Source organism: Manihot esculenta, chromosome 18 (assembly GCF_001659605.2).
Source record: "Manihot esculenta cultivar AM560-2 chromosome 18, M.esculenta_v8, whole genome shotgun sequence".
NCBI classification, from domain to species: Eukaryota; Viridiplantae; Streptophyta; class Magnoliopsida; order Malpighiales; family Euphorbiaceae; genus Manihot; species Manihot esculenta.
This window is the reverse complement of record NC_035178.2, coordinates 10,859,440-11,000,643: the sequence shown is the minus strand read 5'-3', so window position 1 is coordinate 11,000,643 and position 141,204 is coordinate 10,859,440. Positions and strand designations below refer to the sequence as shown.

Here is a 141,204-nt window from a genome sequence, read left to right as displayed (position 1 = left end):
GGAAAGTCCTTATGAAAGGCTGTATAAAAGGAATCCAGATTATACAAACCTCAGAAAATTTGGGTGTCTATGTTTTGCTACCAGAGTTGGTCCTCATAAGGACAAGTTTGAGCTAAGATCTATTAAAGCTATTATGATAGGATATGGAGGGGCTCATAAGGCTTACAAACTTTATGATTTACAGACTAACAACATTCTGGTAAGTAAAGATGTAGTTTTTTGTGAATATATTTTTCCTTGTACTCATGCTAAAGGTTTAAGTTCATCTTCTATGGTTCCTATTTCTATTATTGAACTTGATGTTGTAAATGAGGCCTGATTACATTTAATTCCTCACTTCATGGCCGACCAGTCCGACCATGATAATTCAGGTCATTCCATGTCCGACCAGTCCGACCAGGTCTATTCAGGTCATTCCATGTCCGATTAGTCCAACTAGATCAATTTAGATCGCTCCATTTTCGACCAGTCTGACCAGGTCAATTAAGGTTACTCCACATCCGACCAGTCCGACCAGATCAATTTAGGTACTTTTCACTCTCATATTGAATTAAGAAGGTCCACTAGAGTTGCACATAAACCAGCTTGGTTGCAGGACTTCGTTAGTTTTACTTTTAGCTCAATCCAACCAGTTTTCGAGGTATGTTTTGAGTCACACTATCAGTCCTTTTTCCATAATATAGTGGTTGTTAATGAGTCTACTACATATGCTTAAGCTTCTCTTGATACTCAGTGGGTTACTGCTATGCAACAAGAACTGACGACTTTAGGGAAGAATCATACATGGGTTCTTATAGACTTGCCTAAAGAGAAGAAAGCCATTGGAAATAAATAGGTTTATAAAGTAAAATATAAATCTACTGGAGAGGTTGAGAGGCTTAAGACTCGTCTAGTAGCTAAGGGCTACAATCAAATTGAGGTTTTAGATTTTAAGCACAGGTTATCCCCTGTTGCAAAACTAACAACTATTAGGATCTTAATTGCTTTAGTCATAAGGCTTACAAACTTTATGATTTACAGACTAACAACATTCTGGTAAGTAAAGATGTAGTTTTTTGTGAATATATTTTTCCTTGTACTCATGCTAAAGGTTTAAATTCATCTCCTATGGTTCCTATTTCTATTATTGAACTTGATGTTGTAAATGAGGCCTGATTACATTTAATTCCTCACTTCATGGCCGACCAGTCCGACCATGACAGGTTAGGTCACTCCATGTCCGATCAATCCGACTAGGTTTGTTTAGGTAATTTCGTGTCCCACCAGTCCAACCATATCAATTCAGACCGCTCCACTTCTAACCAGTCTGACCAAGTCAATTAAGGTTACTCCATATTTGACCAGTCCGACCATATCAATTCAGGTATATTTCCCTCTCATATTGAATTAAGAAGGTCCACTAGAGTTGCACGTAAACCAGCTTGGTTGCAAGACTTCGTTAGTTTTGCTTCTAGCTCAACCCAGTCTGTTTTCGAGTTGTGCTTTGAGTCACACTATCAGTCCTTTGTCCATAATATAGCAGTTGGTAATGAGCCTACTATATATACTCAAGCTTCTCTTGATACTCAGTGGATTGCTACTATGCAGCAAGAAGTGACGGTTTTAGGGAAGAATCATACATTTCTCTCATACTTGCCTAAAGGGAAGAAGACCATTGAGAATAAATAGATTTATAGAGTAAATTATAAACCTACTGGAGAGATAGAGAGGTTTACGACTTGTCTAGTAGCCAAGGGCTACAATCAAATTGAGGTTTTAGATTTTAAGCACAGGTTATTCCCTGTTGCAAAACTAACAACTATTAGGATCTTAATTGCTTTAGTCATTGCAAAAGAATGGGCTATTTATCAACTCGATATTAATAAAGGTTATCTACATTGAAATTTAAATGAAGAAATTTACATACTACCTTCTCAAAAGTATCATAAAACCTTACCCGGCTAGGTTTGTTTGCTTAAAAAGTCTCTATGGTCTAAAATAGGCCTTCAGACAATGAAATATTGAGTTCACTAGTTTCCTCAAATCATTGGGATTTAAACAATCTTTCCATGATCATTGTCTATTTGTTAAGCAATCAGGACACTCGTTTATGACACTCTTAATATATATTGATGATGTGATTGTAACGGGCACCTCTCTTGATGATATTACTATTGTTAAAACTGCTTTGCATAATAAGATCTAAAGATCTTGGGCTTAAAGATCAGCTTAAATATTTTCTTGGGCTTGAAATAGCTCGGTCTGATCAGGCCACTATTCTAAGTTAAAAAAAAAAAATATTACTGACTTGTTGACTGATGTTGGTATGTTAAATTGTAAACCTGCTTTATTTTCTCTGTCTAAAGGTTTACATTTATTACCAGAGGTCAGAGAGCCTCTTATTCAACTAGACTGTTACAGAAGGCTTATTTGGAGACTTTTATATGTTAATCTAACCAGGCCGGACATTAGCCATGTTGTGCAACATCTAAGCTATTTTATGGCTACCCCTAAAAAACCTCATTGGAAAGCAGCCATGCATGTTTTACAATATATAAAGGGTACTGTTAATATTGGTATTTATTTTTCTATTAGTTGTGATTTTCGGATTACTGCTTATTGTGACTCAAATTGGGCATTTTGTTGTTTTTCTCAAAAATATTTAACAGAGTTTGGGATCTTTCTTGGTTCTTTAATGATTTTCTGAAAAACAAAAAAAGCAAACTATTGTTTTCAAATCCTCTACTGAAGCATAGTATAGAGTCATGGCTGCAACAGTGTACGAAACTTGTAGGTTCCGGTTAGTTATCCAGTCTAGCTTTATTGTGATAACAAGGCGGCTATACAAATTACAGCTAATCTGGTTTTCCATGACAAGACTAAACATATTCATATTGACTGTTATATTGTGCGAGAATAGCTCCAGAAAGGTTTTCTGATTACTTCATGTGTTAAGTCAATACCAGATAGTGGACCCATTTACTAAGCCTTTATCTGCTGAGTTACATCAACAATTTTACTCCAAGTTATCTCTGGTGTCTCTCCTAACTATATTTTGCGGGGAGGGGGGATGTAGAAGGATACAATCGACCACCACCAGGCCGAACATTTGTCTATCAAGGTAACTGAAACAGCTCAGTCCAAACTGATCCAAATAACTTTTAGTACCTACTTTTCCACTTGGCTCAAAATGGTTAATCCAAGTTACTTAGTAGTATTAAACCACGATTTATATATTACCAATTGAATTGGTAATTTGCCGATGTGGGATGTTTTCCCACATCAAGCAGCTGAATATTACACTCTTCTCTACTAAATTTGCAACGTCCTCGTCGCAACTGAATACTGAATCGAATTCGATTGCTAAGTCAGGACTAAACTCTCGGGTATTGTGATTCGCTAGTACCTCGGGTGGCTCCACCTCGTCTCACATGGGTAGCCCTTTCCTTGGAGTTCCACTAGCTCTGCACAATTTTTCTGACCCAGGGTGGCTTTGATATCAATTGAAACAGTTTGGTCCAAACTGACTTAAATAACTTTTTGGACCTACTTTTCACTTGATCCAAAATAGTTAATCCAAGTTATTTAGTAGTATTAAACTCGACTTTATATATTACCAATTGAATTAGTAATTTGCCGATGAGGGATGTTTTCCCACATCAAGCAGCTGAATATCACAGCAACCACCTGAAGCGACGACCTAAAGTAAGGCCGAGTACATATTTAACGAGATGACCACCTGGCCAACATAATAGTTAATGATGACGACCAGGTGGTCAAGCAAGTCGAGGCCGAGTACTTGTTCAACGATACGACCATCTGGTCGACCTAATAGTTCATCATGACAAACAGGTGGTAAGGCAAGATGACCATCCAAAGAAAAAGATACAACCTGGCCCAAACGACTAGAGAAGACAATCTGAGACGTGGTGTAAACCTGGACCATCTGGCGACTTAGTGAATGACATAATGATGACCAGTCCGACGTGATAAGCAAATGGAGTCAGTGGGACGACCTGACAAGCAAATAGTCGGACCAATGACCAAGCAGTCGAAGGGACGACCTGATAAGTAAATGGTCGGACTAACGACCAAGCAGTCAATAAAATGACTAGATAAGTAAATGGTCAGACCACTTTGTGGACAGTGCATACCCTGATGACCGGTGTAATAACCTGATTAAATCCAAGAGATTTTATTGTTTTAGATGATAATACATATTAGAATATATTTAATAGCAAGTTAATTTTGATCTTGACTGTAGAAACTGAATTATATTTTTTTTTAAATATCAAGATTCAATATTAGAATTTTAAAAAATAGGAGTAAACTTTATATTTAATTAAATTAAATGAACTAAACTACAGTTTATATGCTAAAAATATAAAATATCTGCCATGAACTTAGCCATGGATTTTATTTCATTCAATAAAATTATTTTCTTACATTCCTCAGCTTTTTTTTTTTCCCAACAACAGAGTGGGGTAAGAATGTTGAGTTATTGAAGCTGTGCGTTAATTTGGATAAGTTGCTGCTGTTCGTTTTGGGTGTGTTGTACTTCAGTGTGTTAGCCTTGGCGGGAAATTAATCTCTCTTTCCTTCAACTTGTATATAATCCTTGTAACCTTATTAGAAAGTAAAATGACAACATTACCCCCATTTATACATACATGATGGCGGAAAATTTTCATTTTTCGATTCGGAAGAGGAGACTGAAGCATAGAAATCAGAATCCTATTTGGACCTGAAATCCCTTTTGTTGAAGGTTTTCCTTCTCCTGACAGTCTGTCTCTCTCTATTTATACATATTAATCGGTACCACTCTACATTCCAATCTTCGAAACAAGACTTCGACTAGATTATTTCCATGTTTTCAGTGCTCAAGCATCCATGAAAGATCAACTTTTCGCAGCCAACCAATCTGACAAGAAGCGGAATCACCGTTACATCATCGATGTTCAAGAAAACAACGCTGTTTCCACCGAGTTAACCCTTCATTGCGGGTTTCCAAGCATGATCAAGAAACCTAGACCCACCCCAATCAGTTCATCATCCTTCCTTCACAGTTCTATCGTTGTTTCAACTCGGCCAGCAAAGGAGGAAGTTTAAACTAAACTAAAACTGTTCGATGAAACTTTGGTCGCTGATCATGATGCTTCTGCAACAAGAAAGGAACCTGATGGAGTATCCAAAGAGTCCTCAGAGTTGAAAACGTTGGCTCGAGATACGGCAAACGAGAGGATTTACAGTCCTGAAGAGGAGAGAAAGATGAGGCTGAAGCATCCTGTTTGGACCAAACTGGTGCATTATGATCCATGGAAGATTAAGAAGAGGCTAACTGGTAGTGATCTTGGTAATCATTGCAGACTGTTGGTGGCATCAGCTTTAGTCAAGAATCATATTTTTCCATTTATGGGCAGTGAAATTGTTGAGAAGATCAGGGGAGAAGGTGCTGAATTTTGCTTCTGGGATTGTGATACAAACACCGGGCTGAATCTGGTTTTAAAGTATTGGCATACATCAAAGAGTTACATCTTCAACAAAGGGTGGCAGAATAATTTTGTGAAAAGAAGACACTTGGTTGAAGGAGATTTGATTGGGATTTATTGGGATTTTACAAAGAAAATATTCAATTTTGCTGTGCTTGAGAGAGCTTGTGAAGTCTATCCATGAATTTGTAGCAGATTATTAGAAGGATATATTTAGGAATTTATTAACATTTTCATTTGCTTTTCTCAATATATATATTTTGATCCATGTAGTCAGATTAGTTAACAGAAAATTTATTAACATTTTCATTTGTATTTCTCATAAAAACATATTTTCAGCAGCTAAACGAATTTGTTTTAAAACCCGGCCCATGAATTTAGTATTCAAAACAACACACCAAGCCTCAAACCTACTTGGTCTTCAAGGCTCTTTTAGTTCTAATTTCTGGGATTCAATAAAAAAAATATTTTATTTTTCTGTACTTGAGAGAATTTATGTAAAAACTTGCTCGAGAAATTAAATCAAAGTTTATTATCATAGCATGATTTTGGGGTCTCCATAAGCCCCTATGATATTATCTTAAATGGTTTGGGAAGGAATAAAATTCGCCTGATCATGTGAAATTAAAAATTTCATCTAAGGTTTTAAACAATTAACTAACGCTTTTGACAGTACTTGATATAGAAAATTGTACAGAGTGACCTACTAAATCCCAATGGTGTTGGTAAAAGATACCCGAAAACCCATTCGGGTCTGATGCTTTAAGGCCCTCTAAGTCTAAAGTTGCTTTCCTGATTTCTTCATCAGTAACATCAGCCAAAAGATTTATGTTTATTTCATCAGTGACAAGTCTAGGGAGGAGACTGATCACCTCTTTGTACTCCTTATTGAGTACCAGATTTAGTGTAAAGTTTCCTGAAGAAACCCATGATTTCCTGATGAATCTCTTCTGCTGATTCCAACCAAGACCCATCCAAGCTTTTCAGTTTGATAATAGCATTGATGTTGAATGGTTGACAAGTGAAAGAATTTTGCATTCCGACCTCCTTCCATGAGCTAAGAAATTCTAGAACGCTGTTTCCAGCGACTCTCCTCCCATTTACCGAGTTATTGCAGCCTCTTCAGAACTTTTATTGTTTTCCTGGAAAGGATTATTATACAAATTCTCCAAATATAACTTTAATTTATCAATCCTCAGATGCAAATTATTACTATATATACTTAATAAAAATTCTCCAGAAAAACTTACAAAATTAGGTGTCCTCAAGATTCAACATAGCTGAAAGTTCAAGTATCCTGCAAATCTGCAAACAGAACCCACATCAACCAATACTAAGGAAACACCTGTCATTACAAAAAACTCTCTTACCACAATCTTGGAGCCTTGGCCTTCTATTTTCCTTTTTGCATTTTGTATTTTGTTTTGTGTATATACACGCTTGGTGGAGTTCCATTTATTAATAAATATATTTCTACGTGTCAAATTAATTAATTAATTAATTAATTAATGGTGGGAAATTTTAGTTATCCCATTCAAAAAAGGAAATCCAAAGAAAAAAAAAAAATCTTCCATAATAGAAATCAGTTTCCTACTTGGATATGAAATCCCATTTCTTAAAGGTTAACACTCTGTGTCTCTCTATATATACATAGATACATGCATTAATTGCAACCCACTGTCTCTGCATGCAAATTTTCATCATCTGATTCAAAAAAGAAAACCCGAGAAAACATCGCCTTCAAGCATAAACATCAGTCTCCTTCCATTCTCTCTCTACATATCTCATTCCATTCTCACAATCAATTAAGATTTCCAGAATGGAGAAACAACACCTCAAGTCCTATGATTATTTCTATGTTTCCAGTGCTCAAAAACCCATGAAAGATCAACTTCTCGCAGCCGACCAATTTGACAAGAAGCGGAATCACCGTCAAATCATCGACAATCAAGAAAACAGCCATGTTTCCACCGAGTTAACCCTTTCTTGCTGGTTTCCAAACATGATCAAGAAACCTAGAACCACCCGAATCAGTTCATCATTCTCCCTTCACATTTCTATCGTTGATTCAACTCCCGCAGGGAAGAAGGAGGTTTCCACTCAACTAAAACTGTTTGATGAAACTTGGGTCGCTGATCATGATGCCTCTGCAACAAGAAAGGAGCCTGATGGAGTATCCAAAGAGTCCTCAGAATTGAAACCGTTGGCTCGAGATACTGCAAATCAGATAATTTACAGTCCTGAAGAGGAGAGAAAGATGAGGCTGAAGCATCCTGTTTGGACCAAACTGGTGCTTTATGATCCATGGAAGATTAAGAAGAGGCTAACCGGTAGTGATCTTGGTAATCTTTGCAGACTGTTGGTGGCATCAGCTTTAGTCAAGGATCATATTTTGCCATTTATGAGCAGTGAAACTCTTGAGAAGATCAGAGGAGAAGGTGCTGAATTTTGCTTCTGGGATTTTGATACAAAGACAGAGTTGAATGTGGCTTTGAAGTACTGGCATACATCAAAGAGTTACATCTTCAACAAAGGGTGGCTGAATAATTTCGTGAAGAGAAGGAATTTAGTTGAAGGAGATCTTATTGGGATTTATTGGGATTCAAGAGAGAAAATATTCAACTTTTCTGTACTTGAGAGAGCTTATCAGGTCTATCCCTGAATATTTAGTAGGTCTATAATGAATATTTAGTAGATTATTATTAGTAGAATATATTCAGATATTATTTTTTTCTTGAAATGGAATTAAGGGAGCAGAATCTGAAAGATTTATTTAGATGCATTTACCACTAGATTTAGATTTATTTAGATACACTGACTAAATTTATAAGTGTAATAATATATTATCATTTACTATAATATATTTAAGTATGTCCCTCAATCTTCCTTTTAAGTGGATGAAGTTAAAGATTATTAAGTTTCGTATATCAAACAACAACTCTGCAATAGAAGTGGCCAATACTATGGAGATTAGCATATGTCAAAATTAGTGTCATAATACTTAGGTGATGGGGCAGCTACACATGTCAAATATTTATTTATTTATTAAATTAATTAATTTCTTTTTTATCTTTTTATTTATTTATTTATTAAAATTTTCATTTTCATCGATTTAAAATCTAATACGAATGATATTATTTTATTTTGATAATACTCTTACATATTTCTTTTTAGCCATTAGAAGGACTAATTTTAAATTATAGTTTTATAGTGGACGACTCTTTAGATCAATGTTTTATACTTTTTGTACTCATATTTCCATTTTTCTCATTTAAGTTTCTTAATAAATATATTTTACTTTAATTGTTGTATGTAGTTTTTTTCATAATCATTTGCTTTAATAAATTGTGTATAATAAAGATAAATTTTTCTATGATTGAGAGTGTTTGAAGTCAATGTATAGTAGATTATAACTAGTAAGATAGTTATTTAGGAATTTGTTCACATTTTAATTTATATTTTTCAACTATTTGATTCTTAATTAATAATACAATCTCAATATTAATTAATCTAAATTTTCATTTAATAAATAAAGGGTATTAAAATAGACAAGGAAATCCTGATTCAATTTTTTCAAAAAATAATATAATTTAAAAATAATCCATTTAAGTATGTATTTTCAAACTTTTATTAATTATATTGACACATAAAATATCGTTGATTCACTCGTGAAGATGCCACAACATTTTTCCTTTTAAAGATAAAATGGCCACATTATTATCGTGCTACCATATCTTAAGATTTTTATTGAGACCTCTATATATAAATAAATTTTATTTTTTAAATTAAAATTAAATAATAAAAAATAAATTATCTCGTTAAAAAATATTTTTCACAAAAATACAAGTTATTTTTCATAAACTAAAATAATAGCAGTTTGTATTCAACCAATTCAATACAATAATTAACAATTGGTTCGATATTTGGTTTCTATATGGATATCTATTGTGTTATCAACATATAAATTAGTTGCTGACATTTTTTTATATATGTTTATTTTTTTCATTAATATAATATTTTTTAATTAAAGTTACATAGTATGATCCATTAAAATTATAATAAAAAACTAATTTCTCATATATTATATGTAAAATATTAAAATTAATAATAAAATTAAAATATTAATTATTTTGAATTTGAAGAAGATATAAAAATTGAGTACAACTGATAGGCTACATAAGGGACAAATTTATAGATAGAAAGACTCAAACTCCATACTCACATACTTCTTATAATGTTAGGAAAAAAAATCAATTCGACAAGTTATCCTTAATTGGTATTAAAATATTAAATTACCTACTATTTTAAAATAATAGAACTCTTAAATTTTGTAAAATATAACACCAATTACTGATATATATAATTTTAAAAAATCTGAAAAAAATATATTTATAGTAAAAAAATTATTTTAAACGAAAAAAGATGTAGAAGGATACGATCGACCGCCAGACCGAGTATTTATCTATCAAGACGATTACCTGAAGCGACCACCTGAAGTAAGATCGAGTACTTGCTCAGTGAGACGACTACCTGGCTGACATAATAGTTAATCATGACGACCAAGTGGTCATGCAAGACGAGGCCGAGTACTTGTTCAGCGAGATGACTATCTGGCCGACTTAATAGTTCATCATGACGACCAGGTGATCAGGCAAGATGATCATCCAAAGAGAAGAATACGACCAGGTCCAGACGACTAGACAAGACAACTTGAGACGAGGTGTAAACCTGGACGATCTGGCGACTTAGTGAACGACCTAATGATAACTAGTCAAACTTGATAAGTAAATGGAGTAGGTGGAATGACCTGACAAGTAAATGGTCGAATCAACGACCAAGCAGTCGAAGGGACGACTTGATAAGCAAATGCTTGGATCAACAACCAAGCAGTCGGAGGGACGTCCTAATAAACAAATGGTCAGTCCAACTACTAAATGGTCGGACAACTTTGTGGACAGTGTGTTGCCTGATGACCGGTGTAACAACCTGATTAAATGGCACCATATTATTTTACACTTATATTATTCTTGTAAAAAGACATAGTTTAGTTTAGCTTCGATTCTTTAAAAATTTTGTTCTTCTGAATTCTTCTAGTTCGTGCTGTGCATGTGGGTTAAGCCAATAGATAAAATATAAATAGTCCTTCTTGTACAGAGAAAATATATCAATATACAAAGAATATTACTTTTTTCTCTCTTTTTACATGGTATCAGAGCAAGTGAGTTTCTAGGGTAAAGATTTGTTAAAGGCTATGACTTTCGTTTCACTCAATCCATTTTGTTAAAATACAAGAAGATGAAGAAATGACAGATCCAATGCCCATGATAGAAACTAAGGTGCCCAGTTCGCAAAAGGATAAAGGACATGCAGTGGACGTGGCAAATGGCAATCTGTTCTACCTATAATCGTCGGACCATCCATGTATGGTTTTGGTCTCAGCTTCTCTAATGAAGAGCAGAAACTTCAGGTCTTGAGATAGATCCATGAGAACAGCTTTAGGAGCCAAGAAAAAAGTTAGGCTTTGTTGATGACATTGTTCTGATGCCGAGTAAAGATCATGAATTCTTTGAAAAATGAAAAAGATGTGACTATATGATCACATCTTGGATTTTGAACTTCATTTCAAATGATCTCATAGATGGTTTCATCTATACAGTATCTTCAAGGGATTTATGGTTTGAGATTATAGAAAGATTTGGAGAGAGTGTGGCACTCAAATATATGAGTTGTATAGACATATTTCTCTTATCTCTCAAGAAAATTCCCCTATTTCTCTTTACTTCACCCGTCTGAAAAGGTTGTGGGATGAGTTAAGGTCTATAGAAGTTTTACCCCATGTCCTTGTGAAGCATCCAAAGCCATTGATGAAATGAACAATGGGAATAGACTCATGCAATTCATGATGGGTTTAAATGAAAATTTTAATTCTGTGAGAGATCAAGTTTTGGTTCTTAACCCCTACCGTCCATTAATCGAGCGTATTCTATGGTCCTGAAGCATGAATCTCAAAAGGAGGTTCTGAGCAAAAGAAAACCCTAAATAAAATGAAACATTGGTATTGTTTAATCAGTCACAAAAAGGAAAACAAAAAAGGTATGATCGAAAGAAGGGGCACTGTAATCATTGTAACATGGGTGGCCATGTCAAGGATAATTATTTTAAGCTTATAGGATATCCTTATTGGTTCAAGAACAAAATCAAGATTGGAGGGAAACCTATTAAACAGGAGAGAGAAAGAAATACTGCCCGAAAGTTGATGGCTGTCACTAAGGATCTAGAGTTTGAGGAGGATAATCCTCTTGACGTAATGCATGATGGTGCTAAAATCGATGAGATTAGAACAGTCCTGAGTAATCTTCAATAGGAGTTTCAAGACTGGTGAAAGGAAAAGTAGCCTTAATAGCCACGACTATTGGTGCAAGTACTCAAAGATTAAAACACATGCTGACATAATTTGCTTATCTGATTCTATTATTTTGAGAGATGTGCTCTATATTTCAAATTTTAATTACAATCTATTATCTGTTAGCAAGTTGATAAAGCATAGCAAGATTTTGTTATTTTTCCATTCTCATCTTTGTTTCATACATGACCCTCTAACTAAAAAAGTAGTAGTCGTGGTAAACGAAATTAAACCGGAGGAGTTTTGATGAATCTTGAAATAGTTCGGCCTAAACTGACCCAAATAATTTTTGGACCCACTTTTCACTTGACCCAAAATGGTTAACCCAAGTTATTTAGTAGTTTCGTGCTAGCTATTATATACAATTTAGATTTTTCATAATCCGCCGATGTGGGACGGGAAGCAGCTGGATATCACAAATCTGAAGTTTATAATTGTTTGTCTAAAATTTTGTACATTGTACCTTATCTTCAGATTTTTGTAAATACTGTGTATGTTGCTTCTAGTATAAACAAAGAAATGATTAATGATATGACATATAAGTCTACTTGCATGCTTATTCTTAAGGATATTCATGACAAGCTGGGTCATGTTTCTATTGAAAAACTAAAATATATTAATATATTAACGGGATTAGGTATGATGAAAATGAAAATTTACAATGTAAAATAAGTCATTTGGCTAAATAGTCTAGGTTTTGTTTCCTATAAGTCATAATTTGTATGAAATCCTTTGATTTGCTGCATGTGGATATATAGGGGTTTTACAGAGAAGAGTCCATAACTAGAGCTAAATATTTTCTAACTATTGTAGATTATTACACTAGGGCTACTTAGACCTTTATGATGCAATTTAAAGGTTAAAGTTTATATTTTCTATCTAGATTTTTAAAAATGATTGAGAATCAGTTTAAGGCTAAAGTAAAAGTTATAAGGAATGATAATGGGCATGATTTTTTAAGCAGAGAATGTCAAAATCTGTTTGAAAACATGAGTATTATTCACTAGAGGTCTTACCCTTACACTCCACAACAAAATGGAGTGGTGCAGAGGAAACATAAACATCTACTAGACACTGCTAGGGTCTTAAGGCTTCAAGGCAATATGCCAAAAATATTTTGGTCGGAATATGTATTGATCGCCACCTATCTTATAAATAGGATGTCCATTGCTAGTATTAAATAGGAAAGTCCTTATGAGAGGCTGTATAAAAGGAATCTAGATTATACAAACCTCAGAAAATTTGGGTGTCTATGTTTTGCTACCAGAGTTGGTCCTCATAAGGACAAGTTTGAGCTAAGATCTATTAAAGCTATTATGATAGGATATGGAGGGGCTCATAAGGCTTACAAACTTTATGATTTACAGACTAACAACATTCTGGTAAGCAAAGATGTAGTTTTTTGTGAATATATTTTTCCTTGTACTCATGCTAAAGGTTTAAATTCATCTCCTATAGTTCCTATTTCTATTATTGAACTTGATGTTGTAAATGAGGCCTAATTACATTTAATTCCTCACTTCATGGCCGACCAGTCTAACCATGATAATTCAGGTCATTCCATGTCCGACCAGTCCGACCAGGTCTATTCAGGTCATTCCATGTCCGATTAGTCCAACTAGATCAATTTAGATCGCTCCATTTTCGACTAGTCTAACCAGGTCAATTAAGGTTACTCCACATTCGACCAGTCCGACCAGATCAATTTAGGTACTTTTCACTCTCATATTGAATTAAGAAGGTCCACTAGAGTTGCACAAAAACCAGCTTGGTTGCAGGACTTCGTTAGTTTTACTTTTAGCTCAATCCAACCAGTTTTCGAGGTATGTTTTGAGTCACACTATCAGTCCTTTTTCCATAATATAGTGGTTGTTAATGAGTCTACTACATATGCTCAAGCTTCTCTTGATACTCAGTGGGTTACTGCTATGCAACAAGAACTGACAACTTTAGGGAAGAATCATACATGGGTTCTTATAGACTTGCCTAAAGGGAAGAAAGCCATTGGAAATAAATAGGTTTATAAAGTAAAATATAAATCTACTGGAGAGGTTGAGAGGCTTAAGACTCGTCTAGCAGCCAAGGCCTATAATCAAATTGAGAGTTTGGATTTTAAGGACAGGTTCTCCCCTGTTGCAAAACTAACAACTGTTAGGATATTAATTGCTTTAGCCATTGCAAAATAATGGGCTATTTATCAGCTCGATATTAATAATGATTTTCTACATGGAAATTTGAATAAAGAAGTTTACATGATACCTTCTCAAGGGTATCATAAAGCCTTACCTTGCAAGGTTTGTTTGCTTAAGAAATCTCTCTATGGTTTAAAACATGCCTCCAGGTAGTGGAATATTGAGTTCACTAGCTTCCTCAAATCATTGGAGTTTAAACAAACTTTCTATGATTATTGTCTATTTGTTAAGCAATCAAGGCACTCGTTTATGACACTCTTAATATATGTTGATAATGTGATTGTGACGGACACCTCTTGATGATATTACTATTGTTAAAACTGCTTTGTATAATAAGTTTATAATTAAAGATCTAGATCAGCTTTAATATTTTCTTGGGCTTGAAATAACTCGGTTTGATCAGGCCACTATTCTAAGTTGAAAAAAATTTATTACTGACTTGTTGACTAATGTTGGTATGTTAAATTGCAAACCTGCTTTATTTTCTTTACCTAAGGGTTTATATTTATCACCAGAGGTCGATGAGCCTCTTGCTCAACCAGATTGTTACAGAAGGCTTATTAGGAGACTTTTATATATTAATCTATCCAGGCCGGACATTAGCCATGTTGTGTAACATCTAACCCATTTTAGGGCTACCCTTAAAAAACCTCATTGGAAGCAGCCATGCATGTTTTACAAAATCTAAAGGCTACTGTTAATATTGGACTTTATTTCCTGTTGTTTTTCTTGAAAAACTTTAACAAAGTTTGGGTTCTTTCTTAGTTCTTTAATGATTTTCTGGAAAACAAAAAAAGCAAACTACTATTTTCAAATCTTCTACTGAAGCAGAGTATAGGGCCATGGTTGCAATAATGTATGAATTACTTTGGATTATCTCTATTTTACGAGATTTGTAGGTTCTAGTTAGTTATCCAGTCCAGCTTTATTGTGACAACAATGCGACTATACAAATTGCAGCTAATTCGGTTTTCCATAATAGGACTAAACATATCGAAATTTACTGTTATATTATGCGTGAACAGCTCCAGAAAGGTTTTCTAATTACTTTACATATGTCAAGTCAAGACCAAATAGCGAACCCATTTACTAAGCCTTTATCGACTACGTTACATCAACAATTTTGCTCGAAGTTATCTCTGTTGTCTCCTTCAACTACATTTTACGGGGATGAGGGGTATGTAGAAGGATATGATCGACCATCAAGCTGACCATTTTTCTATCAAGACGACCACCTATAGCGACCATCTGAAGTAAGGTCGAGGGACGACCAAGCAGTCAATGAGACAACTAGATAAGTAAATGGTCGGACCACTTTGTGGACAATAGCAAGTTAATTTTGATCTTGACTGCAGAACGTTGTATTTTTTTTTCAAATATCAAAAATATAAGAGTAAACTTTACATTTTATTAAATTAAAGGAACTAAACTACAGATTATACACCAAAAAAAATAAAAATATCTGCGGCGGACTTAGCGATGGATTATTTCATTCAATAAAATTATTTTCTTACATTCCTTAGCTTTTTTTTTCAACAAGAGAGTGGGATAAGAATGTTGAGTTATTGAAGCTGTGCGTTTTGGATAAGTTGCTGCTCTTCGTTTTGGGTGTGCTGTTAAAGCAAGCTGTCCGTTGTACTCTTTAATAAAACGCTGCGCTCCACAAGAGTCTTGCAGAAGTTTGTTACTTGTCTGTTAGCTTTGGCGGGAAATTAATCTCTCTTTCCTTCGGCTTGTATATAATCCATGTAATCTTAATAGAAAGGAAAATGACAACATTACCCCATTTATACATACACGATGGCGGAAAATTTTCATTTTTCGATTCGGAAGAGGAGACTGAAATCCCATTTGTTGAAGGTTTGCCTTCTCCTGACAGTCTGTTTCTCTCTATTTATACATATTAATCGGTACCCACTCTACATTCCAATCATCGAAAGAAGACTTTGACAATGGAGAAACTAGATTATTTCCATGTTTTCGGTGCTCAAAAATCCATGAAAGATCAAGCTCTAGTCAAGGATCATATTTTGCCATTTATGAGCAGTGAAACCCTTGAGAAGATCAGAGGAGAAGGTGCTAAATTTTGCTTCTGGGATTGTGATACAAAGACACAGTTGAATGTGGCTTTGAAGGACTGGCATACATCAAAGAGTTACATCTTCAAAAAAGGGTGGCTGAATACTTTCGTGAAGAGAAGGAATTTAGTTAAAGGAGATCTTATTGGGATTTACTAGGATTCAACAGGGAACATATTCAACTTTTCTGTACTTGAAAGAGCTTCTGACATTATCTATGAATATTTAGTAGATTATTATTAGTATGATATATTAATATATTATCATTTCTTTGATTTCTTATAAGAAGATTTTCTATTTTCTATTTTCCTATCTTAAAAATATCCTACCTTATTTAGCATTTTTTTAAAATATACATTGTAAGTGTATTTTTTTTAATTATTAATATATTATAATAATATATTTATATTATATTAATTTGATAATATTATTTATAATAATAGAATTTTTATAATAAATTATTGTGCATAGTTATTATATTTTATATGTTTTATTATTTTTAATTATAAAAGTACTATAACAAAAAAAACTGCACAAAGAGTAAATTACTGAATTGTTTATAATTTATGTAAAAGAAATATATTAATTATTTAATTAATTAATATAAATATTTAAAATTATAAAAATTAAATTTATATTTTATTAGACTACTACATGCAGTCCTACATATAGTGTCAGTAATATTTTAATTGAAATATTAATAATAAAATATATTAAATATTAGTATATAAGATATATTAATATTTAGAGTTATAAAATAAAATTATATTGTGATTAGATATGTAATTAAAAATAATAGCCGTTATAAGTTTATTGATACATAATTTTTTTATATAATATAATTTATTATTTATTAATATATGAAGGTACTATAAAGGTCACTAATAAAAATTTTAGAGTCATACGATTAAAAATTATCAGATTACTTATACTATTTAATTACTTAAATTAAGGGATTAAATTATAAATTTAATTAAATTTGGGAGATTTTATTATTTTAGATAAAAAATATATTTTAAAATAGATTAAGAGTTAATCATAAAAAAATTATATCCTATACTAATTTAATTATCAATTAAACTTTAACTTCATATGTTGTATCAAATATACCCACCATCATCTTTTATATTAGTGTTTAACGAAATTATCACGTTATTATCAGCCACCGAATACATTTTAATCTATGATTTATAAAAATTTATATGATTAATTATAATTTTTTTTAAAATTTAAGAGTTTTTTATTATTTTATTTAAAATTAAAATTTATAATATTAAAAATTTATAATATTATTATAATATTTTTTTAGTTTTATTATTAGCATATTATTCTATATTAATTTAATTTTGAATTAATTTTCCTACTAATTTATTTTAAATCTATTCTAAATATTATTATAGTTTAAAAAATAAATGATTAATAATATAATTAAAAAAATAAAAAATATAATTAGCAATATAGTTGCAATTGCACTATATATTAAATTAATGATGAATTAAATTCTATTCTTATAATATTTTTTTAAAATAGTTTTTTTAATAAAATATTTTTAACTGTACGTACTTTTTAACTAAAATAATAATTAGAATGAATTTTAGAAAAAATAATTTAGAACGCAGGTTATAAATTGATATATTTAAATTATTGGTAAAATTAAAATAAATTAATAATAATATCAAATATTTTAATTATTATAAATTTTAATTTCATACAAAAAAATAAAAAAAAATTCAAATTTTAAAAAATAAACTTTAATTTTAATTGCAGAATTATATTTTTTTTAATGGTAGAGACTGATAATAGAAAAAACATGAGTAAACTTTATATTTCATGGGACTAAACTATAGTTTATTTTTAAAATATCACAAATAAAATAAAGGGTTAAAATAAAACTAATTGAATTTAGTTATTATTTATTACCTCCTAATAATAAAAATAAATATAAAATATAAAATATAATTAATATTATAAATAAAACAATAAGAAAGAGAAGATATCGTTAACTAAAATATCACTATTAGGTGTAAAATGGTTACCTCTCCAAACCAACTAAAAATTAAATAAATTGAATTAAATATTCATATCAATCTAATATTCCTAATTTCGTCAAAATGCATATACCCGGTATATATCACTATTGGGTGTAAAATGGTTTCTATTTCCATTGCCCTGACATTGTAGATAAGGCCCGTTTATATTCAATTCCTCACTTCATGGTCGACCAGTCCAACCATGACAGGTCAGGTCATTCCATGTCCGATCAATCCGACTAGGTTTATTTAGGTAATTTCGTGTCCAACCAGTCCAACCATATCAATTCAGATCGCTCCATTTCTAACCAGTCTGACTAGGTCAATTAAGGTTACTCCATATTTGACCAGTCCGACCATATCAATTCAGGTATATTTCCCTCTCATATTGAATTAAGAAGGTCCACTAGAGTTGCACGTAAACCAGCTTGGTTGCAAGACTTCGTTAGTTTTGCTTCTAGCTCAACCCAGTCTGTTTTCGAGTTGTGCTTTGAGTCACACTATCAGTCCTTTGTCCATAATATAGCAGTTGGTAATGAGCCTACTATATATACTCAAGCTTCTCTTGATACTCAGTGGATTGCTACTATGCAGCAAGAAGTGACGGTTTTAGGGAAGAATCATACATTTCTTACAGACTTGCCTAAAGGGAAGAAGACCATTGAGAATAAATAGATTTATAGAGTAAATTATAAACCTACTGGAGAGATTGTAATACCCGGCTAGACTCCGGTATCGGAATCCCTACCGTTCGGTGGGATCTCGGATGTCGAAAACCTCTAGAAGGGTAAAACCATGTTTTTATAAAATATTTTAATGTATTTTATGTTTTTAAGTAAGAAGGAAATTGAGTTTTGTATGAAGATGACCAAGGAGGCATTTCCAGGTTCGGTCGCCGAACGTGGGATGGTTTATGGGGGCATGTTAGGCTTCCGAAAGTCTCAAAAGGTTCGGCCGCCGAACCTCATGTTCGGCCGCCGAACTTGCATGAGATGTGGGGGCACGTTCGGCTGTCGAAAGGTGGTCTGCCAGCCCTATATAAGAGCTTCATGGCCGAAACAGGCGAGCTTTCTCCCCATTTTCGGCCACGGTGAGTTCATGCTCTCCTTTGGTTCGTTTTTGATGTTTTTCCTCCGATCTTCCATGTTTTAACAAGTTCTATATTGATTTGAAGAGATTTGAGCAAAAAGAGCAAGTTTTGGAAACTTGGAGACCAAAGAGCGGATCTCTCTCATCTCCGAGTCGGATCGTCTCTCCTCTCGTTCTACAAGAGGTAAGAGTAGATCCATAGTTCCTTTCATGTTTTAAGTAAGTTTTATGAAGTTTCTTGGGGTAGAAATGTATGTGTAGATTTATGTTGAGTTTTTGGTTAAATGTGTGTTTATGAACAATGTATGTTGGATATGCATGTTTGATGTGTTGTAGATGGGGTTTAGGATAGTTTGAAGCCCCTAGGAGCTTGTATACTTGAGTATGCATGTTGTAGAATAGGAAAATGCATGATTGAATGAGTTAGGAGGCGTTTATGCATGTTGAGCTGAGTTTCTGCCCTTTTGGGAGAAACCAGGTTCGGCAGCTGAAGGTTCTTTCGGCCGCCGAACCTGCCTGTGGTAGCATGGATCGGCTGCCGAACCCTGCCCCCGAAAGATGACTTTCGGCTCTGGAAGGGACTTTCGGCCGCCGAAGGTGCCGCCGAACATACATGAGTTTCGTCTCTGGAGGGAACTTTCGGCCGCCGAAAGTGCCGCCAAAGGTGCATGACTTTCGGCTCTGGAGGGCCTTTCGGCCGCCGAACCTGCCGCCGAAAGTGCCCTGTTCAGCCCTCCTTTGCATGTTTTCTATGATTGTTCTAAGGTGTTTTAGGGGTTTTTTGGGGAGTATTTTATAGTCATGTTTAAGTATGTTAGGTCCCTCATTTGAGTCCACCTGTGTAGGTTTGGACCCGAGGAATCGAGGACCTCAGCAGTGAGATAGCTGCTTTAGAGTCATTAGAGCTTCAGCCAGAGGTGAGTGGAATAACTCCTTATGCTTTAAAATAAATAAATCAGTTTTAGCATGATTCACGCATCATGAATGCCATGAGATATAATAGGATGTTTGCATTAGAATTCACGAATATGTTGCATTGCATAATATGTTGATGATGTGGATGAATGTTGAATGATCCTCTAGTCCTCGTATGGTATGACATGATGTGATATGGTATAGTATGGAAGACCAGGTCGAGGCCCATTCTACGCCCCTGGCACTATAGTAAGAGAAAGACCAGGTCGAGGCCCATTCTACGCCCCTGGCATTATTGGAATGTTATGTTATGTATGATATAATAAGAGAAAGACCAGGTCGAGGCCCATTCTACGCCCCTGGCACTATTGGAATATGTGGAGGACTATTGGTGACAAATTCATCCTTGATGTGATTAGCTGTGATGTGATGCATTCCATGTTACCATGTGTTTTAATTATAATGTTCAATTATTCTGCTCACTGGGCTCTAGTAGCTCACCCCTCTCCCTTAACCCCCAGGTTTGCAGGTACAGGGTAGACCAGGAGGTCAGCAAGAGTAATGAAGTTATGGTCATGTAATAGCTAGTGTGGACATGATAAATGTTAATATGTTATGTTTAGTACAGTCATGTAAAAGTGTAGTATTGAATGTAATGTAATGATGTTTATGAGAGTTTAGAGTTGTGCTTGACCATAGTAGTATGTCAATCCCTTTCTAGTACATGATCTTAATGTTTAATGATGCTTATGGAACCAAACTCAATACATGTTATGTCACCCCATTGGGGCATTGATGAGACTCCAAAGAGGAGTTAATGTTTATGATTATGTTTATGTATAATGCATGCACAGGTTGAGTTTGGTGAATGAATGAATGAATGTAAGGAAAAGTTCAAAATTTTTATGTATATTGTTGATCATGTATGGGATTGAACAGGTTCACAGGATGAATGTTTGGCTTGCTACGGGTCTTGGCGGCCTTAAGCCGATCTGGATCCTAGCGCCGGTAGCGGTCCGGATTTTCGGGTCGTTACAGAGATAGAGAGGTTTACGACTTGTCTAGTAACCAAGGGCTACAATCAAATTGAGGTTTTAGATTTTAAGCACAGGTTATCCCCTGTTGCAAAACTGACAACTATTAGGATCTTAATTGCTTTAGTCATTGCAAAAGAATGGGCTATTTATCAACTCGATATTAATAATGCTTTTCTACATTGAAATTTAAATGAAGAAATTTACATACTACCTTCTCAAAAGTATCATAAAACCTTACCCGGCTAGGTTTGTTTGCTTAAAAAGTCTCTATGGTCTAAAATAGGCCTTCAGACAATGAACTATTGAGTTCACTAGTTTCCTCAAATCATTGGGATTTAAACAATCTTTCCATGATCATTGTCTGTTTGTTAAGCAATCAGGACACTCGTTTATGGCACTCTTAATATATATTGATGATGTGATTGTAATGGGCACCTCTCTTGATGATATTACTATTGTTAAAATTGCTTTGCATAAAAAGTTTACAATTAAAGATCTAAATCAGCTTAAATATTTTCTTGGGCTTGAAATAGCTCGGTCTGATCAGGCCACTATTCTAAGTTAAAAAAAAATTATTACTGACTTGTTGACTGATGTTGGTATGTTAAATTGCAAACCTGCTTTATTTTCTCTGTCTAAAGGTTTACATTTATCACCAGAGGTCAGTGAGCATCTTACTCAACTAGACTGTTACAGAAGGCTTATTCGGAGACTTTTATATGTTAATCTAACCAGGCCGGACATTAGCCATGTTGTGCAACATCTAAGCTATTTTATGGCTACCCCTAAAAAACCTCATTGGAAAGCAGCCATGCATGTTTTACAATATATAAAGGGTACTGTTAATATTGGTATTTATTTTTCTATTAGTTGTGATTTTCGGATTACTGCTTATTGTGACTCAAATTGGGCATTTTGTTGTTTTTCTCAAAAATATTTAACAGAGTTTGGGATCTTTCTTGGTTCTTTAATGATTTTCTGAAAAACAAAAAAAAGCAAACTATTGTTTTCAAATCCTCTACTGAAGCATAGTATAGAGTCATGTCTGCAACAGTGTACGAAACATATTGATATTGACTGTTATATTGTGCGAGAATAGCTCCAGAAAGGTTTTCTGATTACTTCATGTGTTAAGTCAATACCAGATAGTGGACCCATTTACTAAGCCTTTATCTGCTGAGTTACATCAACAATTTTACTCCAAGTTATCTCTGGTGTCTCTCCCAACTATATTTTGCGGGGAGGGGGGATGTAGAAGGATACAATCGACCACCACCAGGCCGAACATTTGTCTATCAAGGTAACTGAAACAGCTCAGTCTAAACTGATCCAAATAACTTTTAGGACCTACTTTTCCACTTGGCTCAAAATGGTTAATCCAAGTTACTTAGTAGTATTAAACCACGATTTATATATTACCAATTGAATTGGTAATTTGTCGATGTGGGATGTTTTCCCACATCAAGCAGCTGAATATTACACTCTTCCCTACTAAATTTGCAACGTCCTCGTCACAACTGAATACTGAATCGAATTCGATTGCTAAGTCAGGACTAAACTCTCGGGTATTGTGATTCGCTAGTATCTCGGGTGGCTCCACCTCGTCTCACATGGGTAGCCCTTTCCTTGGAGTTCCACTAGCTCTGCACAATTTTTCTGACCCAGGGTGGCTTTGATATCAATTGAAATAGTCCAACCCAAACTGACTTAAATAACTTTTTGGACCTACTTTTCACTTGATCCAAAATAGTTAATCCAAGTTATTTAGTAGTATTAAACCAGACTTTATATATTACCAATTGAATTAGTAATTTGCTGATGAGGGATGTTTTCCCACATCAAGCAGTTGAATATCACAGCAACCACCTGAAGCGACGACCTAAAGTAAGGCCGAGTACATATTTAACGAGATGACCACCTGGCCAGCATAATAGTTAATGATGACGACCAGGTGGTCAAGCAAGACGAGGCCGAGTACTTGTTCAACGATACGACCATCTGGTCGACCTAATAGTTCATGATGACAAACAGGTGGTAAGGCAAGATGACCATCCAAAGAAAAAGATACAACCTGGCCCAAACGACTAGAGAAGACAATCTGAGACGTGGTGTAAACCTGGACGATCTGGCAACTTAGTGAATGACATAATGATGACCAGTCCGACGTGATAAGCAAATGGAGTCAGTGGGACGACCTGACAAGCAAATGGTCGGACCAATGACCAAGCAGTCGAAGAGACGACCTGATAAGTAAATGGTCGGACTAACGACCAAGCAGTCAATAAAATGACTAGATAAGTAAATGGTCAGACCACTTTGTGGACAGTGCATACCCTGATGACCGGTGTAACAACCTGATTAAATCCAAGAGATTTTATTGTTTTAGATGATAATACATATTAGAATATATTTAATAGCAAGTTAATTTTGATCTTGACCGTAGAAACTGAATTATATATTTTTTTTAAATATCAAGATTCAATATTAGAATTTTAAAAAATAGGAGTAAACTTTATATTTAATTAAATTAAAGGAACTAAACTACAGTTTATATGCTAAAAATATAAAATATCTGCCACGAACTTAGCCATGGATTTTATTTCATTCAATAAAATTATTTTCTTACATTCCTCAGCTTTTTTTTTTCCCAACAAGAGAGTGGGGTAAGAATGTTGAGTTATTGAAGCTGTGCGTTAATTTGGATAAGTTGCTGCTGTTCGTTTTGGGTGTGTTGTACTTCTGTGTGTTAGCCTTGGCGGGAAATTAATTTCTCTTTCCTTCAGCTTGTATATAATCCATGTAACCTTATTAGAAACTAAAATGACAACATTACCCCCATTTATATATACATGATGGCGGAAAATTTTCATTTTCCGATTCGGAAGAGGAGACTGAAGCATAGAAATCAGAATCCTATTTGGACCTGAAATCTCTTTTCTTGAAGGTTTTCCTTCTCCTGACAGTCTGTCTCTCTCTATTTATACATATTAATCGGTACCACTCTACATTCCAATCTTCGAAACAAGACTTCGACTAGATTATTTCCATGTTTTCAGTGCTCAAGCATCCATGAAAGATCAACTTTTCGTAGCCAACCAATCTGACAAGAAGCGGAATCACCGTTACATCATCGATGTTCAAGAAAACAACGTTGTTTCCACCGAGTTAACCCTTCATTGCGGGTTTCCAAGCATGATCAAGAAACCTAGAACCACCCCAATCAGTTCATCATCCTTCCTTCACAGTTCTATCATTGTTTCAACTCGGCCAGCAAAGGAGAAAGTTTCCACTAAACTAAAACTGTTCGATGAAACTTTGGTCGCTGATCATGATGCTTCTGCAACAAGAAAGGAACCTGATGGAGTATCCAAAGAGTCCTCAGAATTGAAAACGTTGGCTCGAGATACTGCAAACAAGAGGATTTACAGTCCTGAAGAGGAGAGAAAGATGAGGCTGAAGCATCCTGTTTGGACCAAACTGGTGCTTTATGATCCATGGAAGATTAAGAAGAGGCTAACTGGTAGTGATCTTGGTAATCATTGCAGACTGTTGGTGGCATCAGCTTTAGTCAAGAATCATATTTTTCCATTTATGGGCAGTGAAATGGTTGAGAAGATCAGGGGAGAAGGTGCTGAATTTTGCTTTTGGGATTGTGATACAAACATCGGGCTGAATCTGGTTTTAAAGTATTGGCATACATCAAAGAGTTACATCTTCAACAAAGGGTGGCAGAATAATTTTGTGAAGAGAAGACACTTGGTTGAAGGAGATTTGATTGGGATTTATTGGGATTTTACAAAGAAAATATTCAATTTTGCTGTGCTTGAGAGAGCTTGTGAGGTCTATCCATGAATTTGTAGCAGATTATTAGAAGGATATATTTAGGAATTTATTAACATTTTCATTTGCTTTTCTCAATATATATATTTTGATCCATGTAGTCAGATTAGTTAACAGAAAATTTATTAACATTTTCATTTGTATTTCTCATAAACACAGATTTTCAGCAGCTAAACGAATTTGTTTTAAAACCCGGCCCATGAATTTGGTATTCAAAACAACACACCAAGCCTCAACCTACTTGGTCTTCAAGGCTCTTTTAGTTCTAATTTCTGGGTTTTCATAAGTAAATATCTATTTATAAAAAAATAAATAAATAAATAAATAAAATGGAAGCAAATTTTTATTATTTAATTCAAAAAGAAAATCCAAGAAAACATCACCTTCAAGCATAAAAATCAGTCTCCTAATTGGAATTTATTAGAATTCAATCAAGAAATTATTCTATTTTTCTATACTTGAGATAATTTATGTAAAATTTGCTCGAGAAATTAAATCAAAATTTATTGTCATAGCATGATTTTGGGGTCTCCATAAGCCCCTATGATATTATCTTAAATGGTTTGGGAAGGAATAAAATTCGTCTGATCATGTGAAATTAAAAATTTCATCTAAGGTTTTAAACAATTAACTAACGCTTTTGACAGTACTTGATATAGAAAATTGCACAGAGTGACCTACTAAATCCCAATGGTGTTGGTAAAAGATACCCGAAAACCCATTCGGGTCTGATGCTTTAAGGCCCCCTAAGTCTAAAGTTGCTTTCCTGATTTCTTCATCAGTAACATCGGCCAAAAGATTTATGTTTATTTCATCAGTGACAAGTCTAGGGAGGAGACTGATCACCTCTTTGTACTCCTTATTGAGTACCAGATTTAGTGTAAAGTTTCCTGAAGAAACCCATGATTTCCTGATGAATCTCTTCTGCTGATTCCAACCAAGACCCATCCAAGCTTTTCAGTTTGATAATAGCATTGATGTTGAATGGTTGACAAGTGAAAGAATTTTGCATTCCGACCTCCTTCCATGAGCTAAGAAATTCTAGAACGCTGTTTCCAGCGACTCTCCTCCCATTTACCGAGCTCTTGCAACCGAGTTATTGCAGCCTCTTCAGAACTTTTATTGTTTTCCTGGAAAGGATTATTATACAAATTCTCCAAATATAACTTTAATTTATCAATCCTCAGATGCAAATTATTACTATATATGCTTAATAAAAATTCTCCAGAAAAACTTACAAAATTAGGTGTCCTCAAGATTCAACATAGCTCAAAGTTCAAGTATCCTGCAAATCTGCAAACAGAACCCACATCAACCAATACTAAGGAAACACCTGTCATTACAAAAAACTCTCCTACCACAATCTTGGAGCCTTGGCCTTCTATTTTCCTTTTTGCATTTTGTATTTTGTTTTGTGTATATACACGCTTGGTGGGAAATTTTAGTTATCCCATTCAAAAAAGGAAATCCAAAGAAAAAAAAATAATCTTCCATAATAGAAATCAGTTTCCTACTTGGATATGAAATCCCATTTCTTAAAGGTTAACACTCTGTGTCTCTCTATATATACATAGATACATGCATTAATTGCAACCCACTGTCTCTGCATGCAAATTTTCATTATCTGATTCAAAAAAGAAAACCCGAGAAAACATCGCCTTCAAGCATAAACATCAGTCTCCTTCCATTCTCTCTCTACATATCTCATTCCATTCTCACAATCAATTAAGATTTCCAGAATGGAGAAACAACACCTCAAGTCCTATGATTATTTCTATGTTTCCAGTGCTCAAAAACCCATGAAAGATCAACTTCTCGCAGCCGACCAATTTGACAAGAAGCGGAATCACCGTCAAATCATCGACAATCAAGAAAACAGCCATGTTTCCACCGAGTTAACCCTTTCTTGCTGGTTTCCAAACATGATCAAGAAACCTAGAACCACCCGAATCAGTTCATCATTCTCCCTTCACATTTCTATCGTTGATTCAACTCGCGCAGGGAAGAAGGAGGTTTCCACTCAACTAAAACTGTTTGATGAAACTTGGGTCGCTGATCATGATGCCTCTGCAACAAGAAAGGAGCCTGATGGAGTATCCAAAGAGTCCTCAGAATTGAAACCGTTGGCTCGAGATACTGCAAATCAGATAATTTACAGTCCTGAAGAGGAAAGAAAGATGAGGCTGAAGCATCCTGTTTGGACCAAACTGGTGCTTTATGATCCATGGAAGATTAAGAAGAGGCTAACTGGTAGTGATCTTGGTAATCTTTGCAGACTGTTGGTGGCATCAGCTTTAGTCAAGGATCATATTTTGCCATTTATGAGCAGTGAAACTCTTCAGAAGATCAGAGGAGAAGGTGCTGAATTTTGCTTCTGGGATTTTGATACAAAGACAGAGTTGAATGTGGCTTTGAAGTACTGGCATACATCAAAGAGTTACATCTTCAACAAAGGGTGGCTGAATAATTTCGTGAAGAGAAGGAATTTAGTTGAAGGAGATCTTATTGGGATTTATTGGGATTCAAGAGAGAAAATATTCAACTTTTCTGTACTTGAGAGAGCTTATGAGGTCTATCCCTGAATATTTAGTAGGTCTATAATGAATATTTAGTAGATTATTATTAGTAGAATATATTCAGATTTTTTTTTTTTTTTTTTTGAAATGGAATTAAGGGAGCAGAATCTGAAAGATTTATTTAAATGTATTTATCACTAAATTTAGATTTATTCAGATACACTTATCATAATGATTTATTCACATTTTACTTTGTATTTTTCAATTATTTGGTTTCTTAATAATAACTGTGCAAGTATTATTATTTTTTCACTTAGTTAACCATCTAATTAATTATACTTGACAAAATACAATCTCAATTTCATTTAATAAATAAAGGGTATAAAAATATACAATTTTTTCAAAAAATAATCAATTTAAGTATGTATTTTTAAATTTTTACTAATTATACTGACACTTAAAAATACCTTAATTCACTGTGAAGATGCCACATCCTTTTCCTTTTTAAAGACAAACCATATTTTTTTTCTTTTTAAAGACAAAATAGTCACGATCATATCTTGAAATTTTTATTAAAATTTTTATATATAAATTTATTAATAAATTTTATTTTTTAAATTAAAATTAAATAATAAAAAATAAATTATTTCATTAAAAAATATTTTTTATAAAAAATTTTTTCACAGACATATAAGTTATTTTCTGCAAATTAAAATAATACTAGTTTGTATTTAACCAATTCAATACAATGATTCACAATTGGTTCGATATTTGGTTTTTATATATGGATATCTATTGTGATATGAGCATATAAATTGGTTGCTGACATTTTTTTATATATATTTATTTTTTTATTAATATAATAATTTGTAATTAAAGTTACAAAATATGATCCATTAAGATAATAATAAAAAATTAATTTACCATACATTATATGTAAAATATTAAAATTAATAATAAAATTAAAATATTAATAAGTTTGAATTTGAAGAAGATATAAATATTGGGTACTAATAGGCTACATAAGGATTCGGTCTTCTCTCTTATCACTATTTATCCCTTATCATTGTGAAGGTAAATATCTCAAAATTTATTCATAGAAAAACTCAAACTCGATACTCACATGCTTCTTATATTTTTAGGGAATGAAAAAAAATTAATTTGACAAGTTATCCTTGATTGATATTAAAATATTAAATTACCTACTATTTTAAAATAATAAAACTCTTAAATTTTGTAAAATATAACACCAATTACTAATATATATAATTTTAAAAAATCTGAAAAAAAAATATATTTATAGTAAACAAATCATTTTAAATGAAAAAAGATGTAGAAGGATATGATCGACCATCAGGCCGACCATTTGTCTATCAAGACGATCACCTGAAGCGATAACCTAAAGTAAGATCGAGTACTTGCTTAGTGAAACGACTACGCGATTGATACAATAGTTAATCATGATGACCAGATGGTCAGGCAACATGAGCCGAGTATTTGTTCAGTGAGACGACTACTTGGCCAACCTAATAGTTCATCATGATGATAAGGTGGACAGGCAATACGACCATACAAAGAGAAGAATACAACCAGGTCCAAACAACTAGACAAGACAACTTGAGATGAGATGTAAACCTGGATGATCTGGCGACTTAGTGAATGACCTAATGATGACTAGTCTGACTTGATAAGCAAATGGAGTCGATAGGACGACCTAATAAGCAAATGGTCAGACCAATGACCAAGCAGTCAAAGGGACGACTTGATAAGCAAATGCTTGGACCAACAACCAAGCAGTCGGAGGGACGACCTGATAAACAAATGGGGGGTCCAATGACTAAATGATCGGACAACTTTGTAGACAGTGCATTGCTTGATGACCGGCATAATAACCTGATTAAACGACATTATATTATTCTACACTTATATTATTCTTGTAAAAAGACACAATTTAGTTTAGCTTCCATTCTTTAAAGATTTTATTCTTCTGAATTCTTCTAGTCCGTACTATGCACGTGGGCTAAAGGGAAGAAGGCCATTGGGAATAAGTGGATTTATAAAGTAAAATATAAACCTACTGGAGAGGATGATAGGCTTAAGACTCATCCGGTAGTCAAGGGCTACAATCAAATTAAGGGTTTGGATTTTAAGGACAGGTTCTCCCCTATTGCAAAACTAACAACTATTAGGATCTTAATTGCTTTAGCCACTGCAAAACAATGGGTTGTTTATCAGCTCGATATTAATAATGCTTTTCTACATGGAAATTTGAATGAAGAAGTTTACATGCTACCTCCTCAAGTATATCATAAAGTCTTACCTGGTCAGGTTTGTTTGCTTAAGAAGTCTTTCTATGGTTTAAAACAGGATTCCAAGCAGTGGAATATTGAGTTCACTAGCTTCCTCAAATCATTGGAATTGAAACAAACTTCCCATGATCATTGTCTGTTTGTTAAGCAATCAAGGCACTTATTTATGATACTTTTAATATATGTTGATGATGTGAATGTGTCGAGCACCTCTCTTGATGATATTACTATTGTTAAAACTGCTTTGCATAATAACTTTACAATTAAATATCTAGATCAGCTTAAATATTTTCTTACGCTTGAGATAGCTCGGTCTGATCAGGCCACTATTCTAAGTTAAAGAAAATTTATTAATGACTTGTTGACTGATGTTGGTATGTTAAATTGCTTTATTTTCTCAGCCTAAAGGTTTACATTTATCACCAGAGGTCGGAGGGCCTCTTGCTCAACCAGATTGTTACAGAAGGCAAATTGGGATACTTTTATGTGTTAATCTAACCAGGCTAGACATTAGCCATGTTGTGCAACATCTAAGCCATTTTATGTCTACCCCTAAAAAACCTTATTGGGAAGTAGCCATGCATGTTTTACGATATCTAAAGGCTACTGTTAATAATGGTCTTTATTTTTCTGTTAGTTGTGATTTTCGAATTACTACTTATTGTGACTTGAATTGGGCATCTTGTTGTTTTTCTCGAAAATATTTAACAGAGTTTGAGATATTTCTTAGTTCTTTAATGATTTTTTGAAAAAAAAAAAGAAGCAAACTACTGTTTTCAAATCCTCTATTGAAGCAAAGTATAGGGCCATGGCTGCAATAGTGTGTGAATTACTTTGGATTATCTCTATTTTACGAGACTTGTAGATTCTGGTTAGCTATCCAGCCCAGCTTTATTGTGACAACAAGACAGCTATACAAATTACAGCTAATCCGATTTTCTAAGACAAGACAAAACATATCGATGTTGACTGTCATATTATGTGAGAACTGCTCTAGAAAAATTTTCTGATTACTTCACATGTGTCTAGTCAAGACCAGATAGCGAAACCATTTATTAAGCCTTTATCGACTGCGTTATATCAATAATTTTGCTCCAAGTTATCTCTAGTGTCTCTCTCAATTACATTTTGCGGGGAGGGGGAGGGCTGTAGAAGGATACGATCGACTACTAGGTTGACCATTTGTCTATCAAGATAACCACCTAAAGCGACCACCTAAAGTAAGGCCGATCGAGTACATATTCAGCATAATAGTTAATCATGATGACCACGTGGTCAGGCAAGATGAGGCCGAGTATTTGTTCGATACGACCACCTGGCTGACCTAATAGTTCATCATGACAAACAAGTGGTAAGGCAAGACGACCATTGAAAGAGAAGGATACGACCTGGTCTAGATGACTAGAGAAGACAACCTGAGACGAGGTGTAAACTTGGATGATCTGGCGACTTAGTGAACGACCTAATGATGACCGGTCCAACCTGATAAGCAAATGGAGTCGGTGGGACGACCTGACAAGCGAATAGTCGGACCAATGACCAATCAATCGAAGGGACGACCTCATAAGCAAATGGTCGGACCAACGGCCAAGCAGTTAATGAGACGACTAGATAAGCAAATGGTGGACAGTGCATAGTTTGATAACCGGTGTAACAACCTAATTAAATCAAAGAGATTTTATTGTTTTAGATGATAATATATCTTAGAATACATTTAAGAGCAAGTTAATTTTGATCTTGACCATAAAAAATGAATTGTATTTTTTTTCAAATATCAAGAATTCAGTAGTAGGATTTTAAAAAATAGAAGTAAATTTTACATTTTATTAAATTGAAGAGAGTAAACTACGCTTTATAAACTAAAACTTTTAAAATATCTGCGACTTTATAAACTAAAATTTTTTAAAATATCTGCGACGGACGTAGCGATAAATTTTATTTCATTCAATAAAATTATTTTCTTACATTCCTCTCGTTTTCCTTTTTTTTTCTCCCAGAAAGAGAGTGGGATAAGAATGTTGAGTTATTGAAGCTGTGTGTTAATTTGGATAAGTCGCTGCTGTTCGTTTTGGGTGTGTTGTTAAGGCAAGCTGTCCGCTGTATTCTTTAATAAAACGCTGCGTTCCACAAAAGGGTTGCTGAAGTTTGTTACTTTAGCTTTGGCGGGAAATTAATCACTCTCTCCTTCAGCTTGCATATAATCCATGTAACCTAAATAGAAAGTTTTCATTTTCCGATTCGGAAGAGGAGACTTAGAAATCAGAATCCTATTTGGACCTGAAATCCCATTTGTTGAAGGTTTGCCTTCTCCTGACAGTCTGTCTCTCTCTATTTATACATATTAATCCGTACACATTTACATTCCAATCTTCGAAGCAACAATTCGACAATGGAGAAACTAGATTATTTCCATCTTTTTCAGTGCTCAAGCATCCATGAAAGATCAACTTTTCGTAACCAACCAATCTGACAAGAAGCAGAATCACCGTTATATCATCGACGTTCAAGAAAACAACGCTGCTTCCACTGAGTTAACCCTTCATTGCGAGTTTCCAAGCATGATCAAGAAACCTAGAACCACCCGAATCAGTTCATCATTCTCCCTTCACAGTTCTATCGTTGTTTCAACTCGGCCAGCAAAGGAGGAAGTTTCCACTAAACTAAAACTGTTCGATGAAACTTGGGTCGCTGATCATGATGCTTCTGCAACAAGAAAGGAACCTGATGGAGTATCCAAAGAGTCCTCAGAATTGAAAACGTTGGCTCGAGATATCTTTTGGGAGATGAATATTCCTCCTTCAACCTGTTTTACTTCTATTCCAAGGAAAAAATGCAGTAAACCCAGGTCAGTCATTTCAAATTCCTTTTTCATATTTGATCGAAAATCTTCCAATAATGATATGGAGGAGCTCATATAGATCATGTCATCTACATATAGACAGACAAATAGAGAACTTTTACCCTGATTCTTCATATAGAGCGTGGGCTCATTCTTGCTTCTCTCGAACCCATTTGATAAGAAATAGGTATCAATTCTTGAGTACCAAGCTCGAGGTGCCTACTTTAATCCGTATAGTGCCTTCCTCAGCATGTACACATGTTCTTCTTTTCCACAGACTGCAAAACCTTCGGGTTGATTAACATACACTTCTTCTTCTAATTCTCCATTTAAGAAGGCTGATTTCACGTTAAACTGGTACACAAGCAAACCTTGTTTTGCTACTAAAGCAAGAAGAGTCCTCACTGTTTCAAACCTTGCAACAGGAGAAAAAGTTTCTTCATAATCCACTCCTTGTCGCTGTGAATACTCCTTGGCCAACAACCGAGCTTTATGCTTTTGTACACTCCCATTTGCATTGAACTTAGTTCTGAAAACCCACTTTACACTGATTGGCTTCTTGCCTTCAGGAAGTGTTGTTAGCTCCCAGGTTTTGTTCCTTTCAATTGCTTCAAGTTCCTCGTGCATGGCTACAACCCATTGCTTCTTGCTTGCTGCCTTTTCAAATGAAACAGGATCTGCAATATACAAAGCATGAGTAGTTTCATGGATTTCTGGGAGTGACCGTACTCGTCTCGGTGGTGATTCATCAGTTGAACTCGAGCTTTGAGGGCTTGTTGAAGAGCTTCCCGAAGCAATTGAAGTTCTCGAAGGACTTGCAACAGAAGACTCCGACGATGCCGAGACTCCTGGAGAATTCAATTGGGTTTGTGGTTGTGCCTCCATGAGCTGTTCCTCATGGATTTCTGGGATCTCAAAGTGAATGCTTCCTTTTTCATCCTCAGTCCAATTCCATCATGCTTCTTCATCAAAAATGACATTTCTACTGATAATAATATTCCCATTGATGGGATTGTACAATCTGTACGCTTTAGCATTAGTGCAATATCCCACAAAAATACACTTTGTTGTCTTTTGATCAAGCTTCCCACGTTTATGAGCCTCAACAAAAACATATGCAAGGCAGCCAAAGACTCGCAAGTGACTTACCCGAGGTCTCCTGCCCATCCACACTTCATACGGTGTTCGATCCGGCACTGCCTGTATTGGTGACATATTCAAAATGTATACTGAAGTGGTCACTGCTTCCCCCTAAAAATGAGTTGGCAACTCTTTAGCCTGCAACATAGTTCTGGCCATCTCTACCACAGTCCTATTCTTCCTTTCGGCTACTCTTTTTTGCTCAGGAGTATATGGTGCCGTGAGCTCTCTACGAATTCCATGTTCTTCACAAAAACTGTTAAACTCTTTGGATGTGAATTCTCCTCCTCTATCAGTCCTTAGTGTCTTAATGCGTTCTCCAATTTGCTTTTCTACCAGTACCTTAAACTTCTTGAAAGCATTTAAGACCTCCAATTTGAAGTGTAGAAAGTACACCCAGCTCATCCTACTATAATCATCTGTGAACAACAAAAAATATCTACTTCCACCAAGTGATTCAGTTCTCATAGGACCACAAACATCAGCATGTAAGAGCTCCAGATTGCTAGTGGCCCTCCATGATTTACCCATAGGAAAAGACTTCCTACTTTGTTTTCCATAAACACAAGTTTCGCATAAATCAACAAATTCAACAGCAGGCAGGCCAGACACCCTATCTTTCTTATACAATAATTGCAGACCCTTTATATTTAAATGTCCATATCTATGATGCCAAATTCTAGATTCATTTTTCCTTTCCACCATTAATACCCTTTTTTCAATACTTGATATGTTAAGTGGAAACAATTTGTTCTTTGTCATATTTACCTCGACAAGAATTTGCTTAGTTTGCTGATTCTTGATCAAGCACTTGGAGCGTTCAAACAGCACAGAGAAGCCACTGGTCACAAGCTGTCCAACAATGAGGAGATTTTGGGTTAGGCTTGGAACAAAGAAGACTTCATGTAACAGCCTTGTTTCAGCTCCATTTCGGATAGCAATTGTCCATTTGCCTTCTACTTCCATCTGCTTATCATCACCAAGTCTCACCTTGAGCTTGTAGTCCTCATCCAGCTCTTTGAATAGTGAATGTATGCCTGTCATATGATTAGAGCATCCACTATCCAAAAACCAGATATCATCTGAGGTCTCATTGAGCTCAAGATCAACCATAAAGAGTTTGAACTCATCCTCTCCATCATCTTCTTCTTCATTTGCTTCTTCTGCATAGTTAACCTGACTTGCTCTTTTCCAACAACTTGCCTTGATGTGCCCAAAACATTTGCAGTAATGGCATTGGATAGGTTGCCTCTGCCCATCTCGTTGCTCTCGTCCTCGACTTGCACCTCTTCCTCGGCTTCTCAGATCATTTTGCCTACTATCACCACGTGTGATTCTTTCCAACGTTGAGGTTTCTCCCTTTATATGAAAGGCTTTCTCTTCCTCATATTCTGAACTACGATTCAATCTTTCTTCATGAGCTAGCAATGAACCCATTAGTTCATTAAACGTAAATGTTGACAAATCCTTAGATTCTTCAATTGCAGCAACTACGTGATCAAATTTAGGAGTCAAGCTTCTTAACACCTTTGCCACCACAGTTGAGTCTAAGCATTGTTCCCCAAGACCTCTTGTAACAGCCCGGCCTTCCTCTGGGTCCGGCACTGTTACCGCTCACGGCCCATGACCTTCCTCTGGGCCCAGCCACTGTGAGCAACTCTTAACATCCCTTCACCCTCACGGGTTCCAGGCAGGATTTGTCCCCTTGGGTTCTCGTCAAACGCATCCTTCCCCAAGTGGATTTGGCCCAAATTTCCCTTTGGAAATTAGGTCGCCTCCCCCACTGCTCGAACCCTTGACCTCCCACTTTAAGGGAATAGTCTGGTGAGAGTGAGTACCAATTGTTCCATTGGAACAATTGGTACTCACTCTCACCAGACTATTCCCTTAAAGTGGGAGGTCAAGGGTTCGAGCAGTGGGGGAGGCGACCTAATTTCCAAAGGGAAATTTGGGCCAAATCCACTTGGGGAAGGATGCGTTTGACGAGAACCCAAGGGGACAAATCCTGCCTGGAACCCGTGAGGGTGAAGGGATGTTAAGAGCTGCTCACAGTGGCTGGGCGGCTGTGACCTTCCTCTGGGCCCAGCCACTGTGAGCAGCTCTTAACATCCCTTCACCCTCACGGGTTCCAGGCAGGATTTGTCCCCTTGGGTTCTCGTCAAACGCATCCTTCCCCAAGTGGATTTGGCCCAAATTTCCCTTAGGAAATTAGGTCGCCTCCCCCACTGCTCGAACCCTTGACCTCCCACTTTAAGGGAATAGTCTGGTGAGAGTGAGAACAATTGGTACTCACTCTCACCAGACTATTCCCTTAAAGTGGGAGGTCAAGGGTTCGAGCAGTGGGGGAGGCGACCTAATTTCCAAAGGGAAATTTGGGCCAAATCCACTTGGGGAAGGATGCGTTTGACGAGAACCCAAGGGGACAAATCCTGCCTGGAACCCGTGAGGGTGAAGGGATGTTAAGAGCTGCTCACAGTGGCTGGGCCCAGAGGAAGGTCACGGGCTGTGAGCGGTAACAGGGCCGGTCGTGCGGGGCCGAGCTGTTACAGAGGATGTGCCGAAGACAGCCTTCAGGACCAGATATGGGCATTTTGAGTTCCTTGTAATGCCGTTTGGGTTAACCAACGCCCCTGCAGCATTCATGGATCTCATGAACAGAGTGTTTAGCCAGTACCTGGATCACTTCGTTATTGTCTTCATAGATGATATCTTAGTGTATTCCAGGAATGCAGAGGAGCATGCCCATCATCTGCGGTTGGTTTTGCAGACTTTGAGGGAACATGGCTTGTATGCCAAGTTCTCTAAGTGTGAGTTCTAGCTGAGGAGCATCTCTTTCTTGGGGCATGTGGTGTCAGAAAATGGAATCGAGGTAGACCCTAAGAAAGTGGAAGCTGTAGCTAACTGGCCTAGACCCACTACAGTGACAGAGATCAGGAGTTTCTTGGGTTTAGCAGGTTACTACAGGAGGTTCGTTCAGGACTTCTCAAAAGTTGCAGCTCCTCTGATCAGGTTAACCAGGAAGAATCAAAAGTTTGTGTGGACCGACCAGTGCGAAGAGAGTTTTGAAGAGCTTAAGAAGAGGTTGACTTCAGCACCAGTGTTAGCTCTGCCATCTAGTGAGGAAGACTTTACAGTCTTTTGTGATGCGTCCCGTGTGGGACTGGGTTTTGTACTAATGCAGAATGAGAGGGTGATTGCTTATGCTTCTCGGCAGCTGAAGAAGCATGAGTTGAATTACCCCACACATGACCTTGAGATGGCAGCAGTAATCTTTGCACTCAAGATGTGGAGGCACTACCTCTATGGGGTAAAATGTGAGATCTTCACGGATCATAAGAGCCTACAGTACATCCTGAGTCAAAGAGATTTGAATTTGAGATAGAGGAGATGGGTAGAGCTGCTGAGTGACTATGATTGCAAGATTCAGTATCATCCGGGTAAGGCGAATGTTGTGGCAGACGCCTTAAGCCGGAAATCACTCGGCAGTTTATCCCACATATCGGCAGAGAGGAGACCAGTGGTGAAGGAATTTTACAAACTCATTGATGAAGGTCTACAGTTGGAGTTGTCTGGTACAGGTGTTTTAGTGGCCCAGATGAGAGTGACACCTGTGTTTCTGGAGCAAGTGGCTCAGAAACAGCATGAGGACCCAGAGTTAGTGAAAATTGCCAGGACTGTTCAGTCAGGCAAGGACAGTCAGTTCAGATTTGACAGTAAGGGGATCCTCCTATGGGAGTCGATTGTGTTTACCAGATGACATAGGGCTAAAAGGAGACATTATGAGGGAGGCTCATAATGCAAGATACAGCGTTCACCCCGGAGCCACCAAGATGTATCAAGATCTGAAGAAAGTTTATTGGTGGCCAGCGATGAAGAAAGAAGTGGCACAGTTTGTGTCAGCCTGCGAAGTGTGTCAGAGGGTGAAGCTGGAACATCAGAAGCCGGCTGGAATGCTTAACCCGCTACCTATTCCAGAGTGGAAATGGGAGAATATAGCTATGGACTTCGTAGTGGGGTTACCGGCGGCGTCCAACAGATTGGACTCCATATGGGTGATTGTGGACAGACTCACCAAACCTGCTCACTTCATCCCTGTCAAGAGTGGCTATTCTGTGGACAAGTTGGCGCAGGTGTATGTTGATGAGATCGTCAGGCTGCATGGGGTTCCTGTTTCAATAGTGTCTGATAGAGGGCCCCAATTCACCTCCAGGTTTTGGCGGAGTCTGCAGAATGCCATGGGTACCAGGTTGGATTTTAGCACTGCTTTCCATCCACAGATGGACGGACAGTCAGAAAGGACCATCCAGACTATCGAGGATATGCTTAGAATGTGTGTGCTAGATTTTGGCGGTTCTTGGAGGCAGCATCTATCCTTGGTGGAGTTTGCCTACAATAACAGCCATCATGCTAGCATCGGGATGGCTCCATATGAAGCGTTATACGGAAGGAAGTGCAGGACACCTGTTTGCTGGGAAGAAGTTGGAGAGAAGGCCTTGGCAGGGCCTGAGCTAGTAGAGATTACCAGCAGGGTGGTACCCATAATCAGAGAAAGGATCAAGACTGCTGCAAGTAGACATAAGAGTTATGCAGACATCCGCAGACGGCAAGTAGAGTTTCAGGAGGGGGATCTGGTATTGCTCAAGGTGTCTCCAATGAAAGGAGTGGTTCGCTTTGGGAAGAAAGGTAAACTAGCCCCACGATACATCGGACCCTTTGAAGTCTTGCAAAAGATTGGGAATGTGTCGTACAAGCTGGATTTACCTGCTTCAATGGAAAGAATCCATCCGGTTTTCCACGTTTCCATGTTGAGAAAGTTCGTGTCAAATCCGAGCAAGGTTCTTAGTGAGCCTGATGTGGAGATCCAAGAAGATCTCACCTATGTTGAGCAGCCAGTACGGATCCTAGACACCCAGATCAGGAAGCTGAGAAACAAGGAAATCCCGATGGTGAAAGTCCTTTGGAACCACCACAATATGGAAGAGTGCACCTGGGAGACACGGGAGTCCATGCTCCAGCAGTACCCTTATCTTTTTTGAGGATAGCTCCTTGTGAGTTTTATGTGCTTTGTATGTATGATATGTATATGCCATGCTATGTGTTAGTTGAGGAACATTCGGGGACGAATGTTCTTAAGGGGGGGAGAATGTAATACCCGGCTAGACTTCGGTATCGGAATTTCTACCGTCCGGTGGAATCTCGGATGTCGGAGACCTCTAGAAGGGTAAAACCATGTTTTCATAAAATGTTTTAATGTGTTTTATGTTTTAAGCATGAAAGAAAATGAGTTTTTGCATGAAAATAACCTTGGAGGAAAACCCAGGTTCGGCCGCCGAACCTCAAGTTCGGCCGCCGAACATGCAGGCATTTCGGGTGTGCCTTAGGCCTCCGAAGGCATAAGTGAGGGAAGTCCAGGTTCGGCCGCCGAATCTCAAGTTCGGCCGCCGAACATGGCATGCATGCGGAGGCACGTTCGGCCCCCGAACGTGGAGCATTTTTTCAAATCATGCAAAAATAGAGAAATATTTTCAAAAACATGCAGGATCCGAAAATATTTTCGGATCCTGTGTGTCAACGCAGCGTGTTCGCCAGTCATACCGGCGAACACGCTTGTTCGACACCCATGGTGTCGAAGAAGGGAAAGTTCGACACCATGGGTGGCGAACTCTGCCTTCCCGAGCTTGTTCGCCACTATGAGTGGCGAACAAGCTCATCCGGGCCACGGAAGCAGTGCAATCTGCTCCCGTGGCACGCTAGCTTGGTGAAAATAATTGTTCGCCACTTTAAGTGGCGAACAATTGTGCTGAGTGGGGTAGTGAACATGCACAGAGGAAAAGTGTTCGCCACTTGTTGGCGAACACTTTTCTCTTCACATGCATGCAATTATCACATGCATGCAGTTGCATGCATGTGATATCAATTAAAATATATTTAAAAAATTTAGAAAAATTAATAAAATTTTATACTAAATTAAAATATATTTATTGATATTAATTAAAATATATTAATATTAAATTTATTTTATATACTTAAAATTATATATTTTTAATCATCAATCAATTAATAACTTATTTCTAATTTTATTATAAAATTAATTTTTAATAATATTATTGTTATAATATTTAAATTTAAATTATCTAATCTATTATTTAGTAAATTTATATATTTTAAAATTAAAATATTTTATAAATTTAAATAGTGTATGAAAAAATTATTTATTATTAAAATATTATATATATATTTTTATTTTTAAAAAATTAAAATTTATTATACTGTTAAAAATAAAATTTAATATTTTTAAAATAAATATAAATTAAGAGATAATAAAATTTATATTTTTTGAAAATATTTAATATATTTTTTGAAAATATTTAATATATTTTTTGAAAATATTTAATATATTTTATTTTTTTATTTTAAAATTATTTTAATAAAATTATTTTAACTATTTCAAAATAAAAAAATAAAATTATTGTGGTATCACATGCATGCAACTGCATGCATGTGATAGTTGAATGCATGTGAAGAGAAAAGTGTTCGCCACTACAAGTGGCGAACACTTTTCCTCTGTGCATGTTAAGGTGGCGAACATGACTCATCACAATTGTTCGCCACTTTAAGTGGCGAACCATAATTTCCGCCAAACTGGCGGGCCACGGGAGCAGATTGCACTGCTCCCGTGGCCCGGACGAGCTTGTTCGCCACTCATAGTGGCGAACAAGCTCAGGAAGGCAGAGTTCGCCACCCATGGTGTCGAACTCTCCCTTCTTCGACACCATGGGTGTCGAAAAAGCGTGTTCGCCAGTATGACTGGCGAACAAGCTGCATTGACACACAGAATCCGAAAATATTTTCGGATCCTGCATATTTTTGAAAATATTTATCTATTTTTGCATGATTTGAAAAAATGCTCCCCGAACGTGGCCTGGCCAGCCACTATAAAAGGGTCCCTTAGCCGAAAATGGGCGATTTTTTCTCCCCATTGTCGGCCAAGGTGAGCTCTCCGCCGTCCCTCACCAATCTTTGAGTTATTCCTTCAAATCTTTCACGATTTTCACAAGTTTTCATCTTGTTTTGAAGATTTTCAAGTTTTGAGCAAGTTTTGAGCTTGGAGACCCAAGGAAGTTGAAAATCTCCCATCTCCAAGATTAGGTCGTCTCTCTCTCGATCTTCAAGAGGTAAGAGCCGATCTTAAACTCATTGCATGTTTTAAGTCAGTTTTATGAAGATCTATGGGGTAGAATGCATGTTTAGCTCATAGTTAGGTTTTTGAGTTATGTTGTGTTTTTGAGCAATGTGGCTTGCCAATGCATGTTTAATGTGTTGTAGATGGGGTTTTAGATAGTTTGAAGCCCCTAGGAGCTTGTATGCTTGTGTATGTGTGTTGTAGAATAGGTTTGTGCATGATTGAAAAGTTTTGGAGGCAATGTGCATAGAAGAGCTGAGTTTCTGCCACTAAGGGAGAAACCAGGTTCGGCAGCCGAAGGAACTTTCGGCCGCCGAACATGCTTGTGGAAGCAGCCTTTGGCTGCCGAAGCTTGCCCCCGAAAGGAGACTTTCGTCTCTGTCTGGGAGTTTCGGCCGCCGAAGGTGCCGCCGAACCTACCTGACTTTCGGCTCTGGAGGGACTTTCGGCCGCCGAACCTGCCGCCGAAAGTGCCCTGTCCAGCCCTCTTTTGCATGATTTTCTATGATTATTTCATGATGTTCTAGGGGGTTTTTGGGGGATGTTTTTAGAGTTATGTTATAGTATGTTGGTCCCTCATTTGAGTCCACCTGTGTAGGTTCGGACCCGAGGAACCGAGGACCCCAGCAGTGAGTTCCGCTACTTCTGAGTCAGTAGAGCTTCAGCCAGAGGTGAGTGGAATAACTCTTATGCTTTTAAATAAATAAACCAGTTTTAGCATGATTCACGCATCATGAATGCCATGAGATATAATAGGGTGCTTGCATTAGAACTCACGAATATGTTGCATTGCATAATATGTTGACGATGCGGATGAATGTTGAATGATCCTTTAGTCCTCCTATGTTATGATATGATGATGATACGGTACGGAAGACCAGTGAGGCCCATTCTACGCCCTTGGCACCATGTAAGAGAAAGACCAGTGAGGCCCATTCTACGCCCCTGGCACAGTTGGAATGTTATGTTATGCTATGTTATGATTATGTAAGAGAAAGACTAGTGAGGCCCATTCTACGCCCCTGGCACAGTTGGACCATGTAGAGGACTATTGGTGACAAATTCATCCTTGATGTGATTAGCTGTGATGTGATGCATTTTATGTTATCATATATTTTTAAATGTTTTATTATTCTGCTCACTGGGCTCTTGTAGCTCACCCCTCTCCCTTAACCCCCAGGCTTGCAGGTACAGGATAGACCAGGAGGTCAGCAAGAATAATGAAGTCTTGTATATGTAATAGCTAGAATGTGTACATGACAAATTGTATAATGATGTAGAGTTGTGAATAGTTATGCAATGTAATGACATTGAGGATTAGAGATTGTGCTTGACCCTATGTGTATGGTATCCCTTTTAATACACGATCCTAGATGTTTTGTAATGCTTATGTAAACCAACTCAACACATGTTATGCCATCCATTGGGGGCATTGATGAGGTCCCACAAAGGGGCCAATGTTTATGATTATGTTTATGTTCAGTGCATGCACAGGTTGAGTTGGTGTATGAGAGAATGAATGAAAGAAAAGTTTTAATTTTTATGTATGTTGTTGATCATGTATGGGATTAAACAGGTTCACAGGAAGTATGTTAGGCTTGCTACGGGTCCCGGCGGCCTTAAACCGACCTGGATCCTAGCGCCGGTAGCAGTCCGATTTTCGGGTCGTTACACTTTTAGATAACATAGAATTTGTTCTAAAGCGGCCCAATGTTTCACCGTAGGTGCAGGCATGAACTGGCTTACAACGCTTACGGCAAAAACAATATTTGGCCGAGTCATCACCATAAGGTAGTTCAGTTTTCCAATCAACTTTCTATACCTCTCTGGATCATCATAAGGGTCTCCGTCATCTTTTGCAAGACATATATTAGGAATCATTGGTGTGCTACATGATTTAGCTCCTATCTTCCCAGTTTTTACAAGTAAGTCAAGGACATACTTCCTTTGAGACAAGAAAAATTCCCTTTTTACTCCTCAAGACTTTGACTCCTAAGAAATACTTGAGTTGACCCAAGTCTTTGGTATGAAAACTCGCATGCAAGTAGTTTTTGAGAGAAGAGATCCCTGTACTATCATTCCTTGTAATGACAATATCATCAACATATACAACAAGAAGAATAATGCCAGTATCTGAATTTCTATAGAAGACTGAATGATCACATTTTCTTTTTTTTTCAAACCAAATTTTTGTATAACTTCATTGAACTTGCCAATGCCATGCACGGAGACTCTGTTTCAAATCATACAAGGATTTCTTCAAATGACAGGCTTTCCCATACTCTCCCTGAGCAACAAACTCTGGTGGTTGTTCTATATATCCTAACCAACATTCTTATTTAGCAATTTTTTTTCAATGTACATTTTAAGTGTATTTTTTTTAATTATTAATATATTATAATAATATATTTATATTATATTAATTTGATAATATTATTTATAATATAATTTTTTATAATAATAAAATTTTTATAATATATTATTATGCATAGTTATTATATTTTATATGTTTTATTATTTTTAATTATAAAAGTACTATAACAAAAAAAACTGCACAAAGAGTAAATTACTGAATTGTTTATAATTTATGTAAAAGAAATATATTAATTATTTAATTAATTACTATAAATATTTAAAATTATAAAAATTAAATTTATATTTTATTAGACTTATATATGCAGTCCTACACATTTAATTACAGAATAATGTTAATTTTATAGCACTAAAATTATATACTGTTATTTTTAATTGAAATATTAATAATAAAATATATTAAAAATTAATATATAAGATATATTAATATTTAGAGTTATAAAATGAAATTATATTACGATCAGATATGTAATTTAAAATAAAAATAATAGAGTTATAAGTTTATTGATGCATAATTTGTTATATAATATAATTTATTATTATTAATATATGAAGGTACTATAAAGGTCGCTAATAAAAATTTTAGGGTCATATGATTAAAAATTATCAGATTACTTATACTATTTAATTACTTAAATTAAAGGATTAAATTATAAATTTAATTAAACTTGAGAAATTTTATTATTTTAGATAAAAAAAATATATTTTAGAATATATTAAGAGTTAATCATAAAAAACTTCTATCCTATACTAATTTAATTATCAATTAAACTTTAACTTGATATGTTGTTACAAATATATATACTCACCAACATTTTTTATGTTAGTGTTTAACAGAATTATCCCGTAATCTACCATCGAATAAATTTCAGTCTATGATTTATAAAAATTTAAATGATTAAATATAATTTTTTTTTGAAATTTAAGATTTTTTTATTATTTTTTTTAAAATTAAAATTTATAATATTAAAAATTTATAATATTATTATAATATATTTTTTATTTTTATTATTAGCATATTATTCTATATTAATTTAATTTCAAATTAATTTTCCTATTAATTTTTTTTAAATCTATTCTAAATATTATTATAGTTTAAAAAATACATGATTAATAATATAATTACATATATATATATAATTAGCAATATAGTTGCAATTGCACTATATATTAAATTAATGATCAATTAAACTCTATTCTTATAATATTTTTTTAAAATAGTTTTTTTAATAAAACATTTTTAACTGTACGGTTAATTATGTACTTTTTAACTAAAATAATAATTAGAATGAATTTTAGAAAAAATAATTTAGAACGCGGATTATAAATTGATATATCTAAATTATTGGTAAAATTAAAATAAATTAATAATAATATCAAATATTTTAATTATTATAAATTTTAATTTCAGACAAAAAATAAAAAAAATTCAAATTTTAAAAAATAAACTTTAATTTTAATTGCAGAATTATATTTTTTTTAATGGTAGAGACTTGATAATAGAAAAAATATGGGTAAACTTTATATTTCATTGGACTAAACTACAATTTATTTTTAAAATATCATAAATAAAATAAAAGGTTAAAATAAAAATAATTGAATTTAGTTATTATTTATTACCTCCTAATAATAAAAATAAATATAAAATATAATTAATATTATAAATAAAACAATAAGAAAGAGAAGATATCGTTAACTAAAATATCACTATTAGGTGTAAAATGGTTACTATATCCAAACCAACTAAAAATTAAATAAATTGAATTAAATATTCATATCAATCCAATATCCCTAATTTCGTCACAATGGTATATATCACTATTGGGTGTAAAATGATTTTTATTTCCATTGCAGAACCTGACCTTGTAGATAAGGCCCGTTTATATTCAATTCCTCACTTCATGGTCGACCAGTCCAACCATGACAGGTCAGGTCATTCCATGTCCGACCAATCCAACTAGGTTTGTTTAGGTAATTTCGTGTCCAACCAGATCAATTCAAATCGCTCCATTTCCAACTAGCCTGACCAGATCAATTCAGGTTACTCCATATTTGACCAGCCTTACTAGATCAATCCAAGTACATTTCCCTCTCATATTGAATTAAGAAGGTCCACTAGAGTTGCACGTAAACCAGCTTGGTTGCAAGACTTTGTTAATTTTGCTTCTAGCTCAATCCAGTCTATTTTTGAGTTGTGCTTTGAGTCACACTGTCAGTCCTTTGTCCATAATATAGCTATTGGTAATGAGCCTACTATATATACTCAAGCTTCTCTTGAAACTCAGTGGGTTGCTGCTATGCAGCAAGAAGTGACAATTTTAGGGAAGAATCATACATTTCTTACAGACTTGCCTAAAGGGAAGAAGACCTTTGAGAATAAATAGATTCATAGAGTAAAATATAAACCTACTAGAGAGGTTGAGAGGTTTACGACTTTCTAGTAGCCAAGGGCTACAATCAAATTGAAGTTTTAGATTTTAAGCACGGGTTATCCCCTGTTGTAAAACTAACAACTATTAGGATCTTAATTGCTTTAGTCATTGCAAAAGAATGTGCTATTTATCAACTCGATATTAATAATGCTTTTACATGCTACCTTCTCAAAGGTATTATAAATCCTTACTCGGCTATGTTTGTTTGCTTAAAAAGTCTCTCTATGATCTAAAACAGGCCTCCAGGCAGTGGAATATTGAGTTCACTAGTTTCCTAAAATCATTGGGGTTTAAACAATCTTTCCATAATTATTGTTTGTTTGTTAAGCAATCAGGACACTCGTTTATGGCACTCTTAATATATGTTGATGATGTGATTGTGACAGACACCTCTTTTGATGATATTACTATTGTTAAAACTTCTTTGCATAATAAGTTTACAATTAAAGATCTAAATCAGCTTAAATATTTTCTTAGGTTTGAAATATCTCGGTCTGATCAGGCCACTATTCTAAGTCAAAAGAAAATTATTACTGACTTGTTGACTGATGTTGGTATATTAAATTGTAAACCTGCTTTATTTTTTCTGTCTAAAGGTTTACATTTATCACTAGAGGTCGGTGAGCCTCTTGCTCAACCAGATTGTTACATAAGGCTTATTGGGAGACTTTTATATGTTAATCTAACCAGGCTGGACATTAGCCATGTTGTGCAACATCTAAGCTATTTTATGGCTACCCTTAAAAAACCTCATTGGAAAGCAGCCATAATGTTTTACGATATCTAAAGGGGACTGTTAATATTGGTATTTATTTTTCTATTAGTTGTGATTTTCGGATTACTGCTTATTGTGACTCAAATTGGGCATTTTGTTGTTTTTCTCGAAAATCTTTAACAGAGTTTGGGATCTTTCTTGGTTCTTTAATGATTTCCTGAAAAAAAAAAAAGAAGCAAACTACTGTTTCCAAATCCTCTACTGAAGCAGAGTATAGAGTCATGGCTGCAACAGTGTGTGAATTACTTTGGATTATTCCTATTTTACGAAACTTGTAGGTTCCGGTTAGTTATCCAGTCCAGCTTTATTGTGACAACAAGGCGTCTATACAAATTACAACTAATTCAGTTTTCCATGATAGGACTAAACATATTGATATTGACTGTTATATTGTGCAAGAATAGCTCAAAAAAGGTTTTCTGATTACTTCATGTGTTAAGTCAATACCAGATAGTGGACCCATTTACTAAGCCTTTATCGACTGAGTTACATCAACAATTTTGCTCCAAGTTATATCTCTGGTGTCTCTCCCAACTACATTTTGCGGGGAACGGGATGTAGAAGGATACGAGCGACCACTTGGCCGAACATTTGTCTATCAAGGCGACTGAAATAGCTCAGTCCAAACTGATACAAACAACTTTTAGGACCTACTTTTCCACTTGGCTCAAAATGATTAATCCAAATTATTTAGTAGTATTAAACCAGGATTATATATTACCAATTGAATTGGTAATTTGCCAATGTGGGATATTTTCCCACATCAAGTAGCTAAATATTACACTCTTCCCCACTAAATTTGCAACATCCTCGTCGCAACTGAATATTGAATCGAATTCGATTGCTAAGTGAAGACTAAACCCTGGGGTATTGTGATTCGCTAGTACCTCGGGTGGCTCCATCTGGTTTCACACGGGTAGCCCTTTCATCGGAATTCTACTAGCTCTACACAATTTTTTTGATCCAGCTTGGCTCTAATAGCAATTGAAACAGTCCGGTCCAAACTGACCCAAATAATTTTTTGGACCTACTTTTCACTTGGTCTAAAATAGTTAATCCAAGTTATTTAGTATTATTAAACTAGACTTTATATATTACCAATTGAATTGGTAATTTGCTGATGTGGGATGTTTTCCCACATCAAGCAGCTGAATATCATAGCGACCACCTGAAGTAAGGCCGAGTACATATTCAACGAGATGACCACTTGGCCAACATAATAGTTAATGATGACGACCAAGTGGTCAGGCAAGACGAGGCCGAGTACTTATTCAGCAATACGACCACCTGGCCAACCTAATAGTTCATCATGACAAACAGGTGGTAAGGCAAGACGACCATCCAAAGAAAAAGATACAACCTAGCCCAGACGACTAGAGAAGACAACCTGAGACGTGGTGTAAACCTGGACGATTTGTTGACTTAGTGAATGACATAATGATGACCAGTTTGACGTGATAAGCAAATGGAGTCAATGGGACGACCTGACAAGCAAATGCTCGGACCAATGACCAAGCAGTCGAAGGGACGACCTGATAAGTAAACGGTCGGACCAACAACCAAGCAGTCAATAAGATGACTAGATAAGTAAATGGTCGGACCACTTTGTGGACAGTGCATACCCTGATAATCGGTGTAACAACCTGATTAAATCATTGAGATTTTATTGTTTTAGATGATAATATATCTTAGAATATATTTAATAGCAAGTTAATTTTGATCTTGACCATAGAAACTGAATTGTATTTTTTTTAAAATATCAAGGATTCAATATTAAAATTTTAAAAAGTAGGAGTAAACTTTATATTTAACTAAATTAAAGAAACTAAACTAAAATTTAGACACTAAAAAAATAAAATATCTGCGACGGACTTAGCCATGGATTTTATTTCATTCAATAAAATTATTTTCTTACATTCCTCAGTTTTTTTTTTCCCAACAAGAGAGTGGGGTAAGAATGTTGAGTTATTGAAGCTGTGCGTTAATTTGAATAAGTTACTGCAGTTCGTTTTGGGTGTGTTGTTAAATTTTCATTTTCCGATTCGGAAGAGGAGACTGAAGCATAGAAATCAAAATCCTATTTGGACCTGAAATCCCATTTGTTGAAGGTTTGCCTTCTCCTACAGTCTGTCTCTCTATATTTATACATATTAATCGATACCCAGTCTACATTCCAATCTTCGAAACAAGACTTCGACAATGGAGAAACTAGATTATTTCCATGTTTTCAGTGCTCAAGGATCCATGAAAGTTAAACTTTTCGCAGCCAACCAATCTGAAAAGAAGCGGAATCACCGTCAAATCATCGACAATCAAGAAAACAGCCATGCTTCCACTGAGTTAACCCTTTCTTGCTGGTTTCCAAGCATGATCAAGAAACCTAGAACCACCCGAATCAGTTCATCATCCTTCCTTCACAGTTCTATCGTTGTTTCAACTCGGCCAGCAAAGGAGGAAGTTTCCACTAAACTAAAACTGTTCGATGAAACTTGGGTCGCTGATCATGATGCCGAACCTGATGGAGTATCCAAAGAGTCCTCAGAATTGAAAACGCTCGCCCGAGATACTGCAAATGAGAGGGTTTACAGTCCTGAAGAGGAGAGAAAGATGAGGCTGAAGCATCTTGTTTGGACCAAACTGGTGCTTTATGATCCATGGAAGATTAAGAAGAGGCTAACTGGTAGTGATCTTGGTAATCATTGCAGACTGTTGGTGGCATCAGCTTTAGTAAAGAATCATATTTTTTCCATTTATGGGCAGTGATATTGTTGAGAAGATCAGAGGAGAAGGTGCTGAATTTTGCTTCTGGGATTGTGATACAAACACCGAGTTGAATCTGGTTTTAAAGTATTGGCATACATCAAAGAGTTACGTCTTCAACAAAGGGTGGCCAAATAATTTTGTGAAGAGAAGAAACTTGGTTGAAGGAGATTTGATTGGGATTTATTGGGATTCAACAAAGAAAATATTCAATTTTGCTGTGCTTGAAAGAGCTTCTAAGGTCTACCCATGAATTTGTAGCAGATTATTATTAACATTTTCATTTGCTTTTCTCGATATATATATTATGATCCATGTAGTTTGATTAGTTAACAGAAAATTTATTAACATTTTCATTTGTATTTCTCATAAAAATAGATTTTCAGCTACATGAATTTATTTTAAAACCCGGCCCATGAATTTGGTATTCAAAACAACACACCAAGCTTCAACCTACTTGGTCTTCAAGGCTCTTAGTTCTAGCTTCTGGGTTCTCATCAGTCAATATCTATTTATAAATAAATAAAATAAATAAATAAAATGGAGGCAAATTTTCATTATCTGATTGAAAAAAGAAAATCCAAGAAAACATCACCTTCAAGTATAGAAATCAGTCTCCTAATTGGGATTTACTGAGATTCAATAAAGAAAATATTCTATTTTTCTGTGCTTGAGAGAGTTTATGTAAAAACTTGTTCGAGAAATCCTAATCCATCTAGTCACATGCTTTCTGTAAAGGATTATTATACAAATTCTCCAAATATAACTTTAATTTATCAATCCTCAGGTGCAAATTATTATTATATATACTTAATAAAAATTCTCAAAAATAACTTACAAAATTAGGTGTCCTCAAGATTCAACAGAGCTGAAAGTTCAAGTATCCTGCAAATCTGCAAACAGAACCCACATCAACCAATACTAAGGAAGAACCAAAATGGTAGAAAGGAAACACCTGTCATTACAAAAAACTCTCCTACAACACTCTTGGAGCCTTGGCCTTCTATTTTCCTTTCTGCATTTTGCATTTTGTTGTGTGTATACACGCTTGGTGGAGTTCCTTTTATTAATAAATAAATATCTACGTGTCAAATTAATTAATTAATTAATTAATAAAATGGTGGAAAATTTTCGTTATCCCATTTAAAAAAAAAAAAAAAAGTCTTTCAGAATAGAAATCAGTTTCCTACTTGGATATGAAATCCCATTTCTTAAAGGTTAACATTCTGTGTCTCTCTATATATACATAGATACATGCATTAAAAACTGTCTCTGCATGCAAATTTTCATTATCTGATTCAAAAAAGAAAATCCGAGAAAACACATCAGTCTCCTTCCATTCTCTCTCTACATATCTCATTCCATTCTCACAATCAATTAAGATTTCCAGAATGGAGAAACAACACCTCAAGTCCTATGATTATTTCTATGTTTCCAGTGCTCAAGGACCCATGAATGATCAACTTCTCGCAGCCAACCAATCTGACAAGAAGCGGAATCACCGTCAAATCATCGACAATCAAGAAAACAGCCATGTTTCCACTGAGTTAACCCTTTCTTGCTGGTTTCCAAGCATGATCAAGAAACCTAGAACCACCCGAATCAGTTCATCATTCTCCCTTCACAGTTCCATCGTTGATTCAACTCTCGCAGGGAAGGAGGAGGTTTCCACCCAACTAAAACTGTTTGATGAAACTTGGGTCGCTGATCATGATGCCTCTGCAACAAGAAAGGAGCCCGATGGAGTATCCAAAGAGTCCTCAGAATTGAAACCGTTGGCTCGAGATACTGCAAATCAGATAATTTATGGTCCTGAAGAGGAGAGAAAGATGAGGCTGAAGCATCCTGTTTGGACCAAACTGGTGCTTTATGATCCATGGAAGATTAAGAAGAGGCTAACTGGTAGTGATCTTGGTAATCTTTGCAGACTGTTGGTGGCATCAGCTTTAGTCAAGGATCATATTTTGCCATTTATGAATAGTGAAACTCTTGAGAAGATCAGAGGAGAAGGTGCTGAATTTTGCTTCTGGGATTGTGATACAAAGACAGAGTTGAATGTGGTTTTGAAGTACTGGCATACATCAAAGAGTTACATCTTCAAAAAAGGGTGGCTGAATAATTTCGTGAAGAGAAGGAATTTAGTTGAAGGAGATCTTATTGGGATTTTTTGGGATTCAACAGGGAAAATATTCAACTTTTCTGTGCTTGAGAGAGCTTCTGACGTCTATCAATGAATATTTAGTAGATTATTATTAGTAGGATATATTAATATATTATCATTTAGTAGGATAGATTTAAGAATTTTTTTTTCATTTTAATTTGTATTCTCAATTCTTTGATTTCTTATAAGAAGATTTTCTATTTCCTATTTTCCTATCCTAAAAACAACATTCTTATTCAAAATCCTAACCACATCTTCAACACAACAATATCAAATTTCAATGTAAATTTTATTTAATATCAATACATGAGTAAAGAGAATTAAATTTGGCATTGATTATGGGCAATGCTATTGAACTATAGAGATAGTACTAACATGTGGTATTGGGAAATTCTTATTTATGCATCCTTAACCTCATGACGTCTATAAGTTCAGAGGCAATTCTCTTGCACCAAATCTATATCAAATATGAATATTCAGCAGCTAATACTCCCTTCATCTGGAGAAAAGTCTGGTAAAGAAGTTCCATGAATTGGCTTTTTCTACTTGCAGACCTTGCATGTTTTGTCAACCCAGCCTTCTTCCACATATTGGCCATGCACTGATTTCAAGAGGAAAATGATGGGATACCAAGAACAAGATTTTGACAGAATGAATCCAAAATTGGAAGAATGAACTACATACCATCAACATAAGACTTGAAGAAATCCTTGTATGTCCCCCCAATCTTCCTTCTAAGAGGATGAACAGAAAGATTATTAGGTTCCATATATCAAACAACAACTCTGCAATAGAAGTGGCTAGTAGCCAATACTCTGGAGATCGGATGCTTCTCATAGTAGCTAGCATATGTCAAAATTAGTGTCATAATACTTGGGTGATGGGGCAACTACACATGTCAAATATTTATTTATTTATTAAATTAATCAATTTCTTTTTTTGTCTTTTTATTTATTTATCAAAATTTTCATATACAATAAATTCAATATTTTTAAAATCTAATACAAATGATATTATTTTATTTTGATAACACTCTTACATATTTCTTTTTAGCCTTTTAGTTTTATAGTGCACCACTCTTTTAAAAAAGTCAAATGAATTCTTATAACTCATCAGAAGGACTAATTTTAAATTATAGTTTTATAGTGCACGACTCTTTGGATCAATGTTTTATACTTTTTGTACTCATATTTCCATTTTTCTCATTTAAGTTTCTTAATAAATATATTTTACTTTAATTGTTGTATGTAGTTTTTTTCATAATCATTTGCTTTAATAAATTGTGTATAATAAAGATAAATTTTTCTATGATTGAGAGTGTTTGAAGTCAATGTATAGTAGATTATAACTAGTAAGATAGTTATTTAGGAATTTGTTCACATTTTAATTTATATTTTTCAACTATTTGATTCTTAATTAATAATACAATCTCAATATTAATTAATCTAAATTTTCATTTAATAAATAAAGGGTATTAAAATAGACAAGGAAATCCTGATTCAATTTTTTCAAAAAATAATATAATTTAAAAATAATCCATTTAAGTATGTATTTTCAAACTTTTATTAATTATATTGACACATAAAATATCGTTGATTCACTCGTGAAGATGCCACAACATTTTTCCTTTTAAAGATAAAATGGCCACATTATTATCGTGCTACCATATCTTAAGATTTTTATTGAGACCTCTATATATAAATAAATTTTATTTTTTAAATTAAAATTAAATAATAAAAAATAAATTATCTCGTTAAAAAATATTTTTCACAAAAATACAAGTTATTTTTCATAAACTAAAATAATAGCAGTTTGTATTCAACCAATTCAATACAATAATTAACAATTGGTTCGATATTTGGTTTCTATATGGATATCTATTGTGTTATCAACATATAAATTAGTTGCTGACATTTTTTTATATATGTTTATTTTTTTCATTAATATAATATTTTTTAATTAAAGTTACATAGTATGATCCATTAAAATTATAAAAAAAAACTAATTTCTCATATATTATATGTAAAATATTAAAATTAATAATAAAATTAAAATATTAATTATTTTGAATTTGAAGAAGATATAAAAATTGAGTACAACTTATAGGCTACATAGGGACAAATTTATAGATAGAAAGACTCAAACTCCATACTCATATACTTCTTATATTTTTAGGAAAAAAAATCAATTCGACAAGTTATCCTTAATTGGTATTAAAATATTAAATTACCTACTATTTTAAAATAATAGAACTCTTAAATTTTGTAAAATATAACACCAATTACTGATATATATAATTTTAAAAAATCTGAAAAAAATATATTTATAGTAAAAAAATCATTTTAAATGAAAAAAGATGTAGAAGGATACGATCGACCGCTAGACCGAGTATTTATCTATCAAGACGATTACCTAAAGCGACCACCTGAAGTAAGATCGAGTGCTTGCTCAGTGAGACGACTACCTGGCTGACATAATAGTTAATCATGACGACCAAGTGGTCATGCAAGACGAGGCCGAGTACTTGTTCAGCGAGACGACTATCTGGCCGACTTAATAGTTCATCATGACGACCAGGTGATCAGGCAAGACGACCATCCAAAGAGAAGAATACGACCAGGTCCAGACGACTAGACAAGACAACTTGAGACGAGGTGTAAACCTGGACGATCTAGCGACTTAGTGAACGACCTAATGATAACTAGTCAAACTTGATAAGTAAATGGAGTCGGTGGAATGACCTGACAAGTAAATGGAGTCGGTGGAATGACCTGACAAGTAAATGGTCGAATCAACGACCAAGCAGTCGAAGGGATGACTTGATAAGCAAATGCTTGGACCAACAACCAAGCAGTCGGAGGGACACCTAATAAACAAATGGTCAGTCCAACTACTAAATGGTCGGACAACTTTGTGGACAGTGTGTTGCCTGATGACCGGTGTAACAACCTGATTAAATGGCACCATATTATTTTACACTTATATTATTCTTGTAAAAAGACATAGTTTAGCTTAGCTTCGATTCTTTAAAAATTTTGTTCTTCTGAATTCTTCTAGTTCGTGCTGTGCATGTGGGTTAAGCCAATAGATAAAATATAAATAGTCCTTCTTGTACAGAGAAAATATATCAATATACAAAGAATATTGCTTTTTTCTCTCTTTTTACATGGTATCAGAGCAAGTGAGTTTCTAGGGTAAAGATTTGTTAAAGGCTATGACTTTCGTTTCACTCAATCCATTTTGCTAAAATGCAAGAAGATGAAGAAATGACAGATCCAATGCCCATGATAGAAACTAAGGTGCCCAGTTCGCGAAAGGATAAAGGACATGCAGTGGACGTGGCAAATGGCAATCTGTTCTACCTATAATCGTCGGACCATCAATGTATGGTTTTGGTCTCAGCTTCTCTAATGGAGAGCAGAAACTTCAGGTCTTGAGATAGATCCATGAGAATAGCTTTAGGAGCCAAGAAAAAAGTTAGGCTTTGTTGATGACATTGTTCTGATGCCGAGTAAAGATCATGAATTCTTTGAAAAATGAAAAAGATGTAACTATATGATCACATCTTGGATTTTGAACTTCATTTCAAATGATCTCATAGATGGTTTCATCTATACAGTATCTTCAAGGGATTTATGGTTTGAGAGTATAGAAAGATTTGGAGAGAGTATGGCACTCAAATATATGAGTTGTATAGACAGATTTCTCTTATCTCTCAAGAAAATTCCCCTATTTCTCTTTACTTCACCCGTCTGAAAAGGTTGTGGGATGAGTTAGGGTCTATAAAAGTTTTACCCCCATGTCCTTGTGAAGCATCCAAAGCCATTGATGAAATGAACAATGGGAATAGACTCATGCAATTCATGATGGGTTTAAATGAAAATTTTGATTCTGTGAGAGATCAGGTTTTGGTTCTTTACCCCTACCGTCCATTAATCGAGCGTATTCTATGGTCCTGAAGCATGAATCTCAAAAGGAGGTTCTGAGCAAAAGAAAACCCTAAATCAAATGAAACATTGGTATTGTTTAATCAATCACAAAAAGGAAAACAAAAAAGATATGATCGAAAGAAGGGGCACTGTAATCATTGTAACATGGGTGGCTATGTCAAGGATAATTGTTTTAAGCTTATAGGATATCCTTATTGGTTCAAGAACAAAATCAAGATTGGAGGGAAACCTATTAAACAGGAGAGAGAAAGAAATACTGCCCGAAAGTTGATGGCTGTCACTAAGGATCTAGAGTTTGAGGAGGACAATCCTCTTGACGTAACGCATGATGGTGCTAAAATCGATGAGATTAGAACAGTCCTGAGCAATCTTCAATAGGAGTTTCAAGACTGGTGAAAGGAAAAGTAGCCTTAATAGCCACGACTATTGGTGCAAGTACTCAAAGATTAAATTGTGGCCTATATGCCTTTGCAGGTAATTTTTGTTCCGTTAATACTTGGACCAATGAGGTGCATAATAATGTAATCTAGATTGTAGAAATAGGTGCCAACAACCATATATCACCACCAAATAATTTTTTGTTTAACAACCTATCTAAATTACAAAAATGTGTTTTTGTTCACTTGCTTACGGAAATATGACTAGGGTAACACATGCTGACATAATTTGCTTATCTGATTCTATTATTTTGAGAGATGTGCTCTATATTTCAAATTTTAATTACAATCTATTATCTGTTAGCAAGTTGATAAAGCATAGCAAGATTTTGTTATTTTTCCATTCTCATCTTTGTTTCATACAGGACCCTCTAACTAAAAAAGTAGTAGTCGTGGTAAACGAAATTAAACCGGAGGAGTTTTGATGAATCTTGAAATAGTTCGGCCTAAACTAACCCAAATAACTTTTGGATGCACTTTTCACTTGACCCAAAATGGTGAACCCAAGTTATTTAGTAGTTTCGTGCTAGTTATTATATACAATTTAGATTTTTCATAATCCGCCGATGTGGGACAAGAAGCAGCTGGATATCACAAATCTGAAGTTTATAATTGTTTGTCTAAAATTTTGTACATTGTACCTTATCTTTAGATTTTTGTAAATACTGTGTATGTTGCTTCTAGTATAAACAAAGAAATGATTAATGATATGACATATAAGTCTACTTGCATGCTTATTCTTAAGGATATTCATGACAAGCTGGGTCATGTTTCTATTGACAAACTAAAATATATTAATATATTAATGGGATTAGGTATGATGAAAATGAAAATTTACAATGTAAAATAAGTCATTTGGCTAAATAGTCTAGGTTTTGTTTCCTATAAGTCATAATTTGTATGAAATCCTTTGATTTGCTGCATGTGGATATATAGGGGTTTTACAGAGAATAGTCCATAACTAGAGCTAAATATTTTCTAACTATTGTAGATGATTACACTAGGGCTACTTAGACCTTTATGATGCAATTTAAAGGTTAAAGTTTATATTTTCTATCTAGATTTTTAAAAATGATTGAGAATCAGTTTAAGGCTAAAGTAAAAGTTATAAGGAATGATAATGGGCATGATTTTTTAAGCAGAGAATGTCAAAATCTGTTTGAAAAAATGAGTATTATTCACTAGAGGTCTTACCCTTACACACCACAACAAAATGGAGTGGTGCAGAGGAAACATAAACATCTATTAGACACTGCTAGGGTCTCAAGGCTTCAAGGCAATATGCCAAAAATATTTTGGTCGGAATATGTATTGATCACCACCTATCTTATAAATAGGATGTCCATTGCTAGTATTAAATAGGAAAGTCCTTATGAGAGGCTGTATAAAAGGAATCCAGATTATACAAACCTCAGAAAATTTGGGTGTCTATGTTTTGCTACCAGAGTTGGTCCTCATAAGGACAAGTTTGAGCTAAGATCTATTAAAGCTATTATGATAGGATATGGAGGGGCTCATAAGGCTTACAAACTTTATGATTTACAGACTAACAACATTCTGGTAAGCAAAGATGTAGTTTTTTGTGAATATATTTTTCCTTGTACTCGTGCTAAAGGTTTAAATTCATCTCCTATGGTTCCTATTTCTATTATTGAACTTGATGTTGTAAATGAGGCCTGATTACATTTAATTCCTCACTTCATGGCCGACCAGTCCGACCATGATAATTCAGGTCATTCCATATCCGACCAATCCGACCAGGTCTATTCAAGTCATTCCATGTCCGATCAGTCCAACTAGATCAATTTAGATCGCTCCATTTTCGACCAGTCTGACCAGGTCAATTAAGGTTACTCCACATCCGACCAGTCCGACCAGATCAATTTAGATACTTTTCACTCTCATATTGAATTAAGAAGGTCCACTAGAGTTGCACATAAACCAGCTTGGTTGTAGGACTTCGTTAGTTTTACTTTTAGCTCAATCCAACCAGTTTTTGAGGTATGTTTTGAGTCACACTATCAGTCCTTTTTCCATAATATAGTGGTTGTTAATGAGTCTACTATATATGCTCAAGCTTCTCTTGATACTCAGTGGGTTACTGCTATGCAACAAGAACTGACAACTTTAGGGAAGAATCATACATGGGTTCTTATAGACTTGTCTAAAGGGAAGAAAGCCATTGGAAATAAATAGGTTTATAAAGTAAAATATAAATCTACTGGAGAGGTTGAAAGGCTTAAGACTCGTCTAGCAGCCAAGGCCTATAATCAAATTGAGAGTTTGGATTTTAAGGACAGGTTCTCCCCTATTGCAAAACTAACAACTGTTAGGATATTAATTGCTTTAGCCATTGCAAAATAATGGGCTATTTATCAGCTCGATATTAATAATGATTTTCTACATGGAAATTTGAATGAAGAAGTTTACATGATACCTTCTCAAGGGTATCATAAAGCCTTACCTTGCCAGGTTTGTTTGCTTAAGAAATCTCTCTATGGTTTAAAACAGGCTTCCAGGCAGTGAAATATTGAGTTCACTAGCTTCCTCAAATCATTGGAGTTTAAACAAACTTTCTATGATTATTGTCTATTTGTTAAGCAATCAAGGCACTCGTTTATGACACTCTTAATATATGTTGATAATGTGATTGTGACGGACACCTCTTGATGATATTACTATTGTTAAAACTGCTTTGTATAATAAGTTTATAATTAAAGATCTAGATCAGCTTAAATATTTTCTTGGGCTTGAAATAACTCGGTTTGATCAGACCACTATTCTAAGTTGAAAAAAATTTATTACTGACTTGTTGACTAATGTTGGTATGTTAAATTGCAAACCTGCTTTATTTTCTCTGCCTAAGGGTTTATATTTATCACCAGAGGTCGATGAGCCTCTTGCTCAACCATATTGTTACAGAAGGCTTATTAGGGGACTTTTATATATTAATCTATCCAGGCCGGACATTAGCCATGCTGTGTAACATCTAACCCATTTTAGGGCTACCCTTAAAAAACCTCATTGGAAGCAGCCATGCATGTTTTACAAAATCTAAAGGCTACTGTTAATATTGGACTTTATTTCCTGTTGTTTTTCTTGAAAAACTTTAACAAAGTTTGGGTTCTTTCTTAGTTCTTTAATGATTTTCTGGAAAACAAAAAAAGCAAACTACTATTTTCAAATCTTCTACTGAAGCAGAGTATAGGGCCATGGTTGCAATAATGTATGAATTACTTTGGATTATCTCTATTTTACGAGATTTGTAGGTTCTGGTTAGTTATCCAGTCCAGCTTTATTGTGACAACAATGTGACTATACAAATTGCAGCTAATTCGGTTTTCCAAGATAGGACTAAACATATCGAAATTGACTGTTATTGTAATACCCGGCTAGACTCCGGTATCGGAATTCCTACCGTTCGGTGGAATCTCGGATGTCGGAAACCTCTAGAAGGGTAAAACCATGTTTTTATAAAATGTTTTCATGTATTTTATGATTTTAAGTAAGAAAGAAATTGAGTTTTGAATGAAAAAGACCATTGAGGCATTTCCAGGTTCGGCCACTGAACCTCAAGTTCGGCCGCCGAACGTGGGATGGTTTAGGGAAGCAAGTTAGGCTTCCGAAAATGGCTCAGGTTCGGCCGCCGAACCCCATATTCGGCCGCCGAACTTGCATGAGTTTTGGAGGCACTTTAGGCCTCCGAAGGTGGTCTGGCCAGCCCCTATATAAGGGCTCCATGGCCGAAACGGGCGAGCTTTCTCCCCTATTTTCGGCCAACGGTGAGTCCATGCTCTCCCATGGTTGGTTTTGTTGATTTTTCTCAATCTTTTGAGTTTTAACTAGTTTTATCTTGGTTTGAAGATATTTGAGCAAAAAGAGTGAAGTTTTGGAGCTTGGAGACCCAAGGAGTTAGATCTCCCCCATCTCCGAGTTAGATCGCCTCTCCTCTCCTTCTCCAAGAGGTAAGAGTAGATCCTTAGCTCATTTCATGTTTTAAACGAGTTTGATGAAAGTTATGGGGTAGAAATGCATGTTTAGGTTAATATTGAGTTTTTGGTTAATGTTGAGTATTTAGACAATGTATGTTGTATATGTATGTTTGATGTATTTTGTTTGGGGGTTTAGGTTAGTTTGAGACCCCTATTTGCTTATGGAAGTATGTATGCCTGTTTTGGAAGTGTTGGTTTTGAGTTGCAATGGTTTGGGAGGTAAATGTGCATTGTGGAGGCTGAGTTCTGCCCTTTGGAAGAACTCAGGTTCGGCAGCCGAAGGGACTTTCGGCCACCGAACCTGCCTGTGGAGACCAGCCTTTGGCTGCCGAACCCTGCCCTTGAAAGTGAACTTTCGGCTCTGGAAGGGAGTTTCGGCCGCTGAAGGTGCCGCCGAACATGCATGAGTTTCGTCTCTGGAGGGAACCTTCGGCCGCCGAATGTGCCGCCAAAGGTGCATGACTTTCGGCTTTGGAGGAACTTTCGGCCGCCGAACCTGCCGCCGAAAGTGCCCTGTTCAGCCTTCCTTTGCATGATTTCTATGATTGTTTTAAGGTGTTTTAGGGAGTTTTTGGGGAGTATTTTAGAGTCATATTCATGTATGTTTGGTCCCTCATTTGAGTCCACCTGTGTAGATTCGGACCCGAGGAACCGAGGACCCCAGCAGTGAGTCAGCTGCTTTAGTGTCTTGTCAGAGCTAGCCAGAGGTGAGTAGAATGACTCTTTATGTTTCAAAATAAATAATGAAAGTTTTAGCATGATTCACGCATCATGAATGCCATGAGATATATTATGGTGCTTGCATTAGAACTCACGAATATGTTGCATTGCATATTATGTTGTTGATGTGGATGAATGTTGAATGATCCATCAGCCCTCATATGTTATGACATGATATAATGATGATATGATATGGAAGTCCAGGCGTGCCTGCACTACGCCCCTGGCACTATGTAAGAGAAAGTCCGGGTGTGGCCTGCACTACGCCCTCGGCACGATTGCATATGTATGATATGATATGGAAGTCCAGGTGTGCCTGCACTACGCCCCTGGCATGATTGGACTGTGTAGAGGGCTAAATGGTGATAAATTCATCCTTGACGTGATTTGTCTGTGATGTGATGCATTCCATGAAAGCATGAATTTTAAATATAATGTTTTATTATTCTGCTCACTGGGCTCTAGTAGCTCACCCCACTCCCTTAATCCCCTAGGTTTGCAGGTACGGGATAGATCAGGAAATCATCAAGAGTAAAGTTATGTTTTATGTAATAGCTAGATGTGGGCATGAAAATGATGTAATGAAAAGTATAGTACAGTAATGTAATGAGGTTTATTGAGGTTTATAGTTGTGTTTGACCCTAGTATGTAAAGTTAATCCCTTTGTATATGGTCTATAAAATGTTTTATCATTGTTTATGTAAACCAAACTTATTATATGTTATATTACCCCATTGGAGTATTGATGAGGACTCCAGTGTGGGGTTAATGGTTGTGCTTATGAGTTGTGCATACACAGGTTAAGTTTGGTAAATGAATGTGAAAGTTCAAAATTTTTATGTATATGTTGATCATGTATGGGATTAAACAGGTATACAGGTTGTATGTGAGGCTTACTACGGGTCCCGGCGGCCTTAAGCCGATCTGGATCCTAGCGCCGGTAGCGGTCCGATTTCCGAGTCGTTACAGTTATATTATGCGTGAACAGCTCCAGAAAGGTTTTCTCATTTCTTTACATATGTCAAGTCAAGACCAAATAGCGAACCCATTTACTAAGCCTTTATCGACTACGTTACATCAACAATTTTGCTCGAAGTTGTCTCTGGTGTCTCCTTCAACTACATTTTACGGGGATGAGGGGTATGTAGAAGGATACGATCGACCATCAAGCTGACCATTTGTCTATCAAGACGACCACCTATAATGACCATCTGAAGTAAGGTCGAGGGATGACCAAGCAGTCAATGAGACGACTAGATAAGCAAATGGTCGGACCACTTTGTGGACAATAGCAAGTTAATTTTGATCTTGACTGCAGAAACTGCGTTGTATTTTTTTTTTTTCAAATATCAAAAATATAAGAGTAAACTTTACATTTTATTAAATTAAAGGAACTAAACTACAGATTATACACCAAAAAAAATAAAAATATCTGCGGCGGACTTAGCGATGGATTATTTCATTCAATAAAATTATTTTCTTACATTCCTCAGCTTTTTTTTTCAACAAGAGAGTGGGACAAGAATGTTGAGTTATTGAAGCTGTGCGTTAATTTGGATAAGTTGCTGCTGTTCGTTTTGGGTGTGCTGTTAAAGCAAGTTGTCCGTTGTATTGGATCTGAAATCCCATTTGTTGAAGGTTTGCCTTCGCTTGACTGTCTGTCTCTCTCTATTTATACATATTAAGGTACCCATTCTACATTCCAATCTTCGAAACAAGACTTCGACAATGGAGAAACTAGATTATTTCCATGTTTTCAGTGCTCAAGCATCCATGAAAGATCAACTTTTCGCAGCCAACCAATCTGACAAGAAGCGGAATCACCGTCAAATCATCGAGATGTTCAAGAAAACAACGTTGTTTCCACTGAGTTAACCCTTCATTGCGGGTTTCCAAGCATGATCAAGAAACCTAGAACCACCCCAATCAGTTCATCATCCTTCCTTCACAGTTCTATATCGTTGTTTCAACTCGGTGAAGGAAATTCTGCAGAATTCTGCAGAATCAATTTAAGAACAGAGGATTAATATAGACTAAAGAAACAACAGCACTCAATGCTTCTGCTTGAAACACGATACTCCTTCTGTCATTTATTGAATTCAAGAGGTGCCTATTATGTAGGCTCGTTACAAGCGGAAACGGAAAACAAACACCAGAAAAATAGCACACGTTCTTGACGTGTTTTCATGAACAAAAAGAAAAACAAACTAATTGAACGTGCAGAGATACAGAGATATTGGCAGAAGGATAGGGGAGCCGTAACTGAAAGTTGAATCATTCTCCTACATCCCCCCTTGATTCAAATTTGCAGACACCGTTTTTAGCCCTTAAGTAGTCATGCTTGCTTCGAGCAAGAGACTTTGTCAGTATATCAGCAGCTTGTTCATCGGTGCTACAGTATTTTAGAATTATACTTCCTTCAGCTACAAGCTCACGAATAAAATGAGCTCTAATATCAATGTGCTTAGCTCTCCCATGGTAAACTGGATTCCTTGTCATTGCTATCGCCGATTTACTATCACACCAGATCTCAGTTGCCTTCTCTTGCTCTTGCCCAAGGTCTGACAGCATTCTTCTCAACCACACCGCCTGACACGCTGAAGAGGTTGCTGCAATATACTCAGCTTCCGAGGATGATAATGCAATGGATGCCTGTTTTTTTGAGCTCCATGATATGGCTCCTGATCCAAGACTGAAAATATACCCTGAAGTACTTTTTCTATCCTCCTTACAACCTGCCCAATCACTATCCGTATACCCAAATAAATCAGAGCTATTTTTCTGATCATACCAAATCCCATAATCCACAGTTTCAGCCACATATCTCAGAATTCTTTTTGCTGCTCCAAGGTGATGTCTTGAGGGAAAGTGCATGAACCTTGAGACAACTCCCACGGAAAAAGCAATGTCTGGTCGTGTATGAGTTAAATAAATCAAACCACCGACCAAACTCCTAAAAAAAACCTCATCTGCCTGTTCTGTACCATCATTAAGCTGGAGTTTTTCATTTGTGTTCATGGGAGTAGGAGCAGTCTTGCAATTCTCCATTCTGAAACGCTGAAGTAAATTCTCAGCATATTTCTTTTGGGAGATGAATATTCCTCCTTCAACCTGTTTTACTTCTATTCCAAGAAAAAAATGCAGTAAACCCAGGTCAGTCATTTCAAATTCCTTTTTCATATTTGATTGAAAATCTTCCAATAAGGATGTGGAAGAGCTCATGTAGATCATGTCATCTACATATAGACAAACAAACAGAGAACTTTTACCCTGATTCTTCATATAGAGCGTGGGCTCATTCTTGCTTCTCTCGAACCCATTTGATAAGAAATAGGTATCAATTCTTGAGTACCAAGCTCGAGGTGCCTGCTTTAATCCGTATAGTGCCTTCCTCAGCTTGTAAACATGTTCTTCTTTTCCACAGACTACAAAACCTTCAGGTTGATTGACATACACTTCTTCTTCTAATTCTCCATTTAAGAAGGCTGATTTCACGTCAAACTGGTACACAAGCCAACCTTGTTTTGCTGCTAGAGCAAGAAGAGTCCTCACTGTTTCAAACCTTGCAACAGGAGAAAAAGTTTCTTCATAGTCCACTCCTTGCCGCTGTGAATACCCCTTGGCCACCAACCGAGCTTTATGCTTTTGTACACTCCCATTTGCATTGAACTTAGTTCTGAAAACCCACTTTACACCGATTGGCTTCTTGCCTTCAGGAAGTGTTGTTAGCTCCCAAGTTTTATTCCTTTCAATTGCTTCAAGTTCCTCGTGCATGGCTACAACCCATTGCTTCTTGCTTGCTGCCTCCTCAAATGAAACAGGATCTGCAATATACAAAGCATGAGTAGTTTCATAGATTTCTCGAAGTGACCGTACTCGTCTCGGTGGTGATTCATCAGTTGAACTCGAGCTTTGAGGACTCGTTGAAGAGCTTCCCGAAGCAATTGAAGTTCTTGAAGGACTTGCAACAGAAGACTCCGACGATGCCGAGACTCCTGGAGAATTCAATTGGGTTTGTGGTTGTGCCTCCATAAGTTGTTCCTCATGGATTTCTGGGATCTCAAAGTGAATGCTTCCTTTTTCATCCTCAGTCCAATTCCATCGTGCTTCTTCATCAAAAATGACATTTCTACTGATAATAATATTCCCATTGATGGGATTGTACAATCTGTACGCTTTAGCATTAGTGCAATATCCCACAAAAATACACTTTGTTGACTTTTGATCAAGCTTCCCACGTTTATGAGCCTCAACAAAAACATATGCAAGGCAGCCAAAGATTCTTAAGTGACTTACCCGAGGTCTCCTGCCCGTCCACACTTCATACGGTGTTCGATCCGGTACTGCCTGTGTTGGTGAGATATTCAAAATGTATACTGAAGTGGTCACTGCTTCCCCCCAAAAATGAGTTGGCAACTTTTTAGCCTGCAACATAGTTCTGGCCATCTCTACCACAGTCCTGTTCTTCCTTTCGGCTACTCCGTTTTGCTCAGGAGTGTAAGGTGCCGTGAGCTCTCTACGAATTTCATGTTCTTCACAGAAACTGTTAAACTCCTTGGATGTGAATTCTCCTCCTCTATCAGTCCTTAGTGTCTTGATGCGTTCTCCAATATGCTTTTCTACCAGTACCTTAAACTTCTTGAAAGCATTTAAGACCTCTGATTTGAAGTGCAGGAAGTACACCCAGCTCATCCTACTATAATCATCTGTGAACAACAAAAAATATCTACTTCCACCAAGTGATTCAGTTCTCATAGGACCACAAACATCAGCATGTAAGAGCTCCAGATTGCTAGTGGCCCTCCATGATTTACCCATAGGAAAAGACTTCCTACTTTGTTTTCCATAAACACAAGCTTCGCATAAATCAATAAATTCAATAGCAGGCAGGTCAGACACCATATCTTTCTTATACAATAATTGCAGACCCTTTATATTTAAATGTCCATATCTATGATGCCAAATTCTAGATTCATTTTTTCTTTCCACCATTAATACCCTTTTTTCAATACTTGATATGTTAAGTGGAAACAATTTGTTCTTTGACATATTTACCTCGACAAGAATTTGCTTAGTTTGCTGATTCTTTATCAAGCACTTGGAACTTTCAAACAGCACAAAGAAGCCACTGGTCACAAGCTGTCCAACACTGAGGAGATTCTGGGTTAGGCTTGGAACAAAAAAACTTCATGTAACAGCCTTGTTTCAGCTCCATTTCGGATAGCAATTGTTCCTTTGCCTTCTACTTCCATCTGCTTATCATCACCAAGTCTCACCTTGAGCTTGTAATCCTCATCCAGTTCTTTGAATAGTGAACGTATGCCTGTCATATGATTAGAGCATCCACTATCCAAAAACTAGATATCACCTGAGGTCCCATTGAGCTCAAGATCAGCCATAAAGAGTTTGAACTCATCCTCCCCATCATCTTCTTCTTCATTTGCTTCTTCTGCATAGTTAACCTGACTTGCTCTTTTCCAACAATTTGCCTTGATGTGTCCAAAACGTTTGCAGTAATGGCATTGGATAGGTTGCCTCTGCCCATCTCGTTGCCCTCGTCCTCGACTTGCACCTCTTCCTCGGCCTCTCAGATCATTTTGCCTGCTATCACCACGTGTGATTCTTTCCAACGTTGAGGTTTCTCCCTTTATATGAAAGGCTTTCTCTTCCTCATGTTCTGAACTACGATTCAATCTTTCTTCATGAGCTAGCAATGAACCCATTAGTTCATCAAACGTAAAGGTTGACAAATCCTTGGATTCTTCAATTGCAGCAACTACGTGATCAAATTTAGGAGTCAAGCTTCTTAACACCTTTGCCACCACAGTTGAGTCTAAGCATTGTTCCCCAAGACCTTTCATCTTGCTCACCACAGTTGAAACTCTGGAGAGGTAGTCTTGCACAGATTCTTCATGTTTCATCATTGAAGTTTCGAATTCTCGCCGTAAAGACTGCAACTTGACCATAATTACTTTCTTATCTCCTTGAAATTCCTTCTGCAAGATTTTCCAGGCCTCCTGAGATGTTGACGCTCCCATGATTCTGGAGAATATACTCTCATGGACAGCTTGCTGGATAAAGAAGAGTGCTTTTGAATCTCGTTTTTTGATCTCTTTCAATCGAGCAACTTCATCATCTGAATCAGAATCAACATATCCATTCTCCACCAGATCCCATAAGTCCTGAGACTTGAACAGCGTTTTCATTTTGATGCTCCAAAACTCATATTTTTCTCCGGTAAAGACTGGAATCAAAGGTTGAGAAGCAGTCAATGCATTTGAACTTGCCATTGATGCAAACAAAAGACATGGATAACTCTCCCTCTCCCTTACGTGTTTCTAACAAAACTCAACTTTTCTACGCCCAGCAATGCACGGAACCAGGCTTTGATACCACTTTGAAGGAAATTCTGCAGAATTCTGCAGAATCAATTTAAGAACAGAGGATTAATATAGACTAAAGAAACAACAGCACTCAATGCTTCTGCTTGAAACACGATACTCCTTCTGTCATTTATTGAATTCAAGAGGTGCCTATTATATAGGCTCGTTACAAGCGGAAACGGAAAACAAACACCAGAAAAATAGCACACGTTCTTGACGTGTTTTCATGAACAAAAAGAAAAACAAACTAATTGAACGTGCAGAGATACAGAGATATTGGCAGAAGGATAGGGGAGCCGTAACTGAAAGTTGAATCATTCTCCTACACTCGGCCAGCAAAGGAGGAAGTTTCCACTCAACTAAAATTGTTCGATGAAACTTGGGTCACTGAGCATGATGCTTCTGCAACAAGAAAGGAACCTGATGGAGTATCCAAAGAGTCCTCAGAATTGAAAACATTGGCTCGAGATACTGCAAACGAGAGGATTTACAGCCTGAAGAGGAGAGAAAGTTGAGGCTGAAGCATCCTGTTTGGACCAAACTGGTGCTTTATGATCCATGGAAGATTAAGAAGAGGCTAACTAGTAGTGATCTTGGTAGTCATTGCAGACTGTTGGTGGCATCAGCTTTAGTCAAGGATCATATTTTGCCATTTATGAGCAGTGAAATTGTTGAGAAGATCAGAGGAGAAGGTGCTGAATTTTGCTTCTGGGATTGTAATACAAACAACGAGCTGAATCTGGTTTTAAAGTATTGGCATACATCAAAGAGTTACATCTTCAACAAAGGGTTGCTGAATAATTTTGTGAAGAGAAGGAAGTTGGTTGGAGGAGATTTGATTGGGATTTATTGGGATTCTACAAAGAAAATATTTAATTTTGCTGTGCTTGAGTGAGCTTGTGAGGTCTAACCATGAATTTGTAACAGATTATTAGAAGGATATATTTAGGAATTTATTAACATTTTCATTTGCTTTTCTCAATATATATATTATGATAAAATTTATTAACATTTTCATTTGTATTTCTCATAAAAACAGATTTTCAGCCGCTAAATGAATTTTCATTTGTACAAGTTCTATATTAGCTAGTTAAAAACTATTAAATAACTTGAATTATTACAATTTATATCAAAGTCACTCTATTTTATACAAAATCATAGACAAACTCATCAAGAAGCTGCACTTGTCCTAAAGTCTGTAAGGGTTGTTTTTCATGAGAACTCTATTTTCTACTGCAAACTAATCTCAAATACATCCTGCGCTTTTTTTAGAAAGTCAATAACGAGTTTTTGAATATCCTTTAAATCATTGGTAATGGAAATTTAAAAAGTAAACAACCGTTAGTCGTTCATCAGTTGAAGCTAAGTATTGTAATATTGCTGCCATCATGTATTAGAAGTTAACTAAGCTAATTAAGGATTTATCAGTTTAATTCATACAACTTCTTTCCAACTGGCTGTTGTTTTCACAAATCGTCTACTCCTTTATTTTTGTCGTTGTCGATTCCTCCACTAGCTCCATTTTATGGGAGGAGGTGTTCAAACTTAATTCAAAAAGGTTAATTTGGTCTTCATAATATTTTCAAGATTTTAGATTATATTATTTTAGATTCTTGTATTTTAATTTTTGAAATAAAATCATTATTTTATTTAATTATTGAGATTTTAATTTATTTTTAATATTATAAATAACACTTTTAGAATTGATTATCTGTGGTGTTGAACACTTAAAATCACGATCAAATTCACGGCAGAAAGGTTAAATCTAATCCGTATGAAAGCCTAATACCTTGATTCATTCTAAGAAAGTTGGGTCAAGTCTCATATCAATAGGCCTAATTGGATAGAACTTTAGTCCAGCAGGGAGGGACTCAATCCGATCCATTAACTAAACCCACAAAATAGCAGATTCCACACATTCGAGATCATGCTAAAGTGAATGCCGAAAGGAATTAGATAGCCATCTAATGGTAGGGAAGGACCGTACGTGCCATTATAATAGCACAGAATAGTAGTTGGATAGCAGTTACACATCACAAAATGATAAAAGAAAAAAAAATGATAAGCAGAGAAATTAGAAACCAACCTAATACATATACTCTAACTTAACTCTCTTTTAAATATCAGATCATGTGATGGAGTTGTATAATAAATTATTTAATTCAATAAAATTATTTTCTTACATTCCTCAGCATTTTTTTTCCCAACAAGGGAGTGAGGGAGAACGTTGAGTTATTGAAGCTGTGCGTTTTGGATAAGTTGCTGCTCTTCGTTTTGGGTGTGCTGTTAAAGCAAGCTGTCCGTTGTACTCTTTAATAAAAAGCTGCGCTCCACAAGAGTCTAGCAGAAGTTTGTTACTTGTCTGTTAGTTTTGGCGGAAAATTAATCTCTCTTTCCTTCGGCTTGTATATAATACATGTAACCTTAATAGAAAGGAAAATGACAACATTACCCCATTTATACATACACGATGGTGGAAAATTTTCATTTTCCGATTCGGAAGAGGAGACTGAAATCCCATTTGTTGAAGGTTTGCCTTCTCCTGACAGTCTCTTTCTCTCTATTTATACATATTAATCGGTACCCACTCTACATTCCAATCATCGAAAGAAGACTTTGACAATGGAGAAACTAGATTATTTCCATGTTTTCAGTGCTCAAAAATCCATGAAAGATCAAGCTTTAGTCAAGGATCATATTTTGCCATTTATGAGCAGTGAAACCCTTGAGAAGATCAGAGGAGAAGGTGCTAAATTTTGCTTCTGGGATTGTGATACAAAGACACAATTGAATGTGGCTTTGAAGTACTGGCATACATCAAAGAGTTACATCTTCAAAAAAGGGTGGCTGAATAATTTAGTTAAAGGAGATCTTATTGGGATTTGGGATTTACTGGGATTCAACAGGGAACATATTCAACTTTTCTGACGTCTATCTATGAATATTTTGTAGATTATTATTAGTATGATATATTAATATATTATCATTTATTAGGATATATTTAGGAACTTTTTTTTTTGCACTTTAATTTATATTCTCAATTTTTTGATTTCTTATAAGAAGATTTTCTATTTTCTATTTTCCTATCTTAAAAATATCCTATCTTATTTATCATTTTTTTTAAATATACATTGTAAGTGTATTTTTTTTAATTATTAATATATTATAATAATATATTTATATTATATTAATTTGATAATATTATTTATAATAATAGAATTTTTATAATAAATTATTGTGCATAGTTATTATATTTTATATGTTTTATTATTTTTAATTATAAAAGTACTATAACAAAAAAAACTGCACAAAGAGTAAATTACTGAATTGTTTATAATTTATGTAAAAGAAATATATTAATTATTTAATTAATTAATATAAATATTTAAAATTATAAAAATTAAATTTATATTTTATTAGACTACTACATGCAGTCCTACATATAGTGTCAGTAATATTTTTAATTGAAATATTAATAATAAAATATATTAAATATTAATATATAAAATATATTAATATTTAGAGTTATAAAATGAAATTATATTGTGATAATTAAAAATAATAGCCTGATACATAATTTTTTTATATAATATAATTTATTATTTATTAATATATGAAGGTACTATAAAGGTCACTAATAAAAATTTTAGTCATACGATTAAAAATTATCAGATTACTTATACTATTTAATTACTTAAATTAAGGGATTAAATTATAAATTTAATTAAATTTGGGAGATTTTATTACTTTAGATAAAAAATATATTTTAAAATAGATTAAGAGTTAATCATAAAAAAATTCTATCCTATACTAATTTAATTATCAATTAAACTTTAACTTCATATGTTGTATCAAATATACCCACCATCATCTTTTATATTAGTGTTTACCGGTATCAGCCACCGAATACATTTTAATCTATAATTTATAAAAATTTATATGATTAATTATAATTTTTTTAAAATTTAAGACTTTTTTATTATTTTATTTAAAATTAAAATTTATAATATTAAAAATTTATAATATTATTATAATATTTTTTTTAGTTTTATTATTAGCATATTGTTCTATATTAATTTAATTTTGAATTAATTTTCCTACTAATTTGTTTTAAATCTATTCTAAATATTATTATAGTTTAAAAAATAAATGATTAATAATATAATTTAAAAAATAAAAAATATAATTAGCAATATAGTTGCAATTGCACTATATATTAAATTAATGATGAATTAAATTCTATTCTTATAATATTTTTTTAAAATAGTTTTTTAAATAAAATATTTTTAACTGTACGGTTAATTATGTACTCTTTAACTAAAATAATAATTAGAATAAATTTTAGAAAAAATAATTTAGAACGACGGGTTATAAATTGATATATCTAAATTATTGGTAAAATTAAAATAAATTAATAATAATATCAAATATTTTAATTATTATAAATTTTAATTTCATACAAAAAAATAAAAAAAATTCAAATTTTAAAAAATAAACTTTAATTCTAATTGCAGAATTATATTTTTTTTAATGGTAGAGACTGATAATAGAAAAAACATGAGTAAACGTTATATTTCATGGGACTAAACTACAATTTATTTTTAAAATATCACAAATAAAATAAAGGGTTAAAATAAAAATAATTGAATTTAGTTATTATTTATTACCTCCTAATAATAAAAATAAATATAAAATATAATTAATATTATAAATAAAACAACAAGAAAGAGAAGATATCGTTAACTAAAATATCACTATTAGGTGTAAAATGGTTACCGTCTCCAAACCAACTAAAAATTAAATAAATTGAATTAAATATTCATATCAATCCAATATTTCCAATTTCGTCAAAATGCATATACCCAGTATATATCACTATTGGGTGTAAAATGGTTTCTATTTCCATTGCCCTGACATTGTAGATAAGGCCCGTTTATATTCAATTCCTCACTTCATGGTCGACCAGTCCAACCATGACAGGTCAGGTCATTCCATGTCCGATCAATCCGACTAGGTTTGTTTAGGTAATTTCGTGTCCAACCAGTCCAACCATATCAATTCAGATCGCTCCATTTCTAACCAGTCTGACCAGGTCAATTAAGGTTACTCCATATTTGACCAGTCCGACCATATCAATTCAGGTATATTTCCCTCTCATATTGAATTAAGAAGGTCCACTAGAGTTGCACGTAAACCAGCTTGGTTGCAAGACTTCGTTAGTTTTGCTTCTAGCTCAACCTAGTCTGTTTTCGAGTTGTGCTTTGAGTCACACTATCAGTCCTTTGTCCATAATATAACAGTTGGTAATGAGCCTACTATATATACTCAAGCTTCTCTTGATACTCAGTGGATTGCTACTATGCAGCAAGAAGTGACGGTTTTAGGGAAGAATCATACATTTCTTACAGACTTGCCTAAAGGGAAGAAGACCATTGAGAATAAATAGATTTATAGAGTAAATTATAAACCTACTGGAGAGATAGAGAGGTTTACGACTTGTCTAGTAGCTAAGGGCTACAATCAAATTGAGGTTTTAGATTTTAAGCACAGGTTATCCCCTGTTGCAAAACTAACAACTATTAGGATCTTAATTGCTTTAGTCATTCCAAAAGAATGGGCTATTTATCAACTCGATATTAATAATGCTTTTCTATATTGAAATTTAAATGAAGAAATTTACATATTACCTTCTCAAAAGTATCATAAAACCTTACCCGGCTAGGTTTGTTTGCTTAAAAAGTCTCTATGGTCTAAAATAGGCCTTCAGACAATGAAATATTGAGTTCACTAGTTTCCTCAAATCATTGTGATTTAAACAATCTTTCCATGATCATTGTCTGTTTGTTAAGCAACCAGGACACTCGTTTATGGCACTCTTAATATATATTGATGATGTGATTGTAACGGGCACCTCTCTTGATGATATTACTATTGTTAAAACTGCTTTGCATAATAAGTTTACAATTAAAGATCTAAATCAGCTTAAATATTTTCTTGGGCTTGAAATAGCTCGGTCTGATCAGGCCACTATTCTAAGTTAAAAAAAAAATTATTACTGACTTGTTGACTGATGTTGGTATGTTAAATTGCAAACCTACTTTATTTTCTCTGTCTAAAGGTTTACATTTATCACCAGAGGTCAGTGAGCCTCTTACTCAACTAGACTGTTACAGAAGGCTTATTCGGAGACTTTTATATGTTAATCTAACCAGGCCGGACATTAGCCATATTGTGCAACATCTAAGCTATTTTATGGCTACCCCTAAAAAACCTCATTGGAAAGCAGCCATGCATGTTTTACAATATATAAAGGGTACTGTTAATATTGGTATTTATTTTTCTATTAGTTGTGATTTTCGGATTACTGCTTATTGTGACTCAAATTGGGCATTTTGTTGTTTTTCTCAAAAATATTTAACAGAGTTTGGGATCTTTCTTGGTTCTTTAATGATTTTCTGAAAAACAAAAAAAAGCAAACTATTGTTTTCAAATCCTCTACTGAAGCATAGTATAGAGTCATGTCTGCAACAGTGTACGAAACTTGTAGGTTCCGGTTAGTTATCCAGTCCAGCTTTATTGTGATAACAAGGCGACTATACAAATTACAGCTAAACTGGTTTTCCATGACAAGACTAAACATATTGATATTGACTGTTATATTGTGCGAGAATAGCTCCAGAAAGGTTTTATGATTACTTCATGTGTTAAGTCAATACCAGATAGTGGACCCATTTACTAAGCCTTTATCTACTGAGTTACATCAACAATTTTACTCCAAGTTATCTCTGGTGTCTCTCCCAAATCAACAATTTTACTCCAAGTTATCTCTGGTGTCTCTCCCAACTATATTTTGCGGGGAGGGGGGATGTAGAAGGATACAATCGACCACCACCAGGCCGAACATTTGTCTATCAAGGTAACTGAAACAGCTTAGTCCAAACTGATCCAAATAACTTTTAAGACCACTTTTCCACTTGGCTCAAAATGGTTAATCCAAGTTACTTAGTAGTATTAAACCACGATTTATATATTACCAATTGAATTGGTAATTTGCCGATGTGGGATGTTTTCCCACATCAAGCAGCTGAATATTACACTCTTCCCTACTAAATTTGCAACGTCCTCGTCGCAACTGAATACTGAATCAAATTCGATTGCTAAGTCAGGACTAAACTCTCGGGTATTGTGATTCGCTAGTACCTCGGGTGGCTCCACCTCGTCTCACATGGGTAGCCATTTCCTTGGAGTTCTACTAGCTCTGCACAATTTTTCTGACCCAGGGTGGCTTTGATATAAATTGAAACAGTCCGGCCCAAACTGACTTAAATAACTTTTTGGACCTACTTTTCACTTGATCCAAAATAGTTAATCCAAGTTATTTAGTAGTATTAAACCAGACTTTATATATTACCAATTGAATTAGTAATTTGCCGATGAGGGATGTTTTCCCACATCAAGCAGCTGAATATCACAGCAACCACCTGAAGCAACGACCTAAAGTAAGGCCGAGTACATATTTAACGAGATGACCACCTGGCCAACATAATAGTTAATGATGACGACCAGGTGGTCAAGCAAGACGAGGCCGAGTACTTGTTCAACGATACGACCATCTGGTCGACCTAATAGTTCATCATGACAAACAGGTGGTAAGGTAAGATGACCATCCAAAGAAAAAGATACAACCTGGCCCAAACGACTAGAGAAGACAATCTGAGACGTGGTGTAAACCTGGACGATCTGGCGACTTAGTGAATGACATAATGATGACCAGTCTGACGTGATAAGCAAATGGAGTCAGTGGGACGACCTGACAAGCAAATGGTCGGACCAATGACCAAGCAGTCGAAGGGACGACCTGATAAGTAAATGGTCGGACTAACGACCAAGCAGTCAATAAAATGACTAGATAAGTAAATGGTCAGACCACTTTGTGGACAGTGCATACCCTGATGACCGGTGTAATAACCTGATTAAATCCAAGAGATTTTATTGTTTTAGATGATAATACATATTAGAATATATTTAATAGCAAGTTAATTTTGATCTTGATCGTAGAAACTGAATTATATATTTTTTTTAAATATCAAGATTCAATATTAGAATTTTAAAAAATAGGAGTAAACTTTATATTTAATTAAATTAAAGGAACTAAACTACAGTTTATATGCTAAAAATATAAAATATCTGCCACGAACTTAGCCATGGATTTTATTTCATTCAATAAAATTATTTTCTTACATTCCTCAACTTTTTTTTTCCCAACAAGAGAGTGGAGTAAGAATGTTGAGTTATTGAAGCTGTGCGTTAATTTGGATAAGTTGCTGCTGTTCGTTTTGGATGTGTTGTACTTCTGTGTGTTAGCCTTGGCGGGAAATTAATCTCTCTTTCCTTCAGCTTGTATATAATCCATATAACTTTATTAGAAAGTAAAATGACAACATTACCCCCATTTATACATACATGATGGCGAAAAATTTTCATTTTTCGATTCGGAAGAGGAGACTGAAGCATAGAAATCAGAATCCTATTTGGACCTGAAATCCCTTTTGTTGAAGGTTTTCCTTCTCCTGACAGTCTGTCTCTCTCTATTTATACATATTAATCGGTACCACTCTACATTCCAATCTTCGAAACAAGACTTCGACTAGATTATTTCCATGTTTTCAGTGCTCAAGTATCCATGAAAGATCAACTTTTCGCAGCCAACCAATCTGACAAAAAGTGGAATCACCGTTACATCATCGATGTTCAAGAAAACAATGTTGTTTCCACCGAGTTAACCCTTCATTGCGGGTTTCCAAGCATGATCAAGAAACCTAGAACCACCCCAATAAGTTTATCATCCTTCTTTCACAGTTCTATCGTTGTTTCAACTCGGCCAGCAAAGGAGGAAGTTTAAACTAAACTAAAACTGTTCGATGAAACTTTGGTCGCTGATCATGATGCTTCTGCAACAAGAAAGGAACCTGATGGAGTATCCAAAGAGTCCTCAGAATTGAAAACGTTGGCTCGAGATACGGCAAACGAGAGGATTTACAGTCCTGAAGAGGAGAGAAAGATGAGGCTGAAGCATCCTGTTTGGACCAAACTGGTGCTTTATGATCCATGGAAGATTAAGAAGAGGCTAACTGGTAGTGATCTTGGTAATCATTGCAGACTGTTGGTGGCATCAGCTTTAGTCAAGAATCATATTTTTCCATTTATGGGCAGTGAAATTGTTGAGAAGATCAGGGGAGAAGGTGCTGAATTTTGCTTCTGGGATTGTGATACAAACACCGGGCTGAATCTGGTTTTAAAGTATTGGCATACATCAAAGAGTTACATCTTCAACAAAGGGTGGCTGAACAATTTTGTGAAGAGAAGAAACTTGGTTGAAGGAGATTTGATTGGGATTTATTGGGATTCTACAAAGAAAATATTCAATTTTGCTGTGATTGAGAGAGCTTCTGAAGTCTATCCATGAATATTTAGTTGATTTATTATGAATATTTAGTAGATTATTATTAGTATGATATATTAATATTTTTTTCTTTTGTTTTTTTGAAATGAGAATAAGGAGAGTAAAATTTGAGAGATTTATTAAGATGCATTAATTATGACTAAATATATTATCATTTATTAGAATATATTTAGTTATGTCCCCAATCTTTCTTTTAAGAGAATTAAGTTAAAAATTATTAGGTTCCGTATATTAAACAACAACTCTGCAATAGAAGTGGCTAGTAGCCAATACTATGGAGATTGGATGCTTCTCTTATTAGTATATGTCAAAATTAGTGTCATAATACTTAGGTGATAGGGCAGCTACACATGTCAAATATTTATTTATTTATTAAATTAATCAATTTCATACAATAAATGAAAATGTTACTTGAATTTCTTTTTAACCTTTTTATTTATTTATTTAACAAAATTTTTATTTTTAATAAATTTATCATTTTTAAAATCTAATATTGAATGATATTAGGCTTTTAGTTTTACAACGTATGACTCTTTTAGAAAAATCAAATAGATTTTTGTAACTTAACTAAAAAAAAAAATTAATTATAGTAATATAGTTTTAAACGAATGTGTTACACGTTTTGTACTTATATTTACATTTATTATATTTAAGCTTTTTAATAAGTATTCTTTTTGTTTCATAAATTTTTATTTATTTTTTTTTATAATTATTCTAAAATTATTGACCACTTTCCTTTACTCTATAATAACATATAAATTGATAATAATAATTCTAATTTATTTTATTTTATTTTCAAAAAAAATACCTCTTAATTTAATAAAACTTAATCTTTTTAAAATAAATATAATAAAAAAACTAATTAAAAAATTATTTTTTTAATACGTGTAAAACAGTAAAATTGATAAAAATTATAAAACGAATATATATTACTTTAATTGTTCATATATATTTTTCTTATATTCTATTATGTATGTATTTTTTTTATAATCATTTATTTTAATAAATTATGTATAATAAATAAATTATTAAACTGTAAGAAAATATTTAATTTTTCTGTGCTTGAAAGAGATTTTGAAGTCTAACATAGAATGTGTAGAAGATTATTATTACTCGTAGGATATATATTTAGAAATTTGTTTACATTTTAATTTCCATTTCTCAATTATTTGGTTTCTTAATAATAACTGTGTAAGTATTTTTTTTTATATATTTAGAAATTTGTTAACATTTTAATTTCCATTTCTCAATTATTTGGTTTCTTAATAATAAGAATCGCTTAAGTTCCTCTCCCATAAGTCACCTGCGAGATTAATTTAAAAAAAAAAAACAAAAAACAAAAAAGAGAGAAGAGTATTTGGGGAAAGGAAGAATCGGGAACAAAGAGGAAAAAGGGCAAAATTGATCCTCCATCTATATACCTATCTGGTTCCATTAGCGATGGTAGCTCCTTCACCATCTTTCTTCTTGCTGCACAGGAAGCTCAAACCCCATTTCCTCGTCTCTCACAGCCCTCCATTTGCTATAGTCGTGATGCAGATCACAAGTTGCTCTCTCTCTCTCTCTCTCTTTCTGACTCCAAAGAACTGATTGTGACCCATTTGCTTCATTCTCTTCTCACCGACGTTCTCTTTATGTAAAAGCTTAAACCATACCAAAACCCATTCCTTTCTTCTTTCTTGCAGGTGATACTCAGTCTGTAAGTGGCTTTTTTTTTTCCATACCCAATATTTTTTATATTTCAATTTATGATTCAGTAATAACTTATAGATTCATAATAAATTTTAATTTTGGCGTTTAATTTGAAAAAGGTATGACTTGTTTTATAATTTAGTACATGCAGTGTTGGAATTACAATGGAATATGTCCTTTATATTGGATCAGTGGCCCATAGCAATGCTCGGCATATCTCCCGTGAAAAATAAAGCCGAGGGGTTTAGGCTGATGCTCTCCCCAGCAAATTCTAGTCTTTTAGGGTCCTCTTGCAATTTATCCCGACAAAGGCAAAGGAGGAGTAAGCAGTATTCGATTCACATCGAAAAAATCGATCGAATCGAATTGATTTAAAAATTTAATTCGGTTTTTTATATATTTCGGTTCAGTTCGGTTTTTAATTTCAGAAATTTCGGTAATTTCGATTCGGTTCGATTTTGATCAGAAAAAAATCGAAAAAACCGAACGGAACCGATTAGTAATAATAATATATTTTTTTAATAATATAGAGAAATTAAATCATATTAACATTAAAATATTTTAATTAAATTTTAAAATATTAAAAATAAAGTATAAAAAAATTATTAAAAATCGAAACCGATCAAACCGAACCGAATCGAACCGAATCAGACCGGTTCGATTCGATTTCTGACCAAAATCAGTTCGGTTTGGTTTTTATAAATACTAAAATTTCGGTTTTTGATTTATTCGATTCGGTTCGATTTTGAATCGAACCAACCGAATGGTCACCCTAGACAAAGGAATACACCATATATTCGTTGATGGCTGTAAACCAAGTATCCGTTGGTTTGATGGAAAGTATTATTTTATAAAATATTTTTTATACTTTTTAATATTGAGAGATATTTAAAAAAATTAATTAATAAAAAGTATTTTTATGATTAAAAAAATTAAATTATTTTGAAGGTAGTTTTTTTTCCGTATTTTAAGAATTTTATTAAAATTTTTATATATAAATTATTAATATATTTATTTTTAAATTAAAATTAAATAATAAATAATTTTTTTAAAAAAAATTAATAAAAATTATTTTCAAAATATAAGTTATTTTTTACAGAGAAATTGAGTCAAAGGAATACATTAAGGATAATTTTAAGATTAATTTTTATCTTTTCACTCAAAGATTGCATAAAATTTATAATTATTTTAAGTGAAAAATATTTAGTTAAATTCAAATTCATGGCAAATTATTGAGTACTTTGTGGAAAATACCGATTGGCTCAAAAATAAATATTATTAATAGAAAAATAAAAAATGCACAATTTTAATGTAGTTGGCTAAGCACTTGTTTATGTCTGCATATAACAATAAAATATTTATTTCGCTATAATAACTACTTTGAATAATTTTCATTCAATAATATCGAGAGTAAATTTTATTATCATATACTCGATGTTCAAGCAATTCTATGAAAGTAAATAATTCTTCAGTTTTTCTAGAGAAAATGTTATGACTCTTGCATTCTCGATGTTTAAGCCACCCTCATTAAAGCAAATACTTCTCTAAACATGAAAAAATAAAATTACAAAAAGATCCCCTTAACTCAACTCAGCCGCACCGTAAACTCAAAAGGGAAATTTTTCCTTGGCTTTGGATCTCACCTCCTTGCCATGTGCCTTTCTCTTGGTGTGTTGTGAGACTTCATCTCTTGCCTAGTTATAAGCAAGGGAATGACTTTCATTTAATGTCCATTAAATGAGCCATTGAATGAAGGTTCAAGAACCTTCATTCAATAGTCGTTTAATTTCCAATCTACTTTTGTTTTCTTTTCTACATTTATGCACTTTCATATGATTGTGGGCTCTCCATAATGAAGGGATCCACCTAACAATTCTCCCATTTTCAACTATATTGAGATCTCCATTGTTGGCACATTCTTTTTTCTAGAAATACCCTTATTGCATCCTTTTCATACGTCCATTGACATGCACGCTAAAATTGAACCTTTCGCATGTTTTATCTACATGATTAATATTAGTCCTTTCTGTATGTTAGCCTAAATGCTCTTTGTTGCCATCATTTTTCTCAACTTGTGCTCCATTGTCCATAGTAAACATCACCCTTCTCTCAACAATAGCTCTCTTGGTAACTCCACTTCACTTTGGAACTGACATTTCTCTATTACTGTTCTTTCCATACATCAATTTGGAGTGTCATCTTTTAAATTTTTTCTATTTTTCTCAATAATAATACCTATATACAAATATTGTATATACTACACCACTGATACGTTTTAAGCTTTTGACCTTATCCTTTCGGAACTAATTTTTTACTTTGTACCTTATGAACCAAGCTAAAAATTTTGTCCCTTTCGAAATTGGCCTTTAATTTTACTCCTTCTGAATCAGACTCTAATATCACCTATTGAGAAAATTATCGATTGGTACAGAAATAAATATTATAATAGAAAAAATAGAATGCAATTTTAGCGTGATTCAACTAAATATTCGTATACTTCCATAGATAGCAATAAAATATTTTTTCACTATGTGAGAATAATAATATATATATATACTATAATAACTACTTTGAGTAATTCCCACCCAATATTTCCACAATTTTTGTATGTCTCTAATCAGTCCAAATTTAGACCATTTTATCATGATATTATTAATACTAATTTATACTTTTTCTGCCTAATTTTGTGGTTTTGATCTTATTTTGCAGAAAATTATGTAAAGAGGTAATTTAGAGAAAATGATCTTAAAACTGCCTAAAAAGGATAAAGGAGAACAAGCTTGTTGCTCAAGTCAAGTGCAGCTGAAGTGAAGATAAATAAGGAAAGTGTTAAATAAAGAAAGTGACAAGTATGCTAAATAAAGAAAGTGACAAGTAAGGAAAGTACATTCAGCAAAGCAATTTGAAATTCAAAATTTAAATTTTCAAGAAATCTTTACCTTATTGAGAAAGCTAAATCTCAAGAAGATGCACGTTCAAAATTCAAAATTCAAAATTCAACTTGTTTAGGAAGCCAAATTTCAAGAAGACATACTTGCCTCCTAAGTAATCAAGATTCAAAATTCAAAATTCAAAATAAGGCTCCACCTCATCTAGGGCAACATTTTCAATTATAAAAGGGACATAAGGAGTGCCGCCCACCTCTTCTTCCCCATCTCAAATTTGGCGCAAGCTTCCCTTTTTCTCCAAGTCAAGCCATTCGGCCACATCTTCTTCTTCCTTTCTCTATTTTTTTTGGTTTTGGCTGAAATTCTTTTTTCTAGTTGAAGATTAGGTGAAACTTTAGTTATTTTATGGATTGGGAGATCATGAACATACATTGTTTATCTTTTATTTTTCAATATTTGTGCAATTTCATGCTTAATTCCATTGTTGCTTTGTGGTTTAGATCAATAGAGCCAATTGATTTTTGATTGCAAGGTAATAATTTGTTAGTTTGGATAGTTTTAAGTCCGTAATTGCTTGAATTATTCAAACATAAGTAACTATTGATGTAAAAACTAAGGAAATTGCACAATCTAGCAATATCACCATGCGTTTGGGTAGCTAGAATTATGTCTCTGTATTTCTTAATGCAATTGACAGTTGTTAGATACCTAAGGCCCAAGAACGTTACTTGGCAACTTGTGGATTAGTGATTAGTTAGAGGACGTTCCCTAATTAATTTATGCTTAAGGAGGGATATGGTGGTGAGAAGCGTCTTCCATCTCCATAACCAATTTATTGAATCAAACAAAGGAATCTAAGTATCAATAATCAATCACAACAACTGAAATGAATCCAATTTTTCAACTGGAGTTTTTCTCATATTTGAATTTCTTTACTTTAATTATTTGCTTTATTTTATTACTTTCAGTATTAGTTTAACTCAATCAATCTTAAAACCCCCTTATTTTTATTTTACTTTCAGTTTATTTACTTTCAGTTTGTTTGCTTGGTCTTCATAAGGAAAATAGGTAAGTATCAATTTCCTGTGGATTCGATCATTTTGCCACTGTCTGCAGTTGTAAAATTGTTGATAACCAAAAATATTATTTTTAACCGGTTTTGACAACCGCACAGGCAATCTCTCTCAAATAAATAAAAGACACATGTTATCTCCATATAGTACTTAACCCACCCCAGCTAGCTAAAGCAAATAATTCTCTAAGTTCTTCTAGAGAAAATACTATTTAAAGCAAATCACATTCTCGTATATATTCGGCGTTTAAATCATCCCACTAAAATAAATAATTCTCTAATTCTCCTAGAGAAAATACCAAGAGAATAAATTCCATCGTGAGAGGGGACTCTCCATGTTAAAGCAACTGATATAATAATATACTACGAATACCACCCACCGTATTAAAATAATATATCAAATTAATCATATCATAATAAATTATTATAAAATAAAAACTTAATAAATTTTATTTTTTAATTATTTAAGTGAAAAAAATATTTTAGTAGTTGTATTACCAATGTATTATAACGAATTTATTTAGTGTACTGTCTTAATATAATGATCTGTACTTTCAAAATATTCAATAATTTCTCAGGTTCATAGAAATTCAAAATATAACCATTATAGTAAAAGTTAACATAAAAATTAGTTAAATCTGCAAAACTTCACAAGAATTATCGGTTTAAACTAGATTCTTTGCCAAGCCTAACTTAATTAGGTTTTAGACAATTAAATAGATTGAATTATAGACACATCCTTAAATAATATCATTATTAAAAATTAATATATGTATTTTCAAAAAATTATTAATTAAAACGTTTATATAATTTTTATTCTGTTAAATATTTTATTTATTTATCAATTTAATCGCTAATATTAAAAAAAAAAAAACACCTCATAAAAGAGGATGTTTTAATCGATTTTCAATAAAATAAAGACGAAATTATTATTATCCAAATTAATAAAGGTCAACTTATTTTCAGAAAAGGAAAATAAAAGTAAACTATTGGTAGACGCAACTATGACTGTTGCACTTATAAATTGATGATAGAGATAAGAGCAAATGAGCCATCACGGCACACCAACTGTAAATAAATAAGGCCATACTTCTGCATGAGACGACATCATCGGATAACAATTGGTTTGAAGATGTAAACAAATACGACAATGTCATGTCACCCACTCAAATTTTCACATGCTGATATCTTAAACTCGACTTTAGACCAAAAACAAGAAAGGCCTTAAACTCGACCGATTCAACTCTACATTCGACTCACCCTTGAAGACCCCATAGATTTCGCAATTTCTCTCAGCACAAACTTCTGAATCTTCCCAGTTGAAGTCTTGGGTAATTCATCTTTAAACACTACAGTTTTTGGAACCATATAATGCGGCATTTTTTCCCTACAGAAATCAATTATGTCCTTCTCGCTTGGTTTCTGACTCAACCCTTCCTTCAAGCTCACAAATGCGCACGGTGTCTCCCCCCAGAACTCATCTGGTCTAGCCACCACAGCCGCTTCATTAACGGCCGGATTGGTGTATAACACAGCCTCTACCTCCACACTGCTTATATTCTCTCCACCGCTAATGATCACATCTTTAGATCGATCTTTGATCTCTAAATACCCATCTGGGTGCATCACCCCCACGTCACCTGTGTAGAACCAACCATCATCTTTCAAACACTTTGATGTGCCCACAGGGTCCTTGAGATAACCCAACATCAAACACCCACCTCTCAGAACAATTTCGCCGAGGGACAATCCATCTCGCTTTACGCTGGCTCCTGTCTTCGAATCCACCACGTCTATCTCTGTGAACCCAGCAATCTTCACTCCTTGTCTTGCCTTTAATCTGGCTCTTTCGTTTGCTGGCAACTGGTTCCACTTTCGTTTCCACGCACACGACACGACGAGTCCTGCCGTTTCAGTTAACCCATATCCGTGACTCACCACAAAACCCAACGCCTCTGTTCGGAATAGCACGGCAGCTGGCGGAGGGGCTCCAGCGGTCAGAATCTCAACCGGGTTCTTGAGTGGTTCATTATTGGGGGAGTTTGTTAGCATGTTTAGCACCACAGGTGCACCACACATGTGAGTGACACCGTGTCTCTTGATCATACCGTAGATCGTAGCAGCATCAAATTTACGAAGACAGATATTGGTCCCACCAACGGCTGCCATGCCCCACGGATAGCTCCATCCATTAGCGTGGAATATTGGAAGGGTCCACAAATAGACAGGCTGTTTTGGAACAGCCCAATCAATCAGAGATTCAATGGTTATGATGAAAATCCCTCGGTGGCAGTGTATCACACCTTTAGGAGACGAGGTAGTACCTGATGTGTAATTCAAAATCATCGGATCCCACTCGCTTAGAGGCTGAACCCACTTGAACTCTGGATCGCCTTTCTCCACCATGCTCTCGTACGTACAACAAAAATCAACGGTCAGCGATGAAGGTGAGGATGATTCTGGTGCCTCATCATCATCCGTGATGAGGACGAGGGTAGGACGTGGACAGTTATGAGGGAACAGAGAGATAGCCTCAAGGACGAGATCACGTGACAAACAATCCACGAAGACAAGCTTTGATTCGCTATGACGCAGGAGTACGGAGATGGTACGCGCGTCCAGGCGAGTATTGATGTTGTTGAGAACAGCACCAGACATGGGGACAGCAAACTGAAGCTCGTACATGGCAGGGATATTGGGAGCAATTACAGAAACGACGTTCCCACGGGTGAAGCCGTTGGATGAAAGAGAGGAAGCGAGCTGGAGACATCGACGGTGAGTGTGAGACCAGGTGTAAGTGGTGTTGTTATAGATGATAGATGGACAATCACCGTAGACAGTTGCTGCCCTTTCTAAGAAGGTCAATGGGGTGAGAGGAGACGAGTTTGCTGCTCTTGGCTTGAGATCATCCATTTTTGCTTTGAAAAGAAAAAGCAGACCGTAGCGTTTTCTGGGATTAGCAGACTCTGGACATTAATAATAATATACTTGCCAATTGATTGGGGAGACCTCCAATTACAGATCTAACCTCAACAATGTCAGTGTATTCTATTGAGAGAATTTGGCTTTTTTTGTCTGTTTGTACTATATTTTTTTTTTTCTTATTTGGGGCATACCTGTCATGCCTGTATGCAAATTTGCGCCGTTTGATTTGATTTGATGATCCCGTTGGATCTCGTTGCTTGTATGCGTGATGATCCTGTTGGATAACATAATGATGGACAACACTGAATCGGAGGAAGGCAATGGGTCTTTTTTCCTATTTTTTCCTTTATTGAAAGCCAAGGCAGTAACGTCCGTATCCTAAGTATTTTATTTTTTTTTTTTATATAAAAAAGTCCCTTTAATTTATTAAAAACTAAATATATTTATATTTAAATTTATTATATATATTTATTAAAAATTTCAAATAAATTTAGCATATTAATCTTAAAAATCTAAAATAGTAAAATAAGTTTTTAAAAATTTTTTAAATCGCATGAAAAAATATTTTTTAATTTTGTTTTTTTAGCTTTATAAACTCCAAGTTACTTTCAAATCCTTATATATTACTAAACAATAATATTATAAATGTGATTTAAATTGTATGTAGTAGTAGGATTCAAACTAACAAATTCCTTATACACTTGAAAAAAATATGTGCTTTGATAATAAATATTAAAAATAAATAAAATAAATATCAAATATTAATTAAATGGTAATAATGTATAAATTGTCTGAAATTAAATATTTTTATTGATTTTAACCCTATTGATTACTAATAGCCACTATTATAAAAAAAAAATTGAAAGTTTTATCTTATTAAACATTATTTGGTATTGATTTGGAAAAATAAAATAATGAAATGAATCTGAACAATCGCTGTCCTTTTTTTTTATATAAGAAATAAAATTGTAGTCTTTTTTTTTTTTTTTTGTCCAGATAAGATTGTTGTTTAACAAACTGTTTTATTTAGAAAGTGTTAAAATTGATGAAATTCTCTTTAGATTAGAAAAAAAATTACTCCTTCAGTAAAAATTAAATATCTCCTTAAATTAAAAAATATATCCTCCCAAATTTATAGATCTATAAAGATCACTATGCATTATATTATATGCACTATGGAGGAAGAATGGAAATTGAGTAAAGTCGTAGCTCTTTTAGTTATTTTCTTTCTGTAATTGTTTTCCTTCCTTTCTTTTTTTTTTTCTTATAATAAATATTAACAGAGAGGTAGGTGTTTTAGTTTCTGCCTTAGTGTTTTTCTTGATTTTATTGTTTTGCAGGTGAAGATGGCTCCATATTGTACCTGACAAGCTTTACAATTCGGTGAAAGGGAAATGGGAGGACTCAAGGGACTCAAAAAAGTTATCTCTTTTCATTCGCTTTGTCTTTCTTTTTTGGAGGGCACTCTTTTGGCCTATCAATGGAAATCGAGCTTGATCATGGAAGATGCTTCCCCTTCAGTTAGGTATATGATTTTCTCATCGCTTTTCAACCCATCTAATGGGTTTTGTGTTTCGATGTTCTTAGTTGATTCTTTGTTTTTTAGGTTTTTTGGTTATGCCTTATATGATTATTGCTCCTTGCTACTCAGTTTGTTGATTAGGCTCTCAACCATTTTTATAGGAGTAAATCCCTTGAGTAGGTGTTGCTGGCGATGACCAGATTTGATAAATGACCGATTAGACTCCGTTTGAAATTTTAACTAATATCGTTTGGTTAAGACGATATAAGAGAAAAGATAAGTTAAAAGCCTAAAAGTCTTAATAAAATTCTTCAAAGATTGAAAAGTGACTTTCAAATCGTTAAGGAAGGCTATTTATAATAGAAAAGAAACCCTAATATGTAAAATTATAAAAATATTAAAAAAAATTAAAATGCAAAATTGACCCCCTAAACAGTGAAATTTTTACATCGAACTTTGTAACCCGGCCTGTGGCCCTCTTCACACTTTTGAAAGTCATGTGTCTCAAAATTCTCTTTCCGAAAAGCTATCGTAGGTCTCCATCAGACGTTGGTAGTAAAAGTTAGGACCGGTTCAAGTCTGCCGTAAAGTCCAAGACTAGTTGCTCCGTGTCATTCCCTTCCACTTGTAAAGGACTCGATCTCGAGTTGTCATCAGCAAGGTAGTACTGAAATAGATCCATCACGTTAAACGTCTTAGAAATTATTATCTCATCTGGGAGATCAAGAACATAGGCATTGTCATTAATCTTTTAAATGATCCGGAATGGACCAATCTTCTTGGAGTCAAGTTTTTTCTGTCCTCCACCACGTTCCTTGCGTAAATACACCATAACTTGGTCACCGACATTGAAGGACTTGAAACGCATATGTTTATCAGCTGTAACTTTGTATTATTCATTGGCTTCTGTAAGGCATTGTTGTACCTATTTGAAAACATCCGGATGTTGTTTTACCAAGTTGCTTGCTGCAATATTATTGTGAGAACCTGTAGGAAGGGCAATAAGATTAATTGTATGCGCTAGGACTTTTCTATATACAACTGCAAACGGTGACATCCTTGTGGAGCTGTGGACAACACTATTATAAAGCAAATTCTGCTTGGGCAAAAGCAAGATCCCAAGCATTTTTCTTATTATTGCAGATGCAACGCAGAAGATTACCAAGCATTACCACTTCAGTTTGTCTATCAATTTGGGGATGGACAACAGTGCTGTATCGAAGCTCAGTGCCAAAACGTTTCCGTAAAGTCACCCAGAAGTGAGCAAGAAACTTCACATCTTTATCAGAAATAATGGTTTTAGGGACGCCATGTAAGCGAACAACCTCCTGGAAAAATAGTTTTGTAACGATCCGGGAACCGGATCACTACCGGCGCTAGGATTCAGATCGACTTAAGGTCGTCGGAACCCGTAGCAAGCCTAACATACATCCTGTCATACCTGATAAATTCCATACATGATCATACATTTGCATAAAAATTTTAAACTTTTCATACACCAAACTTGACCTGTGCATGCACCATAACTGTAAACATGACATAGCCATTAGAGCCCTCATCAAATGCTCTAGTTGGGTCCACATTTCATATATCAAGCTTGGTTCATCAAATAACATCATTAAAAACATTACATACAGATCATGTACAAAAGGGATTACCACCACTGTTAGGGCCAAGCACAATACTAATCCATAAAACATCTCTCTATTTTACATTACGTTACATTATTTTACATTACATGTCCACTACTAGCCTATTACATGACATAGCCATTACCCTTGTTGATTTCCTGCTACCTCTGACCCTGCAAACCTGGGGGTTAGGGGAAAGGGGTGAGCTACAAGAGCCCAGTGAGCAGAACAGTAAAAATGATTTATTAACTATATGCTTTCATGAAATGCATCACAATACAAACAATCCACATCACTGATGGACTGACCCAAAAATCCCTCTACTCTGTGCCCGGCCCTCGGTGGAGCTCCTCAGGACTTCTATTACATAACATAAGCTGTGTGCCAGGGGCGTAGTGCAGGCCACACCTGGTCTTTCCTGTACTCTGTGCCAGGGGCGTAGAATGGCAGCCCTGGTCTTTCATTACATAACATAACATCTAGAGGGCTAATGGGTCATCCTGTTGTCCATCCACATCAACAACCAATTATGCAATGTGGTATATTTGTGAGGTCTAATGCAACCAACCTATTACATATACATGATGCATGAACATGCTTAAAACATTTGATTTCTCAAAATAAAAGATTAGTTTAGTTCTACTCACCTCTGGCTGACTCTGAACTAACTCTGAAGCAGCTATCTCACTGCTGATCACCTCGGTTCCTCATATCCAATCCTACACAGGTGGACTCAAATGAGGGACCAAACATACTCTAACATGACTCTAAACAACTCCCCAAAAACCCCCTAAAACATCATCAAAACATGCATAGAAAACTAACAAAGGAAGGCTGGACAGGGGACTTTTGGGGGCAGGTTCGGCGGCCGAAACTTCCTCCAAATCCGAAAGTCCAAACCTTCGGGGGCAGGTTCGGTGGCCGAAACTCCCCTCCAGAGCCGAAAGTTCAAACTTTCAGGGGCGAGCTTAGGCGGCCAAAACTGCCTCCTCTGGCAGGTTCGGCGGCCGAACCTTGCTTCGACGGCCGAACCTGGATCCTCCTGGGTGGCAAAACCCGATTCTGCCATCCCACATTCAGCCATCCAAATTTCCCAACACACATCCATCTATTCTAAAACATGCATAAACATATTTTCAAACATATAGTGGCATAAAACTAGCCTATACCCCAACAAACATCACATTAAGCATCACATTTATCATTAAACTAACATAAACCCTAACATTTTACAACTAGCCTAAACTTGCATCAAAACCCCTTAACCCCTTCTTAAAACTTACTTAAAACATCATAAAAGGTGTGGATCTACACTTACCTCTTGAAGATCGAGGGTAGGCGTGACCCAAACTTGGAGATGGGGAGAAAACGAGTTTCGAAGGTCTCCAGGCTCCAAAACTTTGACCTTAGCTTAAAAATCTTCAAAACAAAGTAAAAACTCATTAAAAACTTGAAGGATTTGAAGGAAAACATAAAATCAACCATGGGAGGGCGAAATCTCACCTATGCTCGAAAATAAAGAGAAAAAACTCGCCCATTTTCGGACGACGGGCCTTTTATAGGTGGCTGGCCAGACCAACTTCGGGGGCCAAAAGAGCTTCCGCAAGCTCCCCATGTTCGGCGGCCGAACCTGGGTTTTTCCTCCATGGCTTTTTCTTTCAAAACTCAATTTTCTTTCTTCATTAAAACTATAAAAACATGTAAAAATATTTTATAAAAATATATTTTACCCTTCTAGAGGGTCTCGACATCCAAAATTCCGCCGGAAAGTAGGAATTCCGATGCCGGGGTCTAGCCAGGTATTACAAGTTTTGCCACATGAGAAGCATCATTAGTTTTCTTGCAAGGAATGAAATGCATCATTTTGGAGAACCTGTCAACAACAACAAAAATGGAATCAGATCCACGTTGAGTACATGGAAGATTAAGAACAAAATCCATAGACAAGTCCTCTCAAGGATATGCTGGAATAGGCAGTGGATTGTATAAGCCCGTATTCTGCGAATGACCCTTCTGAGTTTGATAAATTGGGCACTTTTAGACCATCCGACCTGTATCCCTTTTTAATTGTGGCCAGTAAAAGTATTTCTCTAATCCAGCAATAGTCTTATCACACCCCAAATGACCACTCAAATCTCCTCCATGGACATCCCGAATCAGTTTTTCCCGCAGAGCAGATCGAGAAATGCATAACATGTTAAGAATCCATCAGCAAGCTGGTGAGCCTGGACTCTAGCCCATATATTAGCAAAGTCATTATCTGTAGAATAGAAATCCTTTAGAAATTCAAAACCTACAACCTCCTTATTAACTGTAATCAACAGAGCAACCCTTCTACTCAAAGCATCTGCCACCTTATTACTATGGTCAACTTTATGTTTTATGACATAATGAAAGGCTCCAAAATAAGCTGCCCCTCAAGCATGCATCTTATTCACATGTTTTTGAGTTTTAAAGTAGATCAAAGATTGATGATCTGTATGAATAATAAAATCTCGCCCCATCAGATACTGCTCCCAAGTTTTAAAAGTCCAGAATACTGCATATAACTCCTACTCATAAGTAGACGAATTCTTCCTAACTTCATTCAGTTTCTCACTAAAGAAGGTAATAGCCATTTTAGACTGTGACAATACTCTGCCAATCCCAACTCCGCAAGCATCACATTCAACCTCAAACAGTTTATTAAAATCGGGCAGAGCAAGAATATGGGCAGAAGTAAGCTTATCTTTAATCTCTTCAAAGCTCTTGTTGGCAGTGTCAGTCCAAGCAAATTTTTGCACTCTTTCTTTCTTTAAACAATTTGTGATAGGGGCAACGATGGTGCTGAAATTTCTGATAAACCATCGATAGAAAATAGTAAGGCTATGAAAGTTGCGAACTTCAGAAATAGTTTTGGGAATGGGCCAATTTCGTATTACTTCTACCTTCTTCTCATGAACAATTATCCCTTCTCACTAACAATGAATCTCAGGAATAGAACGTGCTCTGTCATATAAATGCATTTTTTTATATTAATAACCAGCTCACTTTCTTGCAAGGCTGTCATGACTTGACGAAGATGCTGCAAATGTTCTTCTTCGCTATGACTAAAAATCAAGATATCATCAAAATAAACAACTACAAATTTGCTTAAGAAATGGTGCAAAACTTGGTTCATAAGTCGCATAAAATTGTTAGGTGCATTCGTTAAACCAAAGGGCATAACCAGCCACTCATACAAGCCTTTCTTAGTCTTGAAGATTGTCTTCTATTCATCTCCCTCTTTAATCCAAACTTGGTAATAGCTGCTTTTAAGGTCAATCTTAGAGAATAATTTAAATCTGAATAGTTGATTTAGCATGTCATCCAGTCGTGGAATGAAAAATCGATACTGAACCATAATTTTGTTGATGACCCTGCTATCCACGCACATTCTCCAAGTCCCATCTTTCTTCGGAACTAATATGGCAGGTACTCCGCAAGGGCTAATGCTCTCCCGAATATGCCCCTTCTTCAATAATTCTTCAACCTATTCTTGGAGGATTTCACTCTCTTTTGGACTCATTTTGTAATGCGGCAGATTCGGTAATTTTGATCCAAGAATGAGATTAATCTGATGCTAGATATCCCGCAAAGATGGGAGCTTGGAGGATTCCTCCACTATCATGGGAAACTCCTTCAATAGTTCTTTGATGGATGGTGGTAAAGATGGTGCCTCCTCCGCTGCGCCTGTTGCTCTCACCAATAAAGCCAGTATGCCTCTAAATTTCTCAACGGCGCCTGATAGTCTTTGCACTTCCATGGAAACAGAAACAACATTCTTCCCTTACACTTTAGAATGTTTCGCAAAATCGAAAGGCAAAATAGTAATTTTCTTTCAATTCCACGTGAACATGTATGAATTCTCCTTCCCTTTATGCAAAGTATCAACATTGAACTACCAAGGGCGACCTAGCAAAATTTCACAGCAATCCATATTCACAACATCACAATTAATAGGTTTAGTGTAGAATTTACCGATCGAGATAGGCACGCTACAGATTCTGTTGACCTCAATTGTTGGACCTTCCTTAATCCATCTGACTTTGTATGGCGAAGGGTGCAGATGTGCAGGCAATTGCAATTTCTCCACCAATTGCTTAGCTATCAGATTCTCACAACTGCAGCTATCTATAATTAGCCTGCAAATTACTTCTCCTACTCGATACTTTGCCTAAAAGATCTTCCTCCTTTGCGTCTCATTCTCCTGTTTTGTCGAGCATAAGATTTTCTTCACCACATAGGTGACCTCTCCATTTTCAGAACCAGCAATAAATCTATCATCGTCATCCACCTGCTCAACCACATTAATCTGTTGGCGATCATTATTAACTCCTCTAAATTCTGGACAATTATTCGATCGATGACCAGATTGCCTGCAACGGTAACATATGCCTCTCGTTGGCTTCTGATAAGGATTGGTTTTGTCTCCTTTGTCTGCTGTAGTGGTGACTGCTTTTCCCTTACCATCTCTCCTTTCTTCTATAGTATTATGAGGACTGCCAGAATTTACAACCTTAGAAGGCTACCCGCTGTAATTGCCTCTATACTATTGCATCCCTATCGAACTAGGATTTCTGTAATTAAAATTTTGGTTATACTGCTGTCGTGGCTGCCAATCAACATGCTCTTTTGCCCTTTTTGCCATCTCAATGGCATCTACCAAAGTGAAAATCACAACTACTCCCATCATACAGCGAAATTCATGATTCAGGCCTCTATGATAATGAGCAACCTATTGGGTTTCGTTCTCACAGTTTTCACACCTCACCTACAACTTCAAAAACTCCTCGGTATATTCATCCACCCTTCAATTTTCATGTACACAGTTATGATACCAGTTATACAAAATCTGAGCGTGATAATTAGGCAAGAACCGCTATTCAATCATTTGCTTCATCAAAACCTAGTTTCGTATGGGTTCTAGCCTCCTCCGATAGCGTTTGTTTTGAACCGAATTCCACCAGGCTACTGCACCCCCTTTTAACTTATAGGCCACAATCGGAACCTTGCGATCCTCTTCCACATTCATAACTTTGAAGAAACGTTCAAACTTCGCCAACCAATCAAGAATATATTCTACATCTAATGAACAAAAAAATTTTTGAAAGTCTGTTTTTATCTTGTAACCTTCCTGATAATTCTGTTGGAGATTTGCAGACATAGGAATGGTGGCCACATATTGGCCAATGGCTGGGGGCGTTCGGCGATGGCGGGTTGGTGGATTCCCTATTGCAGGGTTAACTGTCCGATCATCTCCCTCAATTCTACTAAAGATGCCTCAACTGCAGCAAGTCGCACCTCTTAGTTGTCTGCCACGGTCGAACTTCGCTCTGATACCAATCTGATAAAGAATTGATTAGACTCCGTCGGGAATTTTAACTAATATCATTTGGCTAAAATGATATAAGAAAAAAGATATGCTAAAAACCGAAAAGTCTTATTGAAATTTTTCAAAAATTGAAAAAGTGAGTTTCAAATAGTTAAGAAATGTTATTTATAATAGAAAAAACCCTAATATGCAAAATTATAAAAATATCAAAAAAAATATTAAAATATAAAATTGACCTCTTAAACGGTGAAATTTTTATCTCGAACTTTGTGACTAAGTCTGTGGCCCTCGTCACACTTTTAAAAGTCGTGCGTTTCGAAATTCTCTTTTCAAAAAATTATCGTAGGTTTCCATCGGACGTCAGTAGTAAAAGTTAGGACCGATCCAAATCTATTGTAAAGTCCAAAACTAATCAGTTGATTTCAACATTTCTCAAAAGTAAAGAAGTAGTGCTTTGAGTTTCATTCCCTCTTTCCAAGTCAACTATCAGGTCAGCGGTTCAGGTTTTTAAGATTAAGCTTCTTTAGGTTGGGTTATGTCTTTTAGGCTCACCTGTTTTAGGTATTTGGTTTGTAATACTTTTCATCTAATGGATTATCATTATCTTTGAAAAAAAGAAAAAGACAAGGACTCTAATGCAATTAAATATTGCATTGCACGTCTGCAATTAAATATTTCTATAAAGCAACCAATATGGAAGTAATAATCCTTTTAAACAGAGTTTTGCTATATTATTTGTAAAAGAATTTATTATTTGAGAAAATTTTTTAAAAGATATTAGTAGATTTTTAAAAAATTTAAGTATATGTTAATATATTTTTTAAAATCGAGTCTAATTAATAAATTTTTTTATATTATAGAAATTAAATTGTAATTTTTTTATTATAATATTATATATTTTGTAAAATTAATTTATTATTTATTTTTTTAATTATATATAAAATTATTTATATTCTTATTTTATTATTAAATATCATATTTAAAAAAAAAGATTTTAGTATTGTTTTTTTACATAAAAAGTTATAAACTTGATTTTATACTAATAATTTTTAAGAACTAAATAATGAAAAACAAAAAAAAAAATTGTCTTCTCTGCTTTGTCTTCTTTTTTCTTCTGCCTCTTGCATCTGATGCTCATCTTCCCAAAGCTTGCCAGTTTGAGGCGATATATAGTCTTGGTATTCAATATCTGACACCGGCAACTTGATCCTGGAGGACCCTGCTTCTATTTTTGGTAGGCTTCCCTATGGCCTAAACTTTTACTCCAATGCAACTGGTAGATGCTCCCATGGTTTGCTCATGATTGACTTCATTGGTAAGCAGACTTGTCTTCTCATAATTGATTCCAACGGTCTATCAGTTTTAAGCTTATTAATTTGTAGTGGTTTTTATTTTCACAGCAAAATCAGTTGGTATCCCCTTCTGAATGCATATCTGAATGCAAGTTCTAGCAAGACACGTTTAAATCTAAATTTTCTTTTCATTATTATTATTTTTCCAATAATTACAAATTAAATTTCAATGAACAATAGATAAAAAAATTTATAATAAATTAATTTTTAATAAATAATCAATAATTAATTTAATCATACAAACTAAGAAATAGAAAAATAGTGTTTTTATTCTTTTTGAATGTGGGGCAATGTGGGGCAACATGGGTAATTGGAATCTTGTTAATACTTATTATTACAGGTTAGATGGATTTTTTTGAAATGAAGGATTTTATTTAAATAAATTAAAATTGAGTGATTAAAAGAAATTAATATATAAATTTAGGAAAGATTGATGCAAATTCTCTATAAATGTCAAATAAAAATAATGAATGAATGCGTAATGACAAACTTTAAGGATCTTATAGTAATTTATATTTGTATACATGATAAAATTTCAATAACGGAGGTGTTTTAGAGAGCTCTTTACTATCTGTATATGAACGACCTTTCATCCTTTCAATAACGGTTAATTAGATTCTCTATCTCTGTTATTCAATCTAATTCAAAACTCAATCAATAATTATTGAAATTTAAGACTTAATCAGTCATTACTGTATTAGTGGTGGAAGTACTATTATATCAAGGTTTACAAATTCTCTTTCGTCACTATAAACTTTTCTCAAATTCTAAATACAAGACTTATCAAACTTTAGAGAATAGAATTTCCTGATGTTTAGAATAAAAAAATATCAAGATGTCATTTCCTTCCTATGCTCCGATTGGAAGAAAGTTCAACAACTTTATATCAATAAAAAGGAATGAAGCATTTTGTGCCTTCTATCGCTCGATCAGTATCAATATAAGAAAATTGGTACTTAATTAACTAAATAGTATTGATTCCCTTCAATAAAACCAATTTTCTTAATTTCAATTATGTCAACAATTATGAGTATATGTAAATTTAGAAAAAAAAGTTTACACAGATATATAATATGATATCTTATCTGTCTATAATTTCTATAGAAAAATTTCTATATGATAGATATTAAAACTATAAAAAATAATCTATTTACATTCAACAAATATAAATTGCGTATAGAGTGAATAGAATCGAATTCATACGGAATTGACACTAAAAGATCTCCAATTAATAATTAGAAAAATAAACAATAAAAGTAAAATGGAGGATTTTGATGAAGGGTGAAACTAAAGTAAAAATAAGACAATTAAAGAAATTAATAAAAGAGTCGAGAGAAAAATCAATGCAAATAACTAGTTGAAGAATAAGATGCATTTCAGTTGTGAGAATTGATCATTGAAGCAAAAATATATTTATTCATTTTAATAAATTTGTTTTAGTTATAAAAAACGAACTTCATAACCAATCTCTCCTTAAATTAATTTGGAAACATTTTTTAATTAACTCTAATAAACAAACAATCCAAAAATCATCTATTAAATTTAATTTAACAACCATTTTAAGAATTATAAAGACTTAATTCTAATCAACAAATCAAACTGTGTGGTGAGTTTAAGCTAGATTATGCAATTTCTTGGTGGATTACACTAATTGTTACCTGTTGTTAAATAATTTTAGCAATTATGGACTAAAGTATAATGATATATTACCTTGAAAATATAAATAACGGGCCCTATTAATCAATCAACAAAGTAGTAATAATAATAATAACTGAAATTGCATAAATATTGGAAGAGCAAAGATAAACAATAATATTTAGATCTCACAATTCATGAACAAATTGAAATTTCAACCTATTATCAACTAGGACTAGAGAGATTAACCACATATGACTATAAAAAAATATGAAAAGAAGAGAGAAATTTAGTTAGAAGAGATGATATGAGCTATAGTGTCAAAAAAGTATTTAAATAACAAAACCCTAGAGAAATCTTTTTGAAATTTTTTTCTAGAGAAAATTACTTTTTAGTTCATGAGGTATAGCATAATTAACAAATTTGTTTCTCTATTTTTAGAGCCCATCACTTTCGTTATCGAGATTTAATTCCGTCATGATCCAAGATCCCTCCGTAAAAAATTTCTGTTAAGTCAATAATTTCCACTTGATCAAAGAAAAGAGAATAAATATAATTTCAAAAATACCCTTATCAATAATAAAATGAAAAAATTACTATTTAGTCCCTATAGTATGAAAAAACCCCCTATTTAGTCCCTCAATTTTGAAAAATATATTAAAATGTCCCTAAAATTTTAAAAATTCTACTAGTTAGTTTCTCTATTAATTTTATCACTAAATATTTTACTGTTTAGTCTCTATAGTTTAGAAAAAATTATTAGTTGGTCCTCAAATTATTAAAAAATTTACTAATTAGTCCCTCCATTTCAGAGGTATTATAGATTTTTTTTTTATAATATTTAACGACTAAAATTAACGGAATGACTAACTAGTAGACTTTTTAAAATGTCAAAGACGTTGTAATGAATTTTTTAAATGGCTAGCAGTGATTGACAGTGAACGGCATTACAAAAACAATCTATTGAGTTTTAACTTTTTATTTTTAATAATTTAAATTTTATATATTTTGATTTTTATTATCTTTACTGAATTTGAATCTTAAATTTATTGAAATTTTTATTTGTTTATAGAGATTGAGTTTGAGATTTTCTTTCTTGAATTTTGACGAAATTAAATTTCAGGGACTAAAGTGTTGAATTTAAAAAATAGAGGGACAAATCTGTTAATTATGTAATATCTTAGGGACGAAAACATATTTTTTCCTTCAATTCTTTGAAAGAATGACCTATAAATTTATACAAATTAAATTTTAGGGACTAAAGTATTTGGTTCTAGAAAGGATAGTTCGGTCATTTTTCTTGTCACTAACGGTATTTTTGACAGTGGGACCTCTAATTTTAAAGGAATTAAACCTCAGGGATGAAAGTATTGGGTTCTAAAAATAGAGGGACGAATCTGATAATTATGCTATATCTCAGGGACTAAAAAGTAATTTTTTTTCTCTTTTTAAAATAATTTGATTTGAATATTTTAATGAAATAACTCTTTTGATTTGTTTCCTAAAGAGGACAGAAGTTTCCTAATCTTTTGGAGAGAAATTACGTGAGAGCTAGACTGATTTGAGTGTTTTAAATGGGAGAATCCCGATTCTTTCATGTAAAATATGCTTCTGTTTGGAGGTTTATCTAGAGATTTAGATAAGTTTTCGGTCTAAGTCACATAATTTGATTCTTTTTTTTTTTATTTTGGCTCATCTTTGTTATCTTTTATATTTTTATATAAAATCTATATAATTGTCAAAATAAATAGTATTCATATTTCATTTGACTAAATATTTAATTAAAATATGTGTTAAATATATACATTATTATATAAAAATTTTGATAAAACATGACATGCACAGTCAAAAATAGAACTTAGTAAAAGAAGAGGCACATAAAATAATTATAATTATGTTTGCATATAACTATAGATAAATCTTTTTAACACTTCAATCATATACTATGAAGTCAATTTAAAAAATAGATAAAAAATATTTCTTCTATGTTTTTTTTAATTAAACAATGAAATCTACTATATATTGTTTCTGATGATTATTATTTATCTCATCAAAAGATTAAATGTTGAATTCATTTATTTTATCGATATTCAATCGTATTAGAATATTATAATAATAGTAGAAGTTGTATTATGTTTTGACAATCCATCAAAAGTTTATAGGTCTAAGTTAAGTGATATTTCTCAATTCTTTTTCAGTTGTATAGATTATAAATTCTAGTTTAAGTGTACAATTCTCTCCTTGTTCATACATATTTTATACTTTTCATATCCATAGTTAGATAAAATTTTATGTGATTCTGTAAGTTAAAAAAATTCCATCTTTATTAGATCGATTTAATTCATATAATTAAATGAAAAATAATTCAATAATGGAATTATTTTAATAAAAATAATAAAAATACTCGAAATAGAAATGACTGAATATTTACAATATTTAAGTATTGAAAGATTTTGTAGATCTGTTGATCAGAGCTTAACAGAAGACCAATGAGGGAGATATTATTAAACATGTGATAAGAGGGCTTTGGCTTTAGTTTCGGCAGGGAGAATCTACTCATGCATGACATTGATGACTCTGGACTGCACCAATACGTCCGATGACTATCGCTCCCATCGATCATCTTTAGCTGGGCTCTATGGCGTCTACTCCCTCGGATTGTTTTTGTCGGTAGTCAGTTCTCGTCTTTAGCAGATTTTTCTCTTGTCATGCCTGATTTTTCGTTTTTTATCTGAGATTTATGCTATGCTTTTCTGTGGCTATGTGGCGATGTGTTATTTTGTTGTGTTTAGTTACTGATTTTCCTCTTTTTAATTGTTGAGTCTTTCTCTGTTTGGTTGTTGTTTGATTCAACTGGATTTATTAGCCGTTTTGGTTTGATTTTATCTTAATTTAATTTAATTTAATTTAGTTTAATTTTATTCTAATTTTATCTTTTATCTTGTTTAGATTTTTTTTTATTTATTTATTTTAGTCTTCAGCGTTTGGTGAATTTGTGTAGCCCTCTCATATAATTATACCCATTGGGCTTTAGAATGGAAACTCTTTGCATGATTAAAAAAAAAAATTGTTTTATTTTTTATTTTTTAAATGATTCTTTTATTGATATCTGGCAGAGCTGCCGTGCATCACTTTTTTATATTCATATTATTAGTATTATATAAAATAAAATACTGTATTATAATAAGATATATCTTTATAATAAAAATTATATAATTTTTTAACTTTAATATTCTTTTTATTATAAAATTATTATTTAAAATAATAAATAATAATATAATTTAAAATTACATAAACTGAATAATCATATTTAAATTAAAGAAACGAAATGAAATTTACGTTCAATTCCTCTATAATAGCAGGGCAGGCACAGTTTGAAATGTTCCAAAAACTTATTCAAATGATTTAAGTGGTTTGGATAGAATAGTTTCAAATCTTGCTATCGATTTAATATCAATAATTATTTTAATTATATATATTATTTAGTCATTTAAATTTAAATTTAAATTTAAATATACATATTATTTAATTATTATAATTTTAAATAGTATTGAAATAATATTATTTATTTATTATTTTTAAATAATAATATTATAATAAATGAATATTCTTTTAATGTTGTTTATTTTTAATTATTACTAAAAGGAGGAGAGAAAACTCTCTCACCAAAATTATACAGATGGATATAATTAAAAAACTGACAGAATTTTCCCTGTAATTTATACATATAACGTGCTATAATTTCAAAATATTAAGCATATAAGCGAAAAACTGATAGTTGGACCTGTCAATTCATAAAATATTTACAATCAACAAAATATCGTTTCCATTGGACTGTACAATCTATACATGATAAGAAAAGACAAAAGACTTAGGATTGGTCCGACCTCCTCTAGACTCTGAGTGGATGATGTGGAAGGAAGGACAAACAAGAAGATGAGGACTGCTGAGCAGATCACCAAAAAGTGTGAATGTTTCGCAGAAGCTCTGATATTTTTAACAAAAACAAAAAAAAAATCCTCTTTTAAATCCAACGCTCCTCCCTCTCAACCCAATCAACCCATAAACTTCTGAAATCCTCAGCTAGATCATAGTTTAAACTTTTATTCTGCTCAGAAAGTCAATAATTTCTTCTAGAGGCTCCAAAATTGGGGTATGTGAGTTTTATTCCTTTTATTCAAATTTTTACGATATAATTTATTTTCTCTACCTTTTAATAGTAATTTTTGTGATTTGAGGATAAAAATGGGTTATGTTTTAGTTAAATCCAATCAATGGGGTTTTATATTTCTTTTTGGATAAATACTATGTATAGGATATTGAGTATTTCTGTTGAGTTTGGGTATTTTTGGGATCTAATTATACCGAAATATTGCCGAAATTTTCTTAAAAATATATATTAAATATAATTTCGTATTTTACGTTTTATGTTATTGTTCTAGAGCAGTTTTATTATTTGATATATTATTTTATTTATTATTATTTTTTTTTAATTCTAGGAGAGGATCCAGCTTCCAGGATAGATAATAGGGGTCCTCCTGCGACCTAGGTCTTTTGTCCCAAGTATTCTGGTGAGTGGATAAATATATAATATTGATATTTTTTCTAAATATATTTATATATGTATGCGTTACTTTGTTTATTTAAAATGGGAAAAGATAAAGTTAATTTATATTTTTTGAATAAATGAAAATTGAATTTAAAGCACAACTAAATAAATAGCCGATTACACTCTGTATATGCACCGAACAGATGACACCTTGATGACAGGTGATTTATTTTCAGCATGATATATATTTATACTGTTTTTGGGACAGCACTTGATATACAGATAGCCTTTGAGGCGTATGTCAGGTGGTCACCCTTTGGAGTAGCTCTGCACATGTGTATGACCAGTATTTTATTTGCTCTTGGGCCAAATTTGTCATTATAGAGCCTAAGATGCCAGCATTGCTCTCAGCCTGTCATTATTTTATTATACCTGAGATGCCAGCATTATCTGCAAAGAACATATTATGAGTGTATGGAGATTTTATTTTTCACAGTTATTTTATATTGATGGAATTATATTGTATTTATTCAGCTGACTTATTTTAACTAAATATTTGGTACTCTTAATTACCTAAACTTATCTTTTCACCTTTGTTATTTATTTATCCGCTCACTGAGTATGTTGTACTCACCCTTATATTTCTTTATTTATCCGCTCACTGAGTACGTTGTACTCACCCTTATATTTCTTTTAAAATTACAGTTCCTTTTTGGTGATCTGCTCAGCAGTCCTAATCTTCTTGTTTATCTTTCCTTCCACATCATCCACTCAGAGTCTAGAGGAGGTCGGACCAATCCTAAGTCTTTTGTCTTTTCTTATCATGTATAGATTGTACAGCCAGTGGAAACGGTATTTTGTTGATTGTAAATATTTTATGAATTGACGGGTCCAACTATCAGTTTTTCGCTTATATGCTTAATGTTTTGAAATTATAGCAGGTTATATGTATAAATTACAGGGGAAGTTCTGTCAATTTTTCTAGTCATATCCATCTCTATAGTTTTGGGTTTGGGTGTGACAGTTTTGACGAAAAAAAAGGGGTAATTTACGATTTAGTCCCTGGGTATTACCATTATTAATAAGTCAATCCCTGTATTTTTAGAAACCTATTAAAACGTCCTTATGTTTTATTTTCGTCAACGAAATAGTCCTTCCGTACTATTTTCCGTTAAAATTAGATAAAGGAGGAGAGAGAAAATTTTTAAAATCCAATTTTACCCTCAAATAAAACCATTTATTTAGTCCTTGTATATTACAATTATTAACAAGTTAGTCCTTACATTTTCAAAAATCTATTAAAATATTTTTATCTTTTCTCATATCTATTAAAACGTCCTTATCATTTTTTTATGTCAACTAAATAGTCCCTATCTTTTCTCAGATCTATTAAAACGTCCTTATCGTTTCTTTTTGTCAACGAAATAGTCCTTGTCTTTTCTTTCATCGTCGTCCTCCTCCTCTTCCTCCGAAAAAGAAGAAGAAGAAGAAGAAAAGAAAGAAGAAGAAGAAGGAGAAGAAGAAGAAGAAGGAGGAGAAGAAGAAGAAGAAGAAGAAGAAGAGAAAGAAGAAAAAGAAGAAGAAGGAGAAGAAGAAGAAGAAGAAGAATAAGAAGAAGAAGAAGAAGAGAAAGAAGAAGAAGAAGAAGAAGAAGAATGAGAAGAAGAAGAAGAAGAAGAGAAAGAAGAAAAAGAAGAAAAAGAAGCAAAAGAAGAAGAAAAAGAAGAAGAAGAAGAGAAAGAAGAAAAAGAAGCAAAAGAAGAAGAAGGAGAAGAAGCAGAAGAAGAAGGAGAAGGAGAAGAAGCAGAAGAAGAAAAAGAAGCAGAAAAAGCAGAAGAAGAATTGATGAAGAAGAAAAGGGAGGAGGAGGAGAAGGAGAAAAATAATGGAGTAATATAGTCTTTTATTATATTTTTAACGGCAAAAATAGATAGAAGGACTATTTCGTTAACGGAGAGAAAATATAAAGACGTTTTAATAGGTTTCTAAAAATACAGGGACTGACTTGTTAATAATGGTAATATCCAGGGACTAAATCGTAAATTACCCAAAAAAAAACAATTGCTTATCGTCCCATCAACTGCCACACTGCATTTGATAATAAAGGCAAAAGGCAGCAATTATGGAACGCCAACTGTAAATAATAAAACCGAACTTCTGCATGGGACAACAAGTCAGTGTCCATCAGATTTATTCAATTGGTTTGAAGATGTAAACAAATACGACAATATCACGTTTCTCATGCAAAATCACATCCCTACCTCACTTGACCGATTCAACTCTACTTTCGACTCACCATTGAAGACCCCATGCCTCTCGCAATTTCTCTCAGCACAAACTTCTGAATCTTCCCAGTTGAAGTCTTGGGTAATTCATCTTTAAACACTACAGATTTTGGAACCATATAATGCGGCATTTTTTCCCTACAGAAGTCAATTATGTCCTTCTCGCTTGGTTTCTGACTCAACCCTTCCTTCAAGCTCAAAAATGCGCACGGTGTCTCTCCCCAGAAATCATCTGGTCGAGCCACCACAGCTGCTTCATTAACAGCCGGATTGGTGTACAACACAGACTCAACCTCCACACTGCTTATGTTCTCTCCACCGCTAATGATCACATCTTTGGATCGATCTTTGACCTCTAAATACCCATCTGGGTGCATCACCCCCACGTCTCCTGTGTAGAACCAACCATCATCTTTCAAACACTTTGATGTGCCTATGGGGTCCTTGAGATAACCCAACATCACGCACCCACCTCTCAAAACTACTTCGCCGAGAGATGACCCATCTCGCTTTACGCTGGCTCCTGTCTTAGGATCCACCACGTCTATCTCTGTGAACCCAGCAATACCCACTCCTTGTCTGGCCTTTAGTCTGGCTCTTTCGTTTGCTGGCAACTGGTTCCACCTTCGTTTCCAAGCACACGACACCACGAATCCTGCCGTTTCAGTTAACCCGTATCCGTGACTCACCACAAAACCTAACTCCTCTATTCGGAATAGCACAGCAGCTGGCGGTGGGGCTCCGGCGGTTAGAATCTCAACTGGGCTCTTGAGAGGTTCTCTATTGGGGAAGTTTGCTAGCATGTTTAGCACCACAGGTGCGCCGCACATGTGAGTGACACCGTGTTTCTTGATCATGCTGTAAATTGTACGAGCATCGAATTTACGGAGACAGATGTTGGTCCCACCAACGGCTGCCATGCCCCATGTGTAGGTCCATCCATTAGCGTGGAATATTGGAAGGGTCCACAAATAAACAGGTTGCTTTGGAACAGCCCAATCAATCAAGGATCCAACGGTTAAGATGAAAATCCCTCTGTGGCAGTGTATCACACCTTTAGGAGATGAGGTGGTACCTGATGTGTAATTCAAAATCATCGGATCCCACTCGCTTAGAGGCTGAACCCACTTGAACTCTGGATCACCTTTCTCCACCATGCTTTCGTACGTACACCAAAAATCAGCGTTCAGCCATGAAAGTGAAGATAGTTCCGGTGCATCATCATCATCCGTGATGAGGACGAGAGTAGGACGTGGAGAGTTAGGCGGGAAAAGAGAAATGGCCTCGAGGACAAGAGCACGTGACAAACAATCAACGAAGACTAGCTTTGATTCGCTGTGACGCATGAGTATGGAGATGGTACGGGCGTCCAGGCGAGTATTGATGTTGTTGAGAACAGCACCAGACATGGGGACAGCAAATTGAAGCTCGTACATGGCGGGGATATTGGGAGCAATAACGGAAACGACGTCCCCGCGGGTGAAGCCGTTGGATGAAAGAGAGGAAGCTAGCTGGAGACATCGACGGTGAGTATGAGACCACGTGTAAGAAGTGTCATTGTAGATGATAGATGGGCAATCACCGTAGGCAGTTGCTGCCCTTTCCAAGAAGGTCAATGGGGTGAGAGGACACGAGTTGGCTGCTACTGGCTTGAGCTCATCCATTTTTGCCTTAAGAAGAATCAGGCGGTACCGTTTTCTGGGATTAAGAGACCATGGGAAAGAACTTTTTAGCCTTCTTTTCTGCAAATTTTGTCCATGAAGGATCATGTGGGAGGTTTGGATTTCCGTTCTACACCTCATCTGTATATTAATATTTTTTTTTCAAGCGCAGAAGTCTTGTGTGTAGAATGTTATGTGCTAAGTGAAAATGGGAAGTGAAATTTTCTTGAAAGAAAATCAACTGGATATTTTACAAGTGGTAGCTGAAGCTAAGAAGCACTCTGCAACTCATAATTATCACCTCTCAAGATGGTGAACAATGATCGATGAAAGTGGCCATTTATAGTTGAGCTGAGCTTCCACACGATATGTGGTTGAGAATGATAGCCTGCTTGGAGAAGCTTTGCATTAAATTATGGCAAAAAGTTAGAAAAGAAAAATCTCCCTTATCATCTTAATAAAATCTAAATAAACTAAAGTTTAACTTTTTGGCCTAGACCCACAACTTTTATTTTTGATGCAGATAACCCCATTTTTTCAAAATAAGATATTTAATAATAATTTTTTTTTATTATTAAAAAATAACCTAAAATCTAATCTACTTTTTCAGACTTTCCCTCAATTATTTCCTTTTCGTCTTTAAACATCGTACCCACATCATTATTATTGGGTTTCCATTAGCAATAATGGTGGATTTAAAATGAGGACATATTTACACTGCTGTTTGATATAATTTATTTTGTAAAAAATAATTTAAATAAATTTTTATAAAATTAATTATAATTTATTTTTTAAAAAGATAAAAATTTTGTAAGAAAAAATAAAATTTTACTTTGAGTGTATAATTTTTTGGAATTATTTTTTTTAAAATAAAATTACTAGTTATATTAATAAAATTTCATCAAATAAGAAGAATATCCTTTTAAATAGAGAGATTATCATACCTAATAGATTTTTTAGTTAAAGTATAAACAGTTAGAGTAGTATGACGACGAACTTATACAACATAAATATTAGTTTTAAAGTATAATAAAAATTTATAATAATTCAAAATTAAATTTAATTAAAACATTTTTTAACGTGGAGACTCAAGAATTTGAATTTAAATCACAAAAATAGAATTATCGAGTCGTTCGCAGTTTTAATATAGTACGATCATTATTTTCGGCTATTATGACTTTTAACAGAATAAACTATTTTGATAGTTAATTGACGTAAATTATTTTTTATTAGAGAATATAAAAAAAATTTATATTTCAAAAAGAAGAAGAGATGGGAGTATCAAGTCACAAGGGAAAGCGTTTCTTTTTATCTTGTTGATTCAATGCTTCTTTCTTTTAAAAAATAAATTGGAATTATTGTTGGTGTTCTTAAACTGTTTAACGGTTAATTTAACTAATTATTGTTGGTGTGCTGCCCCTCTACTAAAACAGGTAGGGGTGAGCATTCGGTCGGTTCGGTTCAAAATCGAACCGAACCGAATAAACCGAAAACCGAAATTTTAGTTTTTATGAAAACCGAACCGAACCGATTTTGGTCAGAAATCGAATCGAACCGAACCGGTCTGATTCGGTTCGATTCGATTCGGTTTGATCGGTTTCGATTTTTAATATTTTTTTAATTTTTTACACTTTATTTTTAGTATTTTAAAATTTAATTAAAATATTTTAATTTTAATATAATTTAATTTCTCTATATTATTGAAAAAACATATTATTATTCCTAATCGGTTCGATTCGGTTTTTTCGGTTTTTTTTTATCAAAACCGAATCGAACCGAAATAACCAAAATTTTTGAAATTTAAAATCGAACAAAACCGAAATGTATAAAAAATCGAATTAAATTTTCAAATCGATTCAGTTCGGTTGGTTTTTTCGATTTGAACCGGATTATGCTCACCTCTAAAAACAGGTGCCTAACACACTCCAGTAGCCTCTAGAATGCGCCTAAAATTGCTCTAGAATGTGCCATTATTATAATTTCATAATTGCTTTAAATTCAAAATTTATATTATATATATTAAAAAATTCCATAGATTAGTAAAAATATAAAGTTTAATATAATTAATGGATATTTTCATATATATTGTGATTTTTTTTAAGTGGAAATTGGATATAAAGATTTGAATTTAGATTTCGCAGACGAGTATGATGTTTTATCCACTGAACTATGTCAGGATAGACATTTATTGTGAATTTATTATATTTAATTTTATTTTAATTTATTTTTATTTAAATATTATTTTTATATAATAAATTATTTTGAAATTCTAATAAAAATTTTGAATATTTGTGATACTTGGTTTCATGCAACTTTTTTTTTTAACGATTCAATAGGGGCATACAATTTAACTTGTCATTATTTAAAAAACTATTTGCATTTAACATATTTTTATTAATTTTAGTTTGGCCATTTTTTGAATTTATAATATTTTCGTTTAAAAAGTATATATATATATAAGTTATTTAATTTTATGATATAATTTTAGAATATCATTATAAAATTTTAAACTCTACGTTTAACATAATTTTATTAATTTTAGTATGCAACTTTTTTTAAATTTATAATATTTTCATGTAAGTTATTAATATATGAAATTTATTTAATTTTATGATTATAATTGTAGAATATTTTCATTGATATGGTATAATATTCGCTCAAAGTATGATATGAGCCGTCACCATATGATAGGCTCATATGACAAGATCTTAATAAACTATAATATACGGTCGCAAAAGTCTTACTCATAAAAAAGAAGATAATTAACTCCATCTCCCTACAGTATAAAAATAAAATATATACAAAGTTTAAGATGCGTATTCTTACACACTCATTCTAGGTTCAAAATTTTTATTACACTGACTATAATGACTCAGAAACCGGACCACTACCGGCGCTAGGATCCAGATCGACTTAAGGTCACTGGGACTCGTAGCAAACCTAACATACATCCTGTATACCTGTTAAATCCCATACATGATCAAACATATGCATAAAAACTTAAACTTTTTCATTTACCAAGCTCAACCTGTGCATGCACTATACATTAACCATACAAACCCCAGACTAGAGCCCTCATCAAATGCTCTAGTTGGGTCATCATTACTATAATCAAGCTTGGTTTTGCCAAGCACAATTCTATCCTCAATACAATTCTTTACATTACATCACATTATAACATTTTTCAGTACATGTCCACATCTAACTATTACATACATAAACTTCTATTCCTTGTGACTTCCTGGTCTAGCCCGCACCTGCAAACATAGGGATTAAGGGAAAGGGGTGAGCTACTAGAGCCCAGTGAGCAGAATAGTAAAACATTATATTAAGGATTCATGCTTTTCATGAAATGCATCACATCACAAACAATTCACATTAAGGATGAACTTGTCACCAATAGCCCTCTACATATCCAATAGTGCCAGAACGTAGAATGAGTCTGTAACGACCCGAAAATCGGACCGCTACCGGCGCTAGGATCCAGATCGGCTTAAAGCCGCCGGGACCCGTAGCAAGCCTGACATATGACCTGTAAACCTGTATAATCCCATACATGATCAACAACATGCATAAAAATTTAAACTTTTCTTTCAAACATCCAACTCAACCTGAACATACATGTACATAGTCATGATCATAATCATGATCCCTCTGTGGGATCTCATCAATGCCCCAACGGGCGATACAATATGAGATGAGTTGGCTAACATCTGCATCAACAAATATCTAAGATCATGCATCAACAAGGGATTACAATACTCATAGGGTCAAGCACATCTATAACCTCAAAATACCTCATTACATATCATACTGAATCTCTTACATTACATTATAGTACAATTGTCATGTCCACAATCTAACTATTACATAAACATACTTCATGTAACGACCCGAAAATCGGACCGCTACCGGCACTAGGATCCAGATCGGCTTAAGGCCGCCGGGACCCGTAGCAAGCCTGACATATAACCTGTAAACCTGTATAATCCCATACATGATCAACAACATACATAAAAATTAAAACTTTTCTTTCCATGAACATCAACCAAACTCAACCTGTATAAACATAAACATGACTTTGATCCCTCTGTGGGATCTCATCTGTGCCCCCAATGGGTAGCATAACATCTGTTGAGTTGGTTTACATAAACATCATAAAGATCTCTAAGATCACGTATTAAAAAGGGATACAACAATCTATGGTCAAGCACGCACTAACATCCATAAACCTCATTACATAACTATATTGTACTTTTACATTACAATTTGATCATGTCCATTGCTAGCTATTACATGAGCATGACTTCTTTACTCTATCCGGACTCCCGCACTATACTGTACCTGCAAGCCTGGGGGTAAAGGGAGAGGGGTGAGCTAAAGCCCAGTGAGCAGAGCTAGTAAAACACGTTAACACAATGCTCTATGAAATGCATCATAACACAAACAATTCACATAAGGGTTGGGTGAACTTGTCACCAAATAGTCCAAGTTAACTCTGTGCCAGGCCGTAGCATGGGGTCCTGGTCTTCCTGTCATACATACATTACTTACCATTTTCCAGGGCCTCCTCTGGGCTCCTGGTCTTCGAGTCCCATAACCGTGCTTTACTCTGTGCCAGGCCTGTAGACTGGGGCCAGGCCTGTAGACTGGGGCCTGGTCTTTCTTACTCTGTGCCAGGCCGTAGCATGGGGTCCTGGTCTTCCTGTCTTGGACTAATTGGGTCATCCAACATTCACCCACATCAACAACAATTGATGCAATGCGGCAGATTCGTGAAACTAATGCAATCATCCTATTGCATAATCATGATGCATGAAATATGATAAAACATTTAATTTAAAAGATTATGTTTAGTTCCACTCACCTCTGGCTGACTCTGACAATACCGAAGCAGCTGAACTCACTGCTGGGGTCCTCGGTTCCTCGGGTCCGAACCTACACAGGTGGACTCAAATGAGGGACCAAACATACTTAAACATAACTCTAAAATATTCCCCAAAAACCCCCTAAAACATCCTGAAAAAAATCACATAGAGATATGCATGAAATGGCTGAACAGGGCACTTTCGGCCGCACCTTCGGCGGCCGAAAGTCCTGGACAGATCCGAAAGTCAGGCACTTTCGGCGGCACCTTCGGCTGCCGAAAGTCCCAGACAGAGACTAAAGTCTCTTTTCGGGGGCAACTTCGGCAGCCGAATGCTGCCTCCACAAAGGGGGTTCGGCGGCCGAAACTCCCTTCGGCGGCCGAACCTGGTTTCTGCCAGAAGGGCAGAAACTTGGTTTACATGAACCTCTTGCCTCCCAAAACCTCCAATCATGCATAATCTCGTTCTACAACATGCATACCACACATACATAACACCTAGGGGTCTCAAACTATCATATACCCCAACTACAACACTTCCAACACACAATAATCAACATACATTGCTCAAATCATCAAGATTAACCCATAACTCAACATATAACCTAACATGCATTTCTACCCATAGATCTTGCATAAAACTTGTTTAAAACTCATAAGGAGCTTAAGATCGGTCCTTACCTCTTGAAGATCGAGAGGGAGACGACCTAAACTTGGAGATCCACGAAAATGAGCTCCTGAGTTTCCAAAGCTCCAAAACTTGTTTCAAAAGCTTAAATCTTCAAAACCAAGTTAAAACAAGTGAAAATCTTGAAGGATTTAGAGGAAGAACATCAAAAAAAATGGGTGAGAGACGGCGGAGAGCTCACCTTGGCCGAAAATGGGAAAAAGCTCGCCCGTTTTCGGCTAAGGGACCCTTTTATAGTGGCTGGCCAGACCACGTTCGGGGGCCGAATGTGCCTCCGCATGCATGCCATGTTCGGCGGCCGAACCTGGACTTCCCTCACTCATGCTTTCGGGGGCCTAACGTGCCTCCAAAACGCATGCATGTTCGGCGGCCGAACTTGACTTTCGGCGGCCGAACCTGGGTTTTTCCTCCAAGGACTTTTCATGCAAATACTCATTCAATTTCATACTCAAAACCATTAAAAACATGAAAACATTTCATAAAAAACATGATCCTACCCTTCTCGAGGTCTCCGACATCCAAGATTCCACCGGACGGTAGGAATTCCGATACCGGAGTCTAGCCGGGTATTACATTCTCCCCCCCTTAAGAACATTCGTCCCCGAATGTTCCTCAACTAGTACATGCATAACATAAAACGTAACATACATACTAAACACATAGAACACATAGAGATTAACCTTAAAAGAGATGAGGATATTGCCGGAGCATGGACTCCCGTGTCTCCCAAGTGCATTCTTCCATATTGTGGTGGTTCCACAGGACTTTCACCATCGGGATTTCCTTGTTCCTTAGCTTTCTGATCTGGGTGTCTAGGATCTGTACTGGCTGCTCAACATAGGTGAGATCCTCTTGGATCTCCACATCAGGCTCACTAAGAACCTTGCCCGGATCTGACACGAACTTTCTCAACATAGAAACATGGAAAACCGGATGGATTTTTGCCATAGAAGCAGGTAAATCCAGCTTGTACGATACATTCCCAATCTTTTGCAAGACTTCAAAGGGTCCGATGTACCGCGGAGCCAGCTTACCTTTCTTCCCAAAGCGAACCACTCCTTTCATTGGAGACACCTTGAGCAATACCAGATCCCCCTCCTGAAACTCTACTAGCCTTCTGCGGATGTCTGCATAACTCTTATGTCTGCTTGCAGCTGTCTTGATTCTCTCTCTGATTAAGGGCACCACCCTGCTGGTGATCTCTACTAGCTCAGGCCCTGCCAAGGCCTTTTCTCCAACTTCCTCCCAGCAAACAGGTGACCTGCACTTCCTTCCATATAAAGCTTCATATGGAGCCATCCCGATGCTAGCATGATGGCTGTTATTGTAGGCAAACTCCACCAAAGGTAGATGCTGCCTCCAAAAACCGCCAAAGTCCAGCACACACATTCTGAGCATATCTTCTATGGTCTGGATGGTCCTCTCTGATTGTCCGTCCGTCTGTGGATGGAAGGCAGTGCTAAAATCCAATCTAGTACCCATGGCATTCTGCAGACTCCGCCAAAACCTGGAGGTGAACTGGGGCCCTCTATCTGACACTATTGAAACAGGAACCCCATGCAGTCTGACTATCTCGTCAACGTACACCTGCGCCAACTTGTCCACAGAATAGCCACTCCTGACAGGGATGAAGTGAGCAGATTTGGTGAGTCTGTCCACAATCACCCATATGGAGTCCAATCTGTTGGACGTCGCCGGTAACCCCACTATGAAGTCCATAGCTATATTCTCCCATTTCCACTCTGGAATAGGTAGCGGGTTAAGCATTCCAGCCGGCTTCTGATATTCCAGCTTCACCCTCTGACACACTTCGCAGGCTGACACAAACTGTGCCACTTCTCTCTTCATAGCTGGCCACCAATAAACTTTCTTCAGATCCTGATACATCTTGGTGGCTCCGGGGTGAATGCTGTATCTTGCATTATGAGCCTCTCTCATAATGTCTCCTTTTAGCCCTATGTCATCTGGTACACATAAACGACTCCCATAGCGGAGGATCCCCTTATTGTCGAATCTGAACTCACTGTCCTTGCCTGACTGAACCGTCCTGGCAATCTTTACTAACTCTGGGTCCTCATGCTGTTTCTGAGCCACCTACTCCAGAAACACGGGTGTCACTTTCATCTGAGCAACCAAGGCACCTATACCAGACAACTCCAACTGTAGACCTTCCTCAATGAGCTTGTAAAACTCCTTCACTACTGGTCTCCTCTCTGCCGTGATGTGGGATAGACTGCCTAGTGACTTCCGGCTTAGGGCGTCTGCCACGACATTCGCCTTACCCGGATGATACTGAATCTTGCAATCATAGTCACTCAGCAACTCTACCCATCTCCTCTGTCTCAAATTCAAATCCCTTTGACTCAGGATGTACTGCAGGCTTTTATGATCGGTGAAGATCTCACATTTTACCCCATAGAGGTAATGCCTCCACATCTTGAGTGCAAAGATTACTGCTGCCATCTTAAGGTCATGTGTGGGGTAATTCAACTCATGCTTCTTTAGCTGCCTAGAAGCATAAGCAATCACCCTCTCATTCTGCATAAGCACACAACCCAGTCCCACACGGGACGCATCACAAAAGACTGTAAAGTCCTCACCACTAGATGGCAGAGCTAAAACTGGTGCTGAAGTCAACCTCTTCTTAAGCTCTTCAAAACTCTCCTCGCACTGGTCGGTCCACAGAAATTTCTGATTCTTCCTGGTTAGTCTGGTTAGAGGAGCTGCTATCTTTGAGAAGTCCTGAACGAACCTCCTGTAGTAACCTGCCAAACCCAAGAAACTCCTGATCTCTGTCACTGAAGTGGGTCTAGGCCAGTTAGCCACAGTCTCTGTCTTCTTGGGGTCCACCTCTATCCCATTCTCTGACACTACATGCCCCAAGAACGAAATGCTCCTTAGCCAGAACTCACACTTGGAGAACTTGGCATACAAGCCATGCTCCCTCAAGGTCTGTAGAACCAACCGCAGATGATGGGCATGCTCCTCTGCATTCCTGGAATACACTAAGATATCATCTATGAAGACAATAACGAAGTGATCCAGGTACTGGCTAAACACTCTATTCATGAGGTCCATGAATGCTGCAGGGGCGTTAGTTAACCCGAACGGCATCACAAGGAACTCAAAATGCCCATATCTGGTCCTGAAAGCTGTCTTTGGTACATCCTCTTCCCTGATCCTCAACTGATGATACCCGGACCTTAGATCTATTTTAGAGAAACAACCCGCTCCTGCTAGCTGGTCGAATAGATCGTCGATCCTTGGCAATGGGTACTTGTTCTTGGTAGTGACTTTGTTCAACTGCCTGTAGTCGATACAAAGTCTAAGAGATCCATCCTTCTTTTTCACAAACAGCACTGGAGCACCCCAGGATGAGGTACTCGGTCGGATGAAGCCCTTGTCTACCAGCTCCTATAATTGCTCCTTCAACTCTTTCAATTCTGCTGGCGCCATCCTGTAGGGAGGGATAGAGATCGGTCGGGTTCCAGGCATCAGTTCTATTTCGAACTCTATCTCCCTAGCAGGTGGTAAACCTGGCAGTTCGTCTGGGAACACATCTAAGAACTCTCTAACCACTGGCACCGAGGCGGGCTCTCTAACCTGACTATTTAGCTCTCTCATATGAGCCAAATACCCCTGACATCCCTTCCTAAGCAACCTACGAGCCTGAAGAGCTGAGATCATACCTCTAGGTGTACCCCTCCTGTCTCCTCTGAAGACGACCTCTGATCCATCCTGACCTCTGAACCTGACTACCTTGTCCCTGCAGTCCAAGGTAGCACCATGGGTAGATAACCAGTCCATCCCTAGAATGACGTCAAAGTCTGTCAAATCTAGAACCACTAGGTCGGCGGACATGCATCTCCCCTCAACAAAAACTAGACTACACTGACAGACTGACTCTGCCACTGATGGATCACACTTGGGTCCACTGACCTAGAGAGGACACTCTAACTTAGAAGTCATCAGACCTAACCTCCCCACGGCTCTCGGAGCGATAAAAGAATGAGATGCACCAGGGTCCATCAAGGCATATACATCTGAACAACCAATAATTAAGTTACCTGCCACTACGGTGTTAGATGCATCTGCCTCCTGCTGTGTCATTGTGAAGATCCGTGCTGGGGCTGATGGACCTTCACCTCTGAAACCCGCTGAAGAAGAGGCTGCTCCTCTCCCTCTGCCTCTGCCACTGGCCTGAGTCATGGCTGGAGCTGCTGGCTGCGCTACACTACCTGAAGTTGTCTGCTGGGACTGAGCCATCGGGGCCGCTCTTGGACAATCTCGAGCTAAATGCCCCTCCTGACCACATCTGAAGCAGGCGTTCGTCCCAAACCGACATACTCCCTTGTTTGGCCTACCACACCTTGCACAAACTGCATTATCCGCACCAGAGCTTGAGCCACTCCCAAATCCCAGACTAGACTTGACCTTGTTCCAGAACTTATTCTTCTTACCCTTGGGTTTACTCCATCTCTTACTGCCTGAAGTTGCTGCACTCAAGGTAGAGGGGTCTAACCTTCCCCCACCCGGAGTTTTAGAACCAGAAGCTTGTGCCACTGTCTGCTTAACTGTCCCCTGAATGATGGCACTAGCCTCCATTCTCCTAGCCATGTCTACTATGGCGTGGAAACTCTCTCTATCTGCTGACTGTACCAAGGAGGAATACCTGGGATGGAGCTTCATGATATACCTCCTCGACTTCTTCTGGTCTGTACTAAGGTCTTGCCCTGCAAATGGCAGCAACTCCATAAACCTGTCAGTATATTCGTCTACACTCATGTCATCAGTCTGCCTCAACTGCTCGAATTCTATCATCTTCAATTCCCTTGAACTATCAGGGAAAGCCCATCCTGCAAACTCGTTTGCAAACTCTTCCCAAGTCATGCTGTCCACTCTCGGGTTCACATAATTCTTGAACCACTCCCGTGCCTTCTTGCACTTAAGCGTGAACCCGGCCATCTGAATGGCTCTACTGTCATCCGCCCCTATCTCATCTGTAATTGCCTTGACCCGCTCCAAGTATACGAACGGATCATCACCGGTTTCAAACTGGGGAGCACCCAGCTTCATATAGTCTGTCATCTTGACCTTGCTCCCACTGGCTGAGCTAGGTCTAGGAGGTTGAGCAACTGGGGCTGCTGGTTCTGCAGGTGGTGGAGGTGGCGCAACATTTTCTGAGGTAGGGTTTTCTGGATTTGGATAGTAGGGTGGAGGTGGATACATTGGGTACTGAGAGTACGGTGGGTAGTATGGTGGGTATGGCATCTGTGTGGGATAAGGGGTGAAACTAGGGAAATCCGATGTACCTCCCATCGAATATCCGGGATGTTGTGAGAAATGTGGGTAGTGAGGCGGCTGTACAAATCCCGAGGCCTGAGTGCCTCCTTGGGACTCTCCCATTCCTTCTTCTGACATACTGACTCCCAAACTGCCATCCCTCCTCTGTTCTACGTCCATATCATCCCCCATATCCTCTGACGCTCCTCCCTGAACTGTCCCTCTGACTGATCTGCTCCTACCCAGATCCAGAGACCTTCTAGGGTCTCTTGCTACTCTGTCCCTGTTGGACCTGCTAGACATTGCCCTAGGCAATGCTGGAGGACGGGCGCTCATGCCCTCATCCTCAAGTGGTACTCCTGTCAATCTTGCTGATCGACGAGTTCCTCTCATCCTGTTTTCTGAAAAATAGTGCACATCACAAGCAACATTAGCATCATATGGTTCATGTGGGCACACATGAACCCGCATCACATATCATAGCATATCATTAATGCACATGCACAAAGTCATGGCATTTCACATCATCATGCAAGACAGGACTCCACATCCTATCCTAGTGGACATGATCTTTTCCTATTGTGCTTGACCTTCTATAACATTCTATGAGCCCGACACTCTAGGTCCGATCATATGAACCTAGGGCTCTGATACCATTCTGTAACGACCCGAAAATCGGACCGCTACAGGCGCTAGGATCCAGATCGGCTTAAGGCCGCCGGGATCCCGTAGCAAGCCTGACATATAACCTGTAAACCTGTATAATCCCATAGCACTCTGTAGACTCCGCCAAAACCTGGAGGTGAACTGGGGCCCTCTATCAGACACTATTGAAACAGGAGCCCCATGCAACCTGACCACTTCATCAACAAACACCTGCGCCAATTTATCCATAGAATAGCCACTCCTGATAGGGATGAAGTGAGCAGATTTGGTTAGTCTGTCCACAATCACCCATATGGAGTCCAATCTGTTGGACGTTGCCGGTAACCCCACCACGAAGTCCATAGCGATATTCTCCCATTTTCATTCTGAAATCGATAGTGGGTTAAGCATTCCAGCCGGCTTTTGATGTTCTAGCTTCACCCTCTGACATACTTCGCAGGCTGACACGAACTGTGCCACTTCTCTTTTCATAGTTGGCCACCAATAAACTCCTTTTAGATCCTGATACATTTTGGTGGCTCCAGGGTGAACACTGTATTTGGCATTATGAGCTTCCCTCATAATGTCTCCCTTCAGACCCACGTCATTTGGTACACATAATCTGTTCCCATAGCGGAGGATCCCCTTGCTGTCAAATCTGAACTCTTCGTTCTTGCCTGGCTGAACAGTCCTAGCAATCTTCACTAACTTTGGGTCATCGTGCTGTTTCTGAGCCACCTGCTCCAGAAACACAGGTGTCACTCTCATCTGGGCTATCAAAGCACCTGTACCAGATAACTCTAACTGCAGCCCTTCATTAATGAGCTTGTAGAACTTTCTCACCACCGGTCTTCTCTCTGCTGTAATATGGGATAGACTGCCAAGTGATTTCCTGCTTAGGACATCTGCCACTACATTCGCCTTACCCGGATGATACTGAATCTTGCAATCATAGTCATTAAGCAGTTCTACCCATCTTTTCTGCCTCAGATTTAACTCTCTCTTACTCAAGATGTTGCTAAGTTTGATGCTAACAAAGGACTCCTCATCTCCTTCACTCTTGGTAGTGGACAAAATACTCCTTCTTTGATTAATAAGGCAGATCTCAACAATTTAAACAATGAGCATATGCTACAATATATCAAAAAGTTGTAGGCAACTCTCGAGCAATACAAAGTTCAGGAGGATGCATCATTTATGGCTTCCAGAATAAAGAAGAAAGCTTCCTTTGAGATCTCTAGGACTTAGACGGAAGCAATTCAAATACAATCCAAAAGGAAGGCCAAGATAGAGGATAAGGAGTCATCGGACGAGGTGCCAAAAGACATCGACTGGAAGCTGGTTCGTGTTGTACTAAGGTATCAAAAGGAGCAAGAGGAGGCTTACGGTTTGGATGATGCTCCGCCCCTATCAAAGGAAATTCTTGCAGAGACATTTCCTAAGAAGTTCAAGTTTCCTAGCTTGGATAAATATGATAAAGCTGCAGATCCTAGGAGTCACCTGGTTGTGTTTTGAATAATGATGCAGCTCTAGGACGTTAATGATTTTGTATTGTACCGAGTCTTCCCGTCTATAATACCTGGCTAGATTCCGGCATCGAAATCCCTACCTTTCGGCGGAATCTCCGTTGGAATTTGGAATTCTGAAGATGCCAGAGGCTTTTAGAGGGGTAAAATGTGTTTCTAAAATGTTTTCACATGATTTTATGGTTTTTAAATGGAAAAGAATTGAGTTTTGAAAAGAAAAGACCAAGGAGGCATTTGCCAGGTTCGGCCGCCGAACATGGGAAGGTTTTGGGAGCGCTTTTGGCCTCCGAAAGCTTTGTTTGAACGAACCAAGGTTCGGCCGCCGAACATGCATGAGTTTAGGGGGCACGTTAGGCTGCCGAAGGTCTTTGACCAGGCCACCTATAAAGAGCCCTCAGATTGAAAATGGGCGAATTTTCTCCCTATTCTCGAGCTCAGGTGAGTTTTTGTACTCCTTTGGTCGTTTTCATGCTTTCTCTACCCATCCCTCAAGTTTTCATGAGTTCTACCCATCCCTCAAGTTTTGAAGTTTTGAAGCTTCAATAGGAGTTTTGGGAGCTTGGAGGCTTTTGGAGCTTGGATCCTCCACACCTCCGAGTTAGGGATCACACCACCCCTCGATCTTCAAGAGGTAAGTGTAGATCCTTGCTTTCCTAGTGTTTTAATGAAGTTTTTAAGTAAGTTTAATGAAGTTTTGATGGTTGAGTGTGGATAGATATGCATGTTAGGGTTGATGTGGGTTTTATGCCCAATGTATGTTATGTGATGTTTGTGTTGAGGAGTTTTTATTAGTTTATGCTCCTTTATGCATGTGGGAGAGTGTATGCATGATTGGGAAAGAGCAAGTGAGGTTTTGAGTAGTTTTGATGGTTTTGGCTTATGTGGGTCATAAGCTCTTTATGTATGCTTTATGATGTTCCTTGTTGGAGTTTAAGCTTGTTTAAACTCCTTTGTGCATGGTTAAGGGTTTATGCGTGTTTTTAAAAGGTTGGGTGCTTGTTTGGGGTGTTTGGAAGGCTTGGGAGGCTTGTATGCATATGAGGCTGAGTTCTGGATGAACTCAGGTTCGGCCGCCGAAGGTAGTTTTTGCCGCCGAACCTGCCTGTGGATGCATGGTTTGGCCGCCTAACCTTGCCCCCAAAAGTTGTGTTTCGGATCTGGAGCAGACTTTCGGCCGCCGAAGGTGATGTTCGGCCGCCGAAGGTGCTTGACTTTCGGATCTGGAGGGAGGCTTCGGCCGCCGAACCTGCATGGCTTTCGGCTCTGGAAGGGAACTTCGGCCGCCGAAAGTGCCGCCGAAAGTGCCCTGTCCAGCCCTTTCATGGTTGTTTTCTATGCATGTTTAAGTGATGTTTTAGGGGTTTTTTTGGGTAGTTGTTATGAGTTGTTTGGAGTGTGTTTGGCACCTCATTCGAGTCCACCTGTGTAGGATTGGACCCGAGGGACCGAGGAGGCCATCAGTGTTAGCAGTTGCAGAGTCAGTCCAACGTCTGCCAGAGGTGAGTAGAACTAACTTAATCTTTTATTTTACGAAATCAAATGCCTAAAGCATGTTCATGCATCATGTTTATATGTAATAGATTGATTGCACTAGTTACACAAATATGACGCATTACATTCTTTACTGTTGATATGGATGGACCAAGGCGACCCCAATGGCCCATAAGTCTGTCACGACAAGAGAAGTCCTGTGGAGCTCCTTTGAGGGCTGGGCATCATGTTATGTATTGAAAGTCCTGTGTGAGCTCCTTTGGGGGCCGGGCACTGACAGAGGGAGCTTTGGAGGTCATGTCCAATCCGTGATGTGAATTGTTTGTGCTATGACGCATTTCATAAAAGCATGTAATTAATGAACTGTTTTTATTATTTCTACTCACTGGGCTTTTTAGCTCACCCCTTTCCCCTAACCCCAGTGTTGCTGGTTTAAGGTCGATCGGGAAGTCTCAAGAGTTAAGGTTGTGCTTATGTATTAGAATAGTGTTAGTGTGGACATGTAATGTAAACCGAGATAATGAATTGTAATGTAAGTAAAGTAGAGATTTGTTTATGGATTAGTATTGTGCTTGGCCCTAAGACTTGGTTAGTCCCTTTTTGGTACATGATGTATGTTATGTCAGATGTTGAGTTGTGTTGGAACTAAACTTGTGGCATGTGTTGTTTACCATGCTAGAGTTTGAGGAGGACTCTAGTGGAAGTTTTATGTTTTTGGTTTGATGCATGCACAGGTTAGGTTCTAGTTCTTTGGATGTGATCCCAGCTTGATGTATGTTATGTCGACCCAGCTAGAGTTTTTTTTGAGGGCTCTAGTAGGGGGTTCTTTATGTTTCCAGTTATATTGCATACAGGTCAAGCTCAGTATTTACACCAGATGTTTAAGTTTTTATGTTAAAGTTTTGATCATGTTTGGGATTTGACCAGGTGAAAGGATGTATGTTTTGCTTGCTACGGGTCCCGACGGCCTTAAGCCGATCTGGATCCTAGCGCCGATAGCGGTTCGGGCCGTTACAGGGGGGTATCGATTTTCGGGTCGTTACACCGTCCACACTCACAGGTTTGGCTCAGAAGTGTTACCAACATCTGAGCTCAGGCTCTATTTATAATTTTACACGGATTGCTATGTTATTTAAGTTTAAATTTGTTACTTGCATACCTTCTAAAAAGCTTTCCTTAGACTTGTAGAAAATTCAACAAGGAGAGGTTGAGTATTTAAGGAGCTTCATCTCACATTTCAATGCTGAAGCAATAAGGTTGAAGAATTGAATCACAAAATAGAATGTGAGGCGTTGAAGAAGATAACTCGCTATATCAAGTTCATGGACTATTTGATTAAAAACCCAATTGCTACTTATCCGCAGCTAATAAATAAGACTCAGAAGTATATAAGGCTGGATGATAAAGTCCATATGCTAAGGGAAGATAAGAGAACGAGCTAAAATAAAATCCAAAAGCCAGAAAGGCGAGACTATGAAGGAGATTGCAAGAATTATCCTATGTCCCGAGGAAGGAATGACCAAGGTAAGTACAAAAATTATACACCATTGAATAACTCACGAATACACATTTTAATATAAATTAGAAAAAATGATAAAGAGGTCAGAAGACCTTCCAAGCTTAAGCTTGATAAAGCTGGCAGGCGAGATAGGACCAAATACTACTGATTTCACTAATATCATAGGCATACAAAGAGGAATGTCGGTAGTTAAAAGAAGAAACCGAGAAACTAATAAAGGATAACACACTCAAAAAGTTTGCCAGAAAGGAAAGAGAGGAGAGGAGACTCGAGCCTGAGGCAAGAACTCCTAAAAACACTATTGACAATGAACCCATTGGGGTTACACATGTGATTACAAGTGGCCCTAACGACGGTAACGGCAAGAACAAGTGCACCACTGAGGACGTCTTGTCTGTAGAGCAAGAGCCATGGGTAAAGCAAGAGATAAAGTTTGGGCCCGCAGATAACATAACAGAGTTTTTTTTAAAATGACCCATTAGTCATCAGTGTTCATTTGAACAGGTATGACATAAGGCAAGTCGTGGTAGACACAGTTAGTTCCGTCAACCTTATTACTTTAGAAGTATTTGATAAGCTACATTTTGATAAAAGTAACCTCACTAAAGTCTCCTATCCATTAGTGGGATTGGGGGACAAAATCGTAGCATTGCTAGGTACCATTAATCTCCCTCTTGTGGTAGTGGATGAAAAACACAAGCGAAAATTGCCAGCTTTAGAGGGGTTAACTATTGTTTTAGGCAGCTAGAAGTTAGCACAAGAATGCTATAGGCGCTCTACAAAAAGTCTTGGTAAGGCAACGATGTTGATCGACCTGCTAATAAAAACTAGATTCTCTTATGAAGCCAAAACCAGTAGACTCGATAGAAGAAGTCCAATTAGAAACCAATAAAAAGAAGATGTAACAGGTGTAGATCTGACCCTCATCACCCACAAGTTGTTCATCAATGATTCAGTAAAATCAGTACAACAAAAGAAAAGAAAGTTTACCTCAAAGAGACAACAGGTGATTAAAAGGTTAACAAGCTCTTAAGTGCAGGTCTAATAAAGGAAGTCCAGTATCCTACATAGCTTGCCAATGTAGTACTAGTTAAAAAGGAAAATGAAAAGTAGAGGATGTGCGTGGACTTAATTGATCTAAATAATGCGTGTCCAAAGGATCACTATCCACTCCCATCCATCGACAGGTTAGAAGACTCTATCTTAGGCCATGCTGTGGTCTTTTTTTTTTATGTCATTTCAGGTTACCACCAGATCTTAATAAATTTTGATGATGTTGAAAAGACCGCTTTCATCACGGATGAAGGGGTTTTCTGTTACAAGGTGATCGTTTGATTTAAGAATACAGGGGTGACCTATCAAAAGTTAGTGTCGGGTATCTTTAAGGATGTAGTGGGGACTTTGGTTGAAGTATACGTGGACGACATAGTGGTGAAAAGCCAAAGCTTAGAAGATTACCCAGGCAATATCCAGATGGTTTTTGACATAATGGATAAGGCAGGTATGAAACTCTATCCTGAAAAATGCACTTTTGGGGTAAAGGCTGGGAAATTTCTAGGTATATAGTCTCTGATAGAGGCATAGAAGCAAACCCAAATAAAATTAAGGCCATACAAGATATGGAAGCACCCAAATATATAAATGACATCCAAAAACTAAATGGGCAAGTTACAGCTCTTGGCCAATTTATATCATGCTCAGCCAGGAAGTGTCTCTTGTTCTTTAAAGTCTTAAAAGGTAAAAAAAAAGTTTGTATGGTGGAAAGAGTGCAAACAGTTTGAAAATTTTTTTATCATCTCCTCCTTTGGTAAGCTCACCCGTTGAAGGCGAGGTTTTATTTTTGTATTTTTTTGTTATGCAGGAAACAGTGAGCTCTGTGCTTGCATGAGAGGACAAGGCAGAGCAAAGCCTCGTCTACTACGCTAGCCAGGTCTTGAAAGGTGTAGAATTGAATTTTCTCCCTTTTGAGAAGTTGGCCTTTTCAGTTCTAATGTCAGCTAGTTGCATCCTTACTTCGAGCCTCATACCATAGAGGTAAGGATAAAGTATTATCTGAAAGATATTTCATAGGCCAGAACTGACAAGGCAGTTGTCCACTTGGATGGTGATGCTATCAGCATATGACATCAAATATGTTTCTAGAAATGCGATGAAAAAGCCTAGGTCTTAGCTGACTTTATTGCGGAAATAACTCCATCCCTAAAGACCTTCAAATTGGTGGTTGAAGAGTGAAAGGTATGGGCGGATGGTGCCTGTGGAGCTTGGGGTTCGGGAATTAGAATCCTTCTACAAATTCAGCCAGGAAAAAAGCTTTGGTACGCTACAAAGCTCACCTTCAGTACTAAAAAGAATGTAGCCGAGTATGAGACCATAGTTATAGCACTAAGGATTATTGCGAAAATAGATATTCAAAAGTCTATTATTTTTAGCAACTCATAATTGATTATTAATCAGTGTCAAGGACAATTTAAATTTTGGGATCCCAATCTCATCAAATATGAAGAGAAAGCCCAATATTTAATGACAAGGATCAAGGACAGGTAGGGCGATTGTGAACTTCGCTAAGTGGCCAGAAGCAACAATGAAGAAGCGGATCAGTTGGCAAAAATGGCAGCAGCAGGAGAGCAGCACTTGACTCAGCCATTCTAATTTGAAGTACTACATACTCCAGCAACCGATGAAAAGGATTCTTTTCCTAATGAAAAGGATTCTTTTCCCATTGAAAAGGGAGAATCGTGGATGACTCCGGTGTACAGATTCCTGATGGAGGATGAGCTGCCGACAGACAAATTATCGATAAAATAGTTATAAGATCCTCTAAATATGCACTAATAAATGTCTGGTTGTACTGGAGGTCGTAAACACAGTCGTAGTTATGGTGTGTAATAGAGGATGATGGTTAGAGTATCCTCAGAGATATCCATGAAAGAGATTGCGAGAGCCATGAAGGAACGCGAACGATCTCCCGAAAGGCATTCACACAAGGATATTACTGGCCGACAGTAATGCAGGATGCAAAGGAGCTCATCCAGAAGTGTCAATAGTGTCAAGTGCATGCAAGCATTCCTCGAACCCCTAGTGAAATGCAAGCAGCAATTGGAAGCCTTTAGCCCTTTTTTAATGGGGGCTAGACATCCTTGGCCCATTCTCAAAAGCAACTGGGTTAAGAAAATTTGTGATCATAGTGGTCGACCATTTCAGCAAGTGGGCCGAGGCAGAAGTAGTCCAATCTATTACCACGTAGCAAGCAATATCTTTCATCAGTAAAAATATATTCACCCGTTTTGAAATCCCTAAGGTAGTTATCACTAACAATGGAGTCGAGTTTCCAAGCTTCAAATTTAAGGACTTTTATAGGAAATGGGAAATTGACATGGGATTTAGCTTGGCATACCATCCTTAGCCCAACTACATGATCAAGGTCACAAATAAAATAACACTTCAAGATTTGAAGAAAAGACTCAACAAAGGCAAAGGCAATTGGCCCAAAGAGTTACCTCACATCCTCTGAGCATACAAAACAACCCCGAGAGCAGCCATAATGGAAATCCCGTTTGTACTGATATATGGGTCCAAAGCTGTGATTCCTATGAAGGTCCAAGTAAGCAGTTTCAAGACTCAGCACCTTGAGTCCTCAGGGGACCCCGAAGAGATGCATTTAACCTTGATCAAGTTGACTTCTTACGGGAGCAAGCTACAATCAGAATGGCTATCTACAAGAACAAAATGTCTCAAATGTTCAACAGTAGAGTTAAACCTCGAGTCTTTAATGCAGGAGACTCAGTTCTTAAAAGAACTGATGCAACATGCAGTAATATTAGGTCTGATAAGTTGGGTGAAAACTGAAAAAAATCATTTAGGGTCTCAAAACTTATTTGCCCTAGGGCTTATAAGTTGGCCAAGTTAAATGGTCTGGTTATTCACTATTTTTAAAATATATGTAATTTACGCAAGTTTTATCAATAATATTAATGAGTTAGTTTTTCATGTATTGTGTATTATTCAGTTATGAGAAAAGGTGGTTTGCCAAAATTAAGAATCAATGATTAAAGCATTTTCTTAGGGATAAGCCACAAGGTAGGTAACCGCCAGGCTCATGACTGTGTATTAGTCCCATTAACAAAATTATGTAAGGCATTTTATGCCAAAGCCACAAGGCGAGTAACCGCCAGATTCATGACCAGGTGTTAGTCTGCTAATTAAATTTTCAATGCATTTTATGTTAAAGTATAAGGCGAGTAACTGTTAGGCTCATGACCGGATGTTAGTCGCATTAATTAAATTTCTAAAGCATTTTTATGCCAAAGTCACGAGATGAGCATCTGCTAGGTTCCTGACCGAATATTATTCTTATTAACAATATTATTTAAGGCATTTTTTTATAAAAGATAAGTACTGTCAGACATTTGACCGAATGTTAGTCCCGTTAATAAAGTTTTTCAAGTTATTTAAGTTTTATTTGGTGATTAATTTGTGAAAATAATTAGACGATAGTTCTGGTTATGTTTTTAGTCGAGTACTAATCCTAAAATATTTAATAAAAATAAAGTCAAGAAAATAAAAAAATATTTCATTCATTACATAAAAGGAAAAATTACATGGGAGGGACATCCTCAGGCTCCTCCTCCCGAGTCTCTATTATATTGTTATTCTCTACATCTATTACATTATGTGCAGAGATCCGATCAGTGGGATTATCCTGCTCCTCCCCCTCCTCATCTTCATCCTCGTCCTGGAAGATTTCATGGATGTAGGAGAATTCCTCCATAGGAAATCGCCTGATGAACTCTTTCTTTACAGAGTCTTGACCTTGGACAAACATCTCCCAGTCTCGGGCCACTATCTTTTGAAACTCAGCCTCCAGTTTTGCCACCCTCACTGTGGCTGCCTGCTTCTACTGTACCAGAGACTGCAGCTCTTGGATTTGTCATTGAAGATCAGCCACTTGATCCTCAGCAATCTTGGCTCGAGCCTCAACAGTGGCTTTTGCAGTATTGGCTTCATCTAGGTCTGCTTGGAGCTTTTCTACAGACTTCAGGGTCTCTTTTATTGTGCTCTTCACCTCTATAACCCGAGCCTTTAGCCTCGAGCACTCCTCTTGATGGATGTTTTTTTCGTCTCCTATGCCTCGAACTCTCTCCTTAGAGCCTTGTCCCGCTCCTTAGCCATATATGCGCACAAAGCATGCTCCACTATAGAGTGGATGATATTATTGTAGAGATAATCTATCTCAATCGTATTCAGGTGATGACGATCTCCAGGTATCAAGGTATTCTTATTTATAAGAATTGACAACCAGGTTCCTTGAGAAGTGAGGTCATCCAGGTCAGTGCCAGTGCCAGATGTTGGATGCCCCGATATAATACCCGGCTAGACTCCGGTATCGAAATTCCTACCGTCCGGTGGAATCTCGGATGTCGGAAACCTCTAGAAGGGTAAAATCATATTTTTATAAAATGTTTTCATGTATTTTATGGTTTTAAGTAAGAAAGAAATTGAGTCTTGAATGAAAATGACCATAGAGGGAAATCCAGGTTCGGCCACCGAACATGGTGGAGTTTTGGAGTCACCTTTGGCTTCCGAAGGTGGTCTGGCCAGCCACCTATAAAAGGCCCCATGGCCGAAAATGGGCGATTTTTCTCCCCTATTTTCGGTCAACGGTGAGTCCATGCCCTCCCATGGCTGGTTTTGATGATTTTCCTCAAATCTTTCAAGTTTTAACGAGTTTTAACTTAGTCTTTGAAGTTTTTGGAGCTAAGATCAAGATTTGAAGTTTGGAGACCCCGGAGCTCTCTTCCTCCATTTCTCCAAGTTTAGGTCGCCTCCCCTCTCAATCTTCAAGAGGTAAGAGTAGATCTTTAGCTCATTCCATGTTTTAAGCAAGTTTTATGAAAGTTTATGGGGTAGAAATGCATGTTTAGGTTAGTTGATTGTTGTTAGGGTTAATGTTGAGTTTATGGATAATGTATATTGTATGTGTATATGCTTTGTGTTGTTGTTGGGGTTTAGGATAGTTTGAGACCTTTATATGCTTATGTATGTGTGTATGCATGTTTTGGAAGTGTTGGATGTGAGTTTGGAAAGTTGGGAGGCATTTATGCATAGAAGGCTGAGTTCTGCCACTTCTAGAAGAACTCAGGTTCGGCAGCCGAAGGCACTTTCGGCCGCCGAACCTGCCTGTGGAGGCAAGCTTTTGGCTGCCGAACCCTGCCCCCAAAAGTTGGACTTTCGGCTCTGGAGGGGAGTTTCGGCCGCCGAAGGTGCATGAGTTTCGTCTCTGGAAGAGACTTTCGGCCGCTGAAGGTGCCGCCGAAAGTGGCTGAGTTTCGGCTTTGGAGGGACTTTCGGCCGCCGAACCTGCCGCCAAAAGTGCCCTGTTCAGCCTTCCTTTGCATGTTTTCTTTGATGGTTTTAAGTTGTTTTAGGGGGTTTTTGGGGAGATGTTTAGAGTCATGTTAGTCTATGTTTGGTCCCTCATTTGAGTCCACCTGTGTAGGTTCGGACCCGAGGAACCAAGGACCTCAGCAGTGAGATAGCTGCTTCAGATTCTTTTCAGAGCTAGCCTGAGGTGAGTAGAATGACTCTCTTTATGTTGCAAAGCAAATAAATAAATTTTGAGCATGTTCATGCATCACGAATGCCATGAGATATATTAGGTTGTTTGCATTAGAATTCACGAATATGTTGCATTGCATAATATGATGTTGATGTGGATATACATTGGATGATCCATTAACCCTCGTATGGAATGATATGATATGATGATGACTCAGTATGGAAGTCCAGGAAGACCCATTCTACGTCCCTGGCACATTGGAATGTTATGATATGTTATGTAAGGGAAAGACCAGAGACCCATTCTACCTCCTGGCACTATTGGATATGTAGAGGGCTATTGGTGATAAGTTCATCCTTAAGGTGATTTGTTTGTGATGTGATGCATTTCATGAAAGCATGAATTTTAATGTAATGTTTTACTATTCTGCTCTCTGGACTCTAGTAGCTCACCCCATTCCCTTAACCCCCAGGTTTGCAGGTACGGGATAGATCAGGAGGTCAGCAAGAGTAAAGTCATGTTTTATGAAATAGCTAGATGTGGACATGAAAATAATGTAATGTAAATCTTCGAGCAGTCATGTAATGTAATGATGTATATTGAGGTTTAGAGTTGTGCTTGACCCTAGTATGTATGGTTAATTCCTTTTGTACATGATCTATATAATGTTTTATGATGTTTATGTAAACCAAGCTTAATGTATGATATGTTACCCCATTGGAGCATTTGATGAGGGCTCCAGTGTGGGGTTTTATGATTATGAGTTTGTGCATGCACAGATTAAGCTTGGTGAATGAAAGAAAAAGTTTACAGTTTTTATGTATATGTATGATCATGTATGGGATTTAACAGGTATACAGGATGTATGTTAGGCTTGCTACGAGTCTCGGCGACCTTAAGTCGATCTGGATCCTAGCGCCGGTAGCGGTCCGGTTTCCGAGTCGTTACACCCGAGGCCATGGCCTCAAGTTTCAGCCTCTTCTTGTGATGGCTCTGTTTGGGCAGGGATTATTAAAGCATTACGCCTCGTGGAAGATCGGGTTGAGTAGCAGTTGGTTCCTTGGTTGTAGGTCGAGGAGGGGGCCGAGGAGGAAGCATGGCAATCTCCTCCTCCTGACGTGCACGTTTTGGAGGAGTGTCAGATGTTCTAGCAGTAGCCTTGCCTTTGCAGGCAACTCGTGTCGCTTTGGTGAACTTATTCTTTTTTCCAGCCATATCTGTACAGAGGAAAAAGTGAGTAAGTAAGGTAGTTTTAAGGACAAAGAAATTTAAAAAGAAAAATACCCTGCTCTACATGATGGGGAATGTTTTTTTGAGGGTTTTAAAGGCGGGGCAGATGAGGCAGCCAAGGCTGTTCCATTGGGTAATGACTTTGGCAGGAAAAAATGGTGTTTCTCACTGCCACATTGATGTCTACCCTCTGGGTTAAAGCTATCCTCTAGAGGAAGTCTAAGGCCTCTTCCTCATCCCTTCATGGTGGAACCTCATCCTTTCTGAGCTCCACATATAAGTTCCAATCGGTCCAAATCTTATTTTTCCAGCGCTTCAAAGAGGAGGGTATTCGGTCAAAAAGTGTCTGACGCTTTTTCCTGTTGAAGAATCAAAATTCTTCATTTTTTCTGGTACTCAATTGGCATAGTTGGGAGAAGAGCACAACACTCGGCTCAATGTTGTTGTTGAAGCAGAGAAAGTGAAAAGCTATCAGAATCCTCCAACTGTTTGGATGCAGTTGGGCGACTACAAGCTTGTGGAACTGGAGGACTTCAACGAAGAACAGTTCTATAGGGCACCTTAGATCTGCCTTCAACTATTCTTCATAAATCCTCAACTGGGATATGATCTTCCACACGAACGTTTAGGTTTGAAGCGTAAACCCAAAAGAGATCTCGAGAGATTCAGTAGTGGTTGTACAGGCGGTCTATGTCTTTCTCACTCAATATGGACGGGATATCATTCACTTGGAGACTGTAGTTTTCATGAACTGCCCTCAAAGGAATGATTGGAGCAGGTGCGCGGATGGAGTCGCCAGAGGAAGAGCTTGATGTGGAGCTTCCATCAGAAGAAGAAGAAGAAACATTTATCTTGAGAAGTATTGAAAAGAGGCAAAAATGGGAATTACCTTTAGAAAATGTGAGAGTGAGAAATTGGGTGATCGAGTCTTTTTTATAGAGTAGAGAGCAGTTGAGAGCAAAAGTGATAATCAAAGGAGAAAGAAGGTTTTTATATTGTGGTTTCGATGGCAGGTTTAAATACGACTCGAGAAGCAAGACAATCAACATTTATGTTTAGAAACAGGCGAAGAGACGTGGGTATGAAGAGTCAACTCGTGCATGCTATATGTCCAAGATCGTGAAGAGAACATTAATCATTGAATTTGAAAAGTCGAAGACCAATAAGGGGACTTTTGATATGGTATAGTATTCGCCCAAAGTATGTTGTGAGCTATCACTATACGACAGGGTCATGTAGCACTGATAAGTTATGAGACACGGTCGCAAAAGTTTCATCCATAAGAAAGAAGATTCAAATATCATAAATGGCCAGAATAATAAAAGACTCGCCCTCTCCAACGCCGGTCAAGTCCTTCGTGGTATAAAGTTACTGATAGAGGATATAATTTAGCAAATTTTCATTACGCCTATAATTCTAGGATCCCTTATCCACTGGCCGATAGCAGTCAGATGTCCAGAAGATTCGATAACTAACTTCATTTTCTTATAGTATAAAAGCAAAGTATATATAAAGTTTAAGGTGCACATTCTTAGATACTCATTTTAAACTCAAAATTTCTATTATATTAGTCATTTCTAGCAAGATACTGACTTGAATCTTAGAGTGGCTATTCATAAACGCCAACCACCTCACTTTTTCTTTGTTACAGATTGACCAATCACACTTCAGTTCAATTTCGGTCACATCAATTATAAAATTTAATCATATTAAAATTTATATTTTTAAATTCTAATAATAATTTAATATAGTATTTAAGTAGGACTATGAATTTAAACTTACATAATCACTAAAATTACATAACTAATTAATTTAAATTTTAAACAAAATAAGATTTATATTCAAATAGAATATAAACCTAACGAATTAAATTTTAAAAATAATAATTTGTATAACCAATCAAATTTGAGGTGGTTATTATCAATTTTCAAGTGCGGGTACTTTAGGAATTCTAATTGTTTCCTCTTTATATTTTTATATATAATATAATTTATTAAATTCAACTATGCTTTTTATCAATTATATTATTTCCTCTTTTAAATATTAAAAAATTGTATAAATTAATTTTAAATTAAATTTCACATATTTTAATTTTTTATTAAAAATGTAAAATAAAAAAATAATATTTTAATTTAACTTTACCAACATTGAAACATTTTTGTTAAATTCTTTAAACTTATGTAAACTATTTTCAATATTATTAAGTATAAAAAAAAAATAATCCAGTAAAAGTTTCATTAAACGTTTATAGTGAATAATATTTCATATTCAACAATATTAAAAATCCAGTATTTAAATTTCAAGACCAAAAAGTTTTTAAATATTATTAAAATTAATTTAAAATATTATTTTTTATTCTAATATGTATTTAAAAAACTACATGTTAAATTTAATTTAAAGTTAAATTATAAAATATATTTTATAAAATAGTCTTATAAAATACTTAAAACAAACAAAAATATATTTATAAAAATATTTATGTAAATTATTTAAATTGATAAAAAAAAATTACAAAAATCTAAATTAGCATTGAATGTTAAGTCCCTACAAATAAATATTTTACTTCCATTATTTTCTCTCTATCCAAACACAATGCTAAGTCCGTACAAATAAATAATACCAAACCCTGCATGAGGTACCATCAGAAAGCAACTGGTTTGAAGATTTTTTTTTTATCAATTATATTATTTCCTCTTTTAAATATTAAAAAATTATATAAATTAAATTTCAAATATTTTAATTTTTTATTAAGGAATCTAAGATAATAAAATAAATAATTTAATTTAACTTTACTTAACAAAGAAAACATTTTTCTAACTCTTCAGGTAAATTATTTTTCAATATTATTGAATATCAATAAGATAATTCATTAAAAGTTTCATTAAATGTTTACATTCAATAATATTTCATATCCAATTATATAAAAAATTCAAGTATTTAAGTTTAAGAGCTAAAAAAGTTTTAAATATTATTAAATTAATTTAAAAATATTATTTTTATTTTAATATGTTTTTATAAAAAATACATGTTAAATTTAATTTAAAATTAAATTTCATAAAACTTTCACTTTGTTCTATAATTTTTATTTTTTTAATTATTTAAATTTTTTTATCAAATCACTCTTCAGTAAATAATTTAATTAAATTAGAATAAATAAATTATTTTTCTTTTAATAAAAAAATTTAATTTTTAAAAAATAAAAAAATACCAACCAAACAGCAAACTTCACAATTAAAATTATAGATTGATTTGATGATGTCAGTAGCGTATTGTCTCATCAACTTTGAATCAAGAAAAATAAAAGAGCAAGAAAAATTATAAAAGAAAATAAATTTATTGTTTTAATTTTTGTATTTAATAAAAAGAAAAATAAGTTGAAGAGAAAATTTTAAGAGAAATATAAAAAATTCGTATTCTATTCACTATTTTCTCTTTAAATTAGAGAAAAAGTGAGATTTTTTTTATTAAAAAAAACATCTTATATTTTGTAGATTGTTTTTAAAAATTTAAGTATAGAAATAATTTTATTATTAAAAAATAATTTTCTTCTAATATTTTCTTCCTTTTATTTTTTTTATTCACTCCCATTATTTTCTTTTTCTATCCAAACGCAACCATGTTAGGGTTAGGTCCGCATAAATAAATAATACCAAACTGAGGCATGCAAAATAAAAAATGGGTTGGCATATAATGGTGATGACATGTGAGGTGACTAATGATCGTGACATGTGAGGTGACTAATCATCGTTACATGTGAGGTGATTTATGATCGTGAGCTATGGAGTTTAAAAAATTTTAAAAAATATTTTTTTAATTTATTATTTTATTAAATCTATTGTTATTTTATTTTAAGAGACATAATTTTTATTTTGCTAAAAAAATTATAATAAATATTAATTTTTTATTATATTTAAACTTTTACTAATAGATCGAAAGGTAAACTTATTCTTAAATGAAATTGCGGTTGTTTTCATCTAAAGTAGAAACATTAGTCCATATAGAATTCTTATAATTTTGAAGGGTATCTATCATTAGTATCAGAACTATAGTCATCAATCATGAATGAATTGAGAACTTAGAAGTTGGCTTTAATGGGTTACAAACCAGTACTAACTGGATGGAGAAAGGCATGAATGAAAAATTGCTCCAACTAGAGACTACTCTCAACAAAATTTCTGAGTTACTTACCTCAATCCGAAACCAATCCCCAAGCAATCAAAATAAACTCTATGCTAGTTCCACCATCCCTCATCTGAACCTCATCAAAGAAAAAAAATCAAAACTTCAATGAAGGAGGCAGACAATTATTCACCTCTAAACTAGCTAAATTGGAGTTTCTAAATTATCCGGGGATGATCCCACAGAGAGTGGTTTACTAAAGTCGAACAGTTCTTTGAATACCAAGAAATGATAGATCCAAAAAAAGTACCTCTTGCATCTTTTCCCCTAACGGGTAAGGCTAACCAATGGTGGCAATGGAAGTGCCGTGCCTACAGGGAGAAAGGTTGAGAGGTTCTATGGACGAAATTTCAATAGAAACTTTGGGCACGTTTTGGACCAATTGGCTGTCATGATTTTAATGAAGCTCTCTCCAAGATTCGCCAAGTAGGCCCACTTTGGGACTACCAGCAGGAATTTGAAAGACTTGGCAATAGAGTCCATGGTTGGACATAAAAGGCACTAGTAGGGACATTTGTGGGAGGCTTGAAACCAGAGATAGTAGAAGGGATTTGCATGTTCAAACCAAAAACTTTGAAGGAGGCCATCAACTTAGCTTGAATGAAAGATGACCAATTACAATGGCAAAGAAAGACATTGCGACCACCGACTCGATTGGCAATCGACATGGCTATTCTAATGAAAATGCGGGCAACTCCAATGAAACGACTTTCATAGGACGAAATACAAAAGAGAAGGTCCATGGGGCTATGCCTTAATTGTGATGAATGATTCACTCCAGGCCCCCGTTGTAAAACTCCATAATTGTTGGTATTAGAGAGTCATTTTGAACAAGGTGAAGAAGAAATTGATGGCGGTGCCTTAGAAGGTGATAGAGCACAAATTTAATATATATTCTCATTCTTTTTTGTCACATATCTAAGTGATTTTCTATTAATATTATGCTTTTTGATATATTTTTGCATAAAAGTAAATGATAGAAAAGGTGAGCCAAAATCATGAGAAAAGAAGTTGATTATGTGCTATGGTTGAACAGATTTAACCACAGATTTGCCTAAGTCCAAACAACAACAGAAGCAGGCCTGATGCAAAAAAAGAAACAAAATTAGATCTTTCCATTAAAGAATGTGTGATCTCACGTGTTTCAATCTAGATATCACTCCTTTAAGTGCGGTATAATCTCTCCCAAAAATTAAGGAATCTCTTCTCAAGGAAACAAATAAAAAGGAGATCTCTCATTAAAGTAATTCAAATTAAAATCTTTAGGAAAGTTTTGCAAGGGTTCTGCTAGGATTCAGCTACTATAAATGCCTAGCTTGGGCTGTAGCCGCACACATAATCTCTTCTTCTTTAGCTGATTTCTTTTCTTTAATTTTCTTTTGTGTTCTCTTTCAAACCATATGTGGCTAAACTTTGTACGTCTAGTTGGGGACAGGGTGAAATTTCAATTTCTTCATGAATTGTGAGATATAAACATCATTGTTCATCTTTTATTTTTCTAATATTTATATAATTTCATTTCTTAATATTATTATTGCTTTGTTATTTGATCAATATGGTCCATTGTTCATTTTTTAAAGTGATATATCATTAGTTTAGATGCTTAAAGTCCATAATTGCTTGAGGTATTCAACAAGTAACAATAAAGGAATTACATGATCTAATTTGAACTCACCATGTGGTTTGGTTTGTTAGTTAGAGTTGGGTCTCTAAAATATTTAAGACAGTTAATAAATTGAATCCAATAGACTTTTTTGGGTTGTTTATTGATTAGAGTTAATTAGTGAACATTTTCTAATTAATTTACACTTAAGGGGAGATTGGTTATATGGAGCGTCTTCTATAAGTAAAACTAATTTATTTGATGAATAAAGATATTTTTATTTTTATGATCAATTCTCAAAACTTAAATAAATTCTAATCTTTGACTACAATTTATTTGCATTGATTTAATTTTCTCTTGATTATTACTTTTTTTAATTATCTTAGTTTTTATTTTGGTTTCACTCTTCATCAAAACCCCTCCTTTTTATTTTCGTTGCTTGTTTTTCTAGTTATTAATTGGAGATTCTTAGTGTCAATTTCTTGTGGATTCGATCATATTCACCCTATACGCAATGTATATTTATTGATTTTGAATAAATTATTTTTGTTAGTTTTGACACCCATCAAAATTTAACTCTATTGTCGGGAAATTGATTTAAACTAATTTATTTCTTTTCATGACTAGGTTTGATCATGAAGAAGATTACTTTATGACTCAAAAATCGAAAGAACTGTTAAGAACTTGCGAAAATAAGCAAATTTGAGGAAACAAGCCTCAAAGGCATCTTCATCTGCAATCAGTAAGGAAACAACCACCGAATTGGATCATGCTGCACAACAAGCTGCAGAGAACACAACTTCTAGTGTAACGAATATACCAGCAACTGCTATGAAAATTTCTAATAGAATAGCTGCAGCCTTTGGACCTCCAATTGCGGTAATTGAACTATAGGCTAATGTAACGACCCGAAAATCGGACCGCTACCGGCGCTAGGATCCAGATCGGCTTAAGGCCGCCGGGACCCGTAGCAAGCCAAACATTCATCCTGTAAACCTGCTTAATCCCATACATGATCAACACTTACATAAAAATTTTAAACTTTTCTTTCCATTCAATCACCAAACTCAACCTGTGCATGCACTATTCATAAACATAAACATTAACCCCACCTTGGAGTCCTCATCAATGCTCCAATGGGGTGACATAACATAAATTAAGTTTGGTTTACAATAATCATCATTAAACATTAAGATCATGTACTAGAAAGGGATTAACATAATACTATGGTCAAGCACAACTCAAAATTTTCATAAGCATCATTACATAACATTTCTATATCATACTTTTACATTACATCATATCCATGTCCACATCTAGCTATTACATAAAATAATATTCTACTCCTGCTGACCTCTTGGTCTACCCTGTACCTGCAAACCTGGGGCTTAAGGGAGAGGGGTGAGCTATAAAGCCCAGTGAGCAGAATAATTAAACATTCAATTTAAATTTCATGCTTTCATGAAATGCAACATATCACAAACAATTCACATCAAGGATAAACTTGTCACTAATAGCCTACTACTCATTCCAATAGTGCCAGGGGCGTAGACTGGGCCTCACTGGTCTTTCTCTTACATTACATTCATAACATAACATTCCAATATGCCAGGGGCGTAGAATGGGTCTCACCGGTCTTTCTCTTGAATAGTGCCAGGGGCGTAGAATGGGCCTCACTGGTCTTCCATACCATATCACATCATATCATAATGTAGTGCGGCTAAAGGATCATCCAACATTCAGCCACATCAACAACATATTATGCAATGCAACATATTATGCAATGCAACATATTCGTAAATTCTAATGCAAGCACCCTAGTATATCTCATGGCATTCATGATGCGTGTATCATACTCAGAATTTATTTATTTACTTTGAAACGAAATAAGGTATTCCACTCACCTCTGGCTGAAGCTCTAACAGACTCAGAAGTAGCTGAACTCACTGCTGGGATCCTCGGTTCCTCGGGTCCGAACCTACACAGGTGGACTCAAATGAGGGACCTAACATACATAAACATGACTCTAAAATACTCCCCAAAAATCCCCTAAAACACCTTAAAACAATCACATAAATCATGCAAAGAAGGGCTGAACAGGGCACTTTCGGCGGCAGGTTCGGCGGCCGAAAGGCCCTCTAGAGCCGAAAGTCATGCACCTTCGGCGGCATTTTCGGCGGCCGAAGGTTCCCTCCAGAGACGAAACTCATGCATGTTCGGCGGCACCTTCGGCGGCCGAAACTCCCTTCCAGAGCCGAAAGTCCACTTTCGGGGGCAGGGTTCGGCAGCCGATACATGCTACCAAAGGCAGGTTCGGCGGTCGAAAGAGCCTTCGGCTGCCGAACCTGAGTTCTTCCCAAAAGGGCAGAAACTCAGCTCAACATGCATAAACGCCTCCCAACTCATTCAATCATGCATTTTCCTATTCTACAACATGCATACTCAAGCATGCAAGCTCCTAGGGGCTTCAAACTATCCTAAACTCCATCTACAACACATCAAACATGCATATCCAACATACATTGTTCATAAACGCACAATAAACCTATAAACTCCACATAAACCTACACATGCATTTCTACCCCAAGAAACTTCATAAAACTTACTTAAAACATTAAAGGAACTATGGATCTACTCTTACCTCTTGAAGAACGAGAGGAAAGATGATCCAACTTGGAGATGGGAGAGATCTCAACTCTTTGGTCTCCAAGCTTCCAAAACTTGCTTTTTTATTCAAATATCTTCAAATCAACGTAAAGCTTGTTAAAACATGAAAGATCGAAGGAAAAACATCTAAAATGAACCATGGGAGAGCAAGAACTCACCGTGGCCGAAAATGGGGAGAAAACTCGCCCGTTTCGGCCATGGAGCTCTTATATAGGGGCTGGCAGACCACCTTTCGGCAGCCTAAAGTGCCTCCAAAACTCATGCAAGTTCGGCGGCCGAACATGAGGTTCGAGGGCCGAACCTTTGAAACTTTCGGAAGCCTAACTTGGCCCCCTAAACCATCCCACGTTCGGCGGCCGAACTTGAGGTTCGGCGGCCGAACCTGGAAATGTCTCCTTGGTCTTTTTCATTTAAAACTCAATTTCCTTTTTGCTTAAAACTATAAGATACATTAAAACATTTTATAAAAACATGATTTTACCCTTCTAGAGGTTTCCGACATCCGAGATTCCACCGGACGGTAGAAATTCCGATACCGGAGTCTAGCCAGGTATTACAGCTAAAAATATTAAAGGAAGAGCCCCAATGGCACAAGAAAGGATCTTGCATGAATTAGCAGCCTGAGATCAAGCACCATTGTGCATTACATTCCCACCTCTGACTGTCCCTTTTGAACTGAAAACTGGGTTAATCCACTTACTTTCAAAGTTCAGAGGTCTAAAAAATAAAGATCCACACAAACACCTCAAAGAATCCCACTTTGTGTGCTCAATAATGAGGCCCTAAGGGATAACTGAAGAACATGTTAAACTCAGAGCCTTTCCCTTTTTCTTGGTGAATCTGCAAAAGACTAGTTATTTTACTCACCATCCAGATCCATCACTACATAGGCAGGAATGGTAAAGGCCTCTTTGAGCAAATACTTTCCAACTTCTAAAGCCATTGGAATAAGAAGGGAGATCAGTGACATCAAGTAAAAAGATTATGAAGAGTTGTATGACTATTAAGAGAGTGTGCATAAGTTACCCCCAACATGACATCTCCGATCAATCCCTTATTCAATACTTCTATGGAGGGCTCCTCCCCTTAGAAAAAAGACTTATTGATGCAGCCTGTGGAGGATCTATTGAGAATAAGATACCTCAAGCCATTAGAGAGTTGATTTCTATCTTGGCCACAACTTTCAAAAAATATAGAGGTCAAAATAAGCAATCTAGAAGGGTGAATGAGGTAAATATGTCTTTTCTTGAATCTAAAAATTTTTTTAATTAACATCTGTGGTGCAAAGTCTTATTACAGGGTAAGCCTAACAAGCAAGAGCATGTGGGATTTATGCAACTTATGGACATCCAACGGATATATGTCCCACACTTCAAGAAGATCAACAACATGTCAATGCCATAGAAAGTTTTGAGAAGCATTAATGACAAAGGAGGTATGAGCTTTACTCCAACACATACAGTCAATGATGGAGGGATCACCCTAACTTCAGCTATGCAATGTCTAATAATTTTCAAAATTTTCAGCATCATTACTCTCAATAAACACCTCCTCAAAACCAAGGTATGCCTCTTGAAAATATTATTAAGTCTCTTGCTAATTTTGTGTAAAGTTTGGAACAGCAGATAAGCCAAGTAGCCACATCAATGAGTAGGCTGGAGTTCACAAACAGTGGTCAACCCAAAATAAAATGTCAGTGCTATTACCTTGAGAAGCATTAAGAAACTGCAGAATGATAGACTTTAGCAGAAATTTACCCAAACCTATGGACAAACCACTAAGAAGGAACTACATATTGAAGAGACAACTCATGAACAGCAAAAAGAGGACAAAGCAAGCTAAGATAAGTAGCAAGATTAGTTTAGAGTTCCTCCACTATTTCCTGTAAGGTTAGCCAAAATTAAAAAGGAAAAATAAGAAAATAAAATTCTTGAAACTTTTTGCAAGGTTAAGTTAAATGTTCATTTACTTAATATTATTAAGCAGGTATTTAAATATGCGAAATTTTTGAATGAGTTCTATACTAAAAATAAAAAGCTACCCGAGAATGAAAGGGTAAGTGTGAAAGGAAAATATTTTTGCAGTTATTCAAAAGAAATTACCTCCTAAATGCAATGATAGAGGTATATTTGTTATTTCTTGCACTATTGGTAATGTTAGTGATAGAGCATAATTTAGTCCAATTTATATTAATATTATTGATGAATATTTAAATGATTTCTGCTTAATTTATTGCTTTTAATATTATTTAACAGAAAATTATGAAAAATGGCATTTTGGAGAAAATCTCCCTAAAACTGCCTTATTTGGAGCCAAGAAATAATTGGGCAGCAAAGGACACTCGATCCACTTCACAATGGACCCGTCAACACACTTGGAAGCCCACTCACGCAGCCCACCAAGCACTACATGAGCAGCCCACTCACGCCTCAACAAGTTCCCACACATGGGCAGCTCATCACCTCACCCTTACGCGCACGTGGACTACATCAGCGCAACATGGACCATTTCACCATGGACAAATACCCACACGTGGCCCCACTAGACGCTCAACACCCACGAACAGCCCAAGCCCCCGCACATGGACCACTCCGCGCATTCCCGCACACGACCCGCGCACTCCTTCACCTTGGATCAAGCCCAAGCACATGGCCAGCACTCCACCGTGGACAGCCCACTCACTCGTGAGGACCAAGTTCACGCACAATCACAAGCACATGGGCCCGCGCATCCTTCACATGGTCCGAGCACACTCACGCACGCACAAGCTCAAGCACACGGACAGCAGTTCACCATTTTGCGCGCACGTGAGAGCTAGGTCACGCACTCCTCTCGTCCTATTTAAGGACTCTTAAGTGGACAAACACAGAACTCCATCACTCGGTAATTTCCGCAAGGCTTCTGGGCGGTTCCTTCTTTTCTTTTCTTTCTTTTTTTCCTTTTTATTTTTATGTTTTTAATTCAGCCAATGAGTGGCTGATTTCTTCATCTAGTTGAACATTGGTTGAAACTTTAGTTGTTTAACGGGTTGTGAGACTTGATCAAATATTGTTTAATTTTGGGAATTTAATATTCATGCAATTTCATATTTAATTCTCATATTATTTTGTTATTGAAATCTACGTTGATTTTTTATTGCAAAATAATTATTTGTTAGTTTGAATAATTTAAGTCCGTAATTGCTTGGGTTATTCTTACATGAGAATATTTGGGATAAAACCCAAGGAAATTGTTTGATCTAGCATTATCTCCATACGTTTGAGTAGCTAGGATTGGATCTCTCTATTTCTTAATGCAATTGACAATTGTTTTGATGCCTAAGGCCCAAGGACGTTCCTTGGCAATTTGTTAATTAGTAATTAATTAGAGAACGTTCCCTAATTGGTTTAATCATAAGGAGAGATAATAGTGGTAAGAAGCGTCTTCCATTCCCATAACTAATCTATTGAATCAACCCAAAAGAACAAAGTGTCTGTGATCAATCCCAATGACTAAAGTGGATCCAATAATTCAACTAGAGCTTTCTTATTATTTATTTCTCTTTTATTTTATTATTTGCTTATTTTAATTGCTTTTAGTAGTTTATTAATCAAATCAATCTCAAACCCCCCATTTTACTTTTACTGCAATTTATTTTTATTTCGCTTTCAGTTTATCTCATTTTTGGTTTATCTCATTGTTTCAGTTTATTTTATTGGTCTTGTTGAGAAAAATAAATAGGTAATCAATTCTCTGTGGATTCGATCATTCACCACTGTCTGCAGTTGTAAAATTGTTGATAACCGGAAATGTTATTTTTGACCGGCTTCGACAACCGCGAGTCAAAAATTGGCGCCGTTGCCGGGGAGTTGATCTAACTTATTTGTTTTTCTTTTAGGACCAAATTCAAAAAAAAAAATA

At 35.7% G+C, this 141,204-nt stretch overlaps 7 protein-coding genes across 7 annotated transcripts; 5 read left to right on the top strand and 2 right to left on the bottom strand.

The window, feature by feature from the left end:
* Nucleotides 1–4,869: 4,869 nt before the first annotated feature.
* Nucleotides 4,870–5,652, top strand: LOC110608315 (putative B3 domain-containing protein At1g78640). Its single transcript, XM_021747536.1, has 2 exons — nucleotides 4,870–5,066; nucleotides 5,148–5,652. Exons 1-2 carry the CDS (start codon nucleotides 4,870–4,872, stop codon nucleotides 5,650–5,652), a joined length of 702 nt encoding a protein of 233 aa, XP_021603228.1.
* A 1,635-nt stretch (nucleotides 5,653–7,287) lies between these two features.
* LOC110606209 (B3 domain-containing protein At2g33720) lies at nucleotides 7,288–8,130 on the top strand. Its single transcript, XM_021744966.2, has one exon. The coding sequence runs from the start codon at nucleotides 7,288–7,290 to the stop codon at nucleotides 8,128–8,130; it is 843 nt and encodes a 280-aa protein (XP_021600658.2).
* A 16,151-nt stretch (nucleotides 8,131–24,281) lies between these two features.
* LOC110606208 (putative B3 domain-containing protein At1g78640) lies at nucleotides 24,282–25,064 on the top strand. Its single transcript, XM_021744965.1, has one exon. The coding sequence runs from the start codon at nucleotides 24,282–24,284 to the stop codon at nucleotides 25,062–25,064; it is 783 nt and encodes a 260-aa protein (XP_021600657.1).
* Nucleotides 25,065–48,818: 23,754 nt separating this feature from the next.
* Nucleotides 48,819–49,632, top strand: LOC110606207 (putative B3 domain-containing protein At1g78640). Its single transcript, XM_021744964.1, has 2 exons — nucleotides 48,819–49,327; nucleotides 49,380–49,632. Exons 1-2 carry the CDS (start codon nucleotides 48,819–48,821, stop codon nucleotides 49,630–49,632), a joined length of 762 nt encoding a protein of 253 aa, XP_021600656.1.
* A 1,138-nt stretch (nucleotides 49,633–50,770) lies between these two features.
* LOC110606206 (B3 domain-containing protein At2g33720) lies at nucleotides 50,771–52,215 on the top strand. The gene is made up of 2 exons (XM_021744963.2): nucleotides 50,771–51,601; nucleotides 52,093–52,215. Exons 1-2 carry the CDS (start codon nucleotides 50,771–50,773, stop codon nucleotides 52,213–52,215), a joined length of 954 nt encoding a protein of 317 aa, XP_021600655.2.
* Nucleotides 52,216–83,168: 30,953 nt separating this feature from the next.
* Nucleotides 83,169–85,335, bottom strand: LOC110606603 (2-methylpropanoate--CoA ligase CCL4). The gene has a single exon (XM_021745480.2). The coding sequence runs from the start codon at nucleotides 85,048–85,050 to the stop codon at nucleotides 83,383–83,385; it is 1,668 nt and encodes a 555-aa protein (XP_021601172.1). The 5' UTR covers nucleotides 85,051–85,335; the 3' UTR covers nucleotides 83,169–83,382.
* A 17,908-nt stretch (nucleotides 85,336–103,243) lies between these two features.
* Nucleotides 103,244–105,417, bottom strand: LOC110606000 (2-methylpropanoate--CoA ligase CCL4). Its single transcript, XM_021744705.2, has one exon. The coding sequence runs from the start codon at nucleotides 105,189–105,191 to the stop codon at nucleotides 103,386–103,388; it is 1,806 nt and encodes a 601-aa protein (XP_021600397.1). The 5' UTR covers nucleotides 105,192–105,417; the 3' UTR covers nucleotides 103,244–103,385.
* Nucleotides 105,418–141,204: the final 35,787 nt, after the last annotated feature.

Coding starts and splice junctions, on each gene's coding strand:
- LOC110606208 (XM_021744965.1), top strand. CDS start 24,282: ATGAAAGATCAACTTTTCGTAGCCAACCAATCTGACAAGAAGCGGAAT.
- LOC110606209 (XM_021744966.2), top strand. CDS start 7,288: ATGGAGAAACAACACCTCAAGTCCTATGATTATTTCTATGTTTCCAGT.
- LOC110608315 (XM_021747536.1), top strand. CDS start 4,870: ATGAAAGATCAACTTTTCGCAGCCAACCAATCTGACAAGAAGCGGAAT. Junction 5,067..5,147: donor TCTATCGTTGTTTCAACTCG/GCCAGCAAAGGA, acceptor TTCTGCAACAAG/AAAGGAACCTGATGGAGTAT.
- LOC110606603 (XM_021745480.2), bottom strand. CDS start 85,050: ATGGATGATCTCAAGCCAAGAGCAGCAAACTCGTCTCCTCTCACCCCA.
- LOC110606000 (XM_021744705.2), bottom strand. CDS start 105,191: ATGAGGTGTAGAACGGAAATCCAAACCTCCCACATGATCCTTCATGGA.
- LOC110606207 (XM_021744964.1), top strand. CDS start 48,819: ATGGAGAAACTAGATTATTTCCATGTTTTCAGTGCTCAAGGATCCATG. Junction 49,328..49,379: donor CTTGGTAATCATTGCAGACT/GTTGGTGGCATC, acceptor ATTTATGGGCAG/TGATATTGTTGAGAAGATCA.
- LOC110606206 (XM_021744963.2), top strand. CDS start 50,771: ATGGAGAAACAACACCTCAAGTCCTATGATTATTTCTATGTTTCCAGT. Junction 51,602..52,092: donor TGCTTGAGAGAGCTTCTGAC/GTCTATCAATGA, acceptor TTCTACTTGCAG/ACCTTGCATGTTTTGTCAAC.